The sequence below is a fragment of the Capsicum annuum genome, chromosome 10 (assembly GCF_002878395.1).
Source record: "Capsicum annuum cultivar UCD-10X-F1 chromosome 10, UCD10Xv1.1, whole genome shotgun sequence".
In the NCBI taxonomy this organism is placed as follows: domain Eukaryota; kingdom Viridiplantae; phylum Streptophyta; class Magnoliopsida; order Solanales; family Solanaceae; genus Capsicum; species Capsicum annuum.
The window spans coordinates 25,478,304-25,622,482 of NC_061120.1; positions in this window are offsets into that span (position 1 = coordinate 25,478,304).

Genomic DNA, 144,179 nt, shown 5'->3' on the forward strand with positions numbered 1-144,179 from the left:
TTAATGTATATATTAACGGCCTAGATTTGCCTAACGTTTGATGTGGATTGCATAAATAAAGAATATTCCACCCAACGCCCCAAAATAAAGTTTTCACTATAATAATATTTGTACAAGTATAAGAATATAAAATACAATACAAAATTTAAAGTCCTCTTTGAATGCAATTCCCAACGAGGATTCTCAATAACCTGTATGACAACTTGTAATAAAACTGTTAGTAACAAATAAAGAATTATCAAAATAAATTAAAAAGTAAGTAAAAATATATTTTTTGTTAAAAGGCGGGCTCGGATAAAGTTTTAAATATTATAAGAATTTCGTCATCGCCCAAAATACTTATTTTTGTTACGTATTTATATACGTAGAATCCGTCTTTTCATTTGTGAACGCCTAAAAACCCGACGGTAATTTTTTCATTGGCCATATATCCATTTTTGATATAAAATAAATAACTTGAAAAATAAAGATCTGTCTTTTGTATTGGGAAGGCCTCAAAAATCCGATGGAAAAATAATATCATTGGTCATGTGTTTATTTTGAGTATATGTATGTGTTTTTAAGAAAAAGAAAAAGATGATCAAAATTTGTGTATGATAAAAATATATGTGTGGTGAAGAAATGTGTGTAGTGAAAAAATATGTGTTTGATAAAGAGAAAAATATTCGGGGATGAAAAATATGTATATGTATTTATGAATGTGTATTTTATTTATGTATTTGTATGTGAGAAGAGAAAAAAATATGTGTGTATTGTATTTTTGGAAATAAAATAAAATAAAATGTATAAAAAGAAATTTGATTTGTTTATATTTTGAGAGAGGAAAAAATATGTGTGGTTTTTTTGAATGTGTGTGGTGCGAATGAGTATTTTTAAAATAATAATAAAAAAATAAAATATCACATCCATCTTTTCCCAACACATCCCTTAAATTATGGATGGTAGGCGAAGGAAAGTCAAATGTCATAAATATGACGAGACCTTGACTTGACCAATTTATTTTTCTGTATATTAAAATAAGTCCATATTATTTTTGTAGACGGTATTAAATAGGGTACGGAAAATATTGATATATATAACTACTGAACATGTAAACAGGTATAATTATCTTTGAAAAAAATTTATTATGCTATAAACAATTAATATGTAAAACAAATTGTAGTTTTATGTCGTGTACGTATTAAAATGATAGTAATTGATAAAAATTTTAAAATTTACAAAATTAAGGATAATTATATAAAATTAAAATATGATAATAAATTTGTAAAAAATTTTAAAATAATGACAATTATCAATAACTTTTTGGATGTGACAAGAAATTATTGTGCGATCCTTGTCAGATGTGACAAAACATCAAATTATTATACTATACAAAAATGATTGTTCCGACTCAGCGTTTGTGGATTGTAAAATATAAAAATTGATTTGCAATTATGAAAAAATGTAAAGAGTGTTAAAAATATTAAAAAAATATAATTAATTTAAAAATATTATAAAAATATGATGTAATGTCGTATAGGTGTGTATTTTGTATATTTATTGTGTGTATGTATGTTGAGTATTTAAAAAGGAAAAATAATAATAAAAAATAAATATCAAATCTACTTTCTTCCCAACATATCCCTTAAATTATGAATAGTAGGTGAACAAAAGTCAAGTGTCATAATGATGACGAGACCTTAACTTGACTGATTTATTGCTCTATGTATTAAAATAATTGACTCGATTCAACTTTTGTGGATTTTAATAAATATACAAAATGCAAGTATTGATATGTAATTACAAAAAAATGTAAAGAATATTGAAATTATTGAAATGTAATTAATTTGAAAATACTGTAAAAATGTGACGTTATGTTGTGCACATGTGCGGATGATTGTAAAATGTTAAGAATGATAATGAATTGATAAAAATCCTTAAATAAGAAAAATTATTAATAAATTATAAAAATAAAAATATGACAACAAATTGATTAAAATTCTAAAGTAAGAATGTTTATCAACAATTTGTCAAACAATTATAAAAAAATGTGAAAAATTATATTTTATGCCCTTTAGAGATCAGGAAGCCTGAAAATATTAGTTTTAGGCACGAAGAGCCAAAATTAGGTGTCAACAGTTGCCCCTTTTCATTTGAGAATGATGTAGAAGTTTTTAAATGAAAACGTTGACGTGTAACCAATTTTGCTCGATAAAAATGATAGATATTTTTTTGTTTTTGAAGAAAAAATTGATCGAACTCTAATTCAGAGTTGCCTACATACCTCGAGCTATGTGTAGTTCAAAAGAATAGGCAATTTGTTTCTTGCCTTGTTGTTGGGAGCGAGTGATCATGTAGAATAATTATTAAGAGGAGGATTGTTTAGGAATGAAAGTGTTCACATATTCTCAAGGTTACTTTGGAAATTTCCCAGTATCGAGCTGTGAGATGCATAATTGTGTACTTGATAGGGAGAAAGAATGATTGCGTGGTTGTGATGACCGAACTTTGCATAGAGCTTCCTACATGTCTTAAGTGTCACGAGAATCAGGTCAATGTAGTTTGAAATGAGAAAATAGAAAATTTTGGGGCAATTCTCAAAATTTGACCCAGTGTAAGATATGTGGGATTTGAAAAAAATGCCTTTTTATTTTTAATTATATATTTAGTTGAAGAGATGCATGATGTCTTTGATTGTCTATGGGGACCTGAGGATGAATGACGTTTTCGATTATTTACGGGAACTTGGGGATGAATGTTGTCTCTGATTATTTATGGGGACCTAAGGATGAATGACGTCTCAGATTATTTATGGGGACTTATGTGATGAATGAAAGATGTCTTTGATTGTCTGTGAAGACTTGATGCATGTTATCTCTAATTATCTCATGGAGACGGATGTTGAATATCATCTCCAATTTCTACAAAGACTGACGTGATGAATGATAATGTCTTCGGTTGTATACGAAGATTGATGTTGACTGTCGTCTTCAATTATCTATGAAGACTGACGGATGACATCTCCAATTATTTATGGAGTCTAATGTTGATGATTGTCTCCGATTGCCAATGAAGACTAATGTGATGAATGGTGTCTTTGATTGTCTACGAGGACTTGATGACATCACTAATTTTCTATGGAGATGGATGTTGAATGATGATGTCTTCGAATGTCTACGAAGACATGTGCATGATACCTCCAATTGTCTATAGAGACTGATGTTGATTATTGTCTTCGATTGTCTACGGAGACTGATATGATACCTTCGATTGTTTACAAAAATACATGCATGACCTTTCAAATGTCTATGGAGGCTGGTTTGGATTGTCGTCTTCGATTGTCTATAGAGATTGATGTGACCCCTTCAATTATTTACGAAGATAGATGCATGAACCTCTAATTTTCTATGGAGGCTAATATAATGAATGATGTATTTGATTGTCTACAAAGTGTTAATGACATCTCCAATTATCTATGGAGACGGATATTGAATGATGATGTATTCGATTATCTTTGAAGACTTGACGACATCTCCAATTATCTATGAAGATGGTTATTGAATGATGATGTCTTCAATTATCTACAAAGACTTGATGACGTCTTCAATTATCTATGGAGACTGATGTTGAATGATCGTCCTCAATTGTCTATGAATACTAAGGTCATCAACCGGTGAGATAATGACCTCTCGATTAGTAGAACAACTAGAATGTAATAGCCTCCCGACTGGAGGGGCTGTTGAAAATGTAAAAGTTCTGAGAACACCAGATAGAAAAGCAAAATGTCTGTGTTTGAAGGTGGTAGCTCTGAAAACAAAGGTCAATTGTCTATATTTGGAGCTGGGTGTTTTTCATGTGAAGTGTAATGCATGAATGCAAAGGCATGTGTTTGAAAGGAAATGAAATTATTTTTTGCATTTTTATTGTAAAAAATGTGTTGAAAGATGAAAAATATGAGAGATTTCTTTCTGTTTTCTTTGTGGGAAATGTGAAAAGGTGAAAATACAGAAGATTGTTTTGTATTTTCTTTGTAAGAAATGCTGAAAGTTGAAAAATGTAGAATATTATTTTGTGTTATTCTTTGTAAGGAATGTTGAAAGGTGAAAATTGTAGAAAATTGTTTTGTGTTTTCCTTGTAAAAAGTGTTAAACAGTGAAACAAAATTATTTTGTATTTTGTTTTGTAAGAAATGATGAAAGTTGAAAAATAAAAATTGTTTTGTGTTTTCTTTGTGAGGAATGTTGAAAGTTGAAAATTGTAGAGAATTGTTTTCCTTGTAAAAAGCATTGAACAATGACACAAAATTGTTTTGTATTTTCTTTTGTCAGAAATGTTGAAAGTTGAAAAGAGCATAATCGTGCCTTGACTGTAGTTGGTACCAACAATTAGTAGTGTGTATAATAATTTCTCCATCTCTTCCCAACTAATTGAGATCGACTTCAGGGTAACTCTTATAGCTTCAAGTGTTACCTCATACATCCCTAAGTATCGACAGGATTCGTTCGTCTTGCTTTAAACAAAGATTTTGAATTTTGCTTATTCTAATGTTTCAAGTGTCCTTTCCAGAAAGAGTGTCTCATTTTCACATCTATTTGAGTATTTTTCTTTTGAATGTACAGACATCTAGAGATATACACTCACACTCAGAAAGAAATTCAATGAATGCAATTGTGATACCATAGGCTTAGCCTTCATGTGGATCTTGTAAGACTTGTTATTAGCTTCTAATGTTGGCATGGGGATGGGTAAGATGATATTTGGGTTGAAAGTGACTAATTTCTCAATGAGTGTTGCACTGTATTTGTGCTTTTGCCATTTGTTGCACTTTGACGCTTGATCTTCTTTGTTGTGCTTTTTGCCACTTGTTTCGTATTTCCTTTGACTTATTTTGAATCACGTGTTGGAGTTTTTCCCCTTTTTATCAATAAAAGTATTTTTTTTTGTCTTTTTTCTTTTTGATGATGATGATTCTCCATCTTTACTGGAGTTATCTCCTATTTTTTTGTGTGCGGGGGGGGGGGGGGTTGCTCCTTTTTCTTTCAAGTTATCTTATTTTTGTTCTTCTGGGCTATATGTCCTTTGTCTTTTACAACGTTGATCTTTAATATTTGTCCGCAATTTACATATATTTAGTACTCTCAATAAGGTGGGCCAAGAGGGGGATAGTGCATGTAAGGACTCAAAAGGTATATGATCAGATGTGGTTATTGAAAGAAAAGGTTTTAGGCTCAAATAGGGGAATGCTAAGGATTGATGTCGTTTGGTAGGATGTTAAAGTCACAATTGAGTCAAGGAGGGCCTACAATCCTTTCCCAAACCAAGTGTAACTCAGAATTTTGCCTCAACAGACATTCAGGCCAAGTTCTGGATCAACAATGCAATTCAATGAACTAGTCTAAAGCCTACCACACAATGCAATTGAAACGATGAGTTTTATTTCATTCTTGTCATAGATGTATGCAAGATAATTTTTTAGTGTTACTCAGGTTTGACTAAAAGGTACCAAAGGAATATATAGCTTACCATGAAGTCGATCCTCTCCATCATGCTAATTTATTATTTCTCATGTACACTCCTATGCAGGTACCAACCAAGTCAAAATTCTAAATTTATTTATTTGAAAAAAAAGAATGAGACCGAACTCGAATGAGGATTTCCTATGTATCTTGTGAAAACAAGAATCAGGTCTGCATAGTTCAGGCAAATTTACAAATTTTTATGTAGCATGTATGAATGTACAAGAGTGGTGGTCATCCTTGAATATGATGTAAAAGATGATTAGAAAGGAATTGGTTGTAGCATCAAAATTATCTCAATCAGAGGATCAAGAGAAAGGATGCCAAGCATGAAGAGAGTTTTGAAATTACTTCAAGATGTCGACGAGATTGAAAAGGTCAGACATTGAAGAAGTTATGGCATTATATTTCCGTAGTTGGAAAGGATTGTTATGAATGAAAGAATGTTGAACCCTTACTTTAAAAGTTGGGATCGATACACCATAAATTTAATGGTTTACGACGTTCAAAAGAAGAAGCTAGGTGTTCTCGAACCAAAATTGGCTGAGGATTTGAAAGTAGGGCGACTAGGCACTAATGTTATTAAGATTTGAATTCAAGAAATTATTTATTTACACTCTTTGAAGACCTTTGGAGAGCGTCTTTGAACTGTTACAGAAAAAATTACCCTAACTTAAATACTGGAGAAATTATTCTGAAAAAGTAGAGAGATCGAATCCTAATACAAGGTTGCCTACGTATCTTGTCAGGACAAGAATCAGGTCAAAACGTAGTTCAAACCTATACGCAGTTAGTGGCAATGTTGCTAAGGTGCATTTTTTATCTGATCCACTATGCAAAATAAAGGTTAGACTCTACCTTCTCACTAAAGTATAATCAATTTAGAGCAAGCGAATATGTACAGACACAATAATCCTTCAAATATGTACAAAGAATATAATAATACGTCACTTGGGTCGTGAACCCTTCGGACGTAAAGTAAACTAACAATGCATGTACCTAAAAGGTACTGTTTAAGTTCTATCCTATGTTGACTAAGAGTGGTAGACTCGAACTTGGAATTCCTATATGAGAAGACAAGTGGTCCCCCGGTAGTAAAACTCCCGCTTACCCTACGTATATGCCAACTCTCTAAAGTAAGGTAATTTGAAAGAGTTTTGGGAAAATACAATGTACAATCCGTGTGTGCAATGTGTGTGAGTGCCAATTTTCTGAGGTGGAGGAAATATATGAATGAAATGACAATTTAATAAAGCAAATAAATAATTTATACAAAATAACAACAAATAAACAATTTATGTCATACAAACAAAATAAATCAAGACAATTAGAAAAAAATAAATAAATAACAGTGTATAAAAACACAAATAGTTACCTATCTCAGTATCTACAAAATTCATGCACTCTATTCAGTACTTCATGTTATATATATATTCAGATAGTTATTATTCATGTTCATGAAACCATGCATATCAGCCTACCTCATTTTGCATACCAGTACATTCAATGTACTGATTGCATACTCTTTTCTTGCGTTATGATGTATCCTATCATAGGTTCGAACGCTCAGTTCTTGGATTGCGTATTGATTTTCCAGACTATCACCCATAGCAATGGTAAGTCCTCATATTTCGAGGACATGATTTATTTAGTTCAGATTACTTTAGCAGTTTCAGTCATTTCTATTCAGTTGGAGTTAGTTGGGGCATGCCCCATCAACTCTCATTCAGTCAGTTTAGAGGCTTTCGGATATTTTAGATAGTTAGTCAGTTCTCAAATTTTAGTTGTCATTGCCAGATGTTTTATCAGTATTATCACTTTTGTTTACAGATTTTATCAAATTTATTACTTAAAACCTTATGGCATTCCTCAGTTAAATTCTGTATATGACCTTTTGTTATTAATTTTACTTAGTGCTCACAATAGGTACCAGCTCATGGGTTAGCTTGTGGTCCCTCGGGACTATAAGCACCGTGTGATGCCAAAGGTATACTCTTGGGGCATTACAAACTTAGTATCAGAACCTAAGATCTTATGGTGTCCTAGAAAGTCTGAATGTCACATCAAGTAGAGTCTTGTGCATGAGTGTGAAGCGTGCCACACTTATGGACATGAGGCTATGAGGCATTTTTAGGAAAATTTCCTTTCTTTCAGTGTTCATATCGTGCGAGGGGACATGTTCTCAAGTTAGACTCGTTGGCTAATTCCAATCTTTCTTCTATTTATAGAATAGGCCTCCTAGGAAGGCTAACAGAAGAAGAAATGAGAATCAACCTGCACCTCCGCCCGTTCAGGAAGATCGCCTAAATGAGTATATCTCTCATGCTGAATTCAGAGCTGTTTTTACTACCTTAGCTTATTTAGTAGTTTCTTAAAGTAATTTGTAGGCTGTTGTCCTATCTAGGCTTTTGATTCATGCTCAGCTGAGTGAGAGGAGGGAGCCTAAGAAGAAGGAGAGAAAGAATAAGAGGGCCAGAACAAGTAGTCTTAAGCCTAGGTCAAGGGGTAGTAAACTCTCCCGATTCCATTAGAAATTCTCTGCCCCAGCTTCTCCTTCAGCCAGTGCGCCAGTACCTAAGTTTAAGAATAACAGTCGAGATAGAGCACCAGGCTCTAAGTCACAAGGTAGTGGGAAGAGTGTTCGTACATATTTACTTTGCGGCGAATGTGGTAAGAATCATAAGGGTATGTGTAGAACCGGCAGTGATGGGTGTTTTGGGTGTGGCAAGACAAGCCATATAGTCAGAGATTGCCCAAAGAGTGGTCAATAGGGTTGGTCCAACCATCCTCCAGTTTCATCTGGTCTCCTGACTTAGCAGGGTGCTACCACTTCTAGTGCTAATAGTGGTCAGCGTCAGAATAAGCTATATGCATTTTAGTCCCAACAGGATCAGTAAAGTTCTCCTGATGTGGTTCTGGGTATGTTACCGGCCTTTTATTTACATGTTTAAGCCTTGTTTGATCCTAGAGCTTCTCTTTGTTTTGTAACCCCTATGTAGTTGTCAAGTTCAATGTCAGTCCCAAAGCCTTAGCAGAGCCCTTCTTAGTGTCGATCCTAATGGATAAATCTATCCTAGATAGATGGGTATATAGAAATTTCCTGATTACAATATCCCAGTAAATCAGTTCAATTAATTTCAGAAATAGAGTAGTTCAGTTTCAGCTTCTTAATAAACCAGTCAATGAATGAAGGGGGTAGTATCTCAGTGCTAAGGAGTCAGACATAATTTTAGATTTCTTTTCAGAATCCTTTAACAATATATGATCTAGAATTAGAAGCATGAAACCAGGAGTTTAGCAGCAATAGTAGAGTTGGGATAGTATTATTTGAATTTAAGTAGATTTTGATTCTATAGGCCTAGTTGTATGAAAGGTGAATTAGTAGGCTTGAAACAGTGTATGCAAGAATTCAAGTTTAGTAATTCAAAATTTCATGTTATTGATGTTGGTGTAGTGGTAATTCTCATGGTGTGGGAAAAATATAAGTTTAGAGAAGTGATAATTGTAGGCTATGATGAAGGTGGTATAGATCATTGAAGGCTTGGGGATATCTATGTTAAGTGTTAGAATCTAAGTTTGAACCTTCGAAGTTTGAACCTTCGAAGTTTGAACTAATAGAAAGAAGAGTTGAGAATTCTAAGTTAGCCAGTTCTTAAGTTGTTACATGATGTATTTAGGGCTATAGAAAGTTAATAGTTCTATCTCAGAAGAAAGTATCAACAGTAGAGTTTTACATTTTCAGGTGTAATCTTTCAATGTGAGTTCAGTGTTTATAAGTATTATTATATCTAGGACTCTAGCATAAAGTGGTTTTAGTTTAGTTTAGAGTTTGTTAAGTGGTCCACAGACTTAGAATGATGGCTTTAAGCTAAGGGGAAGATGGTAGAACTAGTGACGAAGTCAGGCTCTCAGATTCTAGTAGTGATGCCAGTGTGTTCTAGAACAACACTAGGGAGAGAAATGCCCGACCCATGCTTATTTCAGTATTTGTACTTCAATTATTACGATATCTACTTATGCCTTGCATATCAGCTCTATGATCATAGCTCATATTGGTGCATCTTATTAAAAAATCATGAGTTTTCCCAGTTCCTAGTATAAGGAGTTCCAGTTTGATCAGCAGTACGGATCATGTTCCTCAGATTCAAAAACTCCAAACTCAGTTCATGCAGCTCATGACTCATGTATTCATGTTTTATAGTATGCTCAGTACCCATGACTCATGCTACACTCTTAACGATCAGTGGTATCCATATTATATCATGTATATCCTCAGTTTAGATCTCTTGATGAATCCATGATGATGATATTCTATTCCTTTGGCCTCAGTTAAGTGTCAAGTTCTGTATAGTGTTCATTCATGCTTCAGGTCCTCATGTTTTAGCCTTTCAGTGACCTCTCCTTATGAAATGATATAGTGATAAATAATTGCTTAGATAAGAGAGTTTAATGTTTCATGTTAAGGAAAGATTGTTGCATGCTTGTTTTACAGGAAGCTATAGTTATAAAGATAGACTTGAATTTTATGTTGGTGTGTAAGTGGATAAATGCATTATGTGGTGGTGAATGGCTAGTAAGAGGTTGTATTTAGTTGTTGAAAGAGAAATTAGAATTATTCATGAGATGAGAAGTTGTGAAAATGCAGGGTGTGTTTAATTCATGATTCAGAATAGTATTATAGTATTATATGTGCATTTCGTTGATTCAAGTAAGCTTGTACACAGTGGGAGAATTCAGTAGGTAGAATTATCAGTGCCCATATGAATATTTTCAGTAGTCTCAGGTGAAGTACAGTATTAAGGTGGAAGGTATAGTTGAGAGAGTATTTGAGGAGTATGTCTAAGCTTAAAATATAGTAGTTGCAATTCATAAGGCCTAGTAGCTCTACCCTAGCTGATGTTTCGTAGGCCTATATTTCATATTACAAAATTTTAGCCTTATTATGATTTCTTATCCAGATGTCTTATTCAGACCATGCCCAAGATTCTTTTCTCCCTAAAGTCATTAGAACTTCTTAGAAAGAGTGTCAAAGAAATACTCCAGTTAAGTATAAGCTTTCTGTAGGAGTTAGTCTATATAGCCAGTAATTCAGATTGGCAGTCAGACAGACAAGTTCCTATGGTTTTTTGTCTTCCAATCTAGTCTCACTATCTGAAGTTTCATGAATATATCTCTTCTAAGAAATAGTTTGTTTACATCCATGTAAATTGTGAATCCAGTTCAGTTCATGCATCATATTTCAAATCCTAGATATTTGGTCGTGATTCAGTCAGTAAGCGTTTCATGCATCATCTTAATTTTCCTAGTATTTCAGTCAAGTCAGTATCATTCAGGGGATGAACTATCCCAAGGAGGAGATATAATATCCCCGAACTTTTCATGTACTAAATCTCTTATCTTTTTTTCATGAAACCAGATCCAGCCAGAGGTAATGGTTACTCATAAGTTGACTCTGTCGTTCCTATCTCAGCCTTATAACCATTCTCATGTCACTACATGTGCTCAAGAAATCAGATCAGTTCACGATATCCAATTCATATATCATATTTCAGACTCAGTTATGCTCTCATATTCCCATTTATGTGTGTTCAGTAAATGATCTCAGATTCTTCAGTATTCTAAACTTAAGGTAATAATTTTCCTTAGAATCTCTCTTTTCCATACTCAGTTTCAGCTGCATACCATTCTCATGTCAGCCATGCATTCGCAGAACCAGTTCAGTCATGAGTCATGTTCAGACTCAGTCATTTAATCACGTTTTCATCATGTATATTCAACATGGTATCTCAGTTTCTCAGTGTTTTCAGCTTAACCAGTCTCATTCGAGGATGAATGTTCTCAAGGGGGAGATATTATAATACCTCGAAAATCTAAACCAATGTTAGAGCCATGTTCCAAGCTCATGCAAAGTATATTAAAGTCCCTTTGTAGTTTTATGAGTTACTTTGATGTATATTAGGGTCTCAAATAATTCCCATCTATTAGACGAATCGAAATAACCCTTACCGATTGAAATTTTGATAAGAATGTTGCCTTATTCAACTTCAAATAAGCATATATTTTGATCTACTCATAATTTTCCAGATCACGACCCACCAAGATGTATGAAATTGAATTATCTTTCCAACGAACCAATTTTGTCCAAATTTGATACTTGGGTGAGAAGTTATGGTACTTTTAGTGAAAGTAGTAGCTCAATACAAAGAGCACCACATCGCGCCGATGCACCATTTTGCAATTGTCACTTTCCAGTAAGTCTTCGGTATTGGCACCACATCATGCTTAAATGCCAGTTAAAAATTATCTTTTTCAGTGACGCAATGCGATACCACCGCGTCGCGCCAGAGTGCCAGTTCTCACTTGTCAATTTCCAGTGACGCAACGCGATTTCGTATCGCGTCAAAGTACATTTTTGCAATTGTCCATGGAATACAGTCTCAGCTAAATTCTAGTGTCTCACCATGATGGCACCGCATCACAATGAAGCCCAAAATTAAGATTCCAGTGATGAAAATGTTTAATTATTTCAGGGTCAGTTGGGTCTTTTTCTATGACCCTAATCAGTTCAAAACACGAAATTAATGCCCTAAAAGCCTACTTAGTCATTACTTTATTCAATTCCTCTCAAATCAAGAACATTCTCTCTCAAATAGAAAACTCTAGTCTTCAAAATTCAAGATCAAATCTCAAGAACTCACCATCAACTCTCATGAATTCATCAACCCAGGTATGTTAAGTATTTATCCATGGGTGACTTTCATCCGTGGAGCCCAAGTATCTAATTTTAAATACAAATTTATGATCTTTACATGTTATTATTATTTTAAATTGGGATTTCAATCATAAATCTCCACGAATCTTGATTTCATACCATGCTTATATGAAATTGTTGTTATTTTTAAACCCCATATGTTTTAATTTTTCTATTTACTAAATTAAACCATGATTAAGTGTTATTGATGTTGAAATCATGCTATTACTCCAAGTTTAAACTATTCCTATGTTTAGCCTAAGCCTTGCATACCAAGTGTTCGATTAAATGCCTAAAAGAATGAATATTTGATAAAAGTTTTCATGCCATGTCCTCCAAGCTTAAGTACCATTTTACTATTATCGCTATTGAGTCCTGGGGGTTATGAATACTTGAAAACTTAGTTGTTTACCTAGTCTCAGTAACTTCAGAATAGTTTCAGAATATGTTATGAGCATTATCAGTTCAATCAGTCATCAAAATCAGTTAACCTTAGAAAAGTTCAGCATTCCAAGGCAATTCAGTTGGGAGTAGGATTTAGCACCGAGCGAGTGCAGTGATGGCGGCTTCCCCATCAGATAGGTAGAGTCGTCAGTAGCAGTCTCTATACTCCAGAACTACGTAGCCAGCGTAGGATATGAGGAGCCACCTATCAGCTTAGGCTTGACACATTTAGTCCTTCGTGACAATACATCAGTATAGTGGATCCACACAGTTAGCGTTAGTACCTGTGGCATGGTACTGACACCCTTCTAACTGGGGTTACAGGTTGGACCCTGATTTGCTCAGATTGGGGCATGTTGGTTAGATGATACCTCCCACAGTCTCAGTCTAGTGATCAGTTCAATAATCTAGTTTCAGTTGCTTGACCATAGCATACAAATACTAGTGATTCAGTTATCAGATTTTAGTATTTCAGTATTTACAGATTATATTTAGAATATATTATATTCTTGGTCATGAATCTTCAGTACTTACAGATTTCATACATTCTTAATATTTACAGATTTCACATATCCTTAGTATCTATAAATTTTATGCACTCTATTCAGTACTTCAAAGTATTGATCGCAACTCTTTTCTTGCGCTATACTGTATCATATCATAGGTTTAGATGCATAGTTCCCAGTTCATGCAAAGATTTTCCAGACTATCAGTCGTAGACGTGGTGAGTCCTCATATTTTGAGGACATGATTTATTTAGTTCAGATTAATTTATCAGTTTCAGTCATTTCCATTCAGTTGGAGTTAGTTGGGGCTTGTCCCATCAACTCTCATTCAGTCAGTTTAGAGGCTTTCAGATATTTCAGACAGTTAGTCAGGTCTTAGATTTTAGTTTTTATTATTAGATATTTTTTCAGTTTTATCAGTTTTGCTTACAAATTTTTTCAGATTTATTATTTAAAAACTTATAGCATTCCTCAGTTAAATTCAACATATGACCTTTTGTTATCAGTTTTACTCAGTGCTCATAGTAGGTACTAGATCATGGGTTAGCTTGTGGTCCCTCAGGATTGTAAGCATCGTATGACACCTAGGGTGTACTCTCGGGCCGTTACAGTTCCCAAGGAAGAGATATTGTAATACCCTAAAAAATCCAAACCAATGTTAATATCATATTTCAAGATAATTCAAAGTACGTTATAATTTTTTGGTAGTTTTATCAACAATTTGATGTATCTTAATGCCTTGAATAACTCTTAGCTATTAGACGGATCAAAATATTCCTACCGATCCAATTTTCGAGAAGAATATTACTATATTCAACTTTAAATGAGCTTATATTTAATTCTACTGAGAATTTTTCATCTCAGGACCCATCATATTATAGAAAATTGAATTAGCTTTCCAACAATACCAATTTTGCCCAAATTTGATACTCAGGTGAGAAGTTATGGTACTTTTAATGAAAGGCAGTAGCCCACCGCAATCAGGCAGCGTCGGTGATGACCAAACTAACATTCGTCCTTTTCCAGTGTGTCATCGTGATTGGTACCGTGTCATGCTAAGGGTCAAATTCATATTCAGAGGGTCACCGAGATGATGCCACATCACACCAAGGTGCCAAATCGAGTTTGTCTGTTTCCAGCGGTGCAACACGATAGCACCGCATCTAGATTCGTTATTTAATTTCCAGGGATGGTTTGGTCTTTTCCCATGGCCCCAAATCCATCCAAAACACAAAATTAAAACCCTAATGGAGCATTAGGTGCCCCATTACTCATAATTTCTCTCCAAGAAACCTATTTTCTCTCAATAACAAGCCCTAGCCTTCAAAATTAAAGATCAATTCTCAAGAAAAACCCCAAGAACTCTTACGAATTCATCAACTCATGTATGTCAAGTGTTCATCAATGGGCCTCTTTCACCCTTGGAGCCTAAGAATCTAATTTTTAAATTCAAAGTTATGATCTTTTACAAGTTATTATTATTTTTAACTATGAATTCCCATGGATCATGATTCTATACCATGTTTAAATGAAATTATTATTGTTATTGAACCCCACATGTTCAAATAGTTATATTCGCTGATTTAAATCATAATTAGTGATGTTGATGTTGAAATCATGCTATTTCTATGAGCTTTAAACTATTCCCATACTTAGCTTAAACTTTGAATATCAAATGTTTGATGAAATACCTACAAGAAAATTTTTTGTATTAATGCTTTCATATTATGTCCCCAAAGTTCTAGTACTATTTTGCTATTATTGCTATCGATTCCTGGGGGTTATGAATACCAAAAAATTTAGTTGTTTGCTTAGTCTCAGTATCTTTAAAATAGTTTTAGACATGTTATGAGCAATATCAGTTCGGTCAGTTATCATGATCAGTTAAACTTAGAACGGTTCAGTATTCTGAGTCAGTTCAATAGGAGTAGGATTTAGCACAGGGTAAGTACAAGGATGGACACTTTTCCATCAGTTAGGCAGAGTCGTTAGTAGTAGTCCCTATATTCTAGAACAATGTAGCTAACATAGGATTTGAAGAGTCAGCCATCAGTTCAGTCTTGACTACCTCTTAGGGATCACTCGTCAGTTTCGCCTTGACACCCTTAGTTCTTTGGGAAAACACATTAGTGGATCCACATAGCCAGTGTTAGTACCCATGGAACGGTACTGACACCCTTCCAATTGGGTCACAGGTTAGACCCCAAATTGCTCATTTAGGACATGTCGGTTAGATGATAACTCCTACAGTCTCAGTCTAATAATCAGCTCAGTAATTCAGTTTTGGTTTTGCTTGACCATAGCAACAGATATCAATTACTCATGTATCAGTACTCGATATTTTAGTTTATAGATTATATTCAAAACATATTTTGTGCTTGGTCATGCATTTTCAGTATTTATAGATTTTATGCATTTTATTCAGTACTTTATGTTATTTATTCAGTCAGTTATTACTCCTGTACATGAAACCATGCATATTATCCCACCTCATTTAGCATACCAGTACATTCAAAGTACTGATCACATACTTATTTCTTGCGCTATGATGTATCATATCATAGGTTTGGATGCTCAATTCTTGGATCGTGCATAGACATACCAAATTATCAGCTGTAGCGGTGGTGAGTCCTCATTTTATGCAGACTTGGTTTATTTATCTCTATTATTTCATAAGCTTGGTATTTTTTTATTCATACAGAGTTAGTTAGGGGTTTGTCCCATCAGCTCCATAGTCCGTCAGTAGAGGCTTTCCATACTAGTACAGACAATCAGTCAGTTTTGTTATTATTTTATTAGTTTTACAAAGTTGTTTCCAGATTTATGTTCCAGTATTGATTTCAGTTGCTAAAACCTTATGGTTTATCAGTTGTTCTTCCACATACGTTATTATATTATTCAGTGCTCACAGAAGGTACCGGCTCATGGGTTAGTTTTTGCTCTCTCGGAACCATAAGCATCGTGTGGCGTCTATGGGTTACTCTTGGGTCATTACAAATCCAAGTCGTTATATCACAACTTATACCATCCGTTAGGGCATTATTTGCCCTACTCCTTCAATTCTTCTATTAATAAAACCCTATTTATCTCCCAAAATCATCACTTCAATTACTTTCTCTCCAAGGAAACCAAGAATTCAAGTTCACAAATCCAAGAATCTCCAAAAAAGCATCAATATTTGTGTTTCTCTTCCAAGATTAAAGGTTTAAGGTATGTGTGATTTTCATCCATGGGCCCTTTTTACCCACGGAGTCTAAGAATCCTTTTTGGTTTCAAATCATGAGTTTTCTAGATGTTCAAGTTGAATTATCTCCATTAAGCTTTATTGCTTTCAATTATAAGTTATGTTTATAAATGTTTCAAGTGGAATGATCCCCTATACATTTTGAATGTTATAATTTTCATGTTAAATCCCTAAGTCATGAATTAAATCTTGTAATCATGTTATATTTGCATGCTTTGCTCATGCTTATGCACAAGTTCATGACTCTCATGTTTTTGATTAAATGCCTAAGTGTTGGATTTAGAACAATGATTCCCTATTGTGGCTTTCAAAGCTTTTATATGTCCTTATTGTTATTTTCATTCAGTATTGGTGGTTATGAACACCCGATACCTAGTTGTTTACTTAATTTCAATATTTTCAAAATGATTTCAGATTAACCATGAGCATTGTCATTCAGTTAGATGTTATAATCAGTTGTTTTCTCAGTTAAGCTTAGTTCAGCCCAGTAAATGAAGAGTAGGATTCAATACCAAGTGAACCCAGGGATAGGGGCATTTCTGCCAGTTTAGGGTTTGACCCTTACTTACAATATCTGAGTTACAGAACTATGTAATCCAGGTTTGAGATGTCTTCCTACTATTTTAGGGTTGACACATATCTCATGAGTTCTTCTTCCAGTATTAGGTGACTCTTTAGTCCTTTGGGACACCAGTTTAGTTGATCCACACAGCCGGTGTTAGTATTCGTGGCACGGTACTGATACCCTTCCAATAGGTGTTACAGGTTGGACCCTAATTAGCTTAAATTGGGGTATATCGGTTAGATGATACCTCCCACAGTCTCAGTACAGTATTCTATGTATTCTCAGTTCAAGTTTACTTGACCAAGTGTATAGATATTTAGTTAATAGTTATATAGTTTTTAGTATTTCAAATCTTTGGCTTATTTCAGAAATATTATATGCTTGGTCTTGCATTCTCAGATATTACAGTTTTTCATGTATTTATGTTCAGTTATATCATGTTATTCAATTGGTTGTTATCTCTTACGCACAGTACCCTATGCATTTTAGACTGTCCTCATCTTATATGGCAGTACATTCAAAGTACTAGCCACATACTCTTATTTGTGCTATGATGTTTTATATCATAGGCTCGGACGCTCAGTTTGTAGATTATACTTAGACCGTCTAGTGTTACAGCAGCAACAGAAGTAGTGAGTTCTCATCCTTTGAGGATAAGCTTATCTTTCATTTAGTTATTTCAACATTTCTTTTACTTAGTCAGTTGGAGTTAGTTGGGGCTTTGTCCTATCAACTCCACAGTCAATCAGTTAGAGGCTTTTCAGACATTCAGACAGTAAGGTTGACATTTAGTTCATTTTAACAGTTTTTATAAATTGTTCAGATTTGAGATTAAATCATATATTTAGTATTTAAACCTTATGATTTTATCAACCATTTCCGCATATGACTATTATTGTTATTTTATTCAGTTCTCACAACAGGTATCAGCTCATAATTAGCTATGGTCACTTGTGACCGTAAGCATCATTGTTGCGACTAGGGGTAGCCTTGGGTCATAACAAAATTTAGTATCAGAGCCTAAGGTTTTACAGTGTCCTTGGGAGTCTGAAAGCCGCATTAAGTAGAGTCTTGTGCATGGGTGTGAAATGCACCACACTTATGGATAAGAGGCTACAAGATGTTTTGGGAAAAGTTTTCCTTCTTTTAGTATTCATATCGTGTGAAAGAGCATGAGATTTATTTAAACTCTCTTTCTGACTTATTCTTTGTTCTTTTTATAGGAAATGCCTCCCAAAAGAAATAATGGAAGAAGGAATGGGAATCAGTGCACACCTCTACCTATTCAGGAAGATCCCCTGAATGAGCATGTCTTTCACATCAAATTCAGAGCTTCTTTCACTACCTTAGCTTATTCAGTAGTTGCTAAGAACAATCAGCAGATTGTTGTCCTAGCTAATCCAATGGAAAATATAGCTACAACTAGGATTCAAAATTTTACTCGACTGAATCCCCATTTGTTTTCGGGATCCAAGTCTGAGGAGGATTCGCAGGAGTTTGTTGATATGGTTAAGAAAGTGATAGATATCATGGGTGTCACTTCGAGTAAGTGTGCAGAGTTGGTTATATATCAATTATAAGATGTAGCTAACACCTGGTATAAGCAGTGAAAGGGTAATAGGGGTGTTGAGGCAGGGCCTGTTGAGTGGGAGAAGTTTTCCATAACCTTCTTAGATAGGTTCTTTTTGTTAGAGTTGAGGGAAGCTAAGGTGTAGGCGTTCATTATTTATAGCAAGGTAATATGAGTGTGAAGGAATACTTGCTTAAGTTCACTTAGTTAGCGAGGTATGATCCTTCAATGGTGGCTTATAATAGATCTAGAATGAGTAAGTTTATTTCTGGTATAACTGATAGTGTGGTCAAGGAGTGTAGGAATATTATGTTTATTATGGAGATGGACTTATCGATATTTATTATTCATGCTCAATATATTAAGGAGAATAAGCTTAAGGAGGAGAGAATAAGAGGGCTAGAATAGGTAGCTTTAACTTTTCTCAGTCGAGGTTAGAAGGTTGTAACCATTCTCAGTTTTATTAGAAATTCTCAGCCCCAGCTCTATCTTCAGCAAGTATGCCAGTACTAAAATTCAGGGATGACAGTCGAGATAGGGCACCAGGCTCCAAGTCCCAGGGAAGTATGAACAGTGGTCGTACTAATCTATTTTTCAAAAAATATAGTAGGAGTCATCAGGGTATGTGTAGATTTGGTAGTGATATGTGTTTTAGATGTGGAAAGCCAGGCCATAAAGTCAAAGAATGTCCAAGGGTTGGTCAGCAGAGTTAGCACAGTTGTCCTCCAATTCTGGCCGGTCGTCTAACTCAATAGGGTATCGTATCCCATACAACCAGTGGGCAGCGTCTGAACAAGTTGTATGCCCTCCAGACCTGACAGGATCAGTAAAGTTCTCCTGATGTGGTTACAGGTACATTACAGGTTTTTCATCTTCATGTTTATGCTTTGTTTGATCCTGGGGCTTCACTTTCTTTTGTAGTCCCCTATATAGCAATCTATTTTGGTATTAGTCCCGAATCTTTAGCAGAACATTTCTTGGTGTCTACCTAGTGGGTAATTCTATTATAGCCAAATAGGTATACAGAAATTGCCCGGTTACAATATCTCAGAAAATCACCTTAGTTGATCTTGTAGAGTTAGAGATAACTGATTTTAATATCATTCTTGGCATGGATTGAATTCACTCATGCTATGCTTCAGTTGACTATAGAAATAGGGTCTCTCAATTTTAGTTTCCTAATGAACCAGTTATTGAATAGAGGGGTAGTACTTTAGTGCTTAGGGGTTAGGTTGTTTCTTATTTTAAGGCAAGAAAAATGATATACAAGGGGTGTGTTTACCATCTTGTTTGAGTCAAAGACTCTAGTTTTGAGACTCAAAGTCTCGATTTAGTTTCAGTAGTAAGGGAATATCTAGATATTTTCCTTGAAGATCTTCCTCTAGTTCCTCCCTAAAGGGAAATTGACTTTGAGATAAATATCCTTCTAGATACCCAGCCTATCACTATTTCGCCCTACAGAATGGCTCCAGCTTAGATTAGAGAGTTGAAAGGATAGTTGAAAGATCTCTTAGATAAGGGTTTCATTAGGCCCAGTATTTCCCCATGGGGCACTCCAGTCTTTTTCATGCATAAGAAAGATAGTTCTCTTAGAATGTGCATCGATTATTATCAATTGAACAAAGTCACAACAAGAATAAGTATCCACTCCCCAAGATTGATGACGTTCAAACAACTCTAGGGTGCCAGTTATTTATCTAATATAGACCTCAGATCTGGCTATCATCAGCTCAGAATCTGAGAATATGACATTCTAAAAACAACTTTCAAAACTCGGTATGGTCACTTCGAATTTCTAGTTATGTCTTTTGGACTAACAAAAGCTCTAGTAGCTTTCATGGACTTGATGAATAGAGTGTTCAATCAGTACTTGGACATGTTCATCATAGTCTTCATTGATCATATCCTTATCTATTCCCGTAGCAAAAATGATCATTCAGAACATCTAAGGATTGTGTTGCAAACCCTTAGAGCTCATCAGTTATTTGCCAAATTTAGTAAGTGCGAGTTTTGGCTAAGGTCAGTAGCTTTTCTTGGCCATATTATTTTTGGTGATGGCATTTGAGTTGACCCTCAAAAGACCAAAGTAGTAAGAAACTAGCCCAGACCCATTTCTCCATTAGAGATTAGGAGTTTCTTGAGTTTGGATAACTATTATAGATGGTTTGTTAAAGGTTTTTTGTCTATTACATCCCCCATGTCTCAATTGACTCTGAAGAAAGTCAAGTTTTAGTGTTTAGATTCTTGCGAGAAGATTTTTTAGGAGTTGAAGATTCGACTCACCTTAGCCCAGTCTTGACTTTGCCAGATGGTTCAGAGGGATTTGCTGTTTACTGTGATTCTTCCAGAGTTGGTCTTGGTTGTATATTGATGCAGAGAGGTAAGGTCATAGCCTATACCTCTAGACAGCTTAATCCCTATGAAAAAAATTACCCTACCCATGATCTTGAGTTGGCAGCTTTTGTGTTTACCTTGAAAATTTGGAGGGGTTATCTTTATGGAGTTTATGCTGATGTGTTCACAGATCACAAAGTTCACAGTATGTGTTTTCACAGAAAGATTTGAATCTTTGTCAGAGAAGGTTCCTCGAGTTATTGAAAGATTATGATATGAGTGTGTTGTATCATACGGGCAAGGAAAATGTAGTGGTAGAAGCCCTTAGTAGATTATTTATGGTTAGTACTGCTCATGTTGAGAATTATAAGAAGAAGTTAGTTCAGGAGGTTCTTCAGCTTGCTAGATTAGGTGTTCGATTGATTTATTCAGCTGAGGGTAGCATATGGGTTCAAATTAGTTCAAAATCCTCTTTGGTTGCCAAAGTAAAGGAGAAGAAAGATAAGGATCCCAGTTTAGCAAAGCTGAAGGAATCAATTAGAGAGTAGAATGTAGAGGTTTTCTCCCAAGAGGGAGATGGTGTGTTATGATGTCAGGGTAGGCTGTGTGTGTCGTGTGATGATGGATTGAGACAACGGATTCTTATAGAAGTGCATGGTGTATGTTACTCTATACACCAGGAGCCACTAAGTTGTACCGTGATTTACGAGAAATCTATTGGTAGAGTGGCATAAGAAGAGATATTACAGAGTTTGTAGATAAATTTTCTAATTGCCAGTAGGTTAAGGTTGAACACTAGAGGCCTAGTGGTACATTGTAGAAGTTCAATTTCCCACTTAGAAGTGGGAAGTTGTAAACATGGACTTTGTAACGGGATTACCTCACACGCGTTGTCATCGTGATTTAATTTGGGTTATTTAGACAGAATGACCAAGTAGCCCATTTCTTTCTAGTTCATACTTTGTATTCAGCCAAGGATTACACCAAGATCTATCTTTGAGAATTGGTTAGGTTGCATGGAGTCTCATTGTCTATCATTTCAGATAGAGGTACTCAGTTTTCCACTCACTTTTAGAGAGCTTTTCAGAAAGGTCTTGGTACCTAAGTTTATATCAGTACAACTTTACATCCTCAGACATATGGTCAGGCAGAGAGGACTATTTAGACCTTAGAGGAAATGTTAATGGCTTGTTTCAATAACTTTAAGGGTAGTTGGGATGACTACTTGCCATTGATAGAGTTTGCCTATAATAACAGTTATCACTCTAGTATTTAGATAGCTTTATCTGAGGCTCTCTATGAGAGGAGATATAGATCTTTTATTGGTTGGTTTGAGGCAGGTGAGGCTGCTTTAATAGGGCCAAATTCAGTGTTTGATGTGATGGAGAAAGTTTAGTTGATTAGGGAAAGGCTGAAGACAGCCCAAAGCCGTCAGAAATCCTATGCAGATGTGAGGAGAAAAGATCTTGAGTTTGAAGTTGGGGATTTGGTATATTTGAAAATCTCGCCCATGAAGTTAGTGAAGATATTTGGCAAGAAGGGGAAGCTTAGTCCCCGATATGTAGGCCCTTACAAAATCTTGAGCTATTTTGGAAAGGTATCTTATGAGCTAGAGTTGCCTACAGATTTAGGATCGGTGCATCCAATGTTTCATGTTTTTTTGTTAAAGAAGTGTATTGGTGATCTAGTGGTTGTAGTTCCTTTAGAAATCACAGATGTTCAGGATAGTCATTCTTATGAAAAAATCCAAATTGACATCCTTGATACTCATATTCTTAGACTAAGGAACAAAGAAGTTCCCTTGGTTAAAGTTATTTGGTGGAATCAGTCCATTGAGGGAGCTACTTAGGAAGCAGAAGTAGATATGCATAACAAGTGCCCTCATCTTTTCTCCGCAAACTTAATTTTTCTTTGATTATCTCTTTTCCATTCTCAGTTCCATCCATATAATCATTCTCATGTTATTGCAAGCATTTACGAAATCAGTTCAGTTCATGTGTCATATTCAGACTCAGTCATGTAATCATGTTTCCAGTTATGCATGTTCAGTATATGCTCATAATTTCCCCAGTATTCTTAGCTTAATCAGTCTCATTCGAGGATGAATATTTCCAAGTAGGAGATATTGTAATACCTCGTACCATTCTTAGCTCAGTTCAGCTTCTAGTTGCATGTATAAGGGGCTTAAAGCCTGAAAATTTTACTAAGTGTTGGGGAATTAATCTTTTTTTAGGCCTCTTAACTTCGAGGATTATTAAATTGGTCTTCCCGACCTTGAGATGCTAGTTTTTGAGTTAATTCATATTCAGGGATGTAATGAGCATGTCTCAAAGAAGTTTTGGATATTTTGGATGAGGATTGGGTCATGTTTAGATCACGAATCTAGCAACTCACCGCGATAGTGTCATGTCGCGGTGCTTGTAGCGATGGAACGTACACTGCATTGCGGCGAGTATGTAAAATGTAGTCCAGTTACAAATTTAATTTTTTGAGGGAAATTGTGTCTTTTCCCCTCAATCCAAGTCATCATATCATGTCTTATACCATCAGTTAGGGCATTATTTTCCATACCTCTTTAATTTTCCTCTGAAATAAATCCTATTCATCTTTTAAGATCATCACTTCAATTAATTTCTCTCCAAGGAAACTAAGAATTCAAGTTTTCAAATCCAAGAACCTCCAAAAAATGCATCAAAATTGGTGTTTCTCTTCTAAGATTAAGGGTTTAAGATATGTGTGATGTTCATCCATGGGCCATTTTCGCCCATGGAGTCAAAGAATCTTTTTTGGTTTCAAATCATGAGTTTCTAAATGTTCAAGTTGAATTATTTCCATGAAGCTCTTATTGTTTTCAATTATAAGTTATGTTTGTAAATGTTTTCAAGTGGAATGAGCCCTTATATGTTTCGAATGTTATAATTTTCACGTTAAATCCCTACGTCATGATTTGAATCTTGTAATCATGTTATTTTTGCATGCTTTGCTCATTCTTATGCACAAGTTCATGGCTCTCATGTGTTTGATTAAATTCCTGAGTGTTGGATTTAGAATAATGATTTCCTATTATGGTTTTCATTATATGTCCTTATTGTTATTTCTATTCAGTAGTGGTGGGTTATGAATACCCGGCACCTAGTTGTTTACATAATTTCAGTATTTTTCAGAATGATTTTAGATAAACCATGAGCATTGTCATCCAGTTAGTTGTTATGATTAGTTGTTTCCTCAGTTAAGCTTAGTTTAGTCCAGTTAACAATGTGATTCAGTTGGGAGTAGGATTCAGCACCGAGCAAACCCAGGGATGGGGCCATTCCTGCCAGTTTAGGGTTTGTCCCTTAATAACAATCCCTGAATTACAGAACTATGTAGTCAGCATAGGTTTGAGATGTCTTCCTACCAGTTTAGGGTTGACACATATCTCACAAGTTCTCCTGCCAATATAGGGTGACTCTTTAGTCCTTTGGGACACTAGTTTTGTGGATCCACATAGCCAGTGTTAGTAAACGTGGCACCGTACCAACACCCTTCCAACTGGGGTTACAGGTTGGACCCCAATTAGCTCAAATTGGGGCATATCAGTTATTTAATACCTCCCACAGTCTTAATACAATATTCAATATATTCTCAGTTCAGGTTTGCTTGATCAAGTGTATAGATTTTCAGTTATACAGTTTTTAGTATTTCAGATCTCAGACTTATTTCAGAAATATTATATGTTTGGTCTTGCATTCTCAGATATTATCATCTTTCATGCATTCATGTTCATTTATCACATGCTATTCAATTGGTTATTATCTTGCATGCATAGTACCCCATGCATTTCATCCTTTCCTTATCTCCTATACCAGTACATTCAAAGTACTAACCACATACTCTTCTTGAGCTATGATGTCTTATATCATAGGTTCGGATGCTCAGTTTTCCAATTGTACTTAGAACGTCTAGCGTTACAGCAACAACAACAGTGGTGAGTCCTCATTCTTTGAGGATAAGTTTATATTTCATTCAGTCATTTCAGCATTTCTTTTACTTAGTTAGTTGAAGCTAGTTGGGGGTTTGTCCCATCAACTCCATAATTAGTTAGTTACAGGATTTTCAAACATCCAGACAGTTAGTTGGACAGTCAGTTCATTTTAAAAGTTTTTATCAGTTGTTCAAACCTGAGATTAAATCATATTTTCAGTATTTAGGCCTTATGGTTTTATCTGTCGTTTCTGTATATGACCATTATTATTATTTTATTCAGTGCTCACAGCAGGTACCAACTCACGGGTTAGCTTGTGGTCACTTATGACCGTAAGCACAGTTGTTGCGACTAGGGTGTAGCATCGAGTCATGGCATAAGTTGGCATGAATGATTTTGTCATCTCAAAGATGTTCACATTAAATATTACACAACATATATAATTAAAAAAGATAGAATATTCTTCAAAGAACATCATAAGTTCTCAAATGGTCCTTCAAAAGGTGAAGGTAATTTTTCCTACTAATTGGTGTGATATGAATAGTCGTTGGGCACATGATTTTAGTATGATCTAATTTGGTATAAGTTTTATAAATCCTCCATCAAAATAAAGGAATATATTGAGTTCTGTCATGTAAATATAATAAATTTCATGGCACGAGAATGAACTTCTAATGAAAATTTATGAAGCATGTAATGAGCTTCTAATGAAAATTTATGAAGCATGTGCAGATGATTATAATTCATTCCTTGAAGAGAATGAGATTTGTGATAAGCATCCTTGATGCTCGATTATTCTTGAAATAAATGTGTCAAGATGAGATCAAAATTATGAATAAAGACATACTCATGTATGGTTGGATAAATGTCACATCTCACCTTTATGGAAGGTTTGACAAAAAAAGAGATTATTTTGCCATAAACGGTTATTGATCGCGTACTTGTAGTATGCCATAAATATTTTGATATTCTTATCATGTGTCATCAAAGGGTAAAAGCAAGAAACAAATATTGAACATATAGTATTTTAAGATTATGACAGTACTTATATGATTTTCTCCTTGAAGGAGATGTTTACCATAGGAATGGTGTCTGAAATATGCGATAGTACACAAATTAATTAAGAGCTTTGAAAGAGTTTAAGTGTTACTCTATGGAGGAATGAAACTGTTCATAACATTGATATTATAGTAATTCTCAAAATAAACTTATTAAGTTTTGATTCAAGAATAATCCCAGACATGGATTTATGAGAGTGTCCGTCGGATCCAAGACTTGGTGTGTTCAATTGAAGAGCCAAAGAGGACCTAATTATGCACCCAAAATAGTCCAAACACTACACTTGGGATACACTTGATGGGAGCCCGTCACTTAAGGGCCTTTTGGTCATTTTTAGCTTCATTTTGTAATAACTATATAAGTAGCATGCTAGGGCTTCCATTAGTATTTTTTTTCGGGATATTATTGTAAGTATTGTAAGACTTGGAACACCATAGTTAGGGCTTGGAAAATCCACCAACCGAAACTAGGATAAGATCTAGTGTGGAATCACTAGTGATTGTGTTTGCTTGGAAACATTGATGCTTGGGAGGCGGAATCCAAACTTGTATCTTTGTAAGAGATAGGTTTATTGTTGTGTGTAGTGTTAAGGGTCCAAGATTGTCCATTATTGGGTTCTTAAGATTATACCTTCATGTGGTCTATCTATCTATCCTTTTACCTTCATGTAATCTTTTTTATTGTTGTGTTGTAATCTTGTGTTCTTGTTGTTATTGTTAAATTTGAATCTTATGTCTTCTTGTTCATCATATATTGTGGTTAATCATAGTTTGGACTGCTGATTTGGTGTCTAATACACCACTATATCTTGTAATCTTATTATTGGTAGTGAATCCGAGAGTGGTCTCCATCTTGGTCCTCGAATCCTTAAGATTTGTGGACTGATTTGGAGTATTTTTCATTCCTTCCTTGTTAGCCTTGTATCAAGTTTCAACAACATTGGCTAAATATAAATTATATTGAGGTTACAAATAATGAAAAGACATTATATCTTCATATTACTACAATCGAAGATGGTTATGAATATTTATGTAAAAGGTTACTCACCCCTTTTCTCCTATTTGTAATACATAAATATGAGCATGATGACAGAATCACATGCAATAGTACATTAAAAGTTTTCTAAAATAAATATCAGTTGGCATGATGGATGACCATTCTGGTTCAAATGAGATGCAAAAATAATTGATAATTCATGTGGTTACATATTGAAGAAATAAAAAGTTTTTCAGGAATTCCCTTGTGCCACCTATTCTCACAATGAATTGATCATTGTACCAACTAAGATTGAGATTGTATTTCATAAAATTTTGGAACATATGAAAAGGTGAATATGGGCCTGTTCGCCTGCTACATGGATGGATTACTATTATATTGTTTAATAGATAGATCCATGATATGGTCACATGTGTTTTCTATTAACTTGCAATTTAATTTTTGCAAAGTTGCTTGCTCAAATTGTTAAATTAAATCCTGAAGCATGATAGATCAATTGGTTCCAAAGGTAAAACTCCTTGAAGAAGAAAAGGAGCAAATGATTAAGATGGTCATGATAATAAGCCAAGTGCTTTGAAAGAGCATTGACATAACACTTCATAAAATCTTGACAAAGGTTCAGGATCCCGAATAGTAATGAATATGAAGAAATCTTCATAAGTTATGTCTTATTGAAACCAATATCAAATAATCATCGATGATATCTTTGATGTACTATAGCACTCAATATTCTAAATAGTATTGAGGATCTTGAATACAAATCTATCAAAAAATAAGAATAGAGAAATTATTGGACAAATAAAAGTATGTAATTCAAGTAGTTTGTTTCACTTGAAAATTGAATATTTAGACTTATAATCCAAAGACCAAAGCTATAATATCAGTGGGGTATAAATAATTTACTATGCGAAAAGTAAAATTCATAAGATATAAAGTATGACTTGTACCTTGGGGAATAAAGTTTTCACAAAGTTTATGTCATTATTGTAGGAGAATTGTTCTCCTTTGGTGGATGAAATGAGGTTTATTTCATTCTGACAATTCTGAAAAGCTTGAATATGTATAATAAATTATTGTTATGTCTAGCTAGATGACAAAGGTTATATGAAAATCATTAAAGGATTTAAAATGTTATAAAGAGATTTCACTGAATATCCCAATGATTATAAAGATCGCTTAACTTGAAAACAAATCAATTTTGATGTCATGAAAATGATTAGTAAGTACCATATTTAGTGCAGTTGGTGCACTGATGAATTGCGGAGCATCATTTATAAGAGTAAAGTGATGTTTAAATTGATGCGAGTATAATGTGTGTTGCACTCTTTTTTTCTTAGCCGGATTTTTATCTCATAAGGTTTTCCTGGCAAGATTCTTAAGGGGAAAACTAATAATGCATATTACTGGATGTGTACTCGAAGTATTTGACAAATGAAATATTTGTTCGTCAATGAACATACATTGAAAGGGTATTTATCTGATCTGCATGGAATTCAATCTCAGATGGGCTATTTACTTATATATGGAGATAAAACTACATCATGGTGTCTGATGAAGTATGCAACAATTGTCACTTCTTCAAATCATGCTGAGATATTGTTATTCATGAAGCAAGTCGAGAATGCGTGTGATTGAGATCCATGATACATCTCATCCGAGAAAAATATTGTATAGACTGTGATAAAGTATCTACGATTTTATATGAAGATAATGCAGCATGGATAGCATAATTAAAGAAAGAATTTACAATAGGAGATAGAATGAAGCATATTTCACCAAAAATTATCTACACACACAAGCTCTAGAAGAATGGTGATATCAATGTGCGACTGATTCATTTAAGTGACAATATTGCTGGTTCATTTATCATATATCTACCAACTACAACTTACGAGAATATGGTGCACAAGATTAAGATGAGGAATTCAAGTCATTAAATTGAAATTTTCATCACGGAAAGTAAAATACACATTGTAATCTTTTTTTCTTAACCAAGGCTTTGTCTCAATAGAATTTTGCTGGTAAGATTTTTAATGAGGCACCACTACAGGCATATTACAAGATGTGTCTACTCTTTTTTTCTTCATTGGGCTTTTTTTCATTGGGTCTCCTAGTAAGCTTTTAACGAGACCATTATCTATTTATTGAACATCCAAGGGGGAGTGTTATATAATATGGATTTCATGTGACATATATACATGTGAAATATCATTAATTAGAGATAATAGTTAGTGGTCAAATTAAATTTAAACACCAAGAGTTACTTGTTCAATTTGGATTTGAATACCGAAGAGAGTTGGTCAAGTTGCCAACTTGATGTCAAACTTGACAACCTTAGGGAGTAAGTTTGGTGGTCTATAAATAACCACCCTTTGTATATTTTTATCGATATATATCAAAGTATTAAATAAAAGTACTACTAAAATTCTCTAAAGTTGCATCCTTTTCTTAAGTTTGATATTGATATTGATATTTTGTCTTTATTTCATAACATCTCCGTTGTTATCAGGGTTTGGCATGATATATATGGTGAATATCGAATAATACATTGAAATTCAAAATTTATGATATCGCACTTTTAGTATTATTATATTTGCTATGTGTTTCTGAAAATTTTGGTACACTATGATATTTTGGTATTCAATACCAAAATGTTGAATATCATATCAAAGTGTAGAGTTACATATATGATTCATATATTTTATAATAATATTAGCAAATAAGATTAAATAATATTGGCAAAACCTAATTATTTAAATGTTAATAATACTAGTAAATATATTAAATAATATTAGCAAAACCTTATTATTTTGATGTTGAAACTTCAAGTATTCTATCTTGATTGAAATGTTCATTTTGTGCAATTTCTTAATGGAGAAAATTGCATAATTGTACTTTATTTTTCTTGAATATTTCTACATGTATAAGGTGTGTAAGTATGATATAGTTGACATGTTTCTTGAAAGCCGAAAGTAATAACTCTCTATTACATGAATATATAAAGGAAGTCAAATAAACTACAGTTACCGATTTATCATACCACAAATACTAAAATGAAATTTTAAAACATTGTCATACTGAGTTAATTTTACATGATAATGATATAGTATTTGAAAATCATAAACGAAATTGAAGCCAAAATTTTAGTATCATAACATACATCCATACCGTACTATATTCACCCCTACCCACTACAATAATATTATGTTGATTGGCCTCTCTTTCAAGTTCGTAGCTTTGGCCATCGTGATCGATCGTAAAAGTTCAATTTTGACCAAACTTTAGTTTCACAATCTAAGGCCCACATTCAAGAAGATCTAGGTTTTTTCTTACATTTGCAATTGTAACTAAGAGTGTCAAATGCACGGGTTGGGTTGAGATTGAAGATATTAAATGGATGGAATTGGGTATCCAGTTGGATCATGACCTGCCCAAATTTACTTTAGGTTGAAATGAGTTGAGTTGAAATGGGTAAAAATTGAGTTGGGTCTTGACCTGCCCAATTTAACCCGCTTAATCTAAAAAATATTAATATATTAATATTTGCCCCTTGTAAAGAAAATAAACTTGAATGAGTTTGAAAAGTTGGGTGGATGGGTAGGGAGTGGGGTAAGAATATTTTTTTAAATTTAAATTTTTAAAAAATAAAAATTTATTTTTTAGGGAAGGGTATAGGGTAAGGGGTCGGGGGTAGGAGGGGTGGATTTTAGGATGGGGGTTGAGGTCAATTTAAAAAAAAATTATTTTTTTTTTAAATTGGGAGCGGGCGGGGTGTAGGGGTGTGGGTGTGTGTGTGGGGTGTAGGGGTTAGGGAAAGGATGGGGATTGAGGTAAAAAAAAAATTCTTAAAAAAATAAATTTAGTTTTTTTAAAAAATTAATTTTTTTTTTTTAAAAAAATATATACGTTTTTTTTGGGGGGGGAGGGGAGGTGGGGATATGTCATATAGGGGAGGAGGGTGTGCGGGTGTAGGGAGTAGGGAGAGATGGGGGTTGGGTAAGATTAATTGTTTTGTTCAAATAAAAAAAATTATTTACTTTTAGGGTAGGGATGGGGGTGGGGGTTCAGGGTAGGAAGGGGCGAATGGGGATGAGGTGGGGTGGGGACAAGATAAAAAATTTATGAAGAGTTTTTTAAGGAGTAAAAATATTTATTTAAGGGAGGCGGGATGGGGGTGAGGTAAGTTGGCTTGTGGTAGCGTTGGGGTAAGGTGGGGTGAGGTGATGTGGGTCATTTTGAGAGTGGGAGGACATATTGTCACTTTTTTTTCTACTTTCATTAAGAAAATAAATTTTTTTACTAAACGAGTTGAAGTAGAGATTGATTGGATTCATTTGAACCCAATTTGAAGATGGATTGGGACTTAACGGGTTGAGATTTACCCAATAGCAAAATATCTTGAACTCAACCCATTAAATTTTGGGTGGCGTTAAGCGGATCAACTCAATTTGAGTTTATTTTGACAGCCCTAATTGTAACACACCAGATAACAACCGAAAATAGTTCATCTTTTTTTAAAAGTAGCTTGTTCGAAATAACTTCGAGCCCTTGAATGTCGGATCTCAACCACCATGATACAAACGAGTCATAAATAGTAAAATGTAACTTACATGCTTGAGACATATTTTGGAACAAAACTATTCAAAATAAGGAGTAACGTTTCTACATAATTATATTTAGCACAACAAATATCCATCTTACCGTTCTGCATCACTAAAATTTGGTAAAACTTACACGCATTCAGTGTGTACATCAAAGTAATATTTTTTACTATGATTAAGTGATTAAATTAAGTAAAATACTTGTTAATTAATCATGATAAAATAACACGAACTTTAAATTCAAACACATATCATGCATATATTGACTTGATGTATACACCTAATTTCTTGTAATTACTACATTACTAATTCCTGCACTATTTTCCTATATGACTTATCCTTCCGTCATAATAAACTTGCTAAAATCAAATGACCCCTACAAGTGTTGGCAAAATGTATATAACATTTGGGCATAGTTAACCTATTAGATAAATGATTGGGCCTAACATGTGTTATTTGGTACCCCAATATTAGATGTAGACGCATCCAAAATATGTCTTGCAATTTTAAACCCCACCAAAAGAAATTAGAGAAGTTCATAAATAACTACAGTTTAGAGTGCAATTTCAAAATATAACTACAATTTGTGTATAAAATATCAACTTATTGTATCAGGTGGATATTAATTATATCAGTGAAAGAGTTCTATTTAGGCGATAGGTATTAACAGTATTAGATGGATATCGGCTATATCAGACAAGTACTAGTTGAAACAATGCTATTGTATCAGTTGGAAATGCGCAAAGAGCTGTATTGGAGCATACTGTATCAGCACACGTGTATTGCGTATTTGCTACTATTTTAAAATATAATTACGTTTCATATTATTTTAAAGCTATAACTATATATCATGAGTGCAATTTAACTATTTGGCAGAGTCACATAATTATTTCAAAAGAAATCCATAGAGATAAAATACCAATCCACCCGTCTTATTGTCGAAGCCATTATAGAAATAACCACAATAAGCCTTTGTACCCCATTTATCCTAACGATGAGCATGCTCAAAACTTGTAGGGAAAATTACCAACAATTAGTACCTTCATTGGGTTCTAATGTAGAAATAGAAATGTCATCGTTGAATCTTGACAAGTCCAACCTTTTGGACAAAAATGTTGAAAGTTTTTTGTCAAACTTTAACCAAAGAAAGTTGGAAGTTCAGCCACAACAAGCCAAACTTCAGGCAACAGTATTTAAAATTTTGTTGTCGAACTTCAAATGATTTTAGAAATTGAGTCTTCTATGTCTGAAGCTAATTTCAAAGTGGCTAAAGTTATAATTTAAATAATGATCCCAGAATCAGCTATATATGCACTTGCCTCAATCAGAAAAAAAATATGGGCCTGACTCGGGTGTTTTGTAGCCCAATATTAGATGCATAAGCATTGCCGTTGAGGAGCGTTCTCGATCTCCCAGCGGCTTCAACTTCAATAGCTTTTACGGTGTTGTATTGACGTTGAGGGACGTCCTTAACACCTGTAATGACCTGATTTGTGAAAAATTTACTTTTAGGTGATTTGATCATTTTGTCCTTTCCTATAATTTCTATATGTTGATTTTGGGGTGTGGGATATTTGGCGCGGTCATTTTGAGAGAGTATGAGGTTTTTAAGATCTTTAAAAGTTCTATAATTGACTTTGATCAACATTTGATGTTCTAAGTGTTAGTTGGTGATTCAAACAGCTCCATTAGATCTGAAATGTCAAATTCTGTCTAGTAGCATAGTTCATTTGCATTCACAGGATTCCAAAAAAATCTCGAGGAATTGATCGACAACTTTACAAGCTTAGTAAAGTTGTTGATGAGCTGATAGTTTGTGCAACTGCTTTAGCGGTCAAAGATCACTTAAGCGGTAGCCGCTTTAGCGGCTTGGTATTGCTTTAGCGGTAGCCATTTTAGCAATCATATAGCCTCTAAAACGGTCATCATAGTATATATACTTCCTTTTGTGATTTTTCATCATTTTTGTACCTTGAACTTCGGGTTTGGGCGATTTTTAGAATTTTCATCACCATTTGAACTTGAGTAAGCTCCAAAACCTTATTTTCATAACTTTACATTGAATTATATCATCAAAATGTATTTTTTGTGGATTTTGCCGGTAAAGCTTAAAAATATTTTTTCATCGAATTGGACCTCGTTTGTAACTTGTTATCGTATGGATTTTCAATTGTAGACTCCTTTAACTTTGAAAAATGTGTTTCTAAAATAAAAGTTCAGTTTTACCCCTTCCAGTTTCAAACTCATTTTTCAAATTCATTTTGGACCTTACTTAAATATGGATAATATGCATATCATTATCTTTCTTTAATGTGTTGATGTTGTATTTGTATGTTTAATTTGATTCTGAGGTCATTCATAAGGGAAAGACACTGTGTTAAAGGACTTTAGGCTTGAATTTCGATGCTTTGAAGCGGGTTATGACTTGACTTTCTTTAGACTAGGCTAGGTAGTTAATGAATTAGTAAAGCATGTTATGGGTTGAGAAAAATAACTATGTGAAATGTCTTTCGAGCTATTATATTCTATTGTTGTTGATTTTTGATATTATACATTGCGTGTTACCTGTATGGAGGCTTTATTTGACATTATTGGTCTAGGTTGTGCATTTGACTGCCTTTATTCATAATGTGATGCTCGTGCAGTGGCAAGAATAGATAGTATAGATCTTTTTGATCATTGTTTGCCCTTATCATGATAGAAATACTCAAGTTTTGAGCTAATGTTATATTAATAATTTTTTGCATGTATATTTATTCCAATGATACAAACTAGAACTGATATCATTAAATGTTGACTTATTGAGTTGATTTCTGGGCTCACCTATACATGTGTTGAATGAATTTGTTATCTTCATACTTATTTGATTGTGAGCATTATATCCTCATTCATACATAAACATTCATGAAATATCGGTATTATTGAGGAATATTTATTTTTAAAAGAAAATGACACTTTTAAAAATGCCTAGACCAAGGAATGTGTCCGTCGGATGGATTGAGTTATGAGATTGAGATTGGTAAGAACTTTGAGATAGTATAAAGGTTGGGAACCTCTCATGGGTCCAATTTTTGAATTATTAAGGCACGATAGGTGTATATAGAAAGTCATGTGATGACTTTCAAAATTGAAACACCCCAAGTCTTGGACCCTTGCAAAATTTTCTTAGTTTTGGACTTACTGTTCTTGGTACGACTCAAGGGTGCCAATCGTACCCTTGGATACGAGTTAGGGGGAGGCTTGGTGGTTTACTCGTACACTAGGCAGTGTGTTTGGTGTAGCTACTGCCCAAGATATGACTAATCTTAGTACCAGTCGTATAGGAGAAAACGAGAGGCGCAAAGCAGTCATATGGTGCATGATTCTCTTGGTCTTGTGGAATCTTCCCATGGTACGAGTGGTGGATACAGTTTGGTATACTACTCGTACCCTCAGGTACGAGTTAGGGAGGTGCGAGTCGGATAAGAACCAGTAGGTAGGGTCTTGGCAAGGTCTTGGGTACGAGTTGGGCACCACTCGTACCCTAGGATACGGAACGTATAGGTGAGTCATACCCTTGGACATGACTTGTTTTTTATTTTAAATCAAGGGTAGTCCAGATATTTCCTACTTCAAAACCCTTATCTCCTCACGTTATATAACCCTTGGTGGCAGCGTTTCATAATACTTGTTAAAGGATTAAAACACTTCAAATACTCTCTCAAACTTACTCTTGAAGATTAGAGGCTACGGTTTCTTCATATGTTCTTCAAAGGGCTCAAAGGTCAAGATTTCTTTTGTGAATCTTCATGTATAAGACAAGTACTCCTTTCCTTATTATTAGTTCCAACAAAAGGCATATGTGTTGTGTTTTAAACATTGATTTATGGATCATGAATGGTGGTTTTCAAAATATATGTTGAGGGTCTTGATGTATATGGTTTGGTATTGGTTTAAACAATGTTATTACATGTTTTTGGTAACGTTTTGCATATGTGGTTATTGGTTGGTTATGGTTTAACAAATGGATCTTGAGTAACCCTAATTATGGTGGTTTATGCATTGGTTTTGGTCTTGATAAAGATATGCCCTCAACATATTTGATAAAATGCCTCAAAGAATGTTTTCACTCTATTGTGGAACTTTCATTGAAACTCTTGCATGGTTTGGTTTGGTAATGGAACCTTAAATGGATTTGGATGGTTTTGCATGGTTTAAATGATATAAATGCTTTAAATGTTTGGCATAGTCTAAAATGGTTTTAAAATGGTTTACATGGTTTGGAAGGATTAAATGGTAAGGCCTTGGTAAATTAAATGGCATAGTCTCTGATACCATTGGAGGGGGGTGCGGATAACTCGGATAACTTAAATAGATCTATTATAACTCTAATGGATCTATTTTTATTTGTGCGTGGATATTTCTAAACATTTCTATTTTTATTTTAATTTTTATTGATGTTCATATCTTGGGGGTTATTAGATAGTATTTGATTAAAAGCTTTACTGTAATATTCTTTAGTTTTTTCTCTTAGTCTTTTTCTCTTAGTCTTTGTAATTCTTGTATATTATTTTGAAGGTATTCTAAATATTCTATATCTTTTGTTCTAAAATATTCAATTAAATTCTCTTTCATAAGTACTTCTATTAATCTTATTTCTTCCACATCTTGTCTCTAATATTTTATATATTCATAGTTTATCATTTTATCCTAAAGTAGTTGTAAGACTGCAATTTTCTTTGTAATAATTTATTCTAATTGTACTATATCTGATATTAAATTCTAGGTTATCTATTTCGTTAATTATCCTATATTTTTATTCTATAAATAATTCTATGTCTAGATCATATTTTAAACTGTCTTTTAATTCTAGTTGTTTCATGATTTTATTTATCCAAATTAATATTTCTTTTAATTATTCTCTTCCTCTTCTAAGCTGGTTTCTATAATTAATTTCTTCGTATAGCCAATTTTGTGTTTCTCTAACTCTTTTAATATATTCTAACATTTTTAATCTATATAATATCCATCTGAATAATAACTATTATTATCTGAGTAATAACTATCTTAATAATATAAGCTAAGATTATGCATATCTTCTAACCATTCTAGGCTTAATGATTCTTCATTAAATATTTTTTCCCATATTATTTTCTTTATGTCTTCTATTTCTAAGTCTTTAATGATATATAAAACGAGTATCTTAATTTCATCAGATATATAGCTTGCCATATTGTTCATATGATGCTTAGGTCTTATGGGTTATTAAATGCTTTATCATAATATTTACTGGTTGTTTGTTTTAATCTTAATAATTCTTGTGTGTTTTCATTAAGGAATTCTATATATTTTATATCTTTAGTTCCCATATATTTTTCTAGATTTGTTTTTATTAGTTTTTCTATTAATTGTATATTTTTCATATTCATTTTCCAATATTCTAAATATACGTTATTTATCATGGTTTAGGTTTGGTATGTAGGTATTTGTAAGAGTAGTTAGGTAGGTGTGGTATATAATTTATTCTAGTCAAAAACTATTTATCAAACATTTTTTCCCATATGATTTTTCTTATATCTACAATTTCTATATCCTTAAGTACATACAAAACAAGTATTTTAAATTTATCTACCATTTCATCGGATAAGTAGGTAGTCATTCCTTTTCACATGATGCTATTTCAAAATATTCCTTCCAATCATATACCTAACAAAATATGATCATCTTAGATTACTATGTACTAGATTATTCTTAAATAATTATGTTACTCTGTCACTATTAGCATGGTAATCTGGATACTTTTCCCTTAAACAATGCCTCTACACTGGTTATTCCCCTATCACGGCTTTCTTGCCTCACCGATTTCACCTTTAGAATGACATAGTTCTTAGGAATTTTGCTCCTTTTCCACTTTGCTAATAAACTTTGTAACATATTATTCTTCGAATAATTCTATTATATAGTAACTAACATGAACTTATTTTATCATATTATGATTGTTAGGAATTTATGAATTTAGCTATTCATAATCATAAATGAAAATACCTGTTCTGGTAGGTTTGATAATTCTGGGATTTGTTCATCTATAGCTTTTCCTTTGAAATATACCTATTTTTATTAAATATTCAAAAGTTATTTGTGTACAAGAGAGAAGGCTTGCTTTCAACACATGAAAGTCTTGCCTTTAACTTAGCCGGATGGCTTACATATTTATAATCTAAAAGAAAATGCATAAACTATTTACATCTTTACACCTGTCCTAATATAACTTTACAAAAAGATGTTTTTCCTATCCCTACTTTACATTTATCAAACTTTACATAAGTAGAAAAAGACTTAAGGTAGAAAAGTCTTAAAGCTAATCTAAAAAGACAAAACTAATAATAACTTTCATCCTAAAAGTCAAAAAGGCTATTTAATAGGACTAAAAAAATCAAAACTTCATAATAATTTATGTAGAGAAGTTATCTTATTCCTTCATATGTCACTTAATATCTTGTCTTTTATCTTTTCCATTATTGCTCCGTATTTTTCTATCTTTTGTCATGTATCTTTCAGCTGTTGTCCTTATCTTCTTCCATTCCAGTTGGACTTCTAGGATAATATTATCTTCTCCATTACATCTCGAACATAAATGGTATGGATATTTGTGTCCAATTAACTTGCAATATCTTGTTAATAATTCTTCTGAAATAAATCTCTTCCTAATTGCTTTTGCAGTTGGTTGTTTCTCTGGATTAAGTAGTGTCAAAATCCATTGTCTAGCTTCTTCCATATCTGACTGTCGTAGTTCCCTTGAATTTGAATAAATCATTTGATGATCTCTTGAATAATAAATCCATATTGGGTTCCCATTTAGGTAGTTATTTGCTAATTCTTAGACAATTGAAGATATTTCAATAATTTTTTTATTTGTATAAAAATCAGGTATCTCAACTTTAGGTATTTCTGGCTGTTGAGCAATATCTTCCGGTATAATCATATCTCTGGTTAATCCTATTTTTACAATTTGTATAACTGGTTTGATCTCGTCATATAATATCTCTGCTGGTGCAGTATAAAACTTTATAAAAAATAGATTTCCTTTGGTTATTCTTTATAAGTGGTGAATGCTCTATATAATTCTTGTATATCTGTTAGTTCATTTCCTTCATGGATGTATACGGTATTTAATAATCCATAAATGAAACAAGTTTTAACTAAGCTAGGGTTGGTTTTCGGTAGGGTGATTAACTTGTTGTAACCTTGTAATCTTTGGGTTATATAGTTTGTGTTTGGTTCTTGGATATCTGTGGCTCTGGGTTTAAGGTTTAGATAAGTCTGTATTTTGTGGATATTTTCTATGTATGCTCGGGTTATGTAGTTATAGGCTTTTCTATCTTGGTTTAAACTTTCTCGATATGTGGTTGTTTGGGGGTATGAACAATGGGTCTTTTTGTATTTTTGGTATAAATAATTTTTCAAATATCTTGTTCATGTTCATGTTTTGATATCTTTGTCCACTAACTCCTTTGCTTGTACCGATTGACAAACGTTATGGATTTTATAGAGTGTCCCAACGTCTCCTTTTAGCTCTGAAATTTTTGTCGTCTTCCGATCGACAGATCTCTGCACACTGCTGAGTTAGCTGATTCATAGCCTTAGACTTCAGTTTAACTTCATTAGTTTTTAGCTTTTCTATTTAATTACCCATACTGCCCACTTTCATTGAAAGTGTAGCTAGGGTTTTGAGTATCTTTTCTAAAGCATCATTTTCTATTATATCAGTCTATATAGCTTTGTCTTGATATGTAATCTGCAATTACATCCTTGTTAGTTTTGATTACTTCAATTGTAAATGTAAAATTTAATATATTTAATACTAGTCTCCTAATTTCCTTTGTTGTAACTGAATTTTGTATTTTCTTTGTTAACCACCAACGTACTTGTGTATTATCTGTTCGTACAATAAACTTGTTATATACAATATATGGCTCAAATGCCAATAAACATTTATATAATGAGCATAATTCTTTTCTATTTATTTTTCATTTTATCTCTGTTTCATTAAACGTACCTGAGTAGTATCTACAATGATGTTCTAATTTTTCTTCTTCATATCTATATTTAAGTACTCCTCCATAACTATACTCACTTGCATTTACTTCCACTATATATGTAAATTTTTTATTTTCGTCTGGGAATTGTAATTTTGGTAATTCTTTACAAAGTATTTTTATTCTCTGAACTTGTTATTTATCTTCTTCGTTGTAATTATATTCTACATCCTTTTTAGTTTTTTTTTATAATAGCTTTAGATTTTCTGCTAATTTTGGTATATATTCTCTTACTTGGTTTACTAATCCTAAAAATGATTGTAATTTCTTTTTTGTATCTGATACTTCTTTTCAATTTATTATTTTTGGTACTATATGTTGTTTTATTTTTACTCCGCTTTTATCTATTTGTATTCCTAAAAATTCTATCTAGTTTTTCATAATTTCGGCTTTCTTTTCACTTAAACTTATTCTTGATTTTTCTATTATATCTGTAAATTTTTCTAATAATTTTAAATGTTCCTCTTTAGTTTTTGTATATAGTAGTATATCATCTATGTATACTATACTATTAGGTAATTGTTTAAAATAACTGTCCATAAAGTGTTGATATTTACTTGGTGCATTTTTGTATCCAAATGGTAATACATTCCATTCATAAAATTCTTGTGGTACTGTAAATGCAGTTAATTTTTTAGATTCTTCTTCTAAATTTAAATGGTAAATTCTGATTTACAGTTAAATTTACTAAAGTAATTATATCCTTGTATTTGTCTTATTTTTAATATCTTATTTGGTATTGGATAATTATATGTCATAGTTTTTGCATCTAGATTTCTATAGTCAATGACCATTCTACTTTTTCCTCTTTTTTGTTCACTATGTTTATTTACTATAAATGCTGGATTATTGTGTTTACTATTACTTTTTTGTATATAGTATTTTTCTAATAATTCATCTATATGCATTTAAATTCTTTTAAATCATCAAAATTATATGTTAATGGTTTCTGAGTTATTATGCTATTTTTATCTATTAGCTCAATTTTTACAGTAGTTTTATATTTTTTTTCCATCCTTTTAATGGATCTTCACTGTATAATTGTCTTAATCTTTTCTTTATTATTTCTAATATAGTTATTTCTTTTTTATTTATCGAAAATATGACTAGTTCTATTGTGTCTTCTGTATTTTTTAGATTTTCTAATTTTTGTGTGATTTTTTCACTTCCTTTTATCCAATTAGTTTTCTTTCTAATTTTATTTATAACTCTTTTTGCTCTTACTTTTTGTTTACATGATGTTGTAAACCACCAATTTTTCTTAGTTATTATACGTGGGTATAATTTATCTAAAAATGGCATTCCTGAAAGCATATCTTTTAATGTTAGTTCATAATTATAGATTTCTTCTATTGTTATTATTTTATCCCATATCTGTATTTTTACATTTTTAGCTTTATATGTAATTAAACTTTCTTCATTATTAAATTCTTTGACTACTATTGGTATTTTTAACTTATCCCATTTACCTTCTAGTAAACAGTTGTTGTTATACATAAGTTTGCTTCTACTCCTGTATCTATCATAGGTGTATAACACCTATTATAATATCCTTCTACTATTATTTTTACAAGTACATATATTTTCATATCATGTCAAGCTCTTTTTATTAATAATTTTCTTTATTATATGTTATAGATAATTGTGTATGTTCTATATTGTATGGTCTTACTTTTTCTAACCATTTTATTCCTAATATTATGTCTTCTTTTTGCATATCTTCCTTTCTTTCAAATTCTATTTTTATTTTTCTAACTCCTATTATTATTATTATTATTATTATTATTATTATTATTATTATTATTATTATTATTATTATTATTATTATTATTATTATTATTATTATTATTATTATTCTGCCGTATCCTTTATGTCTATTAGACTCCTTGGTAGATCTGGGCATATATTACTATTAGATTTTATTTCTTCACTTTTTACTGGATATTTTGCTATATAATTTTCTTCTTGTCCTGTGTTTAAGAGTATTAAATATTCTTTTTCATTTACTGTTCCTGTTATGTAATATTGAGTTAAATTAACTTTTGAAGTTGTTTCATAATTTGTTCTTTTTGATGAGCTTGATGGTTCTGGTTTTTCATAAGCTATTCTTTTTGTTGTACTTATTTTATTATTTATTATTTCTAAATCTTCTTCTATATCTATGTCTTTGTAACTATAATCATTATTATCAATTATTTTTGCAAATTTTTAGAAAGGACTTTCTATTTGTATTTTATTAATTTTATTTTTTCCCGTTATTTTATGTTTTGTTGTTAATACATATAGATTTTTACATCTTGCTGTAAATATTTTACTTCCTAGGGTTAGTTCTATTCCTGATATTTTCCAATATAATACTAATGATTTATCTATGTTTTTATCTGTTATTGCTACTGAATAATTCGTACTTATTATAAATTTAAATTTTTAGTATATTAAATTTCCTCTTATGGCAGTTATTATTTTTTTTTCTATAGGTTTTATAATTCTATCATCTGCTAAATATAATTCTATTGGTGTATCTATTCCTTCTTTAAAATATGCTTTTATCAATATCTCTGTTCCTCCAAGGTGTACATATTTTATTGGTGCTTTACTTTTTATATCATTTATTTCTTTATTAATTATTCTTTTTGTTACTAGTGGTATACTAGCTCTTCCTTTTGCATATCTACAGTCTATTACATGTTCTTTTTGGCTTACTATATAGTATTCTTCTTTTCGTCTATTAAATATTTTTTTTATTGTTGGTATTTTAAATATCTTTTCTACACTTAGGTCTAACTCTTTTCCTTTTATTTCGTCAAATATATTATTATCAAATACTATTTTTTGATCTGTTCCTTGTTCATTTAAATATTCTTCCTTTGTTATTATTTTTATATCTTTTTCAGTCATTTGGTTTATTTTTATATCTTCTTCAATCATTTGATTCATCTAAATCACTATCTATTTCATTATCTATTTCATTTTCTGAAATTTCATATATACTATCTTCACTTTCTAATTCGTAATCTACATAATTTATTTGCATGTATCTTGTATTTTCTATTTTTATTTCTGATATTTGTTTCTTTTTTGGGTTTTTAGGCATTTTACAATATCTAGCTAAATGTCCTAGTTTTCCACAATTATAACAAGTACACTTTTTTTTATAGATTTCTTTTTCCTATATGGTCTTTTATGTTTACATTCTTTTACATAATATCTTTTTCTTGGTTTCTTATACTTATATTTTGATTTTTTATATTTCTTATATTTCTTATGTCTTTTTCTTTTCTTATAATAGCTTTCTTCACATCCAAATTGAGGTGCTATTTTATCTTTGCATCATGCTAAATTTCTTATTAATGTTTTTTCCATTTTTATTTCTTCTTTATATTTTTCACATAGCTTTCTACCATTGTTGTAAAAATTTTATTCTTGCTCCTAGGGTATCTACTATTTTTGCTTCATCCCAACTCTTTATTATTTATGAACTAAATGGTTAAGGTAATTTACTAAAATATAATTTCCTTATCTCCTTACTTTCCTCTGTATTATAGCACATATTATATACTGCTAATTTTAACATTAAATTCTTCTTCTTCTTCTTCTTCTTCTTCTTCTTCTTCTTCTGTTGTTATACTGCTAAATTCATCTCTTATAGCTACTTCATATTTTTTCAATATTTCTGTTGATGATATTTTAGTAATTGTTGATGTTCCTTCCATTTTTTTGTCAGATCTTAATACTTTTTTACTTGCTTCGACTAGGTTTAAAAATCATAATTTTACTGTTTCTATTAATGTCCTTTCTATATATTCTGGTGTATTTGTCGTATCTATATTATTATCTAATAATTGTTTTGACATGTATCCTGCCCATAGTTGTTTTATTTTATTTGTGTCTATTACACAGTCTAAATCTAAAAAGTTATAATTTTTATTAATTATTTGTTTTGCTGTCCATTTGTTATATTCATTTTTTAGGTTATATTTTTTAAACTTATCTTTATAATAATATGTAGGTTTTCTTATTTATGATATACTAGGTATTATGTTTTCATCGTCTTCTTTATTAAGAGTATTTATTCATGTGTTTGTATTTTCTAAGTTTTCTCTATTAATTACTTCTTGTTTTTCATTAATTTCTAACTTTTCTATATTTGTTAAGATTTCTGTATATGTTTCATTATCTTCCGAATCATAATTATCTGTTTCTTCAGCATCTATTGTATTTATTTCTATTTCATTGGTTTTTGATTCTTTATTTTTTTATTTCTATTTTTCTTTAAATTGATCTATCTCATTTAATAATTTTTGTTCTTTATCCTTTTCTTCTTTTTTCTTTCTATCTTTTTTCATACAAATCTTTTAGCATTTGTAATTCTTTTTCTAATTCAGCAATCCTACTATTTTTAGTTTCTTCTATTTTTCGTATTTCTTCTGTAGTTTGTTGTTTTATATTATCTATTTCTTTTTTTTCTATCTATTTCTTTATTTTCTTTTGTTATTCTTACCATAGCTGTTAATTTATCTTCTAATTTTAATTCTTCTTTTTATAACATTAAATATAAATGTTCACCTATTTTCTTATATCGTCTTCCTAAATTGGAGAATACTATTCTTATTTTTAATCCTTCATGGTTTTCATATGTTTTTTCCTCTATTATAAATTCTTCTTTGTTCATTTTATCTACTTGATATTGTATAGATCATGTTGATATATGTATTCTAGACTATCTATTTGTGATTGTAAATATGATATTTTTTTTGTGCACTTATTAAATTTTGACATACTCCTACAATCACGTTATATTGTAGTCTTTCTTTTCTTATTTTTAATTCTCTCTGTTTTTCAGATATTATTTGTTTTGGTTTTTTATATTTTTGGAATTTTGTCATGTTATTCATCTTTACAATGTTTAAAATATTTTAGTGGATACCGAAATCTGATTTTATCATAATTAGGTGGTATATATCTCATTATTAATTTTGCCTCATAACATTTTTGGATGAATAATATATTAAATATTTTATTAATTATCATACCTATTGTATACCTAACAAATTAAATATCCTTGACATTCTTTGTCAACATGCCATAAACATGCCATAACTAAGAAATACGTACCATTGTTTTATTTCTTTTTAAATAACTTGGTAATTAACTTATACATTAAATAACTCATACATATACCATCTTTACCTTTTAAATAACTAGGCTCTGATACCATTGGAGGGGGCGCGGATAACTCGGATAACTTAAATAGATCTATTATAACTCTAATGGATCTATGTGGATATTTCTAAATATTTCTATCTTTATTTTAATTTTTATTGATGTTCATTTCTTGGGGTGGTGGGGTGGTGGGGATTAAATGGTATTTGGCAAGTATGGTTGGTATGACGATACCACTACTAAGTGGCCTCGGTTAATAAATGGTAAATGGATTAGTTAGTTGCTTTGTAATGGTTTTAATTGGGCAATAATAGTGGGATGTGTAGCAAAGCCGTGGAAGGTGGAGGTCCCGGGGGGACCAAAACTGGAAACTCATATTTACCAATGTGAGGTTTGGTCTTGGTGACCGTGTGCATGATGTCACACTATATTTTGAGGGATGTACTAGTTATTCCAGGTTTTTTTTCCTTAGTCGTGTAGCTACACGTACTGGATCCCTTTCAGCTAAGGGAGCTGAACCGATATAGCCCGTGGGGATTTATGATGGTAAAGCTACACAACTCAGGTAAAGGTTTTAAATGTATGTTAAATCCGGTTTCCTTTCCCGGCATGGTGTTATATATATATATGATTGTATGCATTATGGATGGATTTTACTGGGCTTTGTAAATGGCATTATCTTACCCTTATACTGAGTGCATGCTAGTGTTCACTCACTAACCCGTCTTTGGGTGACTGTATTCCCACGTTATACTGGAATTATCTATTCTACTTCTCCGAATTATCTATTCTACTTCTCCTACTTAGTGATCGGATTCAGGGACATTCGATGCTGAATTAAAGTGGTGAGCTTCCATATTTCTAAAGGCATCTATTTTATGTCATGATTTACTTTACATTTTTCTCGTCTTTCATAGACTTTGGTTTTGGCTACAGTCAGGGGCATGTCCCAACTAGGCACTCTTTGGTTGGTCTAGAGGCTTTGTATAGACAACTATGGACTTGGTTATAGTATGAATTGTTTTTTTATATGTACATACATACATTAACTTATTATCAGGGTATTGGTTTATAGTTTCCGCATTAGTTTGGTAGGTTATTAGGTGGTTGGACTTAGTTGGGTTGGTCTCAGATATAGACTTATCCCAAAGTCACCACATGGTTAGATATGCTATCTTGTTATATGTTTGGACTTCAGCCGACTCAAGGTATGCGTTTGGTGGTTGGGTTGGGAAATGGGCGCGGTTCCTGTCTTGGTTGGGCTTAGGATTGCGTATTATGCCAAGCCCTTAGTTCGGGACGTGTCAATTTGGTATCAGAGCTTAATGTTTTGTTATCATGGGGTGTCTACAAAGGCGTGTCGAGTAGAGTGTTGCTTATGGGTGTGTTGTGCACCATACTTATAATCAGGAGGCTACAAGGCTTTTAGGATGTTTTACTTTTTGGTTATTCTACTTTTGGGCTATAGAGTCTAAGGTCTTTAACTCTTCTATGAACCTTCCTTGGTTCACTTTTCGGATCATGTCTTCTCAACAACCTAAAGTTGTGGAAACTTACCTATTCAACTAAAAAACAACATGGATAGATCTAGGCTAACTCATGGGGCACAAACCCGGTTAGGGATAGCAGCTTCTGGTTTTCCTAGTGGAGCCCAATCCTTATCTTCCCATTTTCTTTATAGATTTTATGCTTGGTCGTACCATGGTTGTTGCGAGGAGGAAGAAATTAGTGTTTTGGTTGTGGTCAGTTGGGTCTCGTATGATGGGGATATCCCATTAGGTTTATAGCTTGGGCAAATAGAGTATTGGATATTACCTCTGGCTTCGGTAGTAGACAGGATCCTCCAATGTTCTTACCATTCCGCGAGAGTTTGAGGCATCTTCCAATGCCGACAATTGTATGTTGAGAACTCCTTTCTTTGTGGTGTGTATGGTTTACTTGTTTCGGGGTCCTCTATCTTTTGTGGCCCTGTTTATGGTTGTGTATTATATATGTGGTCCCAAGGTTATTTTGAACTCTTTTCTTCTTCCATTTCTACCTTAGTAGATGACTCTTCGGTTGCCAACAGAGTCTATAGAGGTATGTGGTATCTGTTGGTGTAGCACCCCGTACATTTCTAAGCTAGAAATCAGACCTTTGTTCCTAAGTAAGTAAACTCTAGTCCCGTCATTCATACTTAAATCTATGTTTCATAATCATCAAACTAGTGTGAAGAAGGATTATGAGGTGGGAAAGATGTTCATAAGGGTCACTTAGAGCAACGTGATCTAAGAGCCTTTGATTCGGCCAAATTTTGTTGTTTGATTCGAAGGGTCAGCTTTGAATGAGTATAACTTTATGTATATATGGAATTTGTCATCTTAAGAACCACCAAATTGTAGATAATTGAATTAGATTTCCAACAAAACCAATTTCACCTTGATCCGATTCCCGAGCGAAAAGTTATGGCCATGCAAATGGGTGTGCATCGCCTAACAATCATCTAAGGCTAACTGGAATGGGTCTGTGATTGGCTAGGAATCTCCCAACCAAGGGCTAGGCGATTAGCTATGTGTTGCCCAGCCCAGGGCTAAGCGATTGGCAAGACATCGCCCACCTTGGCTTGGGCGATTGACTAGGAGTCGCCTAGGTCATTGCCCAGTGCCAAAAAAACTCCATTTTGACTTAAATCAAAGGTGTTGAAGTCATTTCACACCCCTAAACCATCCCTAATCACTTCAAAACGTTTTGATGAAGTAGTCAGCATATTAACTCCTCTTTCTTAACCTTTAGTAATCAATAAGCAACTCAAAAATCTTCCTTCATTCCGAAGAACAAGATTCAAGCCCTTTTAACAAAAAATCAAGGAATTCAAGTTTCCAATCTAAGAATTCTTCCAGAAATCAGTCGTTAAGGTATGTGTGATGTTCATCCATGGGCTTTTTTACCCATAGAGTCTAAAAACGTATTTTTATGTTTTAAATCATGAATTTACATGTTTATAATGAGTTATCTCCATGAAGTTTTTGTGAATTTCTATTGTACATGAGGTTTACAAATATTTTTTGTTGAAATTAGCCCTTGCACATTTGAATGATGATATTTTCATAATGAATCAGTAATTCTTGGTTTTGGTATTGTAACTATGTTATTTTCGCATGCTTTACCTATTCCCATGCATAAGTTTATGCTTTCCATGTGTTTAATGAAATGCCTAAGTGTTGGTTTTTGAACAATGATCCCCTACTTTAGTTTCAAAGCTGTTATATGTACTTATTGTTATTTCCACTCAGTGCTGGGGGTTATGAATACCCGAAACATAGCTGTTTACATTGTTTCAGTATTGGCAGAACGATTTCAGATAAACCATGAGCCTTATAATTCAGTTAGTTATTAAGGTTAGTTATTTGTTCAGTTAAACTTAGTTCAGTCCATTAATCAGTGTTATTTTAGTTAGAAGTAGGATTTAGCACCGAGAAAACCCAGGGATGAAGGCTCACCTGCCAGTAGAGGGTGAGACCTTTAGTAGCAGTCCCTTAGTTCCAAAACTATGTAGCCAATGTAGGTTAGAGATATCAACCTGCTAGTTGAGGGTTGATAAAGTGTTCACCTGCCAGTTGAGGGTAACACATATCTCATTAGAGTACCTATCGGATGAGGCTGACTCACAACCATTGTTATTACCTGTGGCACAATACTGACAACCTTTCAACTGGGGTTACAGGTTGGACCCCAATTTTCTCATATTGGGGCAAGTCGGTTAGATGATACCTCCCATAGTTTCAGTCCAATATTCAGTATAAAATTTAGTTCAATTTTGCTTGACCATAGCATACAGACTTCCAATTATTTAGTTATCAGATTTCAGTATTTCAGTTTTATAGATTATTTCAAAAAACATTATATGCTTGGTCGTGCATCATTAATATTTCAGTTTTTATGCATGCACATTCAGTTATCCTATGCTGTTCAACCAGTTATTACTTTATGTACAGTTAACCCATGCATTTCACCCTAACCCTATCTTATATACCAATATATTCAAAGTACTGACCGCATACTTTTCTTTGTGCTATGATATTTTATATAATAGGAACAGATGCTCAGTTTTTCTACCGCGCTTAGATAGTTCACCTTATCAGCGACAGCAGTTGTGGTGAGTCCTCATATATCGAGGACATAATTTTGTTATTTCGATTTAGCTCAGTAGTTCAGTATTTCCATTCAGTCAGAGTTAGTTAGGGGTTGTCTGATAAACTCCACAGTCAGTCAGTAAAGGCTTTACAGACAGTCAGTTGGTTTGTTAATCTTTTCAGTTAGATTTCAGTATGTTTGTTTATTTTTCGAACTTGAGAAAGTCAGTCGTATTAACCTTAGTACTCAAAAACTTTGGCATTATTCAGTTATTTCCGAACATATGTATTTTATTACCATATTATGCAGTGCTCATAGTAGGTACCAGTTCATGGTGTAGCTTTGTAACACCCTATAGTTTTCCTAGGTTGAATTCGTTCCTAGAATGTTAAGGAATAGCTTCTAAAATGAAGAATATTTATTTTGTGTGGAATATTTCTAGATTTAGACCTCCCATTGTGTAGGAAATTGAATAATCTTTCCATCGATACGAAATTTTCCCAAATCCGATACTCAGTTGAAGAGTTAAAACATTTTTAAGTTGATAGTGTCCCACCTGAGTAACCACCCCGTTGCGGTAAAGGACAATTTCATAATTGTCAATTCCAGTGGACCTCCGTCATACTGGTGCATCATGAAGAGGTCTAAATTCCCAATTGTCGAAATCCAGTAGCCCAATGTGATACTGGTGCATCGCGCAAATGGCCAAAATTGCAATCAAAAGGGCCACCGCGATTGTTGAGCATCGCAGTAAAGGCCCAGTTCCCACTCGTCCTTTTCCAGTGAGCCACCGCGATAGTGGTGCGTCGCGGTGGCCTATTAAATTGAGTTTTTTTCTCTCTTTTCCAGTTCCATTTAGAAGTTTAATAGGGGTATTTTGGTTAATCCCCAAGGCCCCAATTCGTATAAAACATAACATTAAGCATATTCCAAAGAACTTTATGCTTATTTCATCAATTTTCTCTCGAAAAAACCCTAGAACTCAAGAGCTTCCTCTCCAAGAAATTAAAATACTCCATAGCTTCTCAAAGAAAGATCTAAATTGAGGATTCTCAAGACAAGATAATCAAGAACTCAAATAGGAATCAAAAATTCAAGTTTCTCCATCTAATCATCTACCAAGGTATGTGGGGTTTATGAACAAGGATCTTCTTCCAACCTTATGCCCAAAACCAAGCTTTTATTAAAAATTCATATGATTTTGAATGATTATTCATGAGATTTGAATTAGGGTTCATACCCATTATTGCTCTTTACAAGATTTTGAGATTTCAGGTATTTTAGAAGTTGAATTGTATGTCTATTTTCATATTTTTAGGCCAATTACAGTAATTTATAGATTTGAGATGAATAATTATTGTTTTCACTATCAATCATGATTATTATGATGTTTTGAGATGATATTGAAGCATGGGTTACTACCCTAAGATTGAATATTATTATTTCAAGAAAGATGATGCTTCAAGCATCCTATTATCAGATTATTCATAGATTTTCAGTAAAGTTTTGATCTTTCGATCACCATATAAGTTTTGGAATCTACTTTACAAATTTATTATAGATTTCGAAAAGCAAAATAGCTTCATTTATAGATTAATTCAGATAAGTGCATACCTGGTCTCATAATGAACCCTTATATGAGTTTAAAGTGGATTTCCAACGAGATGAGTGTAGCAAATTAAAGGGATTAGTATTTAGCACCGAGTTGGGTATAATTCCAAAGTTTCATACCTCAAAACTACGTGCCATAGTAGAATTGAGATTTGAGGGCCCATAGTGGGCTGAGATAGTGAACACTTAAGCAGAGGTTATACTCCCTGTCAAGAGTATGACACCTTTCCCCAATATGAGGTTTCTTCCTTTGGTGGATGAGACGTTGGACTCCATGTAGTTCGCATGGTTTATGTTGTTTAGAAAAGCCTTTCTTACAGATAACCCTTAAGATAAAATGTTTTCCCTACAAATAAACTTCAAATAAAGTATTTTCCCTTGCAGAACAGTTTTTTCCTAATAGTAAAGACTTTTAGAAAAAAACTAATAGAAAAAGGTTTTAGAAAACTAAGTGTGAGGGCTCACAAGTTTTACTCAGATTATGCTTTACAGAAAGATATTAGCTACAGACTTCAGCTTTTAGATTTTAGAATTTAGAGTGAGTCCTTTCTACACTTAGACAGTATGATTTAAAGTGAGATTACAAGAACAACTTTCAAAACTAAATGTTATGACTCACTATATTTTTAAGTATGCTTTGTTATTCTTGATTACAGATTTCAGTATTTCAGATATTCCAGATTATGTGAGTTATTTACATTTAGCATACATTGTTTTATATATTATGATAATGAGATGATATTTTACTTATGTATTTCACCGCCATATACTCAGTACATCGTCAAAGTACTGATTTACATATATGTCTATGTGCTTCATTGTCTCATGTAGGTAACAGTTCAGTTGTAGTATGCATACCATATTTAGATAGTTTGCAGCTTCCAATCAGCAGGTGATAAGTCCTCTTGATTCAAGTGCTCGAGTCAGTCATATAGTTTGAACAATATTTTATTTTTATTTATTCAGTCGTATTAATTTGGGATAGCTGGGGGTCATGTCCCGGCTACCTAAAGTCTATACTAGTAGAGGCTTCATAGATAGTCAGTAGAGTTAATGTATTTGATTCTAGTATTGTTTTGTAAAAGTAGAGTTATAATCATTTTAACTTAGTTCTGTGTTGATCAGATTTAGAAAAGAGTCATCTTCCACTTATTTTGTTCAGATTTATGTATTTTATTCAGTTGCTTATGAGTTATGATAGTAGAAGGGTTAGCTTGGGGTCACTTGTGTTCCTAAGCATCATGTGATGTATCGGGACCCATTTTTAGGGCATTACAAACTTGGTATCAAAGCCAGGTTTCAAGTGTCCTAGGGTGTCTGTGAAGCCGTTTCTAGTAGAGTCTTGTAGAACGATACGAAGACATCTATACTTTTCTCTAGAGGCTATAAGGCATTTAAGAAAAGTTTCCCTCTTTTCATACTCTAGATTATGCAGTAAATTTGTTCTCTTAGAAATTACTATCTACTTGTATGTTACCCCAAAATTCCTCATCTATTTATTATTCTTGAGATAACATAATTAGGAACTTCCAGTTCCTCCACAGATAATGCTCTCAGATTAACTAGCAGAAACTTCAAAGGTCACAAAAGGGGGCTTGAGAGGAGCTCCCTAGTGTGTTAAGTTCCTTAAGTTGAAAGTTTATGTTCTCATCCTTATAAGTTGATCAGTTGAGACAAGATTAGATATGTATTCAGATTGCCCATCAGAACTTTCAATATAGCCAGTGCTCATAAGAGGAGATAGTATAAACCTAGAATGTTAAATGCAGTGTGCATTCGTGGAATATTATGAACTTCAGTGTTATGATCTATAAATAGTAGAACCTTATTATAGTTGGAAGTATGGGTATATAATAGTAGTGACAAGAAAATGGGAATGATGATTGATAAAAAGTACAAAGATAAACTCATGCATGTTGTTGAGATGTGTTGAGGTGATAGTCCCTTGTGTGTTAGTTTAATGGAGGTTGAGAAGAAGTTATTAGTTAAGGAGAATTATTGTTTGTTTGATGTACAGATGGATTTATTAATTATATTTGTTGTTTTAGAAAAGTATAGGATATTAATAAAGTGTTTGGTGGTTTAGTATCATTAATTTGAGCTTTTCTTCAGGTTACAAAAAGGAGTTTAGTTGAAACCTATAGAGCTATGATCATAATTTAGGTGTATCGATGGGTAAATAGTAATAATATGTAGAAGGAGGATGTGTTAATGGATAATGATAAGATAGGCCATATGATTGCGATCGATTATTGTTGTTATGAAGTTCTAATGGACTAGTGTTTGTTGTTATTTTATTTTATAGCTTCCAAGTAAGAATTATATGTGAGGTTGGGTTGTTGAAGTATGTTTAGCACTAGACATTAAGTTTGAACAGTTGATGGTCATCAAAGTGGATGTAATGATTTCTTGGTTAGTGATGCTAGTTAGATGGAAGTGATATAGTAGTCTTGAATAGTGTATGCAAGAGTTTGAGTTCAGTTATTTGTAATTAAGTATGATGTTGTATGTATGATGAAGAAGTATTCCCAAGTTGATATGGAGTTGCATTATTTTATAAGGTTATTACGTGTTGTATGTGATTAGTAGTACCGTTGAGTTGCTAAGTGGAAGGAGACTAGTTATATATATATGATGTTCTTAATAGCTAAGTTAAGGAGTTATAGGTAGATGATGTTGAGCCTTTTTGGTATGATCTTGATTCTCATGGTTTAGAAATACAAGTTTAGAGATGTGATATTAGTAAGCTATGACAAGAGTAGTTTGGTTTATTAAAGGTTGAAGATATTCATGTTGTGTTAGAATCAAAGTTTGAATCTTTGAAGATTGAGCGAATAGAAATGAGAGTTGAAGCTGTAGAAGGTGTGAACTCAGGATGTGGTGATACTCATGAAGATTCTAAGTTAGTAAGTGTTCAAGATATTATATGATGATTAGTGGGGCTGTAGAAAGATAGAGTTGTACCTTAGAAGGAAGTATTAAGAATGGGTTTTACACTTTCAGATGTAGTCTTTCAAACTAAGTTTGTTATTTGCGTGTATCGATATGTTCTAGTTTCTAAAGTATAGTGAGTGTAGTCCAGTTTAGAGTTTAGTAAAGAGTTTCTTAGACTTAGAATGATGGCTTAAAGCTAAGGGTGAGATGATAGAATGAGTGACCAAGTCAAGCTCTCAGATTCTAGCCATGCCAATATGTTATAGAATATCAGAGAGTGGGGGTGAGGCTCAACCCATTCTTATTTTAGTATTGGTATTTTAGTTATCCCAACATCTACTTATGACTTACGTGTTAGTTCTATGATTATAGTTCATGTTCATGTACGTAATAGAGGATCATGTACTCTCTTAGTTCCTAGTACGAGGAGTTCCAGTTCATTCAGCAGTTGGAATCATATTCCATAAAGTTATGAAGTCCAAAATTTATGTCATGCAACCATGACTCACGCACTTATGCTTTACAGTATGTTTAGTTCCAGTACTCAGGCAACATTCTTAGCAATCAGCTAAATTCGGATCTATATCATGTATGTCCTCAGATTAGATCTCTTTAATGAATCCATGTCGTGAACACTCTATTCCCCAGGCCTCGATAAAGTGTCAAGTTATGCTTGGTATCCCTTCATGTTTCAGGCCCTGGTATTCCAACCTTTCAGTGACCTTCCCTTAAGTCAAGATAGTACTGATGAACAGTTGCATAGATGGGAGAGAGTAAATATATTATATTGGGAAAGATGGTTGCATGCTAGTTTTATGTAAGTCCATAAATGAAGAAATATTGAGGTGAAGTTTTTTTGTGTATGACTTGGTTAGTTGAGAATATTTTATGTGTGCCTTCTTAAGAATAGTGCATGGAAGTTGTTATTGATAGAGGTGTTAGAGAATACGAGAAAGATGCTCTTATAGGTATTCATTTAGAAGAGCATATATGGTTATGAAGATAGGCTTGAACGTCATGTTGGTATATAAGAGGATAGGTGTGTTGTGCATTAATGAAATTCTAGTAGGAGGTTGAATTTAGTTATTAAAGTGATAAGAAGAATCATCCTAGAGTGAGTAGTTATGACAATGCTTGGGGAATTGAATTCATGGTTCGGACTAGTATTATGGTGTTATGTGCAGTACCTTATGATTCTGAGTTAGGCTTGACCATGATGAGAGGATTTAGTTCAGTTTAGACTTTAGTAGATGGATTTATCAATGTCTATGTGAGAATTACAAGTTGAATCAAGTGAATATGGTATTTAAAGGGGAATAGTATAGTTGAGGGAGTGTTTGAGAAATGTTGCTAAGCTTTAATGTAAGAAGTTGCATTGCTTAAGGCCTAGTACTTCTATCCTGACTTATGATTTATAGGTCTATATTCCATGCTATATATTTGGGGTAATGTTGTAATTTCTTATTCTGAGGTCTTGTTCAGTGCATGCTCGGAGTCCCTTACTCCCAAATATCGTTAGAACTTCCTGAAAGAGTGTTGAAGAAATACCCTATTTGGGTGAGAGCATTCAATCATGATTCAATTTATAAGTATTGAGTGAATGATCTTAGTTTTCCAATAATCCCAACTCAGATAATGTAATACCCATTGTATGATTGTAGCCTCGTTGTCTCATGATTCATGCCTGCATAATTTATTACTTCACCGTTCTACATGAATAATTGCATCATGAACACTTCAACCAAATTCTAAACTCTCTGCATGAATCAGCTTCTTATAAAAAGTAAAGGCCAGTCAGCTCAGAAATCAGTTTCATGATAGAGGTTTCTAATGTTCCAGTCCTAGTCATGTAAGTATATTCCTAGATGCGAATGTTCAATATGTAATCTCAGTTGCCTTAGTTTAGAACTTTCATTCCAATCAATACGTTGAGGGTGTTACTTGGGAAGCAGAAGCATACATGCATACCAAGTACCCCCATCTCTTCTCCACGAATTAATATTCAGTCAAAGGTAATTGCCTTCCTTCCTTCATTTCTTTTCCAGTCTCAGATTTAGCCTTATAGCTATTTTCATGTAAGTTCATGCACTCACAGATCAGTTCAGTAGATCACTATGTTGAGATTCAGTCATACAGTTTATTTCAATTGTGCATGATAGCTTATAGCCTTAGATTACTCAATATTTTCAGGTTATCTAGCCACATTCAAGGACGAATATTTCCAAGGGGGAGATATTGTAACACCCCATAGTTTTCCTAGCTTGAATTCATTCCTAGAACGTTAATGAATAGCTTCCAAATGAACAATATTTATTTCATATGGATTTTTTGTAGATTTAGACCTCTCATTCTATGGGAAATTGAATAAGCTTTCCATCGATACCAAATTCTCCCAAATCAGATACTCGTTTGAGGAGTTAGAGAATTTTTAAGTTGACAATGTCCGACCTGAGCAACCACCGCATCACGGTAAAGGAAAATTTCATAATTGTCAATTACAGTGGGTCGCCGCGATATTGGTGCATCGTGAAGAGGTCTAAATTCCCAATTGTCAAAATCCAATAGCCCAACGCTATACTGGCTTGCCAAAATGGCAGTCCAAAGGGGCACCATGATTGTGGAGCGTCGCGGTGAAGGCCCAATTCCACTCATTCTTTTCCAGTGAGCCACCGTGATAGTGGTGCATTGCGGTGGCATATTAAATCGAAATTTTTCCTTTGTTTTCCAGTTCCATTTAGAAGTTTAATGGGGGCATTTCGGTCAATCCCTAAGGCCCCAATTCATGTAAAACACAACATTAAGCATATTCCAAAGCACTTTATGCTTATTTCATCAATTTTCTCTCAAAACAAAACCCTAGAACTGAAGAGCTTCTTCTCCAAGAAATCAAAATCCTCCATAGCTTCTCTAAGAAAGCTCTAAATTGAGGATTCCCAAGACAAGATAATCAAGAACTCAAATAGGAATTAAAAAATTAAGTTTCTCCATCTAATCATCTACCAAGGTATGTGGGATTTATGAACAAGGATCTTCTTCCATTCTTGTACCCAAAAATCAAGATTTTATTTAAAATTTACATAATTTTTAATGATTATTCATGAGATTTGAATTAGGGTTCATACCCATTATTGCTCTTTGCAAGATTTTGAGATTTCAGGTATTTTAGAAGTTGAATTGCATGTCTATTTTCATATTTTCATGCCTATTGCAATAATTTACAGATTTTGAGATGCATTATCACTGTTTTCATTATCAAGCATGATTATTATGATGTTTTGACATGATATTGAAGCATGGATTATTTCCCTAAGATTGAATATTATTATTTCAAGAAAGATAATTCTTTAAGCATCTTATTATCAGATTATGTACAAATTTTTAGTAAAGCTTTGATCTTTCGATCACCAGATAAGTTTTGGAATCCACTTTACAAATTTATTATAGATTTTAGAAAGCAAAATAGCTTTATTTACAAATTGATTCAGATAAGTCCATACCTGGTTCCAGAATGAACCCTTATGCAACTTTTAAAGTGGATTTCCAATGAAATGAGCATAGCCAATTAAAAGTAGTAATATTTAGCACCAAGTTGGGTATGATTCCAAGGTCTCATACCCAGAACTACGAGCCACCATAGAATTGAGATTTGAGAGCCCATAGTGGGCTGAGATAATAATCAGTTAAGCTGAGGTTATACTCCCTGGCAAGAGTATGAAACCTTTCCCCAATGTGAGGTTTGTTTCTTAGGAGGATGTGACATTGGACTCCATGTAGTTCGCATAGTTTATGTTGGTTAGAAGAACCTTCCTTATAGATAACCCTTAAGATAATGTCTTTTCCTTATAGATTAACTTCAGATAAAGTATTTTTCCTTGCAAAATAGTTTTTCTCTAATAGTAAAGACTTTCAAAAAAAGATTAATAAAAAAAGCTTTTAGAATACTAAGTGTGAAGGCTCACAAGTTTTACTCAGATTATGCTTTACAGAAAGATATTAGCTACAAACTTCATTTTTTAGATTTTTGAATTTAGAGTGAGTCCTTTCTACACTTAGATAGTATGATTTAAAGAGAGATTACAAGCACATTTCAAAACTAAATGCTATGACTCACTAGAGTTTCAAGTATGAATTTTTATTCTTGATTACAGATTTTAGTATTTTAGATATTCCAGCTTATGTGAGTCATTTGCATTTAGCATGCATTATTTTATAAATTATGATGATAAGATGATGTTTTACTTATGCATTTCACCCCCATATACTCAGTACATCCTCAAAGTACTGATCTACATATATGTATATGTGCTACATTTTCTTATATTGTAGGTAACAGTTCAGTTGTAGCACGCATACCATATCCAGACAGTTTGTAGTTTCAAGTCAGTAGGTGACGAGTCCTCTTGATTCAAGGGATCGAGTAAGTCATATAGTTTGAGTAGTATTTTTGTAAGACCCCACAAAATTCTTAGCTTAATTCAGTCCTCTAAGATTTTTAAGGGGTCCTAGACTTAGAATATTCTAGCTAAGTTTTCAGACTTAGTGTCATTTTAGACATCAAAAGTTGGAAATATTATTTCATGGCCTATATCTCCATTAAATGTGGATATTTAGGTTTATTCATGATAAAAAATGTCTGTAGGTGTTTTCGGATAAGTTTTGAATTTTTTAAACTTCATTTGAAGATCTGTTGGAATCCTAAAATAGTGGATCAACGCGAACGTGGCACACCACATCGACTATCGCATTGATGAATTTTTCCCCATCTTCTAGCATCAATTTTCAGTGAGTCCATGCGGACTCGACGCGACTCATTGGGTATCGCATTGATGCCAACAACGTGGCACGTCGATTTATGCATCGATGTTATAGTTTTAAGTCATTAAAAGACTGCATCCTTGGGGGGTATTTAGGTCTTTTTTCCCTTAACCTTCAGCCCCCAAAACATATAATTTATCACTTTAGGGAGCAAATAAACTCATTCTTTCACAAATTTGCTCAAGAATAAAACCCTTGAAGCTTCAATTTCAAATCAAGAACTCAAGGTTCCACCATTAACTTTTAGAAATTCCCTAACTAAGGTATGTAAAGTGTTCATCCAAGGGTTCCTTCCACCTTTGGAGTCCAAAAAACTCTTTTAAAGTTCATGTAGAGTGATTTCAAGATTTTCATGAGCTGAATTAAAGTGTATTCATGATTTATTGCAAGATTCATGTAGAGTTAATTGATATGTGTACTTTATCATGTGAATTCATGTTGAAACTCTTGGAATTATGTAATTGGAATTGAATCACATTGCCTACATGTTGTTTTAGTATTATGTGCATGTATTATGCCCCACAAGTGTTTGATGAATTGTCCATGTGAGTTGAATTATAAAGTTATATCATGTTTAGCATGTATGCAAGTGTTTTCTTGAATGCCCAAATGAATGAAGGATGACTAAGTCATTAGTTACCATGTCTCAAGAATTATGCCATGTGTTTTAAGTTTGTGCTATCGAGTCTTGGAGGTATTTAATACCCGATAATTTAGCTTCTTGTCTAGAGCCACGGTCAGTCACAGAGTAGAATCAGTCATGTCTCGCTTAGTAGAATTCAATCAGTTATAGAACTTAGGAAAACTCAATGAACATAGAATCAGTCCAGCTCAGTTCAGTAAAATTAGTTTATTTCAGTTATACAGTACAGCCTTGTACAATTTAGAATTTAGTCCTGCATCTATTCAGTTGGGAGTAGGATTTATCACTGAGTGAACCCAAGGATGAGGACTTACCTGCCAGTAGAGGGTGTAATCCTTAGAAGTAGTCCTTACATTCTAGAACTAAGTAGACAGTGTAGGTTGAGATATCAACCTGCCTGTTGAGGGTTGGTGAGGTCATCTACCTATCAGTTGAGGGTACCGCTGTTCTCGTTTAGAGTACCTGCCAGAAGAGGGTGACTCAACACTTGTCCTTACTCGTGGCTTGGTATTGGCACCCTTCCAACTGAGGTTACAGGTTGGACCCTAAATCATTTAGAGAAGGGGCATGTTACTTAGATAATTACTTCTCACAGTCTCAGTTACAATCTCAGTCTCACGATAGAACTCAGTTCAGTTCTACAAATTCAGGACTATCAGACATAGTCACTCAGCTCAGTACGAAACTCGGTATGGCTCCACAGTATTCAGAATTATCAGATATGGTCATTCAGATAATCAGTAATATAGTATTCGTGAACTCAGATATTGGTTATAGTATTCAAATTCAGTACTCAGTATTAGAATGATCTCAGTTATAGTCTATGTATTCATGCATGTACTTCTATTCATTCATACTTATGTGATTCAGTTATTATTGTGAATGCATATGAACCCATGCATTTCACCCTACATCACTGAGTATACCAGTATATTCATAGTACTGACGCATGCTTTTCTTTGCGCTATGATGTCTTATATCATAGGTTCAGACGCACGGGCTCCAGAGCATTCTTAGCAATTCAGATTCTCAGCTTTCATAGTAGTGGTGAGTCCTTATAGTTCGAGGACATGCTTAATATTTATAGTACTTTAGTTTTATTTTAGTAGATAGAGTTACTTGGGGGCTTGTCCTATTAGCTACATGGTTAAGACAGTTATAGGCTTTTCAGACTATATTATTTTCAGACAGTTATTCTGTTTTTTAGTACTTATATTTAGTTTTGGTATTTTGATACCGCATTCAGATTTATTTATAGATTTGAACCTTATGTAATATGTTTCACCTATTTTTGTAGTATTTATTGCAAAATTATTGTAGCAGGTACCGGTCATAGGTTAGATTATGGTCCTTCAGGATTCTGAGCACCGTGTAGCATCTGGGGTATAGACTCGGGGAATTACAAACTTAGTATCAGAGCCTAAGGTTCAACTGTATCCTAGGAAGTCTAAAATCCGTATCTAGTAGAGTCTTATGCATGGGTGTGTTGCGCGTCACACTTATGGACAGGATGCTACGAGATGTTTTAGGAAAAGTTTCCTTTTTTTAACTATTCATGTCGTGCGAGTGAGCATGAGCTCCAGTTACACTCTCTTTCTAAACCTAGATTCTCTTTTGTTTATAGAATATGCCTCCAAAGAGGTCTCGAGGAAAAGGAATGAGAGACCAGTCAACTGCTTAGGCCATCCATCTAGATCCTTTGGGCGAACATGTCTCCTACGTGAAGTTTAGAGTAGCCTTCACCAACCTAGCTCATTCTGTAATAGCCCATAATGAATGTCCAACTACGGTTTTTTCCAACATAGTGGCCAATACTGCTACTACCAGGATTTGGGACTTCACCCGAATGAACCCTCCATCGTTTATCGGGTCTACATCTGATGAGGACCCTCAGGAATTTCTAGATTAGGTGTAAAAGGTTACTGATATTATGGGGGTGACTTCTGTTGAGAGCGTTGAGTTGGCCGCATATTAATTACAAGATGTGGCTCACTCATGGTTTAAATAGTGGAAGGAAGAGAGGGCCGTAGATGCAGGGCCCATAGAGTAGGAGGAGTTTTCCACTGCTTTTTTGGATAGGTTTTTCAATTAGAGTTGAGATAAGTGAAGGTTTTAGAATTTATCATTCTAAAGTAGGGCAATATGACAGTGAAAGAGTATTCTCTCATGTGGTAGCAGAAAATAGATCTCGAATGAGTAAGTTTATGTCAAGGGTCTCTAGCAGCTTGATCAAAGAGTGTAGGACTGCAATGTTTATTAAAAATATGGAAATATCCACGCTCATAGGCGTTGCTCAGCAGATAGAGGAGGGTAAGAATAGGGAGAAGGAGAGGTAGAATAAAAAAGCGAGAACTGGTAGTTTCAACTTTGCACAGCCTAAGTCAGAGGGTGAGAATCGTTCTCAGTTTTACCCAAAATCTTCAGTTCCAGCTTCATCCTCAGCCAGTGCTCCTGTACTAAAATTTAGAGACGATAATAGGGATAGGGCACCAGGCCCTAAACCCCATGGCAGTGTTAGCATTGCTCGAACCAATCCCCTTTGTCAGAAGTATGGCAGAAACCACCATAGTATCTATAGAGAAGGTAGCGATGTGCATTTTGGGTGTGGTAATCCAGGCCACAGAGTTAGAGATTGTCCCTAGTCAGGTTCTCAGGGTCAAAATAACCGTCCTCCAGCTCAGTTCGGTTGCCCAAATCAGCAGGGTATCGCTTCTGCTGTCACCAATGGGAAACACCCAAATAGACTCTATACTCTTCAGTCCCAATAGGATCAGGAAAATTTTATTGATGTCGTCACTAGTTTGTTACAAGTTTATCATTTGTATGTTTACACTTTGCTATATCTAGGAGCCTCTTTGTCCTTTGTTACTCCTTATATAGATGTTGAGTTTGGAGCCAGTCCTAAAATCCTGGTGGGTATACAGGAACTGTACGATTATGGTATCTCATAAAGTCACTTCAACAGACTTAGTCAAATTAGGGATGACTAATTTAGATGTCATTCTTGGCATAGATTGGATTTATTCCTACTATGCCTTAGTCGACTGCAGGAATAGAATTGTTCAGTTTTAGTTTCCAAATGAGCCCATCCTAGAGTGGAGGGGTATTACTTCAGTACTTAGGGGTCAACTTATTACTTACCTTCAGGCTAGAAAAATGATAAGGGATGTGTCTACCATCTCGTTCAAATCTTGGACTCTAGTTCAGAAAACCCTACTCTTGAATTAGTGTCAGTAATATGTGAATTCCCAGATGTGTTTCCCAAAGACCTTCCTGAAGTTCCTCCCAAAAGGGAAATTAATTTCAGAATTGATCTTCTCTCAGATACTCAGCCTATATCTATCCCTCTATATAGAATGGCTCTTACAGAACTCAAATAATTAAAGGAACAGTTAAAAGATCTCCTAGATAAGGGATTTATCTGACCCAATATGTCACCATGGGGTGCACCAGTTTTATTCGTGCATAAGAAAGATGGTTCTTTCAGAATATGTATTGACTATCATTAGTTAAATAAAGTCATGGTCAACAACAAGTATCCACTTCCCAGAATTGATGACTTGTTTGACCAACTTCAGGGTGCCAGCTATTTCTCCAAGATAGGCCTCAGATCATTCTATCATCAGCTCAGAGTCAGGGAGTGCGACTTCTTAAAAATAGCTTTCAGAACTTGGTACGATTACTTTGAATCCTTAGTTATGTCCTTTGGTCTTACCAATGCCGCAACAACCTTTATGGACTTGATGAACCATGTGATCAAGCAGTACTTGGACATGTTCATTATAGTCTTCATACATGACATTCTTGTCTACTTCCGTAGTGAACATGATCATGCATACCATCTCAGAATAGTATTACAGACTCTCAGAAACCATCAACTATTCACCAAATTTAGTAAGTGCAAATTTTAGCTAAGGTCAGTAGCTTTTCTCGGCCATATAATTTCTGGTAATGGCATTAGAATTGATCCCTAAAGATCAAAGCAGTGAGAAACTAGCCCAAGATAATCTCTCCCTTAGATATCAGGAGTTTCTTAGGTTTGGCCAGCTATTGTTGACGGTTTGTTGAGGGATTTTCATCTATTGCATCCCCTATGTCCATATTGACTCAGAAGAAAGTCAATTTTCAGTGGTCAGATTCTTGTGAGAAGATTTTTTAGTAGTTGAAGAATCGACTCTCTTCAGCTCTAGTTTTGACCTTACCAGATGGTTCAGATGGCTTTATTGTGTATTGTGATGCCTCCAGAGTTAGCTTGGGGTGTGTTCTGATGCAAAGAGGTAAGGTCATAGCCTATGCCTCTAGGTAGTTTAAATCCCATGAGAATAGCTATCCTACTCGTGTTCTTGAGTTAGCAGTAGTATATTTACCTTAAATATTTAGAGGCATTATTTGTATGGGGTGAACGTTGATGTGTTCACTGATCATAAAAGCCTGCAGTATGTGTTCTCTTAGAAAGATTTAAACCTCCATTAGAGAAAATGGTTGGAGTTATTGAAAGACTATGACATGAGTGTCCTATATCATCTGGGCAAGGCCAATGTAGTGGCTGACGCTCTCAGTAGGATGTCAATGGGTAGTGTTGCTCATGTGGCGGACAATAAGAAAAAATTAGCTTAGGAAGTTCATCAACTAGCTTGACTAGGTGTCCTCTTAGTCAATTCAGCAGAAGGTAGTGCATGGTTATAGAGTAGTAAAGAATCATCCTAGTTTTTGAGGTAAAGGAAAAGCCGCATAGGGTCCCAGTTTAGTCAAGTTAAAGGAATCATACAGAGATTAGAAAGTAGAGGTTTTCTCCCAAGGGGGAGATGGTGTTTTGCATTGTTAGGGTCGACTATGTGTGCCAGGCACAGATGACTTGAGGCAGCAAATTCTTGCAGAAGTGCATAGTGCGCATTACTCTATTTATCCAGGGGACACTAAGATATACCATTATTTATGGGAGATCTATTGGTGGAGTAGGATAAAGATAAATATTGTAGAGTTTGTGGCTAAGTGCTTAATATGTTAGTAGGTTAAGATTAAGCATCAGAAGCCTAGTGGGTCCAAGTAGGAGTTCAGCATTCCTACCTAGAAATTGGAAGAAGTGAACATGGACTTTGTGATGGGTTTACCTCGTACTCGTTGTTAGCATGATTCAGTTTGGGTCATTGTAGACAGGATGACCAAATCATGTAATTTTCTACTAATCCATACCTCTTACTCAGCGGAGGATTATGACAAATCTATATCAGGGAGTTGGTTAGATTACATGGTGTTCTGTTGTCCATTATCTTAGATAGAGGTACCCGGTTCACCTCTCATTTTTGGAAAGTATTCCAAAAGGGTCTTGGTACCTGAGTTCACCTCAGTACAACTTTTCATCCTCAGACAGATGGTCAAGTAGAAAGGACCATTCATACTTCAGAGAATATGCTTTGAGAATGTGCAATAGACTTTAAAGATAGTTGGGATGAACACTTTTCTTTGATTGAGTTCGCATATAACAACAACTATCACTCCAGTATTTAGATGGCTCCGTTTAAGGTTCTTTCTGGGAGGAGATGTAGATCTCCCATTGGTTGGTTTGAAGTGGGTGAGGCCATAGTGGTAGGGCTTGACTTGTTATTTGATACCTTAGAGAAAGTCTAGTTGATTAGGGAAAGACTTAAGACTGCTTAGAGCCGGCAGAAATCATATGCAGATGTGCAAAGAAAAGATGTCAAGTTTGAGATTGGTGACTAAGTGAACTTGAAGATCTCTCCTATAAAAGGAGTGAAGCGGTTTAGCAAGAAGGGGAAGCTCAGTCCCCGATATATCGGTCCTTACTGAATTCTCAGCCATTTCAGAAAGGTATCTTACAAGCTTGAGTTCCAGTGTTTCATGTCTCCTTGCTAAAGAAATGTATAGGTGACCCATCAGCCGTAATCCCCTAGAGGGAATACATGTTCAGAACAACTTCTCTTACAAAGTGATTCCAGTTAAAATCCTTGATTATCAGATTTACAAACTGAGGAACAAGGAAGTCCCTCTAGTTAAATTTTTATGGCGGAATCAGTTCATTGAGAGAGATACTTGGAAAGCAGAAGTAGATATGAGGACCAAGTATTCTCACCTCTTCACCATAACCTCAGATTCAGCTCAAGGTAATAGTTTTCCTGAAGCTTATTCAGTTTCATGTACTGATTTTAGTTACAAACTTGGTATCAGTTACTATTGCATGTTCAGTCATATGTTCATGATTCTGTTTAGTCATGTAGTCATGCATCAGATATGCATGTCTAGTATAAGAAACTCATCTTATCACTAATCCCATTCATGCATTCATGAATCATGTTCCGCTATATGCTCGTGCATCAGATATGCATGTTCAGCATGACAATTCAGTGTATTAGTAATATCAGTCATGAAACCATGTTCAAGTTGTGCGTGCCAAGTTTCTAAGTTCAGTCTCTCAGTATTCTCAATCTCAACAGTTTTATTCAAGGATGAATGTTCCCAAGGGGGAGATAATGTAAGACCCTACAAAATTCTTAGCTTAATTCAGTCCTCTAAGCTTGTTAAGGGGTCCCAGACTTAGAATATTCTAGCTAAGTATTCAGACTTAGTGTCATTTAGCTTTCAAAAGTTGGAACTATTATTTCATGGCATTTACATCCATTAAATATGGATATTTAGGTTGAGTGATGATCAGGATTGTCCGAAGGTATTTTCGGATAAGGTTCGGATTATTCGAACTTCATTTGAAGCTTCTTTGGAACCCCAAAATAGTGGATCAATGCAATCTTGGTGTGTCGCATCGACTATTGCATTGATGAATGTTTTCCCCAGCTCCCAGCGTCAATTTCTAGTGAGTCAGTGCGGACTCAACACAACACGTAGGCTATCACGTCAATGCCAATGATGCGGCGCATTCGTCTGTGCGTCGATGGTCCAGTTTTTAGTCATTAAAAGACCATATCCTTGAGGATAGTTAGGTCTTTTCCCTAAACCTTCATCCCCCAAAACACGAAATTAATCACTTTAGGGAGCAAATAAACTCATTCTTTCTCAAATTTTCTCAAGAACATAACCCTAGAAGCTTCATTTTCAAATCAACAACTCAAGGTTCCACCATTAACTTTCAGAAATTCCTTAACTAAGGTATGTGAAGTGTTCATCCAAGGATTCCTTCCACCCTTGGAGTAAAATAAACACTTGCATATGTGTTCTTTATTATGTGAATTCGTGTTGAAAATCTTAGAATTATGTAATTGGAATTGAATCACGTTGCCTACATGTTGTTTTAGTAATTTGTGCATATATTATGCCCTAAAATTGTTTGATGAATTGTCCATGTGAGTTAATAGTAAAATTATATCATGTTTAGTATGTATGCAAGTGTTTGCTTGAATGCCTAAATGAATAAATGATAACTAAGTTGTTGGTTACCATGTCTCAAGAATTATGCCATGTCTTTTAAGTTTGTGCTATCGAGTCCTGGGGGTATTTAATACCCGACAGTTTAGCTACTTTTCTAGATCCATCGTCAATCACAGAGTAGAATCAGTCATATCTCGATCAGTAGAATTCAGTAAGTTATGGAGCTTAGGAAAACTCAGTAAACTTAGAATCAGTCCAGCTCAGTTCTGTAAAATTAGTTCATTTCAGTTATACAGTATGATCAGTAATAGTTCAGTCCAACCTAGTACAGTTTAGAATTCAGTCCAATCTTTTAAGTTTGTGCTATCGAGTCCTGGGGGTATTTAATACCCGACAGTTTAGCTACTTTTCTAGATCCATCATCAATCACAGAGTAGAATCAGTCATATCTCGATCAGTAGAATTCAGTAAGTTATGGAGCTTAGGAAAACTCAGTAAACTTAGAATCAGTCCAGCTCAGTTCTGTAAAATTTGTTCATTTCAGTTATACAGTATGATCAGTAATAGTTCAGTCCAACCTAGTACAGTTTAGAATTCAGTTGGGAGTAGGATTCAGCACCGAGTGAACCCAAGAATGGGGACTCACCACCAGTAGAGAGTGTAATCCTTAGAAGCAGTCCTTGCATTCTAGAACTATGTAAATAGAATAGGTTGAGACATCAACCTGCTAATTAAGGGTTGGTAAGGTGATCTACCTGCCAGTTGAAGGTACCACCATTCTCGTTCAAAGTACCTGCCAGATGAGGGTGACTCAACACTTATCCTTACCCATGGAACGGTATTGACACCCTTTCAACTGGGGTTACAAGTTGGACCCTAAATCAGTTAGAGAAGGGGCATATCGGTTAGATGATTACTTCCCCCAATCTCAGTTCCAGTCTCAGTCACAAGATAGAACTCAGTTCAGTTCTACATATTCAGGACTATCAGACATAGTCACTCAGCTTCGTACAGAACTCTGTAAAGTTCCAAAATATTTAGAACTATTAGATACATTTATTCAGATAATCAGTAATAAAGTATTCATGAACTCAAATATCGATTATCAGTATTTAGATTCAGTACTCAGTATTAGCACGATCTAAATTACAGTCTAGTTATTCATGCATGTACTCCTACCCACTCATACTCATGTTATTCATTTACTATTATGCATGCATATGGACCCATGCATTTCAGCCTACCTCACTGAGCATACTAGTACATTCAATGTACTAACGCATACTTTTTTGCACTATGATTCTTATATCATAGGTTCAAATGCACGGGCTCTAGAGCACCCTTAGCATTTCAAATTCTCATCTTTTAGAGTAGTGATGAGTCCTTATAGTTATAGGACATGCTTATTATTTATAGTACTTCATTTTTATTTCAGTAGATGGAGTTAGTTGGGGGCTTGTCCTATCAACTCCATGGTTTAGACAGTTAGAGGTTTTTCAAACTAGAGTATTTTCAGACAGTTGTTAAGTTTTTCAGTACTTATATTCAGTTTTGGTATTTTGATACTGCATTCAGATTTATTTATAGATTTGAACCTTATGTCATATTTTTCACCTATTTCAATAATTATTATAGTATTTGTTACACAGTTATTATAGCAGGTGCTAGTCATAGATTAGCTTGTGGTCCTTCGGGATTATGCGCATCGTGTAGCATCCGGGGTACAGACTCGGGGTGTTACAATTTTATTTTTATTTATTCAGTTGTATTTTTTTGGGATATCTGGGGGTCATGTCCCAGCTACCTAAAGTCAATACTAGTAGAGGCTTCATAGACAGTCAGTAGAGTTAATGTATTTGGTTCCAGTATTTTTTTTTAAAAGTAGAGTTGTAATCATTTTAACTTAGTTCTGTGTTGATCAGATTAAGAAAAGAGTCATCTTCCACTTATTTCATTCAAATTTATGTATTTTATTCAGTTGCTTATGAGTTATTCCATTAGAAGGTTTAGATTGGGGTCACTTATGGCCCTAAGCATCGTGTAATATCTCAGGACTTATTTTTGGGGCGTTACAAACTTGTGGTCTTTCAGGGTTGTAAACACCTAGTCACGACTAGGGGTAGCCTCAAGTTGTGAAAAAACTTGGTATTAGAGCCTAAGGTTTTAAAATGTCCTAGAGAGTCTGAAAGCCGCATTGAGTAGAGTCTTATTCTTAGGTGTAAAGAGCGCCACACTTATGGATAAGAGGCTATAAGACATTTTAGGATATATTTTTGTTCTTTCATGTCTCAGATCATCCTATAAAAAGGTACTCTAAGAAACTCATGCAGATTTTCATCATGCTTCATTCATGTCAACTCTACCTTATTATAAGGTAATAGAAATAGTGAAGCTTAAATTCCTATAGATAGAGTTTTCTTAAAAAGTCCCCACAGACAGTTATGGAATTGTACGCAGGCTCAAAAGTATCCCATCAGTGCTTTTAAGTTCCAAAGTTTGAAGGATTTCATTCATGATTATGAAAAATCGTGAACTAAGCCAAAGTCAGATGAGCCCTCAGATCCCTTCTCAGAATCCTATGACAACTTATGATCTAGGTTTAAAAGCATGAACCTAGAAGTTTAACAGTAGTAAAGTGGGGATAGTCTCTGTCTAAATCTAGTAGATTATGTATCCATGGGCCTAGTTGTATGAAAGGTGAACTAGTAGGATTGAAGCAGTGTATGCAGGAATTTAAGTTCATTAATTTGAAATTAAGCATGGTGGTATGGGTGTGATTCAGAGGTATGCCTAAGGTGATATGGGATTGAAGTATTTATAAGTTTTTAAAGTATGTGTGCTTAGATAGTATCCTTGAGTTGATAAGTTTGAATAAGGCTAGTAATATAGTATGCGATGTTCTTACCAGCTAAGTTATGGGCTATAGGTTATTGATGTTGGGTAAGTTGGTGTAATGGTAATTCTCATGTCTTAGAGAAAGATATAAGTTTAGAGATATGATTTTAGTAGGATATGAAGGAGGTTAGTATGGTTCACTAAAGTTTTGGGGCTATCCATGTAAAGTGTTAGATCTTTGAAGACTGAGCTAATAGAAAGAAAAGTTGAAGTTCTAGATGGTGTGAACTTATGGTAGGGTGATACTTCTAAAAATTCTAAGTTTATCAGTGTTTAAGTTATTGTATGATGACTATTGGGGCTATAGAAAGTTAAGAGTTATATCTCAGAAGGGAGTACGAGCAGTTGGTTTTACACTTTCAGGTGTAGTCCTTTGGGATGAGTTTATTATTTATGTGTTATTATACCTTGGACTCTAGAGTAAAGTGCTTGTATTTCAGTTTAGAGTTTATTAAAAGGGTCCATAGACTTAGAATGACGGCTTAAAGTAAATAGGTTGATAAAAGAACAAGTAACCAAGTCAGGCTCTCAAATTCTAGTAGTAATGCCAGTGTATTGTAGAGCATTAGTAAGTGAGGAGGATGCTCGACCCAGTCTTATCTCAGTGCAAAGTTTTATACTTCAGTCATCACGATATCTACTCATTCCTTTCAAGTCATCTCCATGAACATAGCTTATATTCATGCACCTTGTAGAAAATTATGTGCGCTTCAAACTCCTAGTATAAAAAGTTCCAGTTCACTCAGTAGTATGAATCATGTTCCATGAATTTATGAACTCCAAACTCAGGTCATGCAGCATATAACTCATGTACTCATGCTTTACAGTATGCTCATTTCCCATAACTGATGGTGCGCTCTGAATAACTAGTGAAATTCACATTATGTCTTGTATGCCTTCAGTTTCAATCTCTGTAATGAATTCATGCCGTTGATACTCTTCCTCAGGCCTCAATTTAGTTTCATATTATGCATAGTATTCCTTCATGCTTCGGGTCCTTATGTTCTAACCTTTTAGTGACCTCTCCTAATGTAATACCCCAAACTTTTTCTAGCTTAAACTCGTTCAAGAATGTTAAGGGAAGCCTTCCAAAATGATTAATATTTGTTTCACATAGAATTTTCTATATTTCAACTTTTCATTGTGTGGTCAATTAAATAAGCTTTCCATCGATACAAAACTTGTCCAAATCCAACACTCGGTGAAAAAGTTAGAGCATTTTTAAGTTGACAGCATGCCAACTGGGTAGTCACCGCATCTCGGTGAAGGAAAATTTCATAATTGTCACTTTTTAGTAGACCACTGCGATGTTGGCGCATCACGACGAGGTCCAAATTTCCAATTTGTCAATTTCTTGTGGACCTTCGTGATATTAGCGCATCACGGAAAGGTCCATTTTCCCAATTGTCAAATTCCAGTAGCCCAATGCGATAGTGGCGCATTATGCCGAAGGCTAAAATGGCATTTCTATAAGGCACCGCAATGGAGGCACATTGCATTGAAGTTTTATGTCCCAAGTGTCAAAATCCAGTGGGACAACATGGTAGCTCCGCACCACGGAGGACCCCAATTTCCCATTCATCTGTTTCCAGTGAGCCACCGCGATAGTGGCGCATCGCGGTGGTCCATTAAATCGAAACCCCAGTTCATTTTTTTTAATTTTATTTAGAAGTTAAAAAGGGTATTTTGGACTTTTCCCAACCCTCAATTCTGTCCAAACACAAGATTTAGGGCTGTTACAAGCATCATATATTATATTTCTCAAGATTTCTCTCAACCAAAAACCCTAAGTTTCAACAATCAACCTCAAGAATCCTAAGATTCCACTATTCCTTTTCTAAATTAATTCAAGAGTCAAGATTTCCAACACAAGAATTCCAAGAACCATCGTTCAAGAGCACAAATAGAGTCTCAAAAGCAAGGTTGTTCATCTAGTTCATCATCTAAGGTATGTGGGATTTTGAACAAGGATAAATCTTTCAGCCTTGTGCCCAAAAACTTACTTTAAATTATAAATTGGTGAGTTTTGTATAATTTCCCATGAAATTTAAGTTAGGGTTTATACCCAATGTTGCTAATTGTATGATTTTGAGATTTTAATTGATTTGGATATTTAATTATATGTCTAATTTCAAAAAATCAATGTGTATGATTGTATTTTCTAGATTTTAAGTTGAATTATGAATATTTATATTATCAAGCATAAACCTTATGGTGTATGACATGAAATTGAAGCATGGGTCACTAAGACCTAGTTTGTATGTTGACATTTCAAGAATGACTAAGTTTTAAGCATCCCGTGATTAGCTATTTTCAGATTTTGATAAAGAAAGTTGATCTATTGATCCCAACAAAGACAGGAATCCACATCATTCATACAGTTTATGATTTAAAGCAAAAAGAAGTATAATTGGTGTTCATTATAAACCCTTGTGCTGTTTTAAGGTAGGTTTCCTAAAAGTTCTAAGCAATAAGTATGGGAGTAGTATTTAGCATCGAGTTGGGTATGATTCCAAGGTCTCCTTCCCCAAACATGCCACCATAGATTTCTGATTTGCCCATAGTGGACTAAGATAGTGATCACTTAAGTTAAGGTTCTATTCTGATAGTAAGGGTAGAACAACTCTCCCCAACGTAGGTAAGACATTGGACTCCATGTCAGCTCAAATGGTTTATGTTGGTTAGAAGAAACTCCCTAAGTCCCAAAGTTCCAAGATTTCCAAAGATCCCAAAGCTTCTAGGTTTCAAAAGAAAAGAATGATAGAAAAGCTTTTATAAGCCCAAAACTTATAGGTTTCAAAAGAAAAGAATGATAGAAAAGCTTTTATAAGACTAAGTGTTATGACTCACTAGATTTATAAGTATGATTTGTTATACATGATTTTATATTTTGATATTTTGGATAATCAAGCTTATGTGAGTCATATACATCCACATGCATTTAAATTCTAATTATGATGATGTTTACTTTCTAATTATGATGATGCATTACACCTCCATATACTCAGTACATCCTTAAAGTGTTGATCCAAATATATGTCTATGTGCTACATTGTATTATAGTGTAGGTTCTGGTGCTCAGTATCAATGATGTGAGTAGTTTGAGCATTTCTATCTACGCTTCCACAGTGGTGAGTTCTCATGATTTGAGGGCCTACTTCTTCATATTTTTAGCTTTCATAGTAATTGAGTTATTATTTTCAGTTTAGCCCGAGTCAGTTGGGGGTCTGTCCCAATGGATCTCTAGTTCTTTAGTAGTAGAGGCTTGTCGGACTATGAATTTAATTACAGACTTTCAGTATTTGTTATTCAGACAGTATCTACAGTTCAGTTTTTGGTATAATACAGTATTATTTCTTGATTAGATTATCTTAAAGTAAGGTTCAGATCTAGTAGCAGGCTCAAAGGGTTAGCTTGGGGCTACTTATAGCCTTGAGCACCATTTGATGTCTCGAGATTAGATTTTGGGGTGTTACACTTTAATATTAAGATAGTGAAGATGAACGGTTGTTTAGATGGGAGAGAGTAAATATTTCTTGCTGACGAAAGATTATTGTATGCTTATTTTAACTAAGGTTGTTAGTGTGAAGCAAGATTAAGGCTAAGTTTTTGATATATGTATAGGTTAGTTGAAATTTTTTCGTGTGTTTTCTTGGGGTAGTTGTAAGACCCCATAAAATTTCTAAGCTTAATTCATCCTTTTAGGCTTGTCAAGGGGTCTCAAACTTAGAAAATTCTAGCGAAGTTCCCAGACTTAGTTTATTTTTGTCCTTCAAAAGTTGGCAATCTCATTTTGTGACCTTAATGCCCCTTAATGGTCCATATTTTTTTTGATTCATGATCAGAGAGGTCAATAGGTGTTCTCGGATAAGTTTCAGATTTTTCAAAACTCGTTTAGGCCATGTTTGGTGTCCTAAAATAGTAGACTAATGCGATCTTGGCATGCCGTGTCACCTATCGTGTTGGTTAACATTATTGTAGGTTGCCAGAGTCAAAATTAGTGAGGCTTAGCGTGATCATTGCGCGATGCATTGGGTATCGTATCGATACCATCGATGCACCGCATCACCAATCGTGTTGATACCCAATTTTCATTCATTAAATTCCGCATCTTTATGGGCAAAAGGGTCAATTTCTCACCCCTATATAAGCCTATAACACGAGATTTAGCTTGGTTTTCACCAAAATATAGTTGTTTCTCTCAAATTCCCTCAAGAACAAGTTAGGGTTTTCAATTGATGGTTCTAATCCAGGAGATTCCACCGGTAATCTTTAAGAAACTTCCATCTAAGGTATGTAAAGTGTTGATTCATGGGTTCCTTTCACCCATGAAGCTCGAGAAACCCCTTTCAAAAATATAAATTTTGAATTCTATGTTATGACTTGAATCATATCCATGTTTATGTTGTTGTATGATTACCAAGTTGGAATCTTTAATAGACATAATTAAATTATGTTAGCTTGTGGTTGGAATTTTTGTATTTGAAGTGAAAGATATTGCCATGATGTATTATTTTTATATTCATGCCTAAGCCTTAAGTTATGCATGTAAGGTGTTTGCTAAAATGCCTAAAAGGATAAAAATTATGCTTTATCACTCAATTGTGACCAAATTGATGAATCCATGCTTTACCCTTATGTTTACAATAACCTCCATGTTATTGTTGTGCATTGTAATGGTTTGGTGGAAAGCTCATGATATTAGACTTATGAAATTATGATATGTTTATATGTATTCCTATTCATGTGTAAGCTTATGATATACAAATACTTCATGAAAATCTCTAATATTTGTACTATGAATTGTTGACTATGGTCATATGTTCAAGAAGTGTCATGTCTTATCAGTTTTATGCCATCGAGTCCTGGGTGTACTTGTACCCAACAATTTAGCTGTGTGCCTAGAGCCAGTATTAGTTTCATGATTACCTCAGTCATCCCATGATCAGTAGTATTCTTAGTTAGTTTAAGAAGTCAATAGAATTCAATTAGTTACATGACTCGGGAAAACTCAGTAATCTCATGAGCTTAGTCAGTTAACAGAATTCAGTAATATTTCATTAGTCCATAGAATTTAGTGAACTCAGTCTAGTTCATCTCAGTATAATCAGTTCAATGTCTTTTCAGTTAGGAATAGGATTCAGCGTCGAGCGAACCAAATCCTTGTATTCTAGACATAGGTAGCCATCATAGGATTGAGACATCAATACTGACAGTTGAGGGTTGATGAAGTGGTTTAACCTGACAGATGAGGGTCCCACCATTCTCCTTTAGAGACATTGCCAGATGAGGGTCACTCACAGCTTGTCCTTACTAGTGGTGCGGTATTGATACCCTTCCAATTGGGGTTAAAGATTTGACCCCAACTCTATACAAAAAAAGGTATGTTGGTTAGATGACTACTTCCCTAGTCTCGGTCTTAGTCTCAGTAAAAGAACTCAGATAGTTCTTCAGATTAAGGACTACAGTCACTCAGTTCAGTACGAAACTTAGCTAGTTCTATTAGAATCAGGACTGTCAGACATAGTCACTCAGTTAACAATATACCAGTTATATGAAACTCATGTTATCAATATTCAGACTCAGTAGTCAGTATTATCATGATCTCATTTACAGTTATGTATTCATTCATGCATTCTCATATTCATGTTATTCAGTTAGTTAGTATTGTTCATGCATATGAACCCTATGCATTTAGCCTACCTCACTCTGCATACCAATACATTCAGATGTACTGACATATACTTTTCTTCTGTGCTATGGTATTTTATACCATAAGTTCAGATGCTCAAGTTCCTGATTGCACTTAGCTCCAAATTCAGCTAGCAGCAGTAGATTTACAGTGAGTCCTCATCATTTGAGGATAGCATGATTATTTTATTACTTTATTATTTTAGTTTTAGTAGACGGAGTTAGTTGGTGACATGTCCCATCAACTCCACAGTTTTCAAAAAATTTAGAGGCTTTCAGACTAGCATGTTCAGACAATTTATTTTAATTTTGGTATTGATATACCATGATTCCAGATGTTATGTTTTATCAGATATTTGAACCTTATGGCCTTTCAGCCCTTTTATAGTATATTATGCAGTGCTTAGTTATAGATATCAGTCATGGGTTAGCTTATGGTCCTTCAGGATTGCTAGCTTTGTGTAATATTTCAGGTATTAGATTCGGGGCATTACAGTAGTTCATGGAAGTTGTTGATGATAGAGCTTTGGAGGATATGAGAAAGATGCTTTCATGGGCATTTGTTTAGAAGTGTATATGTGGTAATAATGTTAGGCTTGAATGTCATGTTTATATATATGTGGATGGATGCATTGCATGTTAGTGAATGTCTAGTAAGGGTTAAATATTGTTGTGAAGTGGTAATAAGATTTATTCATGAGATGAGAAGTTATGAATATATAGGTTGTATTAAATTCATGATTCAGACTGGTATTATAGTGTTATATGTGGCCTTTGTAGATTCGAGTAGGCTTGAACCTAGTGGGAGACTTCAGTTCAGCTCAGACTTTAGCAGGTAGAGTTATCAGTGCCCAATTGAACATTTTAAGTAGCCTCAAGTGAAGTGTAGTTTTGAAGTGGAATGTATAGCTGACTATAAGCTTTCAGTATGATTCACTCCATATACCCAACAATTCAGTTTAGCAGTCCGACAGGTAAGTTCCTATGGTTTTTCCATCTGTCGATCTAGTCTTACTATCTGAAGTTTCATGAGTATGACCATTCTATGAGGTAAACTATTTGCATCCATGCAAATTACGAATTCAGCTTAGTTCATGCATGGTGCATCATGTCAGATTGAGATATTCAGTTCATAAGTGTCGTGTGAATCATCTCAGTCTTTTTTTAGTATTTCAGCCAAGTCAGTACCATTCGAGGGATGAAGTATCTCAAGAGGGTGATATGGTAATACCCTGAGTTTTCATGTCCTAAACCTCTTATCTTTTCTTCATAAAACTAGATCCATCTTGAGGTAATGGTTACTAATAAGTTGACTCTTTCATTTCTATCTCATCTTTATTACCAGTCTCATGTCATTGTATGTATTCAAGAAATCAGTTCAGTTTATAAATATCAGTTTATGTATCATGTTTTAGAATCAGTTATGCAATTATATTCTCAATCATGAATGTCTAGTATGTGATCTCAATTACCTTAATTCAGTACTCTCAGTCTAACCAGTCTCATTTAAGGATGAATATTCCCAAGGGGGGATGTTGTAACACCCTATACATTTCTAAGCTAGAAATTCGACCTTCATCGCTACATAAGTAAACTCTAGTCCCGTGATTAATACTTGAATCTATGTTTCATGATCATCAAACTAGTGCGAAGATGGATTATGAGATGGGAAAGATGTTTATAAGTGTCACTTAGAGCAACGTGAGCTAAGAGCCTTTGATTTGGGCAAATTTTGATATTTGATTCCACAAAGGTCAGATTTGAATTAGTATAACTTTTTGTATATGTGGAATTTGTTAGCTTAAGACCTACCAAATTGTAGATAATAGAATTAGCTTTCCAACGATACTAATTTCACCTTAATATAATAACCAAACGAAAAGTTATGGCCATGCAAAGGGGTATGTGTCGCCAAACAATCGCCTAAGGCTACTAGAATAGGTGTGTGATTGGCTAGGCCATTATCCTTGTGTCACCCAGCCCAGGGCTAGGCAATTGGCAAGGAATCTCCCACCTTGGCATGGACGATTGACTTTGCGTCGCCTAGGTTATTTCCCAGTACCAAAAACACTCTGTTTTGACTTAAATTAAGGGTATTGAAGTCATTTCATACCCCTAAACCATCCCTAATCACTTCAAAACATTTTGATGAAGTATTAATCACATTAACTCCTCTCTCTTAACCCTAAGTAATCAGTAAGCAACTAAAAACCCTCTTTCATTCCCAAGAACAAGATTCAAGCACTTTTCATAAGAAATTAAGGAACTCAAGTTTCCAATCCAAGAATCCTCTAAGAAATCAGTCAATAAAGTATGTGTGATATTCATTCGTGGACTCTTTTTACCCATGGAGTCCAAGAACATATTTTTATGTTGTAAATCATAAATTTACATACTTATAATGAGTTATCTCAATGAAGCTTTTATGAATTTTGATTATACATGAGGTTTACAAGTGTTTTCATTAAAAATAGCCCTTGCACGTTTGGATGATGATATTTTTATGTTAAATCTCTAATTTATGGTTTTGGTATTGTAACTATGTTATTTTTCCATGCTTTACCAATTCCCATGCTTGAGTTTATTCTTTCCATGTGTTTGATGAAATGCCTAAATATTGGTTTTTGAATAATGATCCCCTACTTTGGTTTCAAGGCTGTTATATGTCCTTACTATTATTTCCATTTAGTGTTGGGGGTTATGAATACCCAAAATTTGGTTGTTTATATAGTTTTAGTATTGGAAAAATGGTTTCAAATAAATAGGATCCTTATCATTTAGTCAATTATTTAGATCGGTTGTTTATTTAGTTAAACTTAGTTTAGTCTAGTAATCAATGTCAGTTCAGTTGGGAGTAGGATTTAGCACCGAGCGAACCTAGGAATGGGGGCACACCTACTAGTAGAGGGTGTGACCTTTAGTAGCAGCCCCTTGGTTCCAAAACTACATAGCTAGCGTAGGTTAGAGATATCAACCTACCAGTTGAGGGTTGATAAAGTATTCACCTGCCAGGTGAGAGTAACACATATTTTATTATTGCACCAGCCAGATGAGGGTGACTCATAGTTATTGTTATTACCCATAGCATGGTACTGATACCCTTCCAACTGGGATTATAAGTTGGACCCCAATTTTCTCATATTAGGGCATGCCAGTTAGATGATACCTCTCATGATTTCAATTCAGTATTCCATACAGAATTTAGTTCAGTTTTTCTTGACTATAGCATACAGACTTCCAGTTATTCAGTTATCAGATTTTAGTATTTCAGTTTTACAAATTATTTCAAAAAATATTACATGCTTGGTCTTGTATCCTTAGTATCTCAGTTTGCATGCATGCACATTCAGTTATCTCATGCTATTTAGCCAGTCATTACTTCATGTACAGTTAACCCATGTATTTTAGCCTAACCCCATCTCATATACCAGTATATTTAAAGTACTGACCGCATACTTTTTTTGTGCTATGATGTCTTATATTATAGGATCAGATGCTCAGTTTCCCGATCATGCTTAGACAGTTTATCTTATCAGTGGCAGTAGTTATGGTGAGTCCTTATCTATCGAGGACATGATTTTGTTATTTTAGTTTATCTTAGTAAGTCAGTATTTTCATTCAGTTGGAGTTAGTTGGGGGTTTGTCCCATCAACTCCACAGTCAGTTAGTAAAGGCTTTTTAGCTAGTCAGTTGGTTTGTTAATCTTTTTAGTTAGATTTTAGTATGTTCGTTTATATTTTGAACTTGAGAAATTTCATCGTATTAATCTCTTTACTTAAAACCTTTGGCATTATTCTGTTATTTTCACACATGTGTATTTTATTACCATATTATTCAGTGCTCACAGTAGAAACCAGTTCATGGGTTACCTTGTGGTGTTTTAGGGCTGTAAGCACCATTGTCGCAACTGGGGGGTAGCCTCATGTCATGAAAGTTGGTAGCAAAGGGGTCTTAGTGGATTTGTATGACTCGAATATATTAGATTTTGATGTTATTTGAGGGAATAGATTGGTTGCACTGGTGCTATATGTCATTGGGATATTGAGACCATACAAAGGTTGTCTTTATGCTCCATGGTGAGTCGATTATGGGATGGAAGGATGATTTTTTCCATAGCTATTAAGGGAAACAGTTGTATCATATCTTAGAACTTGGAGGTTGGTTTCAAAAGGGATGTCATTTTTATTTGCCTAGGTTAAAGATTTAACTCGGAAGGTCTTTCTTTGCATTTGATTTCAGTGGTGAATGAATTTCCTGGGGTCTTTTCTGATGACCCTCATGGTGTCTTTCTAATGGGAAGGTTGGTTTAGTGTTAGTCTTATTTCGAACACTTGTCCAAATTTTTGTTCCTTCTTTATATAATGGTTCTGGTGGAGTTAAAAAATGTTAAGAAGAAGTTAAGAAATCTCTTAGATGAAGGTCTCGTTAGTCTTAATGTTCCCTGTGGAGTGTTTTGTTCTTGCATGCATAAGGGGAATGGTTTTCCCTGGAAATGGATAGGTTTTTGGAGGGTGACTAAGAAATTTGGAGTGTCCCCCTTGTGGGGTGGACTATGCTTGTGTATATCCTATAAGGTTACTTTCCTAGTAGTACATAGTTGTTGGTAGATCCTAGGCTAGAATGAAGATGCTTAAGTTTAATAAAAGGGAGTATGATAAGCTCGGAAATAGCAATGTATGAGTTGTGAAGGTAAACTAGTAGTTTGGATGACGTTGATGAATTGGAAAATACAATAGTGGTAGAGTTGTACTATATAGGCCGAGAATTCAGGTTGAGCAGAGGGACTGGGGATCTACTAATTTGATAGGTTAGATCATGGAGCTTTCTTGTATCCTTGTCCCTACACTTGTACTTTCTTGTTGGCATGAAATTAATTATTAAATTCATGGTTTTGAAATTGGGTTTTGGCACAATTGAGGTCTTTGACATGATTACTCATTTAAGTGATTTTCCATGGGTTATGATGCATTATTCGTGCTTTTTATTTTTATGAACATTGTGGGATGCATGAGAATGTTAAATGGATTTCGGGGTACTATGGATTCCCCAATTACTTGATTTTGGTTTTGAAAATTTTATACCCTCAAAATATTTGTGAAATTGCCATTGGATATAATTTTGTCATATGATTTGACTATTCTTGAATCTTTGCATTGCATAAATGATTGAAGCAACATGAATTGGTTTTGGTTGGATTCAAATAGTTTTGGAAAGGCCTTGGTGGCCATGGTTTGATTTTAAATAGTTTTGATGTTTATTGGAAACCTTGGAGTCAATTTCGTCTAATGGTTTTTCCATGTCTATGTTGGGCTCTAGGTAGAATTAAGATGAATAAGGTTTTGGGTATGGGAGAACCAAGCATCCCTGGTGTACGTCTTCGGTGATACCCTTTAGAGCAGACAATTATGTTCGTTGGTGTAATGGGATGGAGGTTGGTGGTTAATTTAGAATTCACTTTTAGTGGTGGACTTTAAGGTAAGGTCGGGTTGCATCTTCTAGTGATTTTCTTCTATCTTGGTACTCTACTAGTGTTATACTCATTCTTATAGCATGAATGCCTAAGGTTCGTGTTTGGTATTTGCCCGGTTCCCGAAATATGAGTTTTGACTTACATTACATTACTCATGCTATATATGGTTGTGTTACTTTCGGTTTCCGATATTAAGGACTCCTTGGAGGTATGATTGTGTTGGGATGGTTCTTCATTATGGTTTAGGTGGTTATTATGAAGTACTTTGTGCCTATGGTGTTGTGTCTTGTTTCGGGAGGGGTCTTTGTCTTGCCTTAGTTGGCATAGGTAATTCTTGTAATTCGGTTCGTTAAATGATTTTTCTTGTGTTAGGATGGTAGTTGTATTGGGGAGCATAGTGATTGTAACGCCCCGAAAATGAGTCCCGAGACGTCACACGGTGCTCAAAACTACGAGTAGTCTCAAGATAACACTGTAAGCCTTCCACTAAATCTAGATACTCATCATAAAGAAATATAGATATATAGTCAAAGCTAAAATGCGGAACTCTGTCTTGTTATAAGATGAAATTATCTAAATATAATATCTGAAGGTATTTATCTCAAAATTCTGGACAATCAATATTGAAAAATCTGAATTAAATCTAGCAGTCTGACAAGCCTCTAACACTAATAACTAGAGAGCCACTGGGACAAGTTCCTAGCTGACTCGAGCTGACTGAAAATACTAAATAAACTACTCTAATAAGCAGAAAACTGAATAACTAGGTCCTCAAACTATGAGGAATCACCAACTGTCATGATAGAAATGGAGATGCTTGAAAGTCACTCACGCTGCTGAAACTGAGCAGCTAAACCTACATTATGAGACAATGTAGCACATAGACGTATATGCGGATTAATACTTCTGGATTGTACTGAGTATATGGGGTTGAATACATAAGTAAAAAAATATCTCAAAATTATTATAAACTTGTAAGAAGAATGCATGCTAAGTGTAGATGACTCACGTAATCTTGAATAACTGAAAGCTGAAAATCATAATCATGAGAAATAAAGTTGTTCTGTAGAAATTCTTTTAAAAGCTGTTCTGCAAGTCTTTACTAGTAGGGAGGTTCTTCTATCTTGCATACACTATATGAGTTGTCATAGTGTCCAACGTGTAGTTCCCTTATGGGAAAACCTCATGTTGGGGAGAGATGTCATACTCTTGCCAAGGAGTATAACCTAATCTAAGTGATCACATCTATAACTATCATCCATATAGAAATGGGAATAATCTAATAATTTGTACCTACATTGGCTCATAGTTTTGGGGCATGACAACACACCAATTTCGGTGCTAAATACTACCTCCTTTAATCTGTGTGCTCATTCTGTTGGAAATCCACTTTTAAAACTAGCATAGGGGTTTATAATGAAAAACCTCTTATGAATCTGTTTACTGTAAACTATAGTTAAATCTGTAAAGTGGATTCCATATCTAAGCTGAGATCAAAAGATCAAATCTTTATCAAAATCTGAAAATAACTAGACATGGGATGCTTAAATCATAATCATTCTTGAAACATCAATGTTCAACTAGGGCTTAATAATCCATGCATCAAATTCATGTAAAATCATCATAAGTTCATGCTTGATAATGAAAATATTGATAATTCAATTCAAAATCTGGAAATTTCAACAATACGCAAAAAAGTACGAAAGTAGACATGCAATTTAACATCTAAATCTCTCAAAATCTCATAATCTTCAAATGGTAATAAGTGGGTATAAACCCTAAACTGAAATTCAAATAATTTCATATAGAATTCCACTTTAAAACTAATTTTTGGCACAAGGATGAAAGAATTATCCTTTTTTAAAAACCCCACATACCTTAATTGATGCAATTGATAGAGAAGCTTGAACTTGAATTCCTATTAGTGCTTTTGAAGATGATTTCTTGAATACCTTGGACTGGGAATCTTGAATTTGGGTTATCTTGGAAAAAGAATGGTGGAATTTGGATTTCTTCGGGTTTAAGTTTGAGGTTCTAGGGTTTCTTGGAGAGTAATTTGATGAAAAGTGAGCATATAATGCTTAGAATATGACAAATAATGTGCTTTACACAATTTGGGGGCTTGGGAAATGAATAGGTTGCCCTTTGTAATAATTAGTTCGGAACTAGAAATCTCGATTTTGGGGCCTCAGCGTGATGCGACACTATCATAATGGCTTACTGGAAAAAGGACGAGTGCTATTATGGCCTCTGGTGCGACGTGGCATAATTATATTGTGCCACTGGAAAAGGACGAGTACAATTTTATCCTCTAGCACGACGCGGTGTAATCGCGTTGCACCACTGGAAAAGGACGAGTGTCATTTTGCACTCCACTGTCATGCGGTGTTTGTCCCATCGAGAATTTTGACAAGATACAAGCCAATCGCGATGAGCTATTGTAAAGGGACGAATGGGAATTGGAGCTTTACTGTGATGCAGGCTAATCATGGTGCTCCACTAGAAATCGGACAATTGCGATTCTGCACCTCACTGCGATGCGGTGCTCTACTATTTTTCACTTAAATCGCCATAACTTCTCAACCGAGTATTAGATTAAGGCAAAATTGGTTTCATTAGAAACCTATTTCAATTATCTACAGTTTGGTTGGTCTAGATATGGAAAGTTCTACTCGTATCATGAGTTATACAGTTTTTAAGTTGTCTCTTAACATTCTAGAAGCTAAACTGAGCTAGGGAAAAGTACAGGGTATTACAATATCTCCCCATTAGAAATATTCATCCTCGAATAACACTAGTTAAACTAAAGTTTCTGGGGGATTGAGGGTATATGCTAGCATGCACAACTGAAACAAAACTATATAACTGAATCTAACTCATATTGAGTGACTGAACTAATTTGCGAATGCATGAATGAAGATAACTATATTGCTGAATCTAAGACTGGAAAAGAATTGAATTAAGAAAGACTATTACCTCAAGCTGAATTTGAGTTAGTGGAGAAAATGTGAGGATAATCGATACGCATATCTGCTTCTGCTTCCCAAGTATCTCCCTCAACAAACTGATTTCGCCACAAACTTTGACCAAGGGAACTTTTTTGTTCCTTAGTCTATGGATCTGATGATCAAGAATCTCTATTGGAAATTCTTCGTATGAAACGCTATTCTAAATATTTGTTCTTTTGAAAGGGATTATAATAGCTGAATCTTCCATGCATTTCTTCAATAAGGACACATGGAACACTGGTGAAGTGCTGACAAGTCTGTAGGTAGCTCAATCTCATATGCTACCTTCCCCATATGACTCAAAATCCTGTAGGGGCCTACATAGCGGGTACTAAGCTTCCCCTTTTTTCCAAATCTCTTCACCCACTTCATGGGTAAAACCTTCAAATAAACAAGATCATCTACTTCAAAATCAAGATCTCTCCTTCTTACGTCTGCATAGATTTTTAATAACTCTGAGCTTCCTTCAATCTCTCTAGAATCAACTAAAATTTCTCCATGAATTCAAACACCATATCTGGACCAATCAAAGTGGCCTCACCCACTTCAAACCAACCGACTAGTGATCTACATCTTCGCCCATAAAGAGCCTCAAACAGGGCCATCTGAATACTAGAATGGTAACTGTTATTATAGGAAAACTCAATCAATGGAAACTGGTCATCCCAAATGCCTTTGAAATCCATAACACATGCCCTCAATATATCCTCTAAGGTCTAAATAGTCCTCTCTGCATGACCATCTATCTGCAAATGAAAAATTGAACTGAGATGAACTTGGGTACTAAGATCATAGGTAGGGTAGTTCTTTTCGCGAGGCTTAAATTGTCTATAGGCATAGGCTATAAAAATACCTTTGTGCATCAAATCATAACCCAGATTGGTGTTAAAAGCATCACAATATACAATGAATCCATCTGTACCATCAGGTAGTGCTTAAACTTGGGCTAAAGTGAGTCGAGTCTTCAACTCCTAAGAACTCTTCTCACAAGAATCTGATCACTAAAACTTAACTTTCTTCTGAGTTAATCTAGACATAGGGGGTGTAATAGAAGAAAAACCCTCAACAAAGCATCTATAATAGCCAGCAAAACCAACAAACTTTTGATGTCTGATGGGGAGAAAGGTCTAGGCCAATTTCTTACTGCTTCTGTCTTTTGGGGATCAACTATAATGCCATCACTGGAAATAATATGATCGAGGAAAGCTACTGATCTTAGCCAAAATTAACATTTGCTGAATTTGGCGAACAACTGGTTATCCCTAAGAGTTTGCAATATAATTTTAAGGTGGTCTACATGATCATCCTTACTACGAGAATAGACAAGAATATCATCGATAAAGACTATGATAAATATGTCCAAATACTGTTTGAACACTCTATTCATCAAGTCCATGAAGGCTTCTGGGGCATTTGTAAGACTAAAAGACATGACTAGAAACTCAAAATAACCGTAACAGTTTAGGAAAGCTATCTTTGTGATATCACATTCCCTTACTCTATGCTGATGATAGCCGGATCCAAGGTCTACCATGGAGAAGTAACTTGTACCTTAGATTTGGTCGAATAAGTCATCAATCCTAGGAAGCGATTATTTGTTTTTGATTGTGACTTTATTCAGTTGACGATAGTTAATTCACATTCGCAAAGAACTATCCTTCTTTGGCACGAATAGGATGGGAGTGCCCTATGGAGAGATACTGGGCCTTATCAAACCTTTATCTAAGAGGTATTTAAGCTGTTCTTTTAAATTTTTAAGCTTGGCTGGAGCCATATAATATAGAGGAATGGAGATAGGCTGAGTATCTGGAAGAAGGTCAATACCAAATTCTATTTCCCTATCGAGAGGTACCCTTGGCAAATCTTCGGGAAAAAATCAAGAAACTCATTGACTACATGAAATGACTAAATTGTTGGAATTTTAGACTTAGTGTCTTTGACTCAAACTAGATGGCAGATACATCCTTTTGAGATCATCTTTTTGGCTTTAATATAGGATATAAAATGAATCTTGGGAAACACTGAATTACCTTCCTACTAAAAGACTGGCTCATCTGAAAACTGAAACTTTACCACTCGAGTGCGATAATATATGGATACATAATAGAAATGGAGCCAATCCATACTAATAATAAGGTTTAAGTCGACCATATCTAACTCTATTAAATCTGCTAACATGATTTTATGAAAGACAGTGATAGGACATTTTCTATAAATCTATTTGGAAACAACTAACTCACCCATTGGGGTAGAAACTAAGAAGGGCTTAGGGATCTTTTCAGTACCTATTTCAAAATTTATTACAACTAGTAGGGTCACATAAGATAAATTTAACCCAGGGTCTAACAACACATAAGTATCAAGAGGAAAGACACAAAGCATACTAGTGAAAACATCTGGGGAACTCTCTTGCTCCTGATGGGGTGGTAAATCATAAAACTAATTCTGGAGTTGACCGCCCCTGGTACTAGATGATGCGCCCTAAGGAGGGATTGGGCGACCTAGAGGAGCTGGTGTGCTAGTAGCCTAAGTTTGGGGACGAACATCCCAGTTTCCCTGCTTAGCATGAGGACAATCTTTGATTTTATATGCCAACTTACCACAACCATAACAACCTTTCAATCCCAACAAATACTCACCAGGATAATTCTTACCATACTTAGCATATAAAGGATAATGGGTTTTCCACTCACACTATTCTGATATTTGTACATACAATTCTTACCCCATCACTCTTGTCTAGCTCTAGGAGTGGGACCACTGGCTAAAGATGGCACTAGCATAGATGAATAATTCTGAAACTATGAATGATTTCCCCTACTAAACTTTATCTGTCCATACTCAAAATGCCCAGTTCTAGCCTTTTTTCCCCTCTCTCTTCCCTTTAACTTTTTTGCCTCAATCTGTTGGGCATGAATCATTAACCTAGCAGGATCCATGTCCCCAATAAGAATGGAAGTCCTACACTCCTTGACTACCAAACCAGATACTCCAGTAACAAACTTACTCATACTCTCCCTAGGATTAGTCATCGTATCAGGGGCATACTTATAAAACTAGTTGAACTTAAGACAGTACTTTTTCACTATCATCGAGCCCTACCTCAGGTTCACAAACTCCTCTACCTTAGATTCTCTCATTTCAGTTGAAAGAAGTTGTCTAGAAACTCATACTAAAATGCCTGCCAACTCATAGGAGATGCATTCTCACCTCTACCATTCTTCCACATAACCACCCAATCATATGATATATCCTTCAATCTATAAGATGCCAACTTTACACTCTCCTTCTAAAAAATATGCATAATTTAGGTGATCTTTCTTATCTCCTCTAAGTAAAACTATGGGTCCTCACTTGCTTTTGACCCAAAAAACTCAGAAGGATTCATTCTCATGAAGTCATGAATTTTGGCTGCTACTAAATCCCTATTCTACTGAAGTGGGACTGTCTCCTGATGGTTTTCCTAAATATTGGTAGTCACAGCATGGGCCAACACCTGAAAGGTAACCCTAAATTTAGCATGGGATATATTTTTATTTAGAGGGTCAGCAGGCTGGGGTGGCTAGTTATTATTTCTACGTGAATTAGCTCGGTGAGGAGGCATATTTAACTTTCACATAAGAGTATGAGTTAAAAGCATAAAGAGACATTGTAAGCATGATAGATCATGAAATAAAGAGATGATTTCCTAAAAATATCCCGTAGCCTCATGCTCATTAATGTGGCACATTTCAAGTCAATGATCAAGACTCTACGTAACACGGCTTGTTTGACTCTCTAGGATGCTTATAACCTTAGGCTCTGATACCAATGTTTTAACACCCCAAAAATGAGTCTTGAGATGTCATACGGTGCTCGAGATATACAAGTAGTCTCAAGCTAATCCTATAAGCCTTGTACTAAATCTGGATACTCATCATAAAGAAATATAGATATATAGTCAAAGATAAAATACGGAACTTTGTCTTGTTATTTGCTAAAATTATCTAACCATAATATCTGAAGGTATTTTTCTCAAAAGTATGGACAATCAATACTGAAAAATCTGAATTAAATCTAGCTGTCTGACAAGTCTCTACTACTAATAACTAGAGAGCCACTGGGATAAGTCCCCAGCTAACTCGAGTTGACTAAAAATACTGAATCAACTATTCTGATAAGCTAAAAAATAAATAACTATGTACCTAAATTATGAGGACTCCAACTATTGAAATATATATGGAGATGCTCAAAATTCACTCACGCTGCTGAAACTAAGCACCTGAACCTACATTATGAAACAATGTAGCACATACACATATATGTGATCAGTACTTTTGGATCGTACTGAGTATATGGGGGTGAATGCATAAGTAAAACAATATCTCAACATTATTATATATTTATAATAAGAATGCATGCTAAGTGTAGATGACTCACGTAAGCTTGAATAACTAAAAGCTGAAAATCATAATTATAAAAAATAAAGCATGTTGTATAAATCTAGTGAGTCATAACACTTAGTTCTAAAAGTTGTACTTGTATTATGTCCTTAAGTCATGCTGTTTAAGTATAGAAAGGACTCGCTTTTATATCTGTAATCTGAAAGATAAAATCTATAGCTAATGCCTTAGATAAAGCAATGTCTGAATAAAATTGTGAACCTCTTTACACTTAGTTTCTAAAAGCTATTTTGTTAAAAACTATTCTTTTCTGTAGGAAATTCTTTTATTAGTTTTCTACAAGTCTTTACTAGTAGGGAGGTTCTTCTAACTGACATACACTATGTGAGCTGTCATAGTGCCCAATGTCTAGTTCCCTTATGGGAAAACCTCATATTGGGGAGAGGTTTCATACTCTTGACAAGGAGTATAACCTAATCTAAGTGATCACATCTGTAACTGTCATCCATAAAGAAATGAGAGTAATCTAATAATCTGTACCTACATTGGCTCATAGTTCTGGGGCATGAGAACATACCCAACTTGGTGCTAAATACAACTTTCTCTAATCTGTGTGCTCATTCTATTAGAAATCCACTTTTAAAACTAGCATACAGGTTTATAATAAACAACCTCTTGTGAATCTATTTACTGTAAATTGTAGTTAAATCTATAAAGTGGATTCCATATCTAAGTTGAGATCAAAAGATCAAATCTTTATCAAAATCTAAAAATAACTAGTCATAGGATGCTTAAAGAATAATCATTCTTGAAACATCAATGTTCAACTAGGGCTTAATAACCCATGCATCAAATTCATGTCATATCATCATAAAGTTCATGCTTGATAATGAAAATATTGATAATTCAATTCAAAATCTAGAAATTTCAACAATACGGATAAAAATATGAAAATAGACATGAAATTCAACATTTAAATCTCTCAAAATCTCATAATCTCCAAATAGTAATAAGTGGGTACAAGCCCTTGACTGAAATTCATATAATTTCATATAGAATTTAACTTTAAAACTAATTTTGGGCACAACGATGATAGAATTATCCTTGTTGAAACACCTCACATACTTTAATTAATGAAATTGATAGAGAAGCTTGAACTTAAATTCCTATTTATGCTTTTGAAGATGATTTCTTGAATACCTTGGATTGGGAATCTTGAATGTTTGGTTGTCTTGGAAAAAGAAAGGTTGAATTTGGATTTCTTGGGGTTTAAGTTTTGAGGTTCTAGGGTTTCTTGGAGAGTAATTTGATGAAAAGTTAGCATATAATGCTTAGAATAGGTTAAATCTTATGTTTTACATGATTTAGGGGATTGGGAAATGACTAGGTTGCCCTTTGTAAAAATTAGTTTAGAATTGGAAATCCTGATTTTAGGCCTCAATGCGACGCAATGCTATCGCGGTGGCTTACTGGAAAAAGGATGAGTGCTATTTTGGCCTCTGGAACGATGCGACTAATCACGTTGCACCATTAGAAAAGGACAAGTATCATTTTGGCCTCTGGTGTGATGCGGCATAATCGTGTTGCACCTCTGGAAAAGAACGAGTGGCATTTTGCACTACACCACAACATGTTGTCTGTCCCATCAAGAATTTTAATGCGATATAGGCCAATCGCGGTGAGTTACTGAAAAGGGAAGAATGAGAATTAAAGCTTCACTGTGATATGGGCTAATCGTGGTGCTCTATTGGAAATTGAACAATTGCAATTCTGCACCTCAGTGCGACGCGGTGCTCTACTATTTTTCACTAAAATCTGCATAACATCTTATCCGAGTATTGGATTAAGGTGAAATTAGTATTTTTGGAAAGTTAATTTATTTATCTAAAGTTTGGTGGGTTTAGAGATGGAAAATTCTACTCATATTAAGAGTTATACACTTTTAAAGTTCTCTTAACATACTAGGAGCTAAACTGAGCTAGGAAAAAGTACGGGGTATCATAGTGATATTGTAAAATGGGGAATATAGAAGTCCCTGAGTAGGGGAGAGTCTAGGGTGACTACCAGATCTATAGAATGATAGATCATACTATGGATCTATAGTCATAGACTTGAATATTGTGATTGGAAGATGTACCAATAGTTGTGTTGGGTACTTGAGAGGTTTTGAAGGAATGGTTCTATACAATGTTTTCATGGTTTGATCATTGTATGGTTTTGGGTGCTCAATTATAGGATTGAGATTTTGGTTATGATGATTGAATATGGTTTATGCATGTCCTTTACTCACGGTTCCCATAGTATAATGGTGATAAAAGCAGGGTAGTGTTTCAATTAGGGATAAGGAGTAAAGCCAAGTGGCCTAAGTTAGCTTTTTCATACTTTGGATAGGCTTGAACATGGAATCGGTGGTGTATATCTAGACTAAATCTTTCATGGTGTTCTACCTTGGTAAGTTCTAAATCAAATTAGAATTGCCCTTTAGCATGAGCCTATTCATTCGGTAATCTATGTGTTTTGTTGGGGTGAGGTATGGATAGTCCTAGGTTTGTTAGTTTCTTTGGGTGGTATTGGTATCTCGAGTTCTTTATTCTTTTAGGGAGGTCCCGATGAGGATCTTAGATTGGTAAGTTCTTTGGTTTTGAACAAATAAGGTATGGCTTCGGTAAAGGTTCCATGGTGGAACTAAAGGTTCAAAAAAGTCATTTGGGATGCGAAGGAGGACATGGCTTCCAAGTATCCACTTTGGTTATTTGTCCCAAAAATTCATGCGTAAGGTGTTCATCAACATGTCTTTTTTTTCTAACTTAGTTAAAGGCCAGAATGAAGGTGTTGGGGTTTATGGTGATCTTCTCATCATGGTTGTGTTCTTGTCCTCTATCTTGGTTGAAAAAATGTTTGATGTGTGTTAATGCATTACCTCGTGCTTGTTCTAACCTTACCCATTATTTAAGGATAAACGATCTGTGTAAGGGAGACTGAAGCACCCTAAATCTTGCACCCTTACAAAATTTCCTTGGTTTTGGACTTACTGGACTTGGTATGACTCAAGAGTACCAATCATACCTTTGGATATGATCTAAGGGAAGTCTTGGTGGTTTACTCATACACTAGGTAGTATATTTGGTGTGGCTACTTCCCAAGATATGACTCATCTTGGTACGAGTTATATAGGATCATACGAGAGGTTTAAGGTAGTCATATGGTTCATGATTATCTGGGTCTTATGGAATCTGCCTAAGGTACAATTGGTGGATACCATTTGGTACACCACTCATACCCTTAGGTACGAGTTAGGGAGGTGTGAGTCGTATAGAAACTAGTAAGTAGGGTCTTGGAAAGGTATTAGGTATGAGTTGGGATACCACTTATACCCTAGGATACAGATCATATAGGTAAGTTGTACCCGTAGACATGGATTATTTTTAATTTTAAGTCCAAGGTAGTCCGAATATTTCCTACTTCTAAACCCTTATGTCCTCATATTATATAACCCTTGGTGGCCTTTCATAACATTTGTTAAAGGTTAAAATACTTCAAATACTCTCTCAAACTCACTCTTGAAGATTGGAGGCTAGGGTTTCTCTATATGTTTTTCAAAGGTCAAGATTTCTGAATCTTCATGTATAAGGAATGTACTCCTTTCCTCATTGTTAGTTCCAATTAAAGGCATATGTATTGTTTTTAAAACTTTGATTTATGGATCATGAATGGTGGTTTTCAAAATATATGTTGAGGGTCTTGATGCATATGGTTTGGTATTGGTTTAAACTATGTTTTTACATATTTTTGCTAACGGTTTGTGTATGTGGTTATTAGTTGGTTATGGTTTAACAAATGGGTCTTGAGTAACCCTAATTATGGTAGTTTATGCATTAGTTTGGTCTTGGTAAAGGTATTCCCTCAATATGTTTGATAAAATGCCTCAAAGAATGTTTTCACTCTATTGTTGAACTTTCATTGGAACTTTTGCATGGTTTGGTTTGGTAATGGAAACTTAAATGGATTTGGATGGTTTTACATGGTTTAAATGATATAAATTCTTTAAATGTTTGGCATGGTCTAAAATGGTTTGGAAATAGTTTTAAATGGTATAAATGTTGTACATGGTATGGAAGGATTAAATGGTAAAATCTTGGTGGCTATGAAAATGGTTATGCTTGTGGGAGTACATGGAATTCCCTAAGTTGTTTAATATGGTAAATGGAAGGGCACTTGGAAGTCCCTTTAAACCTATATATGGTTGGCTATGGATAGTATTTGCAAGTAACATCGGTATGACGATACCACCAATAAATGCCCTTGGTTAATAAATGGTAAATGGATTGGTTGGTTGTTTGGTAATGGTTTTAATTGGGCAATAATTACGGGATATGTATCAAAGCCGTGAAAGGTGGAGGCCCCGGAGGGACCAAAACTGGAAACTCATATTTGTTGATGTGAGGTTTGGTCTTGGTGATCGTGTGCATGATGTCACACTATATTTTAGGGGATGTACTAGTCATCCCAGGTTTTATTCCCTAGCCATGCAGCTGTACGCACTAGGGCCCTTTCAGTAGGGGGAGTTGAACTCATGTAGCCTATGGGTGGTTTAGGACGGCAAAGCTACACAGCCCAGGTAAAGGTTTTAAATGCATTCTAAACTCGGTTCCCTTTCCCGACATAGTTATATATATGTGTATGGTTGCATGCATTATGGATGGATTTTACTTGGCTTTGTAAATGGCATTATCTTATCCTTATCATGAGTGCATGCTATTGTTCACCCACTAACCCATCTTTGGACAGCTGTATACCCAGGCTATATAGGAACCGATCATTCTACTCTCCTGCTTAGTGATAGGATTCAGGGACAGTCGATGTTGAATTGAAATGCTGAGAGTTCATATTTCGGAAGGCATCTATTTCATGTCATGGTTTACTTTACATATTTTTCATATTTCATAAACTTTGGTTTTGGCTATTGTCGGGGACATGTCCCGACTAGGTACTCTTTGGTTGGTCTAGAGGCTTTGTATGGACAACTGTGGACTTGGGTATGGTATGGATTATTTTGTTATATGTACATACATACATTGGCTTATTATCAGGGTATTGATTTATGGTTTCCGCATGCTTTGGTTGGTTATTGGGTGGCTGGACTTGGTTGGGCTGGTCTTAGATATAGACTTATCCCAAAGTCACCATATGGTTAGATACACTATCTTTTTATATGTTTGGAGTTTAGCCAACTTAAGGTATGTGTTTGGTGGTTGGGTTGGGAAACGGGGGCGGTTCCTAGTCCTGTTTGACTTAGGATTGCCCCTTACGACAAGTCCCTAGTTTGGGACGTGTCAGAAATATTTATTTCATCATCCCTTGCATTGAATTTCATTTGCATATGTATTTCATTTGTTAATTTTATGTGTTATTTGATGTGTAATCAGTTTTTATGTACTTTCTTGTATGCCTGTTTTCTTTGATTTTCATACATATATAAAAACTGTTAGTGGAGATAGTGTGAGCTACCATCTGGGAACTTTTCTGCTTGCAAATTGTGTGTTCATATTATTTTATTTATGTTATTTTCTACTTTTCTCAATCGGTCTATGATACCTACTCGTAATAGCAGACCGTACTCATTTCTACTGTGCTTTTTGAATATAGATCCTAGTACGAGCGCGACACACGATGGCTTAGTTTATGCTTGATCAGTTGGAGATTTTGGTGTATTGGCATTCTTTAGGCTTTCATTGTTGGTTTCAGGCCTCATCTTATGCACTTGATGTATTTATTTATTTTGAAGACAGACTCATGTATTAATTCAGATTCAAATATGGTTTTAGATGCTATTATACTTATGATATCAGGTTTTGGGATGGTTATGTATTTTGTTCAAACTTCTGCATTTGTCTATATTTATGGAATGCCTTCATTCTAAAAGTATCATCTTGTTTTATTTTATTATAGTTTTTGAATTTTTCTTAACTTTTGCGAAGTTGGCTTACATATCAAGGTTGGCTGAGATAAGTACAATCATGACATTAACTTTTTGATTGCAACAAATTTGTATCAGAGAGATAGGTTACCGGTCTCATAAGTGTAAGAGCAGTATGTCTAGTAGAGTCTTGTGGATCAATATGTAGATGTCCGTATATATCTTTGAGAGGCTCTAAGATGTCTTTAGGAAAAACTTTTCTAATTTTATTCCTTGTCATGTGAGTTTGTTAATACCCAATATTCTAAATTTGTATTTTATTATTTTTTTAACAGATGATAAGGACCAGTCCAAGTATGCTAGGGACGTTGAGCTAGAACTCGATATAGGAGACTCGAGTAGAGGATGAGACAAAGATTGTGGTCCATCCAGAGGTAGAGGACGGACACAAGGAGCTGCCCTAACTAGACGACGTTCTAGGGAAGCCTTTCCTGAGCCTAATGTTTTGTATGCCTTAGATGATTATCAAATAGGGGGTATGCTAAATTAGGTTCCAAATAGTTCAGTTAATACCTCAGTGCTTCAGGATTTGTTAATTCACCTTTTGAGTCACTTAAAGGGTATTCCCTTTATTGTACCTGGTGTTTTTCAGACTTCGAGCGGTGTTTCTCCATCTGCTCCATCATCTTAATATGTTATTTATACTTCAGGGCACAATCATCACCTATGGTACCCCCCGCGTGTGGATTCATTATCTTTTACACTTACTATTCCTTCAATTATTTTGCGCACCATGATATTTTCTGATGATCACAAGAGGTTTGAGAGATTTATCTACTTGATTTCTCCCTGGTAGAGCAATTGGCAAGGACCCTTATAAGTTTATGATTGACTAACATGAGAAGTTACATAATCTTTAATCCCTTAAGTATCATAGAGTTGATTATACTACCTATTAGTTGATGGTTATGGCTAGGGATTGGTGGAGGTCTTTATCCAGTTGTAGGCCTTTGGTTTCTCCTGTTATGACTTGAGCCCAATTTTTAGAGGCTTTCTTGGAGAGGTTTGTACCATATAGCTTGAGAGATCAGACACATAATAAGTTTGATCACTTGGAGCAGCGCATCATGATTATTGTCGAGTGTGAGGCACGCTTACATGCTTTATCCAAGTATTTAACGCCAACATCTCTGTTGAGTCAGAGAATATTTATAAGCTTGTGAAGGGATTAAAGGGTCCTTATCTATTGGCTACTTCTCAAATAGTTGTTTTAGGGGATTCTTTTCAGAGTTAGTTGAGCATGTCAAGTTGGTTGAGTCTATTACTGTCATGATCTAAATTCACCATGAGTGGCACCCATACTACTCACGCAGTGGGAGAATCATCTCCCTAAAATGCCATCTTAAAATTAATACTAAGAAGAGTCAAGAGCTAATCCATTAATAAATAAATTCAAAACTAAACCAGAATAGAAGTACAGCTAAAAAGGAACATTGTACTTAAGCAAACCATTCATAGGACCCAAAAGTCATATGTACCAAAACTTCTAAAATTTTCAAGTAGGAAATGCAATCCCATAAGCTAAAATAAAAACATAAGTCTAGAAATAAAGAATTATGTCAATAAGGAGATATCTCATGATAGCCCTGATATGTCGCTCACCTTAAAATTTGGAATCAACTACTGGAATCACAAGTGAGGTTGCATAAGAGCCGCTGAAATATGCATTGTAGCCACAAAAGTAAGAGCAGGTGTAGTATCAACACGTAAGAAAACAATAGTGTACTAGTAAGGTCATTTGTCCAACCTAAGATGAGAATATGAACATATAACCAAATTATAGTACAGGTTAATTCAAGCTTAAATCATCAAATACTTAGCACATTAATTACCAAATAAGCAGCTTAGGATTTCAATAAAGAAGTCAATATATTATCACCAAGTTAAGTTTAGTCAACTCAAGGTCACGACATGTACAATTATCAAGCATAAATTATATTCCTCAATGCACTCGTGGAACTGCCAAACTCACCTGATCCTCATCACAACACGAGTTAAATATCCACCCTTTTGCCATGATCTGTAGGAGAACATTTCCATCCATGTACTAAATTCCAGGCACAAGTGTCTTCCAACCTTATTTCACCAATAACCCATGAAATGTTTCAAATAACAAAATACTCCTCATTTAGTAATGAGGTAGGTCAAAATCATGCAACAACATAAAAATCCTTTGCATTGACCACACCAAACAAATATACTAACAGCTACACTACAAAGTATTTAACATGAACATATAGTACAAATTGATTTAAACTACAATACCATCACCTACCTCAAACGAAGCTCGTACAACTCCTCTAAGCCGAAGCTTTGCCCTTCCATGCAATTTTTGTTTCTCTTAGTCTAGAACATGCATATAAACACATAATTAATGAAATGACCTATAATGTTCGGAATTATAACTCACTTTCAACCCCGAAGGTCAAGTTGATGATTATTTCCTTTCCGTTCTGGGGCTTTTCTATCGTAATACACTTAAAACTATCAATCCATTGATTAATTAGTTAATTACGGAAATTCAAGGGTAAATTAACCGTTAATAATCAAAATCCATCAACATTTTACATAATTTTCTCCCTTGAACCATAAACGAAAATCCCCCATAAAATCCTTCCTGAACTCTATAAGTTAATGATTCTAAAGTTTTAATTATCAACTATAAGTTAATGGAGATGAATTCCTTATCTTTACGAAGCCAAATTATAAAAATCTGGTGAGAATCACCTAAAATTACCCCCCTACTCCCCTTGCCGCAAAATGAGTTTTAAAAAAATAAACTATTTTTGAGAAATAATTATTAAACTATAATTTTCACTACTATAGTAGGTGTTGACCATATCTAACCATAGCTATAGCAAAAATTTCTCTTCTATAGAGATATCCCGATATAGCAGCGTGCATGCCGCTATAGTGGTTTCGATGGGATGGAATGTCTAGTTTCGTCCAAAAATCTCATTTTTTGTAACATACCTTAAATCAGGGACATTTCAAACAATCCCATTTACACTAAAATAAATTCTAGGAGTTTTACTCACACAATTTTGATTTCATAAATTTCTATGAGTTCCTTATCGTCTTAGCTAACAAGAATCAAATTAAACACCTCCCAACTTTTCTAAACTATTTTTAGATTTTTCTAGACTATTCCATACTGTAATTTCACTCAAAACTAGCATAGCTTAAAATTTATAACTTTAAAACCAAAATGAATTTTAACATAAGACTTTTAATGGAAGGTTCTTACATAATGATAAAAATGATCATTACAATTACCCATGCTAATCAACAAAGCATCAACAAAGAGCACTGTCAAGTGAGTTTAGTAGTTGTATCTCCCGTGTTAGAGATTTCTCGAGAAGAGGCTTCTACGGTTATCATGGTAGGCCAATTTAGGTCACTTTATAGGGATCATGTGGTAAACCTTCAGATTCTGTAACTTCAGGTAGCCAAGTATTAGCTCATGTTAGTAGAGGTTTCAGTTTTTGTTATGCTACGGCAGTCATCCTAGTTCGTATGTGCCCCCTCAGATTGAGTCGGACCATAGAGGAGGCTTTGTATGGGATGAGGTTGGCCATTTGGCCAAGGATTTTTCCTGATGTATATATGGACCCTGTCATCAGGGTTCTCATCTTTATTTTTACCCTACTTAGATATCTACAGTGAGAGGTGGTTCACAGAGTAGTAGGGGTAATGTTAGAGGTGCTTGAGGTTGAAGTAAAGGAACCCGTGGTAGTAGTCATGGGGTTCCTTAGTCCGGGAGAAGACATAGGCAGTTTTATATTATACCTTGGGATACTTGAGGCAAAGGCTTCTGATGCAATAATTACAAGTATTGTCCCAGTTTGCTTCATATATGCCAATGTGTTACTTGAACCTAGGTCTACATTCTCCTATGTGTCTACATATTTTGATTTTGATTTTGATGTTGCATATGATACCCTTGTTATGCCTTCACATGTTCTACCTTTATAGGAGATTCCTTAGTAGTGGATTGAGTGTACCAATCTTGTGTGGTTACCTTTTTGGGGTGTAGACTTGATTATCCTAGATATGATTGATTTTGATGTTATCTCTGGTATGAATTGGTTAGCTCCCTATCATGTTATTTTGGAATGTTAGTCCAAGACCATCTTAGACATACTGGGTATACCAAGTTTAGCTTTGAAAGGTACTCCTAATTTAGATCCGAAGGAAGTTATATCTTTTTTACGTGCTGACTGCATAGTAGAAAGGGTGTTTTTCTTATTTGACTTATGTTTGTGATACTAGTGTTGCCTCATTGCCTCCTATGGATTTTATGTGGTATATAGTAAATTTATGGATGTGTTTTCTATGGATTTTCTTGGTATGCCTCCAGATCATGATATTGATTTTATTATTCATATGGACTCAGTCACTAAGCCCATATCCATTCCTCATTATAGGATGACCCCAGTTGAGTTAAAGAAATTAAAGGGACAGATGCAGAATTTATTAAGGGGTATACCTAGTGTATCTCCTTGGGGTGTTCTTGTCTTGTTTATGAAGAAGAAGGATATTTGTATGCGTATATGTATTGATTATAGGTAGTTGAACAAGGTGTCGGTTAAGAAAAAATATCCTCTTTCGCACATTGATAATCTATCTGACAGCTTCAGGGTGCTTCTGTGTTTTCCAAGAATGACTTGAGATTCGGTTATCACCAGATGAAGATTAGAGCTTTGGATGTTTTGAATGTTGACACATAATTTTTACCTCCTTTTTATCATTTTACTCGTTCGAGCGTTTGTTTTGTTTATGATGTCAATATCACTACTTTTACTTATTTTTATCAAAAATTATGAAAATAGATATTATTTGTTATGAAATATAAAGCATAGAAGAAAAGTAAGAATAAGAAGAATAGGGAGAGAAGATAGAGTAATTATTGTTTTTCTAAAGGTATGAGGGATCATATTGAGGGATGATTTACAATGAGTAAAACCCCTCTATTTATCGAGGAAAATTTCACCTAATATCTCTCCAAAATGTAGACATTCCCTATCTTGATAAATATTTACAATATCTTAATGGATACTCAATATATCTTGATAGATATTCACTATTTCTTGATAGACATTCACTATAATATAAATACAATTATAACACTCCCTTGTGAATGTCTGATTGATAGATAATTTGTATAGTTAAAACCTTACTAGAAAAAATATAGTGAAAAGAAAATCTAATTAAGAAAAAAGAGTACACATCTCTAATAGTACGCACTTCGGCTGCCTCATTAAAAACCTTACAAGAAAAATCCAGTGGGATAAAATCTAAAAGGAAAAAAGAGTGCAACGCGTATTTGCTCCCCCTGATTAAAACATCAATTCTGAATCTTGAATCTTAACATGTCAATCTTGTGCATCATTTTCTCAAAAGTTGTAACTGGTAGAGACTTTGTGAATAATTAGTCATGTGACCACTCGAATGAATTTATTGCACGTTCATATCACCATTCTTTTAAAGCTCATATATGTATCAAAGTTTTGGCAAAATGTGCTTCGTACGATCTCCTTTTATAAATCCTTCCTTCAATTGTGTGATGCATATTGCATTATATTCATGAAAAATCATAGGTACTTTATCACATTTCAAACAACAACGTTCTTAGATGAGATGTATCATTGACTTCAGCAACATACATTCTCAACTTATTGTATGAATAACTATTGTCTTAGCATAATATGAATGCCATGTATAAATTGTATTACAATTACCCTTCATGACAATAGGTAATATATTTGTATCGAACCATTATGTCGATCATATGAATATCATGTGTATTCAAAAACTTGACAATATATTTTAGCATAAACACATTCATACAAGGACATTCAATTGCAATATACAAGTGATCTACTTCACTAACTCTATGTAGAAGTAAAATTATATCATGCTCATAGTTGAGCAAGATGTATATATGCATCAATTTCACAAGATATAGTACTTGAAGATCCAATTCAATTTTCTATGTTTCTCATTTCAACTTCTTTCAACGGATAATCTATCGCTTTTGAAAGCTCTCTAAGTGTTTTAATAATATTCAAATAATCAATTTGTCCATTATATGGATTATGAACAAGTTTCTCATAAATTCTTATATGCTTCAGGTATTTTGAATCCTTTAGAAATTTTTATATATTTTTTTTGTCAAATGACAATATTCAGCATTTATATGTGACATCTTCTAGTATTTGGACTGCAAATCAAATAAGTTTTATGCCTACCAAGATTCATTCTTTCATTTCACTTGATAAATATTTCTATGTCAGCATGTTAAAATAAATGTAGAATTCAAATCTTCTTAATCTTTCATAATATTGCACAAATATTATACCAAAGATATCATTGATAATATATAATTATGTATGGATTGAAAATGAGACATAAAATTTTGAGATCTCATCACTTTATTATTTTCAGGTACCTGAACCTCTCATTATGTTTCATGAAGTGTTATGTCTTAGGCTCTTCAAGAGCATATTGCCTTTTTATTATAATTATTTGTTCCTTATCCTTTTCAAAAATTATTTCATTTGGAATTGATTCATCTACCATATTTTACTTATGCATAGGCTTTGTCCTTTATTAACACACAATAGGAGCATTTGCAGCTTAACTATGAGACTAAATTTGAAACAGCAAATGCTTTCGATATTTGACTTGAATTATCTTTTGAATGAGGATCTGATGATAATTCCTAACATACTTCATAGCTTATTAGAATCTCCTCATTAAGTTAGGAAAACTAACATACATCCTCCAACTTCTTTGAGAAATCCAACTTTGTGCATCATGGTATATCCATTAATCGTATATCGTACATCAAAACTATTAGATAAAAAGTGTGTGGTTCTTGACTTAGAACCAAAATTGATGGAGAATTAATCATAATTTAATGGTTTGATGCATACAAGTACTTTTGTATATAATACATTATATTTCAAACCAACACACAAAGCTTTGTTCTCATAAACAATGATTCAGCTAATTTTCTGAAGGCATTTAACACCAAACTAACTTGGATGTTTATCAATCTGGAAGTTGTTCTCTTAACTCAATTATTTTGCACAAATAATTTTGTTAATGTCAAACTGCAGGTTGACAACAAACTTTATGTGATTCTGTATTGATGCATCTATTAAACATATCACATGACAGGTGAACGGGCTCATATTCACCTTTTATACTTTTCAGATTTTAAGAAATCTAATCCCAATATTAGTTGGTCCAACCAACTTATTATGATAAAAAGCGAGATAAATAATTCTTGAAGAATCTTCTAGTTCTTTATTACATGTCTAATACTAAATATGCACATCTTCAAAATGTTACAATCATTCATATCAACTTATGAACTTTTATATTAGTAGACTCCAAGTTTACCATGACATGTGCTTTTTACTTTGGTAAACATTTTATTTACTATGACATGAATTTTCTATCAATAAATGATAAACTCTTAGTTTATTTTGACATGTGATCTCATCATACTAGGGTAACTTTTCACATTCTTGTTTCTTACTATAGTAACTTGAAAATATTCAATGTTTCAATTATTCTACCTCTTTCGGAGGTAGATTATGATATCCTTACAACTAAGAACACGTTGAAATATATATACGGTCACATTCACCCCAGAATATAGATCTGTATTTATAATAATAGAAATTCCTATTCCTCTAAAATGTAATATAATCGTGACTTTAGCATATCAAGTTATGATAGCTTTTATCCTCTTCCAAAATATTGATAATTCAAGAGCAAATTGATGCATACATGTGATTGTAGAGAATTTTTATCTAGCATATCTTATAATCATAATAAGCGTGTGAAAATATTATCACTTTTGATGATTATTATCATATTATCCCTCCACGCTTATATTTGTAAATTCAATCACTAGTTTCTTTCAGACATGTTACGCACTGCTACCATATTCACTTTAGAGAATGACCATATTCAATGGAACAAACTTCATATCTTTTCACAAAAACACATTATTTTGCCTTAGCCATTATAATATCATCAATATGGTGCATTAAGATTCAACTTCAATGTCTTATCCATATAAAGACGTCTTAGTCCATAAATCTATGAAACTTGAACCCAATATCTTATAATCGTGGTGCATCAAAACTTAACTGATATCTTAACCCCTCGATGCGATGAAACTTGAATCTACTTTCTTACCTTCACCAACTTATAATTCCAAGTACAATAGGACTCACTTGAGTAGTGTCCTCAAAAATATTATCATATTCTAAGTTAATAACTTCAAATCCATTCAGAAATAACAATGGACTCACATAAGTTGTAACGACTCAAGACTACTCCCTAGTTTTCACACGGTGCTTAGGACCACATGTGAACCCAAGCTAACCCCTGTACTGGCATAAATCATGAGCAACTGAATAAAATACATAAATCTGAACAAAATAAGCGGAAAGTCAATCTTTTATGAATCTGATCAATACAAATGTATATAAAAATAATTACAACTCTGCTTATACAAAATAAAACTGGAATCAAATACATTAGTTCTACTGACAGTCAATGAAACCTCTACTATACTGACTATAAGTAGCTGGGACGTGACTCCAACTACCACTAATCAATACACATGAGTAAGAAAATAAAGTACAAAAATAACATCTGACTGAAGTCCCCAAAGTAGGAGGACTCATCATCTGCTGTCTAGAATCTACAACTGTCTGATCGTGATATGTGGACTACAACTGAACTGGTACCTACATTATTAAACAATGTAGCACATAGACGTCTATGTGGATCAATACTTTTGGAATGCACTAAGCATGTGGGGGTGAATGCATAAGTTAACAATAGCTCAATATTTATATAAACATATAAAAGGATGCATGCTAAGTGTAAATGACTCACATTGGCTTGAATAACTGAAAGCTGAAAATCATAAATCATGAATAATAAAGCATACTGTATAAATCTTGTGAGCCATAACACTTAGTTCTAAAAGCTGTATTTTTACTATTTCTGCTAGTGGAATAAGTAGAACTGAAGTTAAGTCTGTTTTCAAATCATACAGGCTAAGTGTAAAATGACTCACCTTTGTATCTATACTAAAAGCTAAAATCTCATGGCTAATGAATTATGTAAAATAATATCTGAATAAAATTGTGAGCCTGTACACTTAGTTTCTAAAAGTTGTTCTATTGTTCTATTTTAGGACTTAGGCTTAGGGAGGTTATACTCTTGCCAAGGAGTATAACCTAAACTAAGCGATCACAATCTATATCTATATAAATGGGGAAAATCTATACCTACGTTGGCTCGCAGTTCTGGAGAAGTAGGATGCGCTAAGCCCACACTCTCCGCTCGGTGCTAAATACTAGTCCCTTTAATCTGTATGTTCAATCTACAAGAAATCCACTTTAAAACTAGCATAAGGGTTTATAATGAAAACTATTTATGCATCTATTTACTGTAAACTGTAATAAAACTATAAGGTGGATTCCATATCTAAGCTGAGGATCAAAATATCAAATCTTTTCTCAAAATCTGAATATGAACTAATCATAGGTTCTTAAAAGCATTATCTTCTGTAAATATCAATACTCAAACTAGGGCTTAATAAACCATGCTTTAAACTCATGTGAAATTATCACCAAGTCATGCTCAATAATCAAAATCTTGAAATTCTGTAATAATTTTAGCCAAAATAGTGAAATTCAATTCTCAATGTATATATAATCACGTCACACACATAAACATACAAAATAGAGATGCAAATAAATATTTAAAACACTTGTAACATCATAATCTTCAAATAATGATAATTGGATATAACCCTAAATTGCAAATCATGTAAATTCATGTTAATTCAACTTTAAAAAACTAGTTTTGGGCACAAGGATGAAAGGATTGTCCTTGTTCATAACCCCACATACATTATTTGACTTGATTCAATGAAACAAGTTGACTTTGGAAGCCTTGAGAGCATTCTTGAAGGCTTTTCTTAAAGTTCTTGGCTTAGGAACCTTATGTTCTTGATTATCTTGAAGAGAAAGTAATGGAATCTCAAAGTTCTTGGGAGATGACCTCAAGGAGAAATCCTAATCTTGTTCTTGAGGAGAAAGAGGATTAAGGGTTTTTAAAACTTGTTTATGATGGATAAGTACATTTTTTTGGTGATTTATGGCATGGGAGGTGAGGGGAAAGACCAAAATACCCCTCCAAAACTGTTTAAGGGTGAGGTTGATCAAGTCTGGTCATGGGTGACGACTTGATCTGATAAGTCATTACTTAGGTAAAGTATTATCACCTCAAGTCATCACTTAGAAGCTGAATTTGATGAGTTTCTATTTAAGGCTGACGACTTAGGCTGATAAGTCATCACATAGTTGATGGCTTATCAACTCAGGTCATCACTTTGTTGACAGACGGACATGTTGAGGTATAACTTTTCACTCTGATATTGAATTAAGGTGAAACCGAATGTATTGGAAAGAATACTCAAAGACATTTCATTTGATATAATGTAGGACACCTGACTTGATATATGCTGGGAGATAGACTCATTTAAAGTTGACCATAGCCAGAGCATTTGTCAAAACTCTATCGATAGAAAAGTCCTCAACTAGTCTATGAGTTAGGAGGGCATTATGACCTCAATCAATATACGAAGACATTCCCACATCATATACTTCCTAATCACACATGTATATACATAGAATAATTGGTTTCAAGTCCGTACACATAGGAATAATAATTTAAATTCTAGGCCAAAAATGTAGGGTGTTACATTATCTCCCTCTTGGAATCATTTGTCCTCGAATGATGGGTAAGAACTTAATGAAACATTAAAAGTATGGAATAATGTAGACATAACTTGTATGCTAACGAAGTATATAGCTGAGATGAAACATTAACTTCTATCATGAAGCTAATTTCTGAGCTGACTTGACTTTACTGACTATAAGAAACTGATTCATGCTAGGAGTTTAGAACTCACGCAAAATTTCCTTGATACAATCATTAATATAGAACTGTGATGTACTATCTAATACATTAAAAATTCTAAGAGTTGCTAGGGATGTAATAAAGTATGCAGTTTCTCAAATAGGAATTATCCCTCAATAAGATACGTAAAAGAATCAAAGGAAAAAGGGGCTTCATGGCATCACCAAGTATATTATGTAAGCCAACTCATGAGGTAATGAGACCAAGGTCGTATAAAGGCATTACAATGTCTGAGATGGAGTACTTGGAAAATTGAGATCATGCATTGAACACTTACGAACTGAGTCATGTCTAAATAGCTGAATCTGAAACTGATGGATGATGCATGAACTGAGCTGAATTAGTAATTTGCATGAATTCGAACATTTTACCTCATGGAAGGACCATATTCATGAAACTTTGGTTAGTAAGACTAGATGGAAAGATGGAAATTGGTTAGTATGACTAGATGGAACGATGGAAATCATAGAAACTTTTCTGTCTGACTGCTAATTTGAATTACTAGCTATACAAACTAACTCATACTAAAAGCATATACTCAACTGGAGTATTTCTTCGACACTTTTTCTATGATGTTCTAATAACTTTAGAGAGAAAAGAATATTGGGCATGGTCTGAGTAAGACATTTGAATAAGAAATCACAATATGGCTAGAATTTCGTAATATGGAACACATGCCTACGAAACATCAATTAGGATAGAGGTACTAAGACTTATGCCCTACAACTACTAACTTTCAATTTTAGCCACACTTCTCAAATACTCCCTCAACTATACTCTATCCCTTAGATACCATACCCATTTCATTGAATATATAATTCCCACAAGGATATCCATAAATCCATCTACTAAAGTCTAAACTAAACTAAATTCTCTCACCATGATCAAGCCTAACTAGAAATCACAAGATACAACACACTACACCATAATACTAGTCTAAAACACATAATTCGATATTCTATGTCTCTTTTAGAGCTTACCCCCTAAGCATAACATGCCTTACCACTTCAATGACTAACTCGGAATTCTTACTATGGATTCACTAGTGCTTATTGCATTTCTTCACTTATATCTCAACATAACATTCATGCTTATCTTCATAACCACACATGAACTTATAGGCAAACAACTACAAAAGCATCCTTATCACATTCTCTAAACCCTTATAATTAACACTTCCATGCACTATTCCTTAGAAAATAACACACAAAATTTCAATGAACTATGCAATATATCAAAAACTTGTCCTCAATCTTACTTCACATTTATAACCTTAGATCAAACAAGTATACAAAAATTTCTCCTAGACAAATAATTACTCATCACCACTATCCTTACATAAGAAGATGTCATTGAAAAGTTAGAACATGAGGACCCGAAATATGAAGGGATACTATGCATAACTTGACACTTTACTGAGGCCTGAGGAATAGAGATCTAAACTGAGGATATAAATGACATAACATGAATTTTACTTATCATTAAGAATTTAGTATGAGTCATAGGAACTGAGCATACTATAAAACATGAGTACATGAGTCATGAGCTGTATGACCTGAGTTTGGAGTTTCTAAATTCATGGAACATGATTCGTACTGCTGGGTGGACTGAAATTTCTCACACTAGGAACTGGGAGAGTACCTGATTTTTTCATAGGTGCATGAATATGAGCTATGATCATAGAGCTGACAGGTAAGGCATGAGTAGATATCATGATGACTAAAAAACCTTGCACTGAGATAAGAATGAGTCGGGCATCTTCCTCCCCTACTGGTGTTCTATAATACACTGGCATCACTACTAGGATCGGAGAAACTAACTTGGTTACTTGTTCTATCATCTCTCCCTTAACTTAAAGCCATCATACTAATTATGGGAACCACTTAATCAATACCTCTAAACTGAACTGCCACCACTTTACTCTAGGATCTGGGGTATAATAATATATATAATTGGTAAACTCACCCTAAATGACTATGCCCAATAATGTAAAACTTGTTGCTAGTACTTTCTTCTAAGATACAACTCTTAGACCTCTATATCCCCAACAATCATCATGTAACAACTTAAAATTAACTAACATAGAATTTTCAACTCCTCTTTATATTAGCTCAACCTTCAAAGATTCAAACTTAGATTCTAACACATAACATGGATATCCCCAAATCTTTAACAACCATACTAACTTCATCATAATCTACAAATATCACATCTCTAAACTTATATTTCTCCCCAAACCATGAGAACTACTATTATACCTGAACATCTGACATTAACATCTTAAAGTCCATAACGGAGCTGGTAAGAACATCAACAGCTCCATTCATACATAGCAGTCAAGGATGCTATATAAGCACACCCACACCATAATACTTAGCTCAAATTCTTGTATACACTATTTCAAGCCTACTTATTTACGTTTCATACAACTAGCATCACCAACTAAGCAATCATTACATCCACTTTTATGACCATTCACTATTCAAACTTAATGTCTAGTGCTAAACATAATTAACAACCCAACCTCACATACTGTTCTCACTTGAAAGCTATAAAATAAAGCATCAAGAAACACTAGCCCACTAGAACCTCATAACAATGATTATTGATCGTAATCATATGGTATATCTTATTAAAATTTTATAGCACATCCTCCTTCTACACCTTATGACTATTTACCTACCTATACACCTAATTACTTCCATATCTCTATAAGTTTTAACTAAACTCCTTTTTGCAACCTCTAGGGAAACCTAAATTAATAATACTGAACCACCCAAAACTTTATGAATATCCTATACTTTTCCAACACAACAAATATTATCAATAACTCCTTTCATAGCTTAAGAAAATAATAATTCACCTTAACTAATAACTCTTTCTCTACCTTGCACTAAACTATAACAAAAGGATATATCACCTCACTACTAACTCGATCGCATGCAAAAGTTCAGCTATATACATTCAATCAATCGCTATTACCATTTTTCTTGTCATTACACTTCTAAACCCATATTTCAAATTATAAGAAGGGCCTACCACTTATGAATCATAATACTCAAGGCCATAACATTCCTCAATGAAAACTAAATTTAACACTTTAGGTTCATACTATCTTCTCTTATGAGCACTATCAAGATAAAAGAGGTTAATGAGGAATCTGAATTCATAACATATTCTGTTTTAACTGTACAACTCATATGGATGAGGACATACTTTTAGCTTGAGGAACTTATAACACCTTATCGATCTCCTCTCAAGCCTCTTATGTGACTTTTGAAGTTACTGATAGTAAATTTGAGAGCAATATCTTAGGAAAAATTAGAACTTACTGATCATGTTATCTCAAGAATAAGTCATATATGGAGAATTATGTATTAACACACAAATTGATAGAAGTTTTTGAGGGAACAACTTTATAGCATGATCAAGAGTATGAAAGAAAGAAAAGTTTTATTAATGCCCTGTAGCCTCTCAAAGAAAAGTACAAATGTCTCCGTACTATTCTGTAAGACTCTACTAGACATGGCCTCATAGACACCATAGGACACTTGAACCTTGTGCTCTGATAGCAAGTTTGTAATGACTCGAGACTACCCCTTAGTTGTCACACAGTGCTTAGGACCATACGTGATCCCAAGCTAACCCTTGTACTGGCATAAAACATGAGCAACTGAATAAAATATATAAATTTGAACAAAATAACTAAAAGATAAATCTTTTCTGAATACCATCAATACAAAGATATATAAAAATGATTACAACTCTGCTTATACAAAACAAAACTAGAATCAAGTACATTAGTTCTACTAACAGTCTATAAAGCCTCTACTATACTGACTATAGGTAGCTGGTATAAGACTCCAACTACCACTAATCAATACACATGAGTAAGAAAATAAAGTGCATAAATAATATCTTACTGAAGTCTCTAAAGTAGGAGGACTCATCATCTGCTATCTGGAATCTGCAACTGTCTGATTGTGATACATAGACTATAATTGAACTGGTACCTATATTATTAAACAATGTAGCACATAGATGTATATGTGGATCAGTACTTTTAGAATGTACTGAGCATATGGGAGTGAATGCATAAGTTAAAAAATATCTTAATGTTTATATAAACTTATAAAAGGATGCATGCTAAGTATAAATAACTCATATTGGCTTGAATAACTAAAAGCTGAAAATCATAAATCATGAATAATAAAGCATACTGTATAAATCCTCTGAGTCATAACACTTAGTTCTAAAAGTTGTACTTTTACTCTTTATGCCAGTGGAATAAGTAGAACTGAAATTATGTCTGTTTTTAAATAATCCAGGCTAAGTGTAAAAGGACTCACCTTTGTATCTGTAAACTGAAAGTTAAAATGTCATGCCTAATGACTTATGTAAAACAATATCTGAATAAAATCGTGAGCCTTTACACTTAGTTTCTAAAAGTTGTTCTATTATTCTATTTTATGACTTAGGCTTAGGGAGGTTCTTCTAACCAACATACACCATGTGAGCTATCATGATGTCCAACGTCATGTTCCCCTAAGGGAAAAACCTCACACTGGGGAGAGGGGTCGTACTCTTGTCAAGGAGTATAACCTAAGCTAAGTGATCACAATATGCATCCATATAAATAGGGAAAATCTGTACCTACACTGACTAATAGTTCTGGGGAAGTAGGATGCATTAAACCCACATTTCCCACTCAGTGCTAAATACTACTCTCTTTAATCTGTATGCTCAATCTGTAGGAAATCCACTTTAAAACTAGCATAAGGGTTTATAATGAAAATCAGTTATGCGTCTATTTACTATAAACTGTAATAAAACTGTAATGTGGATTCCATATCTAAGCTGAGGATCAAAAGATCAAATTTTTTCTCAAAATATGAATATGAACTAATCATAGGTGCTTAAAAGCATTATTTTCTTGAAATATCAATACTCAAACTAGGGCTTAATAACCCATGCTTTAAACTCAAGTGAAAGTATCACCAAGTCATGCTCAGTAATCAAAATCTTCAAATTATGTAATAATTCTACTCAAAATAGTGAAATTAAATTCTCAATATATATATATATATATATAATCATGTCACACGCATAAACATACAAAATAGAGATGCAATTCAATATTTAAATCACTTGTAACATCATAATCTTCAACTAATGATAATTGGATATGAACCCTAAATTGCAAATCATGTAAATTCATGTAAATTCAACTTTAAAAAACTAGTTTTGGGCATAAGGATGAAAGGAGTATCCTTGTTCATAACCCAACATACCTTATTTGGCTTGATTTGATGAAACAAGTTGACTTTGGAAGCCTTGAGAGCATTCTTGAAGGCTTTTCTTGAAGTTCTTGGCTTAGGAACCTTAATTTCTTGATTATCTTGATGAGAACGTAATGGAATGTTGAAGTTCTTGGGAGATGACCTCAAGGAGAAACCTTAATCTTGTTCTTCAGGATAAAGAGGATTAAGGATTTTTAAAACTTGTTTATGATTGCTAAGTACGTATTTTTGGTGATTTATGTCGGGGAAGATTAGAGGAAAGACCAAAATACCCCTCCAAAACTATTTGAGGGTGAGGTTGATCAAGTCTGGTCATAGGTGACAACTTTGTCTGATAAGTCGGCACTGAGGTAATGGCTTATCACCTCAAGTCGTCACTTATAAGTTGAATTTAATGAGTTTATATTTAAGGCTGACGACTTGGGCTGATAAGTCGTCATTTGTTTGATGGTTTATCAACTCAGGTCGTCACTTTGTTGACAGATGGATATGCTGAGGTAAAATAAGTATAATTTTTTACTGATATCGAATTAAGGTGAAACCAAGTGCATTGGAAAGAAGACTTAAAGACCTTTCACTTGATATAATGTAGGACACCTTAATTGATATATGTTCAGAGATACACTTGTTTAAATTTTCCCTTAGTTGGAGCACTTGTCAAAACTCTATCGATAGAAAAGTCCTCAGCTCGTCTATGAGTTTGGAGGTTATTAGTACCTTGATCAATATTCGAAGATATTCCCACATCATATACTCCCTAATCATACATGTATATACATAGAATAATTGGGTTCAAGTTCGTACGCATAGGAACAACGATTTAAATTCTAACCCAAAAATGTGGGGTGTTACACAAACAGATGTGGTAGTGTTCGCAAATATGGACTTATATTTATATCCAATTTAAAAATAAAAAAATAAAATAAAATATCTATCTCTACTCAACCATATCACTGCATGATTTAAACTTCGCCTTTGAAATATCAGAATGGTAATAAAATTAAAATTTGTAATGAAACTTCACAACCCACTTTGGTGAATGTTCATGAAAACACAAAATAACAACTTATTCTGATTATATCTTTTAGAAATGACATCTTAACTTTTATTGACCAATACATTTAGATGATTGTGTATTAATATAAATATATGTCCTTACCACTGTTAAGAGAGATTATAGATAAATTACCCATAACCAAAAGGTAGGAGATCTAAGATAGTTAGAGACTTGTGTTGATAACGTGTTATGAAATATAAAGCATAATAGAAAAGAAGAACAAGAAGAATGGAGATATAAGGGAGAGTAATTCTTATTTCTCTTGTGGGATGAGGGATCATCTTGAGGGATGTTTTATACTGAATTAAACCCCTCTATTTATAAAAAAAATTCATCTAGTATCTCTCCAAAAGATAGATATTCCCTATATTGACAAACATTTACAATATCTTGATAGATACTCAATATATCTTGATAGATACTCATTATATCTTGATGAGAAAAGTCATCAAATCACCCTTAAAATTGTCCGCACAACTTACTTTAGACCTTCAACTTTATGGGTAGTTATTTACCCCCTTAACAGCTTTATAGTGAATTGATTTTAATCCCTAAGGATGATGTGGCATAAAATAAAATAAAGACGCATTTTTAACCCAAAAAAGTATAAAAATAGTCCACTAATTTATAATAAAAACTAAAAAAAATTCCTACCCCACCCCTTACTTCTTCAATTCTCCTTTCCTCTTAATTCCAATGCAAATTCACTACATTTTTCTTTCTTCAATCTCCCAGTCACCTTTCTTCCTCTTCTAACCACAACCCTTATTTGCAACTTAAGTGTTGAAAAACTTCCAAAAGTTGATTGATTTTTTTCTGGGTGAATTCATTCTTTTAGAGATAGCCATTTGGTTTACCATATGTAAAATATAAGTTTTTTATGTGATTTCACTTTCTATAAGTCCAAGACTGTATTTGTTTTGGAAGTTGATTGCTTTTATTGGGTGAATTTATTATTTTAGAGATACCCATTTGATTTATCATAAGTAAAATATAAGCTCTCTATGTAATTTCACTTTCTGTGAGTTTCAGATTGTATTTGTTTTGGAAGTTGATTGCTCTTTTCTTAGTCAATTCATTGTTCTAGAGATACCCATTTGGTTTACCAAAAGTAAAATATAAGTTATCTATGCAATTTCACTTTTTGAGTTCAAGATTATTTTTGTGTTGGAAGTTGATTGTTTTTTTCTTGGTGAATTTATTGTTTAAAAGATACCCATTTGGGTTTTTAGACATAAAACATGAGTCTTTGAGTAATTCTACGTTCAGTGAGTTCAAAAATTCCATTTCTTCTGATAGTTGATTGCATTATCATCAAGAAATTTGAATTACATTTCTTTTGGAAATTAATATTTTATAAAAAGAAAATGAATTATAAGTTGAATTTTTTAAAGTTTTTGATTTGTAGAAGAAGTAAAGGGTGCGGGGATTTGAAGAATTAGATAGAAAATAGAGGTTTTGCATAAAAATAAAGAGAGTGGTAGACTTAAAGAAGAAAGGGATAAGGCAGGGAGGTGTTTCGAAAGAGAGTGGCGGGGCTCGAAGAAGAAAGGGTGGGGCAGGGGGTATTTTGAAAGGGAGTGTGTAATACCCCATATGTTTCCAAGCTAGGAAATGAATCAGTTATCCTACGTATGAAACCTCATATCTTGTGATTCATATTTGAGTACATGATTTACAGTGAGTATCGTAGCAGTAAGATAGCTTATGATGTGTTAAGCATGCTCATGTGAGTCACTCAGAGTAAGACAAGCTAATAGCTTTTGGGATCCATCAAGTTTTAGTGTGTGATTTTGTAAGAGTGACCTTTGAATGAGGATAACTTGATTTATATGTGACCTTTTGGCAGATTTAGACCCAACAAATTGTACAGAATCGAATTAGCTTTCCAAAGATTCTAATTTAATAAAAATCTGACATCCGAGCAGGAAGTTATAGCCCTGCAAAGTAGGAGTGCGACACATAAACAATCGCACATAGATACTGGAACAAGTGTGTGACAGGTTGTGCGGCACACACCCTCAAGTGTGTGATAGCATTTGTGACGCACACCTTAGATTATGTGATAGGATGTGTGGCGCACACCTTAGCATGTGCGATGAGGTATATAATGCACACTTATGATTTCAGCCACGAAAAACACTTAGTTTTTGAGTTATTTTGAGGGTAATTAAGTCTTTTAACACTCCTTACACGTCCCAATACTTAACCTCATGAAATTTATAGCTTCTAATCACATTACAAACCTATTAACATCTTAAGTTCATTATCCAAGAGCACAAGAAGGAGAAAAACTACTAGGGTTGCATAATCAAGCTTGAAGGTCCAATCTTTCAACAATTTCATCACCACTAAGGTATGTGTAATGTTCATCCACGGATCCCTTTTGTTCATGGAGTTCAAGAATCAATCTTTGATAATAAAATCATGAATGTTTTATGGTGATATGGTTGTATTCATGTTGTTATTTATGGTTTGTCTTATAGAGTGGGAATTTGATGAACTTCCAGGAAGATTATGATCATATAGTTGGAACCCATGAATTTGGGTGGATTAAAGTGGTGAAAGTTTGTGAATACACCAATGCCTTAAAGAGTGCATGTAAGGTGTTTGATAAAATTCCTAAGAGAATAGAAATCATGCATTATAGCTAAACTATGACTAAGTGAAGGATTCATGATAGGCCTCAATGATTCAATGTCATCCATGTTTATAATGTGTCTTGTGAACACTGTTGGATTACTCATGAACTAGTCTTATGGAATTACGCTATCCTTACTTGCAAAACCCACTCATGTACAAGATGTAGAATACCCATGTACTTCATGAAATTCCCTAAGTTATGATATTATGGATTGCGGTTGTAATATGTAATGAGCATGATATTGAAAGCTATGCAAGTATATACATGCTGTTTGAAATTCCCTTCCATGAAATAGATTGTTGAGAACCATGCTTAGTATGAAATCCCTTATTTATGATATTGTGGATTATGGACTCTACTCTTATTATCAAGTCAGTCATGTGTGTCAATTTCCTTTCATCAGTTCTGGGGGTACTTGTACCCAAAAAATATAGTTGTGTGCGTAAAGCCATGTCATGTTTTTATGATACTCTCAGTCAAGCCATCATCTATAGAAATTAGTCAGTCATGTGACTCAGGAAAACTCAGTAATCTCAGTAGTTCAGTATTTTTAGTAATCTCAGTGTTCAGTAACCTTAGTAATTACAATAAATCTCAGTAACTTCAATACTCTTAATCAGTCCTCAGAACTCATTATATTCCGTCCGTCATCGGAATCTAGTAAACTCAGTTTTAGCTCTGCTAAATAATACCACTAGTATCAGTTCAGTTAATCAGTATTAGCTTAGCAAATCAGTTCAGTTAAGTTATTTAGTTCAGCCCAGTTATTCAGTTCAGTGTCTTTCAGATGAGAGTAGGATTCAGCATCGAGCAAACCTAGGGATGAGGGCTCACCCACTAGAATAGGACTAAGATCCTTAGAAGCAATCCCTAAGTTCCAGAACTACATTTCCAGAATAGGTACGAGATATCACCCGTTAGATAGGACTGACATACTCAGGGGTCACCCGTTAGCACATTTATATGTATAGGACTGATCCCAGGAGTCACCCACTAGATTAGGACTGACTCCACAGCAGATGTCTTTACTGGTGGCGCGGTACTGACACCCTTCCAGTCAGGGCAGATATTAGACCCCAGTCAGCTTAGCTTGGGTCATGTCGGTTAGATGAACATATCCCATAGTTTCAATTATAGAATCAGGGATTTCAGACATAGTCAACTCAGCTTAGTAGTACAGATTCTGTTAGATATAGTCAATGATTATCATTGTAAATAGACTTCAAGATCACCCATTAGCTAGGACTGATCTCAACTATGATTAATCAATATCATAAGCATTAGATTTAAAGATCACCCGCTAGATAGGATTGATCTCAGACTAAGTTAAATTATCTCTATTATCAGTATACTCATGATCACACTCTAGATAGGAATGATCTCATATTTAGTTACTCCAAGTAGAACAAAACTCAGATAGTTCCACCAAAACTTAGACTGTCAGATACAATCGCTCAGTATTGGTTATATCAGTTAGTCCGATCATTACAGTTATATAAGCTATATCAATTGTCATAGTTCATGTTACCAGTATTCAGTTTTAGGACTGTTAGACACAGTCATTCAAACTAGTTCTTCATAATTTGAACTATCAGAAATGTCAATAATCTATTCAATACTTCAGTAACAGTAAAGTCATGTCATCAGCATTCAGACTCAGTGGTCAGCATCATCACAAGTTTAGTTATAGTTGTTTATGCATGTATGTATTCTCATGTTCATATTAGTTAGCATTGTTCATGCATATAACCCTTTTCATTTAGCCGATCTCACTCGTATACTTAGTACATTCAAACGTACTGATGCATTTGCACTATGGTGCTTTCTCTTATATTACACCATATGTTCAGAGGCATAAGCTCCAGATCAGCAGTAGCATTCGAGTGTTCAGAGTTTGCAGTGAGTCCTACTTATTCGACGACGATATAATTATTACTATATTTACTATTCAGTTGCTAGATGGAGTTAGTTAGAGATATGTTTCTTCAACTCCTTAATTAGTTCAGTTAGAGGCTTTCAGACGAGATGTCAGATTAGATATTCAGATCTTATTATTTTCAGTATTGATGACTTATTTTGGTATTGTTATACCTTTTTCAGATATTTTGTTATTAGAAGTTTATTCAGTTTAAACCTTATGTCCTTTTATGCTCATGTTTCTGCATTTTATATATATTATGCAGTATATAGGTACAGATATCAATCATGGGTTAGCTTGTGGTCCTTTGGGGTCATGAACACCATGTAGCATTCTGGTTCAGAAAATCGGGGTGTTACAAACTTGGTATCAGAGCCTATGGTTCAATAGAGTCCTAGGAAGTCTGAAAGCCACATCTAGTAGAGTCTTGTACATGTGTGTGTTGTGCACCACACCTATGTGCAGAAGGCTATGAGATGTTTTAATAACAGTTTCCCTTCTTTCAGTATTCATGTCGTGCCAGTGAGCAGTCAGATTTGTATAGCTTATTTTCTCATCCTTGCATCTATTCATGCTATCCAAAATCTCAGAGAATGTAACTATTTTAAGGTAGAACCTCCTATTAATTTCAAGTTCAGTCCATCTCATGCATTAGATTTAAACTCCCAAAGTTTAGTTATAATCTAGTTTGTAGATGCTCTATGCATCACCCAGTATCTCCGTAAGATAAGTATTATTAGAGGGACATAGCATCCCAAGGAGGAGATACCCCACTTTCTCTTAATGCTCTCATGCCTTAGATCCTTCAATTTCTCCTTGCATAATGAATTCAGTCTAGAATAGAGAGAACTTATAAGTTGACCTTCAAGTTAGACCTCAGCTGTAAGTCAAGTATTCAAAGGTTCAGTTCAGTTTATGATGTTTAGTCCATATGTCACGTAGAACAATCAGTCATGTTCTCATATTTCAGTTCAATCTTAGTGCCTTTACCATTGCATATTCAGTCATATGTTCGTGAGTTAGTTCAGTCATGTATTCACGCATCAAATATGCGTGGTCAGCTTATCAGTACTTTCGGTCATGCATTCATGTATCATGTCAGTCATATAATCATGCATCAGATATGCATGGATTTAACTTCATTTAAGCATCAGATATGCATTCTCAGTTTGAGAAACTCAGTTTATCAGAACACTCAGTCCTACATTCATAAACTAGCTACCCAAGCATTAGATATGCATGTACAGTATGATATGCTCAGTTTTCAGTCAAGTCAGCCATGAAATCATGATCAGTCATTCATGCTATATATTTGTGTAAGTTGTCTTTTCTCTTATCTCAACCAGTATCATTCGAGGATGAATGTTCCCAAGGGGGAGATATTGTGATACCCCATATATTTCTAAGCTAGGAAATTAATTAGTCCTCTTACGTATAAAACCTTATATCCTATGATTCATATTTGAGTACATGATTTACATAAGTATCCTAGCGATAATATAGCTTATAATGTGTTAAGCATGCTCATGTGAGTCACTCAGAGTAAGGGAAGCTAATAGCTTTTGGGATCCATCAAGTTTTAGTGTGTGATTCCACAAGAGTGACTTTTGAATGAGCATAAATTGATTTATATGTGACATTTTGGCAGATTCAGACACACCAAATTGTACAGAATTGAATTATCTTTCCAACGATTCCAATTTTATAAAAATCTGACACCCGAGCAAAAAGTTATGGCCCTGCAAAGTAGGAGTACGATGCATAAACAATCGTACATGGCTACTAGAACAAGTGTGCAACGGGTTGGGCGGTGCACACCCTCAAGTATGCAATAGCATGTGCGATGCACTCCTTAGCTTATGCGATAGGATATGTGGCACACACCTTAGTATGTGCGATGAGGTGTGCGATGCACACTTATGATTTCAGCCATGAAAAACACTTAGTTTTTGAGTTATTTTGAGGATAATTAAGTCTTTTAACACTCCATACACATCCCAATACTTGACCTCACGAAATTTATAGATTCTAATCACATTACAACCCTATTAACATCTTAAGTTCATTATCCAAAAGCACAAGAAGGAGAAAAACTACTAGGGTTGCATAATCAAGCTTGAAGGTCCAATCTTTCAACAATTTCATTGCTATTAAGGTATGCGTAGTGTTCATCCATGGATCCCTTTCATTCGTGGAGTTCAAGAATCAATGGAGTTCAAGAATCAATCTTTGATAAAAATAAAACATGAATGTTTTGTGGTGATATGGTTGTATTCATGTTGTTATTTGAGGTTTGTGTTATAGAATGGGAATTTGATGAACTTCCAGGAAGATTGTGATCGTATAATTAGAACCCATGAATTTGGGTGGATTAAAATGGTGTAAGTTTGTGAATACACCTATGCCTTAAAGAGTTCATGTAAGGTGTTTGATAAAATACCTAAGAGACTAGAAATCATGCATTATATCTAAACTGTGACTAAGGGAATGATTCATGATAGGCCTCTATGATTTAATGTCATCCATGTTGATAATATGTCTTGTAAAAACTGTTGGATTACTCATGAACTAGTCTTATGGAATTATGCTATTCTTACTTGTAAAACCCACTCATGTACAAGATGTAGAATACCTATGTTGTAATACCTCGATCATTCCTTAAGCCTAAATCTATCTTTTTGAATGGATATGTATGACTTCTAAAGTGATTGATGTTTAAACCATGTTTTATTTCTCTAATTTCCACTTTTTTCATGTAGATCATTGAATAAGATTTCCATCAATACCAATTTTATCAGAATCCGACATTGGACGAGGGAGTTATGGCCATTTTACTGAACGGTGTCGAATCGCCCAGGTTTGACGGTCGACCTAGCAGACCGTCAGGTTCCTGGTGGACCATCAAGTTCCCCGTCAGGCCAAGGCAGTGACTTCTTTTTCAGTCCATCATGCGACAGCGAAGTTGGTGGTCCGTCAAGGGGTCCGTCAGGTCGAGACAAAATGTCTCATTTCTGGCCCTCGAGTGACGGACGACTTGGTAGTCCATCAGTTTCCTGACGGACCGTCACTTTGACCTTCACGTTGAGGCAAAACGTTCCAATATTGGCACTCAATTGATGGACGATTTGGTGGACCATCATATCGACCTTCATAGGCCCCGATCACTGAATTTCAGCTTTTTTAAAAAGGGTATTTTGGTCATTTCCTCCCTATGTGGTCTTATATATATATATATATATATATATATATCAAAGTGGAGGATATCCACTCATTTCCTTCTCCTTTCTCTTCCAATCTTCCAAGAATCTCCGAGAAACTAGGATTTCTACAAGATCCAAAATCCAAATCTTCTTCCAAGAAATTCAGAGAATCTTCCTTGAATTTCTCCAAGTTGTTCAAGAACTAAGTTTCCCAAGCCAAAGGAATCAAGAATCTTGGCCTAAAAGTGTGAGAAGAGTTCCAAACAAGTTTTCATATCTTCAAATCAAAATCCAAGGTATGTGGGGTTTGAACAAGAACACTCCTTTCATTCTTGTGCCTAAAGATTTACTTTCTATTACTGATTTACATGATTTTGCAAGTGGGTTTACACCTAAATTTATTTATTTATGATTTATGATATTTTAGTTGAATAAGTTTGATAATTATGATTACTTCACCATCATGTTTCTTAAATTGAGTAGTTATTCCATGAGATGTATATTGTCATTATATATTGATGATTTCTAAGTGATTTATGATAAGTGTCAAGATTTGTGTTTTTCTATGAAAAATTTGACTATTGAATATATATATCGATATCTGAATTGAAAGTCAAGAATGAGTTTGATGATGTTTTCTTGAAGCTTTGGCATTTGAAATGATTTGATAATCAAATGTACTTGATGTTGAGAAACATTATTTGAATTTGAGTCGAGTTAGGAATCCACAGTCGTATATGATTTACCGATAAGATATACTATTTTTTTGGTCATCATGATAGACCCATGAGTTGATATTGATTGAGGTGGATTTCCTAATGCGTTCTGAGCTAAGTCTGGGAGGAGTATTTAGCACCGAGCAGGAAATTTGGTATTTCCCCAAAACTACGTGCCACCGTAGGATTGATGTTGATAGTTGTAGGCCAAAGGCCGAGTATGAGATTGTGATGATGAGATTGAGTTTGTACTCCTTGGCAAGAGTACGACATCCCTGCCAATGTGGGGTTCTCTCCTTAGGAGGGTAAAACGTTGGACTCCATACGGCTTACATGGTGTAGTTATGTCGGTTATAAGAAACTCCCAAACCCATAATGATCTAAATACCTTGAGTTACCGAGTCACTCTAAGTCATGAGTCAAAGCTTTTGAGTTGAGTTGAATGATTTATGAGATTTATAAAGCATGTGTTATTACTGATGATTTATGGAAATAATGTTTCAGATAATTCAAGCGAAGAGAGTTATTACTGTCAGCATGCATGATTTTCTTATACACTTATGATATTATTTAAAATGTTGTATCCACCCCTACATACTCAGTACATTCCCATATACTAACTCTTATACTCTTTAGTATTTTATATTTTCTCATGATATAGGTTTAGGTGCTCAGTCTCAGTCGCGACAGTGATCTATAAGTACCTTCATCTACATTCCTGCAGTTGGTGAGTCCTTATGGTTCGAGGACCTGTGTTCATGATTTTTGTCTTACTAATTGATAGTTGTTTATTTTTCCATTCAGTATGAGTCAGTTGGGGATCTATCCCAATGGCTCTTCAGTCTTATGTAGTAGAGGCTTTGTCATACTAGAGTACCAGTATGTACAGAATATTAGTATTTTGACTGTATATGACAGTATTACTTTGTATCTCAGTATGTTCATGGCATGATTATTCTTCCTTATTACTGCTCGATTATTGTCATGGTGAATTATAGGAGTAAAGACAGGCTCAAAGGGTTAGCTTAAGGTTGTGTATGGCCTTAAGCACCGTGTGACATCTCGGGATAGGTTCTTGGGGCGTTACACATGTACTTCATGAAATTCTCCAAGTTATGATATTATGGATTATGGTTGTAGCATGTAATGAGCATGATATTGAAAGCTATGCAAGTATATACATGTTGTATGAAATTCCCTTCCATGAAATAGATTATTGAGAACCATGCTTAGTATGAAATCCTTTATTTATGATATTGTGGATTATGGACTCTACTCTTATGATCAAGTCAGTCATGTGTGTTAGTTTCCTTCCATCGAGTCCTGGGGGTACTTGTACCCAAAAAATATAGTTGTGTGCCTAGAGTCATATCATGTTTTCACGATACTCTCAGTCAAGCCATGATCTATAGAAATCAGTCAGTCATGTGACTCAGGAAAACTCAGTAATCTCAGTAGTTTAGTATTCTCAGTAATCTCAGTGCTCAGTAACCTCAGTAATTACAGTAAATCTTAATAACTTCAGTACTCTTAATCAGTTCTCAGAATTCATTATATTCCATCTGTCATGGAAATCCAGTAAACTCAGTTTTATCTCCACTAAATAATACCACTAGTATCAATTTAGTTAATCAGTATCAGTTCAACAAATTGGTTCAGTTAAGTTATTTAGTTTAGCCTAGTTATTCAGTTCAGTGTCTTTCAGATGGGAGTAGGATTTAGCACCGAGTGAACCTAGGGATGGGGGCTCACCCACTAGAATAGGACTGAGATCCCTAGAAACAATCCCTAAGTTCCAGAACTACGTTGCCAGCATAGGTATGAGATGTCACTCATTAGATAGGACTGACATACTCAGGGTTCACCCGTTAGCACATTTATATGTATAGGACTGATCCCAGGAGTCACCTACTAGATTAGGACTGACTCCACAACAGATGTCTTTACTGGTGGGGAGGTACTGACACCCTTCTAGTCAGGGCAGAGATTGGACCCCAATCAGCTTATCTTGGGGCATGTCGGCTAGATGAACACATCCCACAGTTTCAGTTATAGAATCAGGGCTTTCAGACACAATTAACTCAGCTTAGTAGTATAGATTCAATACTGTTAGATACAGTCAATGCTTATCATTGTAAATAGACTTCAAGATCACCCATTAGCTAGGAGTAATCTCAACTATGATTAATCAGTATCAGAATCATTAGATTTAAAGATCACCCGCTAGATAGGACTGATCTCAGACTAAGTCAAATCATCCTTATTATTAGTATACTCATGATCACCCGCTAGATAGGACTAATCTCAAATTTAGTTACACTAAGTAGAACGAAACTCAGATAGTTCCATCAGAACTTAGACTGTTAGATACAGTCATTCAGTATCGATTATATTGATTAGTCCAATTTTTACAGTTATATAAGCTATATCAGTTGTCATAACTCACGTTACCAGTATTCAATTTTAGGACTGTTAGACACAGTTATCCAAACCAGTTCTTTATAACTTAAACTGTCAGAAATAGTCAATAATCTATTCAGTACCTCAGTAACAGTAAAGTCATGTCATCAGCATTCAGACTCAGTAGTCAGCATCATCACGAGTTCAGTTATAGTTGCTTATGCATGTATGTATTCTCAAGTTCATATTGGTTAGCATTGTTCATGCATATAACCCTTTGCATTTAGCCTACCTCACTCGTATACTCAGTATATTCAAACATACTGACGCATTTGTGCTATGGTGTTTTCTCTTATATTACACCATATGTTCAGAGGCACGAGCTCCAGATCAGCAGTAGCATTCCAGTGTTTAGAGTTTGCAGTGAGTCCTACTAAAACAAAAATGGAATTCAAACTAAAACTTTTATGATTTCTTCATATGGCCTATATGTAATACCGCACAAGACTCAGTTTAGTTTGAGTAATCCCTTGATTCACTTTAGAGTTGGTGTTGTATGGTATTCAAAGTCAATTAGATCAATTAAGGGAATCAAGAATTCATTCTAACACAAGTCTTTGTATTCTTTACTTAAAAATATTATCCAATCACTTATATCATAACATTGATGAATTCTCATTTGTTAATCTGCACTTAATATCGAAGTTACTTGGTTGTAGGTTTTCATGGCCACATGAGGCTTGTCTGTTTAATTTATATAACTTATCAATCCGAGTACTAGTGTCAACAACATTAAAATTTATAGAAATTCTACAAATTTTATTTTTAATAGAAAATTATATCCAGATATGTCCAAGCAGGAAATAGAATTTAAGTTTCGTTTAAATAAAGGTACAATAAATATTTTCTCTAATTCCAAATAGAAATCAGTATCTAATATGATTCTAAAGACATCAATATCCCCCATAGTTGATTTGTTGTTGTTTACCACATAGATGTATCTTTCAGCATCAATGACACTCGACTCCTTATGCAATCCTACATAGTTGCACTTACATGACTAGTTACACTCGTATTTACCCACCGAGTGTCACAAGTTACCATAGCAAACTAACTTATGAACAAATAAAGTTGAGAAGTTGACTCTTATTTACAAGGCAATGTATTTGGAACTCTTTCCTTATGTGACCAACTTTCTTACAAAAGAAACATAATGACGTTTCTTTGTCTGTGATTTCTTTAACCTTACTCCTTTTTTCGCTTTTATGCAATGGTTTTAGTTCTATAGGTAGATCTCAAATGAGCATATTCAATCAGATCTTCTTTAATTATTTCCTCTTCTTGCACACATTGATCTATAAGCTCATTCAAAGTCCAATTTCTAAAGTTCATTTCATTAAGCACATGAATATTATATAGGCAGATATAGAGGACACTATAAGATAAAATAAATAATGCTCACAAACTTAATTTCTATTTTCTATTTGGGCATGTCTGGAAATAATTGTTCTATTGAAAATGAATTTATAATATTTCTCTAAAATTTAATATTATTGGAACTGATACTCTGATTGATAAGCTATACAAATTAAACAAACAAGCCTTATGCAGCCATGAAAACTTGCAGTCAAGTAACTTTGATATTAAGTATATATTAACAAATGAGAATTCATCAATGTTATGGCATAAACGATTGAGTCATATTTCTAAAAAAGGAATAAAATGCTTGTATCAAAAGGAATTCTTGATTTCCTAATTTATTAGATTTTGAAATCTATATAGAATGCATTAAGGAAAAACAAATATAAAAGGGGAAAAGAGGTGTTTATAGGAGTAAGAACCTCTAGAGTTGATACTTACAAATACTTGCGGTCCGTTCCCTATATCTTCATGGAATAGTCAATAATATTTTATTAACTTTCCAGATGACTACTTCTATTATGGATATATCTATTTAATTCATGAGAAGTCACAATCATTGGATGTTTTTAAAATTTTTAAAGATAAAGTTGAAACTCAATTGGGCAATAAAATTAAGCCTGTCAAATCTGACCGTGGAGAAGAATACTACGGTAGATATAATGGATCAAGTGAACAATGTCTAGAATCTTATTAAAGTATTTAATAGAGTATGGGATTGTATCTCAATACACCATGTCAAAACTTTAAGTCAAAATGGTGTAGCTGAGATACGAAATTGATCTCTTAAGAATATAATAAGACGTCTGATTAGTCATTCTTTTTTTACTTGAATGGCTTTGGAGAGAACCACTAAATATTGCATTACATACTAAATAAAGTTTCAAGTAAAGTGGTAGCAAAGACCTCATATGAGTAGTGAACTAGTAAGAAGCATAGTACTAAGCTTTTGCATGTTTGGGGATGTCCAATTGAAGTAAGGCCTTACAAGCCTAATAAAAAGAAGTTGAATTCATGTACGACCCTGAGAATACACCCTAGGCACCACATGGTGCTTAGAGTCTCGAAGGACCATAAGCTAACCCATAAGCTGGTACCTGTTGCGAGTACTGAGTAAATTGATAACAAAAGATCATATGCGGAATTTAACTAAGGAATGCCATAAACTTTTAAGTAATAAATCTAATAAAATCTATAAACAAAATTGATAATACTAATATCTGACATTGACAACTGAAATCTGAGAATTGACTAACTATCTGAAATATCTGAAAGCCTCTAAACTGACTGAACGAGAGTTTATGGGACATACCCCAACTAACTCCAACTAACTACTGAACTAAATACATGAATGTAAATATAATCTGTCCTCAAAATATGAGGACTCACCACTTCTATGACTGATAATCTGGAAGGTCTATCCATGATTCGGGAACTGAGCATCCAAACCTATGATATGATACATCATAGTGTAAGAAAAGAGTATGCGATCAGTACTTTGAATGTACTGGTATACTAAATGAGGTAGGGTGATATGCATGGTTTCATGAACATGAGTGATAACTGTCTAAATATGTATAGCATGACATACTAAATAAAATACATAAAATCTATAAATATTGAGGATGTGTGACCAAGCATGAAACATGTTCTAAGTATAATCTGTAAACTAAAATACTGAAATCTAATAACTGAAAAATTGATATCTATATACTATGGTCATGCAACTGAAACTGAATTACTGAGCTAATTACTGGACTGAGACTGTAGGAGCTATCATCTAACCGATATGCCCCAATGAGCAATTTTTAGGGTCCAACTTGTAACCCCAGTTGGAAGGGTGTCAGTACCGTGCCACGGGTACTAATACGGGCTGTGTGGATCCACTGATATACTATCCCGAAGAACTAAGGGTGTCAAGCCTAAACTAATGGGTGACCCCTACGATGTAGTTAAGTCTAAATTAATGAGTGACTCCTCATATCCTACACTGGCTACGTAGTTCTGGAGTACAGGGACAGCTACTAATTACTCTGCCTATCTGACGTGGAAGCTATCATCCCTAAACTCGCTCGATGCTAAATCCTACTCCCAACTGGACTGACTCAGAATACTGAATTATTCTAAGTTTAACTGGTTATAATGACTGACTAATCTGATAATGCTCATAACATATTCTAGAACTATTCTAAGATACTGAGACTAAGTAAACAGCTAAGTTTTTGAGTTTTCATAACCCCCAGGACTTGATAGTAATAATAGTAAAATAGTGCTAAACTTGGAGGACCTAATATGAAAGCATTTATCAAAATTCATTCTTGTAGGCATTTCATCAAACACTTGTAATGTGTAGTTTAAGCTAAGCATGGGAATAGTATAAACCTTGAAGTAATAGCATGATTTCTACACCAATAACACTTAATCATAATTTAAATCAGTGAATAACAACATTAAAACATGTGAGGTTTGATAAACAACATCAATGTCATGTAAGCATGGTATAAAGTCAAGATTCATGGAGATTTATGGTTAAAATCACAATTAAAAATCATGGAAACTTGTAAAGATCACAACTCTAAATTTAAATTTGGATACTTGGACTCCATGGATAAAAGGGACCCATGAATGAACACTTAACATACCTTTGTTCATAAATTTATGAGGATTGATGGTGAATTCTTGATATTTGTTCTTGAATTTGAAGGCTAGGATTTTTTTCTTGAAAGAATATTAGTTTAATTTGATAGAATTGTGAAATAATGAGCAATTAATGCTCTATTGGGACTAAAATCCCATGTTTGGATGGATTTGGGGCTTTGGGAAATGACCAAATAGTCCGAGGAAAATTAAATCGCAAACTGAAAATCTCGATTTTGCTCACCGGTGCGATGCGGTACAATCATGTCAGGCCAATATAAAAAGAACAATCCCCATTTTTTCCATCAGTGCAACGCGATGCTATCGCGTTGCGCCTTTGGAAACAGACGACTATGGACTGGAACTTTGACGCAACGCGATGGTAATTGCGGTACCTCACTGGAAATTGACAACTGTGAAAATGCCCTTAGGTACGGCGTAGTGCTTACCGCAATGACACACTAGAAAAGGACGATCATGAAATTAGCTGTCACCGTGACGCAGCCTTATCGTGTTGGGATACTACTTTGCACTAAAAGTGCCATAACTTTTCACCCAAGTGTCAAATTTAGGCGAAATTGGTATCGTTAGAAAGATAATTCAATTTCCTACAACTTGGTGGGTCTTGAACTGGAAAATTATTAGTATAATAAAATATATGCTCGCTTGAAGTTGACTAAACCAATATTCTTATCAAAATTTCAATCAGTGAGGATTATTTTAATTCGTCTAACAGCTGAGAGTTATTTGGGGACTTAATATACCTCATACTAACTCATAAAACTATCAAATAACAATAATGTACTATATATGATCTCTAAACATGATGCTAACATTGGTTTGGATTTTTGGGGTTGTACAATATCTCCCCCTTGGGATTATTTATCCTCGAATAAGATTGGTTAAGCTGAATACACTGAGGAACTGAGATTACATATTGAATATACGTGATGAAAATGTGATTACATTGTTGAGTCTGAAACATGGGATATGACTGAACTAGTTCTGTGAATGCATGATTGACATGAGGATGATATGTAGCTGAAACTGAGAATGGAAAAGAGAAATTCTAAGAAGATTGTTACCTTAAGCTAAGTCTGAGTTTTTGGAGAAAAGATGAGGGTACTTGGTCTGCATATCTACTTCTGCTTCCTAAGTGGCTTCCTCAACGGACTGATTCCGACCAAGAACTTTGACTAGGGGAACTTCTTTGTTCCTTAGTCTAAAAACTAATCGATCAAAAATCTCAACTGGAATTTCCTCATAGGAAAGACTGTTCTGAAGATCTATGCTCTCTAAGGGAACAACTACAGCTGGGTCGCCAATACACTTCTTCAACAAAGAGATACGAAATACTAAGTACACTGATGCTAAGTCTACAGGCAACTCAAGCTCATAAGCCACCTTTTCAAAACGACTCAAAATCCTGTAAGGGCCAACATACCAGGGGCTAAGCTTCCCCTTCTTACCAAATCTCTTCACTCCCTTCATGGGAGATATTATTAGATATAAGATATCACCAATCTCAAACTCAAGATATATCCTTCTCACAACTTCATAAGATTTCTATTGGCTCTGGACTGCCTTAAGCCTCTCCCTAATCAACTGTACTTTCTCTAAGGCATCAAACACCAATTCAGGCCTTACTAGTGCAGTTTCTCCTACTTCAAACCAACCAATCGAAGATCTACATGTCCTTCCATATAGAGCCTCAAACGGAGCCATCTGAATACTGGGATGATAGCTATTATTATACGGGAATTCAATCAAAGGCAAGTGATCATCCCAACTTCCCTTAAAGTCGACTACACACACTTTCAATATATCCTCAAGGGTCTAAACGATACTTTCTACCTGACTATCTCTCTGAAGCTGGAAGGTTGTATAGAGGTGAACTTGAGTACCAAGACCCTTCTAAAATGATTTCCAAAAGTGAGAGATAAACTGAGTACTCTATATGAGATGATAGAAAATGGAACACCATGCAACCTAACCAACTTTTTGAGATAGATCTTGGCATAGTCCTCGGCTGAGTATGAAGTATGGACTGGTAAAAAATGTGCTGATTTGGTTATCCAATCCATAATGACCCAAATCGAATCATGTTGCTGATGAGTATGAGGCAAACCTATCACAAAATCCATGTTCACTTTCTCCCACTTCTAAGTGGGAATACTGAACTCCTGCATAGACCCACTTGGCTTCTGATGTTCAATCTTAACCTGCTGACAAGTAGAGCACCTATCCACAAACTCTGCAATATCCCTCTTCATCCCACTCCACTAATAGATTTTTCACAGATCCTGATACATCTTTGTGGCCGCTGGATGAATAAAGTAACGCTCACCATGTTCTTCTGCAAGAATTTGTTGTCTCAACTCATAAACACACAGCATACACAATCTTCCCTTGCAACACAACACCCCATATCCCACTTGGGAGAAAACCTCTACTTTCTAATCTCTGACGGACTCCTTTAAATTCACTAGACTAGGATCCCTATCTTGCTTTTCTTTTACTTCGGCAACCAAAGAAGATTCCAAACTATTCTAAACTCAAACACTACCCTCAGCTGAATCAACCAAAAGAACACCTAACCCGACAAGCTGATGAACTTCTCTAACTAACTTCTCCTTATCACCCTCAACATGAGCAACACTCCCTATAGAAAATCTACTTAGGGCATCTGCCACTACATTGGCCTTGCCTGGTGATACAAACACTCATGTCATAATCTTTCAACAATTCTAACCATCTCTTCTGAGAAATACTCAAATCCTTCTACAAAAATACATACTGCAAGCTTTTTTGATCTATGAACACATCAACATGCACCCCATACAAGTAGTGCCTCCAAATCTTTAAGGCAAACAAAACTGCTTCTAACTCAAGATCATGGGTAGGGTAATTCTTTTCATGAGGCTTAAAATGTCTAGAGGCATAGGCCACAATCTTACCCCTCTACAACAAAACATATCCCAACCCAACTCTAGAAGCATCACAATACATAACAAACCCATCTAAACCATCTAGCAATGTCAAAACTAGGGTCGTAGTGAGTCAAGTCTTCAACTCCTGAAAACTTTTCTCATAAGAATCTGACCACTGAAACTTAACTTTATTCTGAGTCAATTTGGATATGAGGGATGCAATAGATGAAAATCCTTCAACAAACTGTACGTAATAGCTAGTCAAACCCAAGAAACTCCTTATATTTGATGGAGAGATAAGTCTGGGCCAGTTTCTCACCGCCTCGATCTTTTAAGGATCTACTCTAATGCCATCACTGAAAATAATATGGCCAAGGAAATCTACTGATCTTAGCCAGAATTTGTAATTACTGAATTTAGCGAATAACTGATAGACTCTAAGAGTCTGTAATACTATTCTGAGGTGATTTGCATGATCATTTTCATTACGAGAGTAGACAAAGATGTCATCAATGAAAACTATGATGAACATGTCCAAGTACTGCTTGAACACTCGGTTCATCAAGTGATGAAAGCTGATGGGGCATTAGTGAGACCAAAGGACATGACTAGAAACTCAAACTGACCATACTGAGTTCTGAAAGCTATTTTTGATATGTCACATTCTCTAACTCTGAGCTAATAATATCCGGATCTAAGTTTTATCTTAGAAAAATAGTTGGCACCCTAAAGTTGGTCGAACAAGTCATCAATTCTGGGGAGTAGATACTTGTTTTTATTGTGACTTTGTTCAACTGATGGTAGTCGATACACATTCTAAGAGAACTATCTTTATTATGCACGAATAGGACTGGTGCACCCCACAGGGAGATGCTGGGCCTAATGAATCCCTTATCCATGAGATCTTTCAACTATTCTTTCAAATATTTGAGTTCGGTTGGAGTCATTCTATATGGCGGAATATAGATAGGCTGAGTATCTGAAAAAAAAGTCTATTCCGGAGTCAATTTCCCTTTCGATAGGAACTTTGAGAAGATCTTCAGGGAACACATCTGGAAATTCCCTTACTACTGAAATTGAGTCAAGGTTAGGAGTGTTAGATTTAGAGTCTTTGACTCGTACAAGATGATAGATAGACCCCTTGGATATCATCTTCCTCGCTCTAAGGTACGAAATAAGCTGACCCTTAAGTGTTGTGGTACTACCCCTCTATTCAAGGACTGGTTTATTTGGAAGCTGAAAATGAACTACTCTATTTCTACAATCAACTAAAGTATAGAATTAGTGGAGCCAATCTATCCCAAGAATAATGTTAAAATCCATCATCTCCAACTCCACAAGATCTATTGAAGTGACTTTCTAAAATATTATGATCGGACAGTTCCTGCATACCTACCTAGCTATAATAAATACACCTACAGGGTAGACACTGAGAAAGGCTTTGATAGGAATTTGAGACTGACTCTAAAGTTGACGGATATATAAGGGGTTACAAAAGAAAGAGAAACTCTGGGTTCTAATAAATTATAAACATATAACTGAAAGACCTGCAATGTATCAGTAACCACATTAGGAGAATTTTTCTGATCCTGTCAGGACTGAAGGGCATACAATCTATTTAGACGTTGACCACTGGTAGCAATGGAAGTAGAACCCTACTGAGTCGGGTGGCCAGCTGGAACGATGACTAATAGGACTAGCCCTGTTGGCCCAAATCCTTACCTTTCTGAGCAACTACCCAACACTCCTAAATCTGATGGCTTGGCTTGCCACACCCAAAGTATATATCACTACCTGATCTACACTCACCCTGATGGTTTTTAATATATTTCTGGCAAACAGGATTTGCACAAGCACTATTAACACTACCTTGAGAATTAAAGCCTGGCGCCCTATTCCAATTATTATTTTTCAATTTGGGTGCTGGGGCACTAGCTGAAGATGGAGATGGGACTGAAAATTTTTGACAAAATTGAGGACGGTTACCACCTTCTAACCTTGGCTGATTGAAATTAAAGTTACCCATTCTTGCCCTCTTTTTCTCTCTCTCTCTCTTTTTGGTCTTCTGCTTCTCAATCTATTGAACATGGACCATCAACCTAGATAAGTAAATCTCCTTAATCATCATTGTAGCCCTACACTCCTTGACCACACTGTTAGATACACCAAACACAAACTTGCTCATCTTAGACCTTCTATCAACTACCACATAAAGAGCATACCAAGCCAATTTAGTAAATTTGAGGGAATACTACTTCACACTCATGTTGCCCTGCCTCAAATTAATAAACTATAACACCTTAGCCTCTCTCTAATCCAATGTAAAGAACCTATCTAAGAAGGCAGTAGCAAACTCTTCCTATTCTATAGGCCCTGCATCTATGCCTGTATCTACCTTTCACTGCTTAAACCATATATGAGCCATATCTTTCAATTGATAGGCAGCTAACTCAGCACTCTCATTAGTAGATACCCCCATAATAGCTGTTACCTTATGGACCATTTCTAAGAATTCCTGTGGATCCTCTTCAGATTTGGATCCTGAAAATAGAGGAGGGTTTATTCGAGTGAAGTCCCGAATTCTAGCTGCGGTAGTATTGGCCACTAGGTTGGCCAGAACAGTGGTTGGCTGAGCATTCTAAGCTACTACATAGTGATCTAGAGTAATGAATGCATCTTTGAACTCTCCATGAGAAACATGCTCATTCAGGGGATCTTCCTAAATGGGCAGAGATGTTGGCTGGTTTATGTTTCTTCTTTCGTTTGTCTTTCTGGAAGGTATGTTTTGTAAATGGAAGGAAGAATAGATTAGACAGAGAGTTTAACAAGATCTCATGCTCAGTTCCACAACATGAACACGAAAAAAAGAAGCTTTTTATAAAATACCTCATAGTCTCTCATCCATAAGTATGGCGCGCTTCACAGCCATGTACAAGACTCTACTTGACATAGCTTTCAGACTTCCTAGGACACTTTAAAACCTTAGGCTCTGATACCAAGTTTGTGACACCCCCAAAGTACACCCTAGGTGCCACACGGTACTTTTAGTCCCAAGGGACCATAAGTGAACCCATGAGCTGGTACCTGCAATGAGCACTGAATAAAACTGATAACAAAAGATCATATATGGAATTTAACTGAGGAATGCCATAAGTTTTTCAGTAATAAATATGATAAAATATGTAAACAAAACTGATAATACTGATAAAACATCTGACAATGACAACTAAAATTTGAGAACTAACTAACATTCTAAAATATCTGAAAGCCTCTAAACTAATTGAATGAGAGTTAAGACCTCATATGAGTAGTGGACTGGTAAGAAGCATAGTATTAAGCTTTTGCATGGTTGGGGATGTCCAATTGAAGTAAGGCCTTACAAGCCTAATGAAAAGAAGTTGAATTCATGTAAGACCCTGAGAGTACACCCTAGGCACCACACGGTGCTTAGAGTCCCGAGGAATCATAAGTTAACCCATGAGCTGGTACCTGCTGTGAGCACTGAGTAAAATTAATAACAAAAGATAATATGTGGAATTTAACTAAGGAATGCCATAAACTTTTAAGTAATAAATCTAATAAAATCTATAAACAAAATTGATAATACTGCTATCTGACAATGACAACTAAAATCTGAGAACTGACTAACTGTCTGAAATATTCAAAAGCCTCTAAACTGACTGAATAAGAGTTTATGGGACAGGCCCCAACTAACTCCAACTAACTACTGAACTGAAAACATGACTGCAAATATAACCTATCCTCAAAATATGAGGACTCACCACTGCTACGACTGATAATTAGGAAGGTCTATGTGCAATTCGAGAACTGAGCATTCAAACCTATGATATGATACATCATAGAACAAGAAAAGAGTATCCGATTAGTACTTTGAATGTACTGGTATGCTAAATGAGGTAGGATGATATGCATGGTTTCATAAACATAAGTAATAACTATTTGAATATTTATAGCATGATATACTTCATAGCATACATAAAATCTATAAATATTGAGGATGCGTGACCAAGCATAAAATATGTTCTGAGTATAATCTATAAAATAAAATACTAAAATATGATAACCGAATAACTGATATCTATATGCAATGGTCATGCAACTGAAACTGAAGTACTGAGTTGATTACTGAACTGAGACTATGGGAGCTATCATCTGACCAACATGCCTCAATGAGCAATTTTTGGGGTCCATCCTGTAACCCCAGTTGGAAGGGTGTCAGTACCATACCATGGGTATTAACACTGGTTATGTGGATCTACTTATATGCTATCCCAAAGGACTAAGGGTGTCAAGCCTAAACTGATGAGTGAACCCTATGAGGTAGTCAAGCCTTAACTGACAGGTGACTCCTCATATCCTACAGTGGCTACTTAGTTCTGGAGTACAGGGACTGCTACTAATGACTCTGCCTATCTGTCGGGGAAGCCGTCATCCCTGCACTCACTTGGTGCTAAATTCTACTCCTAACTAGACTGACTCTAACTATTAAATTGTTCTAAGTTTAACTGATTATGATGACTAACTAATCTGATAATGCTCATAACATATTCTAAAACTATTCTAAGATACTCAGACTAAGTAAACAACTAAGTTTTCGGGTATTCATAACCCCCAGAACTCAATAGTAATAATAGTAAAATAGTGCTAAACTTGGAGGACCTAATATGAAAGCATTTATCAAAATTCATTCTTGTAGGCATTTCATCAAACACTTGTAATACGTAATTTAAGCTAAGCAAGGGAATAGTATAAAACTTGGAGTAATAGAATAATTTCTACACCAATAACACTTAATCATGATTTAAATCAGTGAATAACAACATTAAAACATGTGAGGTTTGATAAACAACATTAATTTCATGTAAGCATGGTATAAATTCAAGATTCGTGAAGATTCATGGTTAAAATTACAATTAAAAATTATGGTAACTTGTAAAGATCACAACTTTAAATTTAAATTTGGATACTTGGACTCCATGGGTGAAAGGGATCCATGAATGAACACTTAACATACCTAGGTTTATAAATTTGTGAGGATTGATGGTGAATTCTTGAGATTTGTTCTAGAGTTTTGAAGGCTAGCATTTTTGTTTCTGAAAGAAGATTATTTTAATTTGACATAATTGTGAAATAATGAGAAATTAAGGCTCCATTGGGACTTAAATTCCATGTTTGGATGAATTTGGGGCTTTTGAAAATGACCAAACAGTCCTTGGAAAATTAAATCGCAAACTGAAAATCTAGATTTTGCTCACCGGCGCGATGCAGTACAATCACATCGAGCCACTGAAAAAAAACAATCCCCATTTTTTCCATCAGCGCGACGTGGTGCTATCGCGTTACACCTCTAAAAATGGACAACTGCAGATTGGAACTTTAGCGTGATGCGATGGTAATCGAGGTACCTCACTGGAAATTGATAATTGATAAAATTCCCCTTGGCACGACGTGGTGCTTACCACAGTGACACACTGGAAAAGGATGAACGTGAAATTGGCCATCACCGCGAAGCGGCCTTATCGCGTTGGGCTACTGCTTTGCATTAAAAGAGCCATAACTTCTCACCCCGAGTATCGGATTTGGGCAAAATTGATATCATTGGAAAGCTAATTCAATTTCCTAAAACTTGGTGGGTCTTGAGATGGACGATTCTGAGTATATTGAAAGATATTCTTACTTGAAGTTGATTAAAGTAATATTCTTATCAAAATTTCTATTGAAAAGGATTATTTTGATTTTTCTAATAGCTGGGAGTTATTAGGGGCCTTAATATATCTTAAACTAACTCATAAAAATATCAAAAAATGATAATGAACTATGCATGAGCTTGAAACATGACACTAACATTAGTTTGGATTTTTGGGGTATTATAATTCAAGAGTTGTTAGTTTCTACTTTGTAGTCTACTCAGAAAGATTGAGAGGTTTATCGACTTCTCGTATAGATATTTTAAAAAGAATAAAATGCAAAATTATTAAGGATGTTGATTATGGTGGGAGTGATCAAAATAGACAAATTATGATTGAAGGGGAGTTTGATTATATCCTTTCTACTAATGAAAATGATTAGCTAGTTCTACCAAATGTGTTTCGACCTATAAATAAGGATTATGTAGAAAACACAATATACCACCTCATGTTCAATAATCTCAAGTTGAAGTACCAAAGAGAAAATCTAATAGAGAAAATAGAAATACAACTTCAGATGATTAAGTTGCTTATCTCTAAGAGCATGATTTTGACATGTGATTGGAAAAGGATCCTATAACTGCTAGTCAAGTGAAATTGTGTGGAAGCTCTGCTAAATAGATCGAAGTCATAAAAGATGAGTTGAAGTCTATGAAAGACAATGGTGTTTGGTATCTTGACGAGTTACCACAAGAATCAAAATCAATTAGTTGTAAATAGATTTTCAAAATCAAACGTGATTCAAAATATAATATCAAAAGATATAAAACATGCCTAATTGCTAAGGAAATCACTCAAAAAGAAGGCATAGATTTTAAAGATACCTTTTCTCCAGTTTCATCAAAAGATTCCTTTAGAATCATTATGATATTTTTAGCTTATTATGAATTAGAGTTACATTAAATGAACATAAAGATTGCATTTCTCAATGGAAACATTAAAGAAATAATATATATGTTTCAATCAGAAATTTTTGAGTTTCAAGATTCAAAGCACCTTGTATGTAAAGTTAAGAAGTCCACATATGATTTAAAACTGAAATTCTGTCAATGGTTTCAAAAGTTTGATTAGGTGATAACCTTTTTTGGTGTTAAGAAAAACATTATTGATCAGTGTAGAGATCTCAAGTTCAGTGGGAGCAAATTTATTATTCTTGTGCTATAAGTAGATAATATTCTACTGGTAAACAATGGTGTAGTTTTATTGCATGAAACAAAGAAATTTCTAGTTAGTAAATTTAAGATGAAATATTTTTGTGAGGCATTCAATGTTCAAGGTATAGAGATCCACAAGGGTCGCACTAAAAATATTCTTGAACTATCACAAAAGATTTATATTGAAAGGTGCTAAGTAGATTTGGCATGTAAAATAGTGCATCAGAGGATACATGTGTATAAAAATATGATAAATTTAGTTTGTGTCAATGTCCAAATTTGAGCATAGAGAAGGAAGAGATGGATAAAATTTCATATGCACCAGTAGTGGAAAGTCTCATGTATGCATAAGTTTGTACGCGTCAAGATATAACGTACATAGTAGAAATATTGGGGCGATAATTAAGTGTCCAAGAAATCGAGAATTGCAAAGATGAAAATGGGCTATAAGGTATTTTTGAAGAACTAAAGATTACATGCGCACTGATTAACTTTTAAATCACTCAGAGATCATATGGTATTTTGATTTAAATTTTATTGAATGTCTATCTAAATTTTTTTGGATGCCTTGATAGTGGAAGATCTACATTAGATTATGTTTTCATATTGGCTGAATGAGTTGTTACTTGAAAAAGTGTGAAACAAACAATGATAGCTTCATCTACCATGAAAGCTGAATCTGTAGCCTATTATAAAACATCAAATCAGAAAATATGACTAAGAAATTTTATCACTAAAATACAAATAATCAGTGGCATAGAAATACCACTAAAAGTTTATTAAGATAATAAGCTTGTTGAGTTATATTCGAAGAACAATCAAAGTTTTGAGTCAAAGTAAATAGACATTAAACTTTTGGTTATGATAGAAAGATGTAACACCCCGTGGTATCTTTGATTTAATACCTCATGTTTTGTTTATGTTCCGCATCTTTTCTTTATTATTATGAATGGTGTTCATGATGTACCAAATAGAAAGGAGCATCCGGGCCTATATGGTTTGGGATGCTCGTCGAGGCCAGGGTCCCGACTCAGGTCGTGAAAAACATAGTTTCAAAGCACGGTTTATGGTCCCAGAGTGTCTGCAAAATAGCGTCAGGAAGAGTCTTGTTTATGGGTGTGTAGCATGTCGCACTTATAAATAGGAGGATACTAGGCATTTAGGAATGTCTCCCTTCTTTGTGATTTAATTCATGCTGTAGAGTTTGAAATATTCCCCAATCAATGGTCTCTTGTATTTCAGAAAACCTATCATGCCTCTATATTGCTCCAATGATCAGAATTCCCAAATTAAAGATGTCCATCCTACCCATGGGATGAGGACACGTAATAGGGCTCACACTCTTGAATTTGTTGCTGCTCTAAGAGTCTCTCCTATTCAGAATAACCCGTCTAAGGCTCCCCATTCTAGGTCTAATCACACCCAACCTCCCCATAGAGAGATATCAAATGTTGAGTTTAGTCTGTCGATGCATATGATTGCACAGTTGGTGGCTTCACAGACCCTAAGGTCGGAGGATGTTGGGTCTGCATATGGTGCATTCGAGACTATACTGGTTGGTTAGTTTATGAGGTTGAAACCGCATAAGTTTACTAGTACAAAGGTGGAGGAGGATCCACAAGAGTTTATAGATGAGATAGAGAAAATTTTTTGTGTGATGCATGTGGATTAAGTGGAAGGGGTTGAACTAGAGTCTTATCAACTTAAGGAGGTATCAAATTAATGGTACAATGAGTGAGAAGATTTGAGAGGTAAAAATGTTAAGCCTTCTATGTGGGGAAAATTTGTGGAAGCTTTCCTGGACTGATTCTTTCCCCAGGAGTTGAAGGAGTCCAAGGTTGAAAAGTTCATGACTTTGAAACAAGGAAAAATAAAGGTCAGGGAGTACACCCTGAAATTCAATCAACTATTGCGTTATGCTCCGGAATCGGCAGGAAATATAAGGGCCCGTATGAGAAAGTTTGCATCCAGTCTTTCGGATAACTTGATGTTGGAGTGCAAAGAGGCAATGTTGAATAGAGATATGGACTTCTCCAGATTGGCAGTTCATATCCAGCAGGTTGAGAAATAGAAAAAGAGGGTTGCTGAAGCAAGGGAGAAAGATAGATAGGCCAAGAGGGCCAGATTAGCAGACCAGAACTATAGTCAACACCAAGATGGTAATTGGGTTAATAGGTGGCTGGAGAAAAAGTTTTGGAGTCATGCCCAGTCATCAGCCAGTGCCCCAGTGCCCAGACCTCCAATTGATCGACAATCCTAAAATTTTCAGCCTAGCCAGAGACCGAGAATGCAAGGTACTTAGTCTCAGGGGAGTGTAGCTCATACTCCTCGGTCATACCCGTATTGTGGAAGATATGGAAAAGATCATCCGAGGGTGTGTTAGTTTGGGAATCTTTTTTGTTATTCCTGCAGCCAGCCAGGCTATTTCAAGAGGGATTGCCCCGCGGTGAAAGAAAATGTTGAAGGCGCCAGGTCTCAGACAAACTCCTCCGCACCACCACCACCTAAGGGCGCTGCTTTAGCTACCGGAAGCAGTCGTAATTGGTTGTATGCACTGTCCAACCACCAAGATGTAGAGGTTTCCCCAGATATAGTCACGGGTAAGTTACAAATCTTTTCCCGTAATGTGTATGTGTTGCATGACCTAGGGTCTACCTTGTCTTATGTGACCCCATATGTGGCAGTTAGTTATGGGTTTGAGCCTGAAGTTATTTCAAAACCTTTTTTCGTATCTACTCCTATTGGTCACTTTGTGGTAGCTAGGAGGGTGTATAAAAATTGTATGGTGACTGTTTGTGGCCATGATACTGTGGCAAATCTTATAGAGCTTGACATGATTGATTTTGATGCCATCTTGGAAATGGATTAGCTCTACTCGTGTTATGTCGTTCTAGACTATAGAACCCAAAAGTTTACTTTCTCTTTTCCAAATAAACCTGTGATAGAATGGGAAAGGTATTCTTTAGCACCAAAAGGGAAATTCATCTCTTATCTCAGAGCCCGCAAACTTATATCTAAGGATTATTTGTATCATCTTATTCGGGTCAAGGATTCTAGTATTGAGAGTCCTTCTCTTCAGTCTATCCCATAGTAAATGAATTCCCAGAAGTCTTCCCTGATTATCTCCTAGGAATACCACCTGATAGAGAGATAGATTTTGGCATTGACTTATTGCCGGACACTCATCCTATTTCTATTCTGCCATATAGGATGGTTTCGGTAGATTTGAAAGAGTAGTTAAAAGATTTGATTGACAAGGCTTTATCCATCCTAGTATTTCTCCCTGGGGTATACTTGTACTCTTCGTGTGTAAAAAAGATGGTTCCCTCCGCATGTGTATAGACTACCGCCAGCTGAACAAGGTCACTATTAAGAACAAATACCTTCTTCCTAGAATTGATGATCTGTTTGACCAACCTCAGGGTGCTAGGTCTCCAGTTGAAGGTTAGGGAGGCAGATATCCCCAAAATAGCTTTTTGAACCCGATATGGCCATTATGAATTCTTAGTCATGTCCTTCGAACTGACTAACGCCCCTGCAGCTTTCATGAATCTAATGAATAGAGTGTTCTGTCAGTTTCTAGATCTGTTTGTCAAAGTTTTCATTGACGATATTTTGATTTATTCTAAAAGTGAGGAGAATCATGCCAATCACCTCCGAACTATTCTTCAGCCCTCAAAGATCATAGATTGTATGTAAAATTTTCCAAGTGTGAATTTTGGCTTGAGGCTATTGCTTTCTTGGGGCATATTGTGTCTAGTAAGGGAATTAACGTTGATCCCCAAAAGATTGAGGCAGTGAGAAAGTGGCCTAGACCCATGACTCCAACTGACATTTAAAGCTTCTTTGGTTTGGCAGGGTATTACAGAAGATTCGTAGAGAGTTTTTCTTCCATAGCTGCTCCACTTACCAGGTTGACACAGAAAAAGGTAAAATTTGTGTGGTCTATCTTTTATGAAAATAGTTTCGAGAAGTTGAAAGATAAGTTGACTACCGCACCTATTTTGACTCTTTCGGAGGGTACAGAGGGTTTTATTGTATACTGTGATGCATCTCGAGTGGGACTTGGATGTGTACTTATGCAGTATGGCAAGGTGGTAGCTTATGCATCTAGTTAGTTGAAGGTGCACGAGCGAAATTACCCACTCATGACTTAGAGTTAACGGTTGTGGTATTTGCACTTAAAATATGGCGGCATTATCTTTATGGGGTACATGTTGATATATTTACTAACCATAAAAGTTTGCCGTATGTTTTCTCGTAGAAAGAGTTGAATCTTAGGCAAAGGCGGTGGTTGGACCTATTGAAGGATTATGACATAAGCCTGCACTATCATCTGGGCAAGGCGAAAGTGGTGGATGATACCCTCAGATTATCTATGGGCAGTCTTTCTCATGTTGAGGAAGAAAAGAGGGAGATGGTGAAATATATTCACCGGTTTGTAAATCTAAGGGCACGACTTTTGGATTTTGAAGATGGCGGAGTAGTTGTGCATAAAATAGCTAAGTCTTTCTTATGTGCTGAAGTTAAGGAGAACAAGCTGAGGATCCCATCTTAATGCAGATTAAGAAAGATGTGGGTCAACAGAAGGTTATGGCTTTCAAAATTGGAGGTGATGGTATTTTGAGGTACCAAGGCAGGTTGTGTGTACCAAATGTGGATGGTTTATGAGAGAGGATCTTCGATGAGGCTCACACTTCAAGGTATGTTGTTTACCCAGGCTCTACTAAAATGTACCATGATTTTAGAGCTATATATTGGTGGAATAATATGAAACATGATGTGACTGATTTTGATTCCAAGTGTTTGAATTGCCAACAAGTTAAAGTGGAACATTTGAAACCCGGTGGTACTTCCCAAGAGATAGCTTTGCCTATGTGGAAATGGGACATGATTAATACAGACTTCATCAGGATACTTCTAAGGTCCTGAAACCAATATGATTCCATTTGGGTAATTGTGGACCGGCTAACCAAGTCAACTCACTTTCTGCCTATGAGGACTAACTATTCGGGAGATGATTATGCCAAGCTATATATCGAAGAAATAGTTTGTTTACATGGATCACCTATTTCCATTATATTCGATCGAGGTACGCAATTCTCTTTGCAGTTTTGGCGATCTTTTCAGAGAGGTTTAGGTACCTAAGTAATCTGAGCACTTCTTTCCACCCTCAGACCAATGGAAAAGTGGAGCGCACCATTCAGACCCTAGAGGATATGTTGAGGGCTTATTTAATTGACTTTAAAGGTAGTTGGGTAGATCATTTATCATTGATAGAGTTTGCCTATAATAATAGCTACTATGCCAGCATTAAGATGGCTCCTTTTGAAGAACTCTATGGGAGGAGATGTAGATCACCGATTGGGTGGTATGAAGTGGGTGAGATGTAGTGGTTTAGGCCTGATCTGGTTTATCAGGAAATAAAAAAGTTAAAAATCATTAGAGAACGGCTTAAGGCAGTTCAGAGTCGCCAAAAATCCTACGTCGATGTTAGAAGAAGGGAGCTGGAATTTAAGGTTGGAGATTGGGTGTTTTTAAAAGTTTCCCCTATGAAGGAAGTCATGTGATTTGGGAAGAAAGAGAAGCTGAGTCCTCGCTTTATAGAACCATATCAAATTATGGAAAGGATAGGTAGGGATGCTTATGAGTTAGAATTACCTGCAAGTTTGGCATCCGTTCACCCTGTATTCTATGTGTCTATATTGAAAAAGTGCATTAGAGATCATTCCCTTGTGTTGCCTGTTGAGGAGATTAAAGTAACTGACTCCTTATTATATGAAAAAGAACCTATTGCTATCTTGGACTACCAAGTTTGGAAGTTAAGGAATAGGAAAATAGCTTCGGTTAAGGTGTTGTGGAGAAATCAAAAAGTTCAGGAAGCTACTTAGGAATCAGAAGATGATATACGGATCAGATACCCAACTCTCTTTGAGACTATTGATGACAACTTAAATGGTATGAGTTATAACCTGCTCTCTTTATCTTTTCCCTATTATGCTTGAAATCGTGATTGTTTGTGTTTCGAGCCATCATTCGGGGATAAATGATCCCAAGGGGGGAATAATGTAACACCCCGTGGTATCCTTCATTTAATACCTTACGTCATAGCATGCTTAAGGGTCTAATCACTTGAAAATTTCCTAAGGGTCAAAAGGAAAGTCATATTTTAAGCTTCTAAACTTGTGTGACATCTAAATTAATTTTTCCAACCATAAGATATAGATTTTTAAGTTGATTCATGTTCGAGGGAGTAAGGGGGATGTCTCGGTAAAGTTAAAGATTTTTTGGACAACGTTTGGGATGTGTTTGGATGTTGGAAATAGTGTCCCAATGCGAAGTCGACGCGCCGTATCGATGCTAGCATCGATGAAACAGTGGACCGACGTGATCTCAATGCATCACGTTGGGTAACGCGCCGATGCCCAGTTCGCAAATTCTTTTAAATAACTGGCCTTGAAAAGGACAATTCAGTCTTTTCCCCTTGTCATAACTCTACCATAACACGAAATTAAAGAGTGTTTAGGGAAAATATCATCAAAAACTACTCTTATCATCCCAAAAGAAAACCCTAGTCCCTTCTCCATAGATCAAGAGTTCATCTTTAAAGTCAAGAATTTCTAGAACGTAAACAAGATTCGGGTTCCACTCTCCCTCCCAAGTAATATAAGGTACGTGGGACTATCCTAAACCCCATGGCCAATGATTTTTGGTTTTCAAAAATTATTTTAAAGGATATATATATGTTTATATGAAATTGTTTCAAGATCATTGATAAACTTGTGTTTAAATTATTACATCATGATGAAGTGTTGAGAAAATTATGGTATGAAGCCCTAAATTTGAATTTTTTTTTGTGTGACTATGATGATTCTTAGATTGTAAACTTAAATGAGATCATGGGATATGTAATTCCCTCTTTTACTATGAAATTGTATTGATTTCACATGTTGAGACTGGGTTTCGCAAATTGTTTAACATTTGAGCTTTTTATGTATACATTGAATTATTTTCATGAGGTAATGAAAAAGTGATTTACTTGTTTTATGATAATCATGATTCCTATTTAGATTGGTTTAAAGGTGATTGAAAAAAATGACCATCATAGATAAAAGTATTTCAGAGAAAAATTATTGATTATAAATATTTTGAATGGTGAACTTTCGTTTGATAATTGAATCATTTTGGGTGGTCATAAATATCTTTTGAAGTAAGATAAGGGCAGTATAGATATTTTGACATGACTTACAAGTCTGGGTATGACGATACCCTATTTTTATTGTTTCCGAAGATTTTTAAGAAAGAAAGAATGTTTCTAAGAAGATATGGTTTAAAGAATCTAAAACTGGGCTTAAGAGAGTTAGATGGTTACCCGAAGAAGGCATGAGTCAAATGACTCATTGCCCGAAACCATGATTGGCCGACACAATTTTATGATACCAGAAAGGGAAATTATACGTTGGTGACGGCCCTGGAGCGTAGTAGAATAAGCAGAAACTCCAATCCTTGCGGTAAACTCGGGTTGGGGGCTAGGATGCGGAGTCAAGGGCGGATCCCATATAACCCGTGGGGTAGCAGAATTGTAAGGTGTATCATCTGACTCAAAAGTAAGATAAAAAGTAAGGTCATGAAATGCTGAATGCGTTTCTAAAGTTTCAGATTTGCCCATGTGTTTCCAACAGTTTTAGGATGACAAGAGGTTTAAGAAAATGCTCTCAATTCTATTTTATATAAATGCGTATTTTGTTTTAGAATGTTCTGTGTACTAGTACAATGGTATTGACCCCCTATATTTTAGGGTCTGAGGCTCAGTCTAGAGATCTTGCTAAGCCGTAGAGTTTTCAGACAGAAGTGAAGTGTGCAGTTGGTGAGCCTTCTCTATTTCGGGAGGCCTATTTCTTTTCAGATACTCGTTATTTACTTAGTTTTGATCCACTGGGGGCCTTGTCCCAGTTTCAGATAGTTTGATAATATCGTATGTAATAGAGATTTTGTAGACAGAAATAGATGTTGTTCAGATGTTGATGGATCTTCTTTCGTATTGATATACTTACTCAGAACATGACCATGATTCCATTTTGTTTATGTTCCACATCTTTTTTTTATTGTTATGAATGGTGTTCATGATGTACTAGATAGAAAGGAGCATCCAGGCCTATATAGTTCAAGATGCTCATCATGGCCAGGGTCCCTACTCGGCTCATGACAAAAGAGTTCTGAGTCATCTTGTGTTGATTGAGTATATTAGTACAAACTCGATGATTGTGGGTCCACTCACAAAATATTTTGCCACCTTAGTTGTTTTAAGGACATGTAACCCATATGAGTATTGTTATATTTGATGATGAATCATTTTAGTGGGAGTTTGTTGTTTTATTTGTGCTTTTGACATGTTAAAATTTATATATTTTGTACAGACTAAGGTTTTAT